General features: G+C 33.9%; 9 protein-coding genes across 19 annotated transcripts in view; 3 read left to right on the forward strand and 6 right to left on the reverse strand.

Annotated features, from left to right (window-relative positions):
- LOC107905193 (receptor-like protein kinase 7) overlaps positions 1–2,890 on the reverse strand; it is a 3,586-nt gene extending 696 nt beyond the window's left edge. Inside the window, exon 1 of the mRNA XM_016831781.2 lies at positions 1–2,890. This exon is cut by the window's left edge and continues 21 nt beyond it. Within this exon, the coding sequence (XP_016687270.2) occupies positions 1–2,533 (2,533 nt within the window). The 5' untranslated portion in view covers positions 2,534–2,890.
- A 13,283-nt stretch (positions 2,891–16,173) lies between these two features.
- Positions 16,174–16,878, reverse strand: LOC107905194 (protein ZW2). The gene has a single exon (XM_016831783.2). The coding sequence runs from the start codon at positions 16,876–16,878 to the stop codon at positions 16,174–16,176; it is 705 nt and encodes a 234-aa protein (XP_016687272.2).
- Positions 16,879–33,611: 16,733 nt separating this feature from the next.
- Positions 33,612–42,090, forward strand: LOC107905195 (sucrose transport protein SUC4). Its single transcript, XM_016831784.2, has 5 exons — positions 33,612–34,490; positions 39,627–40,375; positions 40,752–40,815; positions 40,911–40,954; positions 41,803–42,090. Exons 1-5 carry the CDS (start codon positions 33,986–33,988, stop codon positions 41,959–41,961), a joined length of 1,521 nt encoding a protein of 506 aa, XP_016687273.1. The 5' UTR covers positions 33,612–33,985; the 3' UTR covers positions 41,962–42,090.
- A 3,276-nt stretch (positions 42,091–45,366) lies between these two features.
- Positions 45,367–47,981, forward strand: LOC107905196 (protein DETOXIFICATION 48). Its single transcript, XM_016831785.2, has 2 exons — positions 45,367–46,003; positions 46,125–47,981. The coding sequence occupies exons 1-2, from the start codon at positions 45,869–45,871 to the stop codon at positions 47,649–47,651; spliced, it is 1,662 nt and encodes a 553-aa protein (XP_016687274.2). The 5' UTR covers positions 45,367–45,868; the 3' UTR covers positions 47,652–47,981.
- Positions 47,982–55,003: 7,022 nt separating this feature from the next.
- LOC121203318 (symplekin) lies at positions 55,004–57,778 on the reverse strand. Of its 2 annotated transcripts, XR_005914033.1 has the most exons (6): positions 57,536–57,778; positions 57,273–57,426; positions 57,080–57,163; positions 56,841–56,944; positions 55,928–56,591; positions 55,004–55,842 (listed from the first exon to the last, which is right to left on the reverse strand). XR_005914033.1 is itself a non-coding variant. In XM_041094207.1 (5 exons), exons 2-5 carry the CDS (start codon positions 57,303–57,305, stop codon positions 56,531–56,533), a joined length of 282 nt encoding a protein of 93 aa, XP_040950141.1. In that variant the 5' UTR covers positions 57,306–57,426; positions 57,536–57,777; the 3' UTR covers positions 55,004–56,530. The 2 variants fall into 2 exon arrangements, 1 of the variants encoding a protein (XP_040950141.1); XM_041094207.1 differs by having other exon boundaries at positions 55,004–56,591; positions 57,536–57,777.
- A 1,713-nt stretch (positions 57,779–59,491) lies between these two features.
- On the reverse strand, positions 59,492–67,676 carry LOC107902605 (putative disease resistance protein RGA3). Of its 8 annotated transcripts, none has more exons than XR_005914030.1 (7): positions 63,746–67,676; positions 62,271–62,523; positions 62,012–62,158; positions 61,439–61,598; positions 61,288–61,350; positions 59,832–59,942; positions 59,555–59,592 (listed from the first exon to the last, which is right to left on the reverse strand). XR_005914030.1 is itself a non-coding variant. In XM_041094206.1 (2 exons), exon 1 carries the CDS (start codon positions 67,496–67,498, stop codon positions 63,746–63,748), a length of 3,753 nt encoding a protein of 1,250 aa, XP_040950140.1. In that variant the 5' UTR covers positions 67,499–67,676; the 3' UTR covers positions 62,268–62,523. The 8 variants fall into 8 exon arrangements, 1 of the variants encoding a protein (XP_040950140.1); XR_005914031.1 differs by lacking the exon at positions 62,271–62,523 and adding an exon at positions 60,461–60,536 and having other exon boundaries at positions 63,746–67,675; XR_005914027.1 differs by lacking the exons at positions 59,555–59,592; positions 62,271–62,523 and adding exons at positions 59,600–59,725; positions 60,461–60,536 and having other exon boundaries at positions 63,746–67,675.
- Positions 67,677–92,697: 25,021 nt separating this feature from the next.
- On the forward strand, positions 92,698–96,054 carry LOC107905198 (glutamyl-tRNA reductase 1, chloroplastic). Its single transcript, XM_016831787.2, has 3 exons — positions 92,698–93,348; positions 94,266–94,507; positions 94,601–96,054. Exons 1-3 carry the CDS (start codon positions 93,066–93,068, stop codon positions 95,729–95,731), a joined length of 1,656 nt encoding a protein of 551 aa, XP_016687276.1. The 5' UTR covers positions 92,698–93,065; the 3' UTR covers positions 95,732–96,054.
- A 2,387-nt stretch (positions 96,055–98,441) lies between these two features.
- On the reverse strand, positions 98,442–101,762 carry LOC107905199 (E3 ubiquitin-protein ligase WAV3). Its single transcript, XM_016831788.2, has 2 exons — positions 100,946–101,762; positions 98,442–100,837 (listed from the first exon to the last, which is right to left on the reverse strand). Exons 1-2 carry the CDS (start codon positions 101,303–101,305, stop codon positions 98,897–98,899), a joined length of 2,301 nt encoding a protein of 766 aa, XP_016687277.2. The 5' UTR covers positions 101,306–101,762; the 3' UTR covers positions 98,442–98,896.
- Positions 101,763–119,170: 17,408 nt separating this feature from the next.
- Positions 119,171–123,396, reverse strand: LOC107905200 (auxin-responsive protein IAA8). 3 transcript variants are annotated; one of them, XM_016831791.2, is made up of 7 exons: positions 123,040–123,396; positions 121,649–122,107; positions 121,348–121,574; positions 121,037–121,263; positions 120,783–120,924; positions 119,921–119,982; positions 119,171–119,574 (listed from the first exon to the last, which is right to left on the reverse strand). In XM_016831791.2, the coding sequence occupies exons 2-7, from the start codon at positions 122,054–122,056 to the stop codon at positions 119,537–119,539; spliced, it is 1,104 nt and encodes a 367-aa protein (XP_016687280.1). In that variant the 5' UTR covers positions 122,057–122,107; positions 123,040–123,396; the 3' UTR covers positions 119,171–119,536. The 3 variants fall into 3 exon arrangements, with proteins under 3 accessions (XP_016687280.1, XP_016687281.1, XP_040950142.1); XM_016831792.2 differs by having other exon boundaries at positions 122,843–123,045; XM_041094208.1 differs by lacking the exon at positions 123,040–123,396 and adding an exon at positions 122,536–123,034.
- Positions 123,397–129,571: the final 6,175 nt, after the last annotated feature.

Below are 129,571 nucleotides of genomic sequence, written 5' to 3' on the forward strand. Positions count from 1 at the left end.
TGCCTGCAATGACATGGGTTGAGTCTTTGCCACCATTGGCTTGGACAATCTTGGCAAGTCCGAAATCTGCAATCCTAGGCTTCAAAAACTCATCCAGCAATATGTTGCTGGATTTGACATCCCGGTGGATCACCGGCCTTTCACATCCATGATGAAGGTACTCCAGTCCCTTAGCTGCACCGACTGCAATCTCGTACCTTGTATCCCAATCGAGCTCCATTTTTCGACTCGTATGCAACCGATCCCACAAGCTCCCGTTAGGCAAGTACTCGTACACCAACAGGCTCGAGTCTTCGCTAGTAATGCTGCAGTAAAGCTTGACCACATTGACATGTCTTATTGAGCTCAGTGTCTGTACCTCCGCATCGAACTCCTTTTCCTTTCCCGAACGTCTGCCAAGGATCGGGGTACTGCTCCGGCTCTTCCAGCGGCCATGAGAATCCGTGTTCCATATGTGTTTCACAGCGAGTTCTACACCATTAGAAAGCATAACTTTATATACATTCCCGGCCCCTCCTTTCCCAATAAGATTCTCTTGCTTGATAGAATCAAGAATATCATCTTCGGTGAAAGTTAACACATGGAAAGACTTAACATCCCATGATTCTTCCTTCAATGAACGGTTATGATCTTTTTCCTTCCTCCTTAAATATAAGATACATCCAAGTGAAGCAAGCATGATTGCACCTACGGCCAAACAAACTATAAGCGTACGAACATGTTTCGACATTCCGGAATCCGGTGGACATTGCTTGAAAGATTTGATAGTTGAACTGCAAAGGCCTGGATTTCCGGCCAAGCTACCGTTATACGCTTCGACGGCAAGAGACTGGGGTACAGGACCGGTTAAACGGTTATAGGACAGATCAAAAAGGTTCAACCTGAGAAACGACAAGCTCTCTGGAATTCTACCCGAAAGTTCGTTTCGAGACAAATCCAGAGAGTTCAACGTCGGCAAAGAACCTAAAGATGACGGGATTTTGCCCGAAAGAGAATTGTTAGCCACGTTTATGTTACTGATGGAAGCACAAGAGCCTAATGAGTCTGGTATGGGACCAGAGAACATATTGTTCTGCAATTTAAGGCTGCTCAATGCTTTCAGTTCCCCAATTCCATCAGGGATTTCTCCTGACATCTGATTGTCATTTAGCTCAATTTTAACCAAAGACGTGGCTCCTGAAATCTCTTTAGGTAACTCACCTGATAACCGATTGAACTCAGCTGACAATATCCCAATCTCTTTTGCATTCTTGATATCAGATGTAATTGGACCTTCAAAGCGATTGTAAGCAATGTCAATTATTTCCACTTGGGGCAATCCCCATATTCCGGCAGGAACTATGCCTGAAAGCGAGTTGTTGCTGACTCTGAACCGCTTCATAGTGGCACAACTCGCGTAAGTCGTCGGGATTTCACCGGTGAAGCGATTTTGAAGCATAAGGAGCCCTCTCATGGTTCCCTTTTTGCACATATCTGGAGGAATTGGACCCGTCAAGAGATTCTCCGATACATCGATGTAGTCAAAATCAGCCCAAGAGCCTAGCTTTTGAGGAAGGGGACCAGTCAACATGTTGGTATAAAGTGACAGATTCACCAGCTTCTTGAACTCACCCAACTCGGGCGGTACTCCACCGTTAAACCGGTTCTCAAAGAGCTGCAGGCTCACCAGGTTGGTCAAAAACTTCACTTCCGAGATATCCCCTTCGAGATGGTTGCTCGAGGCATCAAAATATTCCAGGCTTGTCAGATTTCTCAATCCAGCAGGAAGTTTTCCGGTGAGTTCATTGGCGTAAAGCTCCAGCTGCCAGAGCTTGCGAAGTTTTCCAATCTCCGATGGAATATCACCTGATAAATAATTTAATTGGAGCTCCAAATCTTTAAGCTCGGTGAGATCTCCAATGGCGGGTGGGATCTTTCCTTCAATGCTGCAATTCGCCAAATAAAGCCAATTCAGTTTCTTCAACTTCACGATTTGATCCGGAAACGGGGTTCGATCGAAAGGGTTGTCCCCCAGGCTCAGAACAGTAAGATTGTTCATGTTTTCTAGCGATTTCCATGGGAAACGACCCGAAAATCCACTGCCGTTCAAATAAAGGTACTGCAACTCGCTGAGAGCTGATATATCCGGGAATGGACCCGAGAAAGGATTGTTCCCGAGATCCAAATATCTAAGCTTTGAACAGTTATTCAAATCCTCGGTGATCGCACCATACAATGAATTGTGCCCCATGGAAAGCTTATCCAAGGATTCAAGCTGGCATATTGAATCCAAAGGAAGAACGCCCGTCAACTTCTGACTCGAAAGCTCGATTTCCTTAACCGACCCTCCAGCGTCACAGGTGATTCCATTGAAGCTGCAAACGGAACCGGTAGCCGCCCATGAATCGAGAACATCGGTGCTTGATTTATTGAGAGCTGATTTCAACGTCAGCAGTATTTGAAGTTCATCGGATTTTACATAACAAGGGAAGGTGAAACAGAACAGGAAACATAGAGAAAGAAAAATTTGCCGGTGGGAACAGGCGTTGGACATGCCGGCGATTTGAAGAAACAGACAAGAAAGGGAAGACCCTTCTTTTGTACAAGTAAACAGAGAAAGAAGAAGAATTGAAACGAAGAGTGGACTCAAGGTAGTGGCATTTAAGAAAAAAAGATGGCTGCTTGGCGTTCACATTAATCTGCCAGACCAAGCAAGCATAGTGACGAACAAGGAAATTTGCCGGTTTCTAGAGACGAAAGTTGTCATTATATTGAAGGCAGTTTAATTATTATTACAGGGTTGACACGGGACTTCCTTTTTCTTCGTCTGTTTGTAACCGTTATTGTTTTGTAGTAAATTTCTTAAAAGAAGTAAAAAGAAAAACAGAACAATGGGAAAAGCACATTTGTTCGGAACACAACAAGCTTTTAAGTTTAACCTGTTGTAAATATTACAGAATAACTCAAAATTTATTAATCAATTAGCAAAAGAGCCAAGAAAGAAAGTCTTGAATATGACATTATCAGAAGTTAACTCAACCCCTTTTTTTTCTTTTTTAAAGATTCACTGATCTCTCAACGTGATGTTAAAGCAATTATAGATTCATTGGATTGTTGTTCTTGCTGATCCTATCTTGTTAAAAGGTAAAGGAAGAGGACGTTTTTGTTTTTGTAATTTATATAATAACCGCAAAGGGATTGCAGTAAGCAAATCTGGAGTGACAATAGTGGGTTTTACTTTCCACTAATTTATTTACAATTAATTATGACGTGGAAGACGTGTGGAGTTTCATGGAGCCGCAGATGTTGAATTGTTTCCAGAGAAAAACATATATATTTTTATAATAATGATCGTGGACCTACAAAAAGGACAACGTGAAATCTGAAACGCTCCTGTCGGGCGCGTGGTAAAACATCTCTCTTTGACCCTAACAATCATATAAAATCTGAAAGGTCGCTGGTTCGAAGAAGGTTGGTATATTTTCCTTTTGGTTCCAAAAAGAAGATTGATACATTGAATCTCGCGTTCTAGAAGGCAATATTTAAATATTTTACACGTGCCTTCTTGGTAGGGTAAATTGTATACATGACGATCCAAGTTTTCAGGCGTTTTCATTTTCGTCACCGCTTCCACTTTCCCATACTAGAATATGGCGTGTTAAAATTTATGAAGAAACAAGTGTGTTCAAAATATTGATATGGATCCTATAATCCATTTTATTGTCCTGATAATTTTGTTTACTGCTCTTGCTCAACTCTATTGTCTTTCTCTTTGTAAAAAATAAAAATGGATATATAATGTGTTAAATTAATATTAATACGAGATTACTATTAATGATTATCTTTTTGAATACCATTCAAAACAAAAATGATTTGTAGTAGGTGAAGAAAAACAAAGGGTGAAAGTGTAAACCATGAAAGGTTACTCACATTTCGCTTTTAAATAAAGTATACTTTCTTCTTTTGCCTTTATTTGAAAAAGGAAAAAAAGAAAAAAACCATTGATGAAAAGCTATGAATCATGGTTTATCGAAGGATAAAAAGGCAAAAGGACAATCTAAAATTAAGCATTTTATTCCATTACCTAAATAATAGAAGGGTAAACTACAAAAATAGTCACTTTTGTTTTCCTCATATTACATTTTAGTCACTTATGTGTAAAATGTTACGCTTTAGTTTTGTTACGAAATGGTCACTCTACCATTAAGCTCCATTACCTCCCTAACGACGGTCCTACGTGGTAGTCCAAATAGGTTTTAAATGCTAACTTGGATGTCCTACGTGACAGTCCAAACTAAATTTATTTAATTAAAAACCTATTTTCATCGACACCCAAGTTGGCATTTAAAACCCATTTGGACTGCCACGTAGGACTGTCGTTCGGGAGGTAACGGAGTTTAACGATAGAGTAATCACTTCGTAACAAAATGATAATGTAAGTGACTAAAATGCAACATTTCAAACATAAATAATTAAAATGTAATATGAGACAAACAAAAGTGACTATTTTTATAGTTTACCCATAATAAAAATATATCACCTTTCGTGTTGTTGTGAAATTAAGATTAAAACTTGATTTTTATGCCACTAGATATAATTCTAGATGTCCCAAATGTCATTTTAAAAACTTATCTTTGACAAGTCTTAGTTATTACCACAAATTAAATTTCAAAACAACTAGATATGATTCTAGATTAAAAAAATAATTATAGTGCTTATCTCTGTCCTTTTTTTCTGGGTATAAAAAGAAATATTAAAATGCAGTAGAGCAAAGGACAATTCCGACTTTTTCATTGGAATTTCGAGAGAAAGGAAGGATATTAAAATTCAAACAAATGACAAAGCATATATAGAAGAATTAAATTAAACTCTGGTTTCTAGAAATACCAACTCCCTCCATTTAATATTTATATTGCTGTTCAAAGATTTTATATAGCTACCCTCCTCTATTTTTTCTTATGGCAGATGGTGGATCATGGTTGTTGGACCCCAAACGACTAGTGTTATTAGATAATTATCTCAAGGAATATTCGTAAGGTAGACTAACCCTAGAAAATAATAGGATCTTCCTTGATTACCATTAGCGAAGTTAATATAAAATTTGCATAATGAATTACCTCAATCTGTAATTTTGTTCTTGTTATATCCTAATCCATGGTTTTGAATTTAAAAATTTTAGATTACGATATGATATTATAGTTAGCAATGTTACATTTTAGAATGAAATTATAGTGTTCAGATTTCAACATTTCGACTATCTCGTAACATATGGTGTAATCTCATTACAGTTCATTCATTAGTTAATCTTAGATTACATGCGTAATCTTAAATTTTGGACCAATTTACTATTTATTTTTATTATTCTAATCCATTTAATTTTTTTCTTAAATAAAGTAAACAAAAGATATTTTTTGTTTAACCATTAGATGTCATACTTTACAATTATAATTATTATATTTTATTTAATAATTTATTTATTAATATATTAATTATGGTTACAACTATAATTATGGTTAGTGTTGCAATCACTTTTCATGAATTATTATAATTGTGATTTATAAATTTATTTCAACATAATATATTTACTTATTAATATAAAAATTATAATAAAAAGTAAGAATTGTAATAAATGATCATAATTTTATGGAAGTTAAGACTAGAAAATGTTAAAGAACTAAACTTGTTAAAAAAACAAATTTCATAACGAAAGCAGTTGAGTAAAATATGCTTCTTCGTAATCTTACCTTCGACCTAAGCCTTACATTCCAGTCTAATGAACCAAATAAGGTAATTTACATTTCTATAATTCTACTACGGAACATAATCTAAGATTCGACAAATCAAACGCTCCTTAAATTTAGTGTAAAATATATTTATCCTTCCATGGATTCAAAAATGTCCATTAATTTTTTTGGTTTAAAAAAAATCCCATAAAACATCTTATATTTTAAATGAAAAATAAATATACTCTTGTTATTATTATTTATTTATGTATTTTTATTTCATTTATTCATTTTTAAATTTTAATTATAAGATAATAAAAATTTAATTACATGTTGAAGGACTATAAAATTAATTATATTTGACTTTTTCATAAATTTAATTTAATTTAATTTCAATTAAATCAAGTATTTCAAATTTATATTTTGTTGAGTATGCTTCATATTTTAGTCAAATTTGAGAGATAATCTCCTAGTTAAACTCTGTTTATTTGTTTCAATCGAACTTTGATTAGTTTAGATTATTTTATTATTATTTGACCTACGAATTTAGCATATAAATAAGCTCTTTTACAACATTAGAAGATATACCCATTAAAGATTAGAACTCAAAACACTTTTGGAGAATTTTGTGTTTACATTTTGAGGGTTCTTTATTTTCGGGTTTCGGGGTTTAGGTTTTTATCTCCATCTTTTGTACTATTTGTTCTTTTACCATTATAGTAAAATTATTTTTACCGGTGGTTTTTATCATTTTTGAAGGAGTTTTTTCATGTTAAATTTGTGTGTTCAATTTCTCAATTTCTTCTACTATTTTTTAATTGTTCGTTGCTTAATTGGGTCGATCCTCAATAAGTGGTATTAGAGCTAGTTCAATTTTCGTAGATCAGCCCGTTTGGAGATGGAAATAACAATGTTTAACATTGAGAAGTTCGATGGGTCACAAAATCTGTGGCAAGTTCGAATGATGACAAATCTAGTTCAGACTGGCCTAAAAAAGGTCATTACCAGAAAAAAGCCTGAGAATCTAGATTAGACAGAATGGGAAACACTTGATGAAAATGCCCTATTTGCAACACAGTTGTGCCTCGCGAATAGGGTATTGCAGGAGGTATTGATGGAGAAAACTTCATCCGCCTTATGGAAAAGGTCAAAAACTCTTTATGCAACTAAATTTTTGGCTAACCGTTTAGTGTTGAAACAACGTCTATTTACGTTTCGCATGTACGAAGGTGAGTTTCTTAGAGATCACATTAGTCAATTTATTAATCTTTTGAATGATTTAAAAAATATTGAGGTTAAGATTGACAATGAGGATTAGATTATGCTATTATTGTGTTCTTTATCCTCTTCATACAAGTTTTTCAGAGAGACCCTGATTTATGATGGAGACAAACTCTCATTCGAGGATGTGAATGGTCATTTGTTGAGGAAAAACAAACTCGACTATGAGTTTGGCTCGGATCGCAAGGCAGATAAGCAAGCTTTCATTTTGGTATCATCAAAGAAGCGAGACAAAATGTGTCGCTATTGTAAAAAGTTAGGTCACATCAAAGCAGATTGTCATAAATTGTGAAATAAAAGGGCTGCTGAAAGTAACGAGGAAAATGTAGCTAGTGCTAATTTAGCCGACGAAAGTGGTGATGATTTATTGTTAGTGTCAACGAGCAATAGCTCCAAGCTTACGTCCAACTGGATCCTAGATTCGGAATGTTCTTTCCACATGTGTCCCAACAGATAATGGTTCTCTCTATACAGTTCGGTTGAAGGTGGAGTTATGCGCATGAGAAATGATTCATCCAGTAAGGTAATCGGTATTAGTACTGTTAAAATTAGGATGCACGATGGGACGATTAGGACACTCTCAAATGTCAGGTATGTATTTGGTTTACGAAATAATCTCATTTTCTTAAGTATTTTAGACTCGAAAGGTTGCACAATCAACATCGAGTCGAGTGGCATTAAGGTGTCTCATGGGATCTTATTTTGTTAAAAGGTAAAAAGACCGACAGTCTTTATATTCTGGAAGGTTCTACAGTGACCGATGAAACCAGACGTCCCTCGTCCGTTACAGTGTCGAAGTCAACTCGTTTGGAGCAGAGACAACTTGGTCATAGGAGAGAAAAATGCATGACCGTTTCGTTGAAGAGAGGTTCTCTTTTGGATGCAGGTTTTGAAAAGTTAGGGCACTGTGTTTGTGAAAATCAGACCTGGGTTAGTTTTGATTTGGCAGTGCACAAGTCGAAGGCTAGAAGTCTTCCAGCTTCTAAGCACAAATTTGACTCAGTTAATTCTCTGCATAGTTCAAGATAAGCCCATGGCGGGATTTGGCAAAGATGGCATTGTGGAAATACGAGTCAATGTGGAGATTTGTTGAGTATGCCTCATATTTCAATTAAATTTGAAAGATATTCTCTCAGTTAAACTTTGTTTATTTGTTTCAGTCGAACTCTGATTAGTTTAGATTATTTTATTATTATTTGACCTACGAATTTAGCATATAAATAGGCTCTTTTACAATATTAGAAAATACACCTATTAAATATTAGAACTCATAACACTTTTGGAGAATTTTATATTTACGTTTTGAGGATTCTTTGTTTTTTGGTTTCGGACTTTAGTTTTTTATCTTCATCTTTTGTACTATTCGTTCTTTTGTCATTATAGTAAAATTATTTTTGCTCGTGATTTTTTATCCTCTTTGAAGGGGTTTTTCACGTTAAATTTGTGTTTAATTTCTCAATTTCATTCGCTATTTTTTTACTTATTCGTTGCTTAATCAGGTCGATCCCCAACATATTTTATTTAAACTTAAAATGATTTAAATTATTTTATGTAAATTTTTAGTTCTAAATTAGTTCTCCTCATGTCAAGTGTTACCATTAATTGGTTGAGATATTAGTAAATTGAGTTGAATAATAGTGTGTTTCCCATTAGTTGTATATAAATTTTTTTTATGTAAATTAAATTTGTTAACAATAATATAATTAAAATTTTATATTTATCATTTAATCTAATAAATGATTCACATGATAAATTTCTCTTCTAATTGTTATGTTTAATGCTTTAGTCGTATTGTAATAGTTGTTGATTGATTTTTTTTAAAATTGCATTTTTTTATTGTATAAAAATAAATTAATATATTTTAATTAATCAATACAATCAATTCATACAATGCAAGGGTATATAAACTAATATATTATATACGAGGTATACACACATTTATGAATGTTTTCCTATGTGAATCAGGGGCGTAGTTAAAAGGGTTGATAATGACCCCGTCCCATCCCCAAAAAAAAAAATAGAAAAATTTTCATCTAGGTTTTTAAATTTCTTTTAAAATTTTAAATTGATAAAGGTAAAATTGTATTTTGGCCTCCTAAAAATGATAAAAATTTGATTTAATCCTTTAAAAGTTATAAAGATATAGGCTATTCAAATAGTAAAATTACATTTTTGCTATCGTAAAAATTAAAATTTAATTTTGACTCCCTCTAAAAATTTTTTCTACCTTTACCCTTGATATGGAGTATTTCATATTAGGGTAAGTGACACATTTTATGATTGACTAGTAAACATTTTGACTATAAGTATAATATGAGTCCCAATTTTTTAATTGATTTTTTGTTAAAAAAGATTTTTTATTAATATATTATGTGAAAGTTATTCAATTTACACTTTTTAACTTTTACATTTAAAAAATTATTCAATGTGTAACTGTGAATATCAAAATTAAAATAAATTTGATAAAAACTACATAAAATAAAAAAAAGTTAAAAATAAATTTTGATACTTCTTTAACATATATAAAATGTGCAATATTTAAAATTTTATTGTATACATGCAATAATCCTATACAATGCACGAGTAAAAAAAAATACATATTATATATATTTTTTATTCTTATCATGAGTGTATTATAATTTTATATTTTTTATGAAAAAAAATCATCTATTAGTTGGAGACGCATATTTTTCCACATATGGTACTTGAATTGCTACCCCAAGTTTGATGTTGTTCGAACGTGTTCCATCAAACTCTATGTTTTCCACACTTAGATCTTTGAATGTTGCTATCTATCTTAAAAAAATTTATAAAAAAAAAACTATTCAACCTCAATATTCCACCAAAATTCGAACATAAATAAAAAAAATTCTAAAATTATACTCAATAGTCACCGCTGGCAATGGGAATGGAGAAAAAAAGTAGCAAGGAAGAGCAATCCAAGTTGCAATTTTCTTGCGCAATCGCATTGAAATTTGATGGTGTGTGGGTCAGGCACGAAGCAATTAGCCACATCTTTCAAAATAATGGATACATCAAATGCTCTCTTTCTAGCTTTTGTCTACTTTTTATTATGGTGCTGCTTTCATCAGTCGAGTGAAGGACTTTTTGCCAACCCATGTTATTGGCTACTTCAATATTTTTGTTTAATTATAAATCTTATTCTAAATTACCATCTTTTTATTAAATTATGCACCTTGTTTATTCCTCCTTCTTTTTCTGTCTTATCTTGGAATATATGTTTTAATTTCATTGTCGGCTATTTTTATGTTTTACTTGATGAAAGAACAGAAAAATAGGAAGATAAAGAGATGTGCGCCATTTTTCTTTCTATCGATATGTTCGGTAAAAGGATGAAAATATTGAAAGAATATAAAAAGGTTAGAGTATGATAAAATATTAAAAGAAATGGGACACACGAAAATTTCTTAACTCTACTTACAATTTTGTCATTTTTTTTGTCTATTTCTTATTACTTAAATTTGAAATTATTTATTTTTATGCATTAAGATAAAAAATAACGATATTTGTTTTATTTTTCCTCTCATTTTTCAATCCTAATAAACACATTCAAAATGATTTTCTTTTCATTCTTTCAATTTTCCTTTTTCCTTTTATTAGGGAAGCCTCTGTAGTTAGGGAAATTTTGCATTTCAGTCTCTCTATAAAAAAATAGGTAAATTAATCATTATACATTTCCAAACGTACAAATTAGTCCATCCATTAAATGATGATGTGGAATGTTTGTAATGGCTTAAAGATTAAACCTTCTTAGGGTATTAAACAATAAGATCTTCAAATGAGAAAATTTGTAATAGTTAAGAGGATGCGAAAATGAATAATCAAAATTTTATAATGATGATTACACACCATCAAAAAATACGAAAGTTTAAGAGATACGAAAGTGAGTATTCACTAAAGTAGAAAAAAGTAAACGTTAAATAATATTTTATGTACCTTTTAGTTGAAAGCATGAAAAATTTGGAAGTGACTAAACAAAACTTTTAGTCGATCTGTTTTTTTGCTTCAATCAAGTTTTTTTTTTTTTTTGGTTTCAATCAAGTATGAGAAATCATTTTGATTTTTCTGGGTTTTGTAAAATAAGGAAGAAAATCTTGTAAAAGAGTGTGGTTTTTGAGTTTCGATTCAAAAGTTTGATGAATTTTTTAATATTTTCTTAAAAATATTTTAGAATTTTTTACATATACATTTTGAAATTTTAGAAAATTTTTATTTATAATTTTATTTTTAAAAATATTTTAACATAATTTTAATATTTTAAGTATTTTATATTTATTTTTAATTTTTTAGAATTATTATTAAGAAATATTTTAAAAAATTAAAATAATATTTTAGTTATAATTTAGGGACGAATTAATAATTAATCATTTAAATTAACTTAATTCCACATCATTATTTAACAGAAAAATAATTATAATATTAGTTGAATTGAGTGATAAAAATTTTGATATATTTTAAGTAGAAAATAATGATACAGATATAATTTTTCTCCATATTTAATTAAACTTTTTGTGGCTTTCGGATACCAAAATTAAAAACAAAAAAGAAAAACTATCTCACTTGAAAACTGGGACTGTTAAATGATGCAGACAATCATTCAATCTCTATATGAACAAAAAAAAAAAAAGGAAAAATCCAACCTACTAATATTTAATTGAAGAGATTCTAGTGTTTAATCAAGCTCAAAACATAGCAACAAAGCTTGAAAGATCAAACCTTCTTTTTTCTTCTTTTGGATTGCCTTTGATTAAGAGTTGGAATTAAATAAGGAAAAAGCACAAAAATCCAAGATGATCATTCTGAAAATGCAGCATGTACAGACACATCAGCAATGATCACAACTCAAAAGTGAGAAGTGTGGATCCAAATTTTGGATTCCTTTTTCGCACGTTCACCTGTCCCCCATCTCTTAGATCGGAATCGTAATCCACTCCCATCACTTTTTCATATGCCTTTATGATCAAATTTTAATAATAATAATGGAATATATAAAATAAAATTTAATATGATATTTGATATCAAATAATATTTAAATATATAAAAAAATTGATTAAAGGTTTTTGTGCTATGTGTTTTCTTTATTATTATTATTATTATTATTTACTCTATTTTTAAAATATGTATTTTTAATCATGAGATCGTTTTTTCATGACAATTTTGTCAAATAATTTGACCTTATTTGTTTTTTAAAAATGTAATGATGTGGCACATACCCTTTTCTAATTCTTTTATGTTGTTAAACATATATCTTCTCTCAATGTTGTAAAAATTAGTTAGTGATTTTAGTTTTGAGTTCAATCGGTTCAATCATATAAAATAAAATTTTTAAAAAAATCATAAAAATAGAAAACATAGATAGAAATATAAATGTTTATTTTATAAATTATAAAAACCAAATCAAATATTTAAATCAACTTAAATTCGGTTAAAGATATTTAATATTTTTACCTTATTTTATAGTATCAATTGAACATGTTGAACTACCAATTTTTAATTCAACCAACTAATCCGGTCTAATTCTGATAATAATGCACATTTTTTTCGCACCTCTTTTTAATTTATTTAGATGTGTAAAAAAGAAAAAAGAATTATGCAGTCGTACAAAAAAAAGTCTAAGTGCATATACCAATCTATTACATGTTAAAAAAAACCAAGTCGATTGAGTCTTAATTCGATTTGTGTCAGTATTGTTGCCAATATAAAATGATATGAATTAGAGTGTATTGAATCACATTATCCTTTCATTTAAGGGTTGACCGTTGGGGAAGGGCTATGAATAGTTCTAAGCATTGTATTAAAAAAATAGATATGATAAAAACTAATATGAAATTAATGTTTAAAAAAACATATCAATTTTTTGACAAAATTAACTAAAAAAATCTTATAAAGTAAAAATACAATTTGAAAAGATAAAGATAAAAATAAAAATAATTAAATTATAATAAAATAATAATAAATTCACTTAAAGCACATATTTAATCTAAAACAAGATTTATAATGGAAGAAGAAAACAAAAGAAATAGGTGGAGTCGACCTGGCTAATGCCTTATTGATTGTGAAATGATTCATGGGTCCATTTATTATTGATACCATGTATAAAATTATAAAATATAGACAATAATTGAAGTGCATGTTGTGTCATAAAGTTATAACCCATCACTTGTTGCTTAGATCTTATTTGTTTATCAAATTATTTTTCCTACTCACCAACCCACTTGATTTTTACAACTTTGACCACCCCATTCATCCCTCCACTTTCCCAACTCCCTTTTTCTTTGTATTTTTTGGATAAGAAACTTTCCCAACTTTCACTTTTACTTTGCCCTATCCCCCCCCCTTCCTTTAGCATTTATTTAAAGCTGCTTTAATCAATTATTCAAAAGTACCACAAGATTTATCTTGTTGAAGAACTCCCAATGGCCAATACTTCATTAGGTGGCACATCGAAATTTGTAAGCTTGACTTCCAAGTTCGGCAGAGCTTAGCCAAAAGGTCCACAATTAAATTTCTCTCTCTGGGCACATATCTGACCTGCCACTGTCCTTCAGAACGCATAATCTTTTGAGCTCGTTTAAGTACTGTGATACTTGAATCTTCCAACCCTTATCAATCAAGGCTTTAGTCACATTTGAATTATCTATCTGAACTGTGGCCCGTTTGTAACTTCTATTTAACAGAATGAGGATCCCATCCAGTATACCCCATAATTTCGCCTCGAAAAGAGTATAACTATCCAGATAGTGATTATATCTCAAAATCTAGTTGCGTGCCTCACAAAATAAAATATTAATCATGATAATTTTGAAGGTTGAAATTTGGTTGATATAGTCGTTTATGAATTATTATTAATCCAACATTCTTCACCCTTTAATTTTAGTGATCTTATCTCTTAAAACATCATTATCTATGGGTTAGATCCATTTTATTAGAATACATAATGAAGAAATTTGTACATCGATTATGTTAGATTTGACCAAGAAAATGGTGTAAAGGTACAACTTGTTACAATAAATGTCACTATCTAGGCTTAACTATTCCATTCAGATTCTTATAGTCCACTACTGCTTCGTCAACATTCAATCTTTCAACATGTTTTTGAAAATGACCTGCAAACTACAAATTAATCCTCCCATCCCAATCTCTCTCCTCTCATTAGTTATTTATAATAATTTCTACATGCATCCATTAAATATTTACAAGTTTATTGTATAATGTCATATTGCATTTTTAAGTTGAATATATAAAGAAAAATGGTGATTTCAAAATATTAGAATAGGACGAGGTAAGTAAATATCATAATTGCTCTGTATCTGTCATTCAAAAAAATGTCTCTATTATTCAAATTTTTTCCCTTCATTTGGAGTAAATCAATTTGAAATTCATCAAATTTTACCATCCATCAATATTCAAGCATATAGTTGGATAGAAGGAACTATGTTAGTACTAGTTATAATCGTCAACTTCAACAACAGTTGGCAGAACATTATAACTTGCATTATTTGATTGACATGTTTTTGACCAAATATGTTGGATCTTTAATCTTTTATCTTTATGTGCAAAAATCAAGCCAAGCAATGATTTTGTTCAATCTTTCGATACAATTGAAAATACCTTAATTATAATATATGGCTTTCAGTGAGTTTGATGACAAGATCTCTGACGAATATACAATTTATAGAAATCTTTTTTAAGTGACTATTTTAGTGGAAGTAGTGATTGATATTGATTGTAATTGAACAAGCCTTTTTTTTTTGTATGTACAATGAATGACTTATTTATGTTAAGATGTATGAATTAGAGAACACTTTATCTGTTTAATTAATAACTGTTTCAATGGGAGAAATTGTGAGTAAACAAAATTGTGCTTATCAGTTTACATCTAGCTTTTCGTGGGGGGGGGGACTTTGAGAGAAAGTGATCTAGTTGCAACTTGACTAGTGAATTGAACTTTAATCACAATTTATGCTTGTGATTGTTCTCTAGGTAAGACCCTGCAAACATATAAATAAGAAATATGTTAATTTTTTTTCCATTATGTTAAAGTTAAAATGCTATTTCATCAAAATTCAGTTTATGTCAAGTTGTTTGATATTTTAGGTTGGAATTTATGAAGATGCACTTTAGTGTGATAAAACCATAAAAATATAATTTCAAATTATGTTATTACTATACAACCCAGTGAATTAAATCAAATTATGACATGCAAAATTTAATCTTTTTTTAAAAATTATAAAAATTTTAGATTGAAAATTTTAAAATCTCATATGGATGTTTAAACTCATCAAACCTTAATATTGATCTTAAATTCAATTCTAAAATCATGAATCTCTCTGACCCATTATTCTAATTTCAAAATTGGGACCATGATCCCCCTACAAGTAAGCAGAAATCTATGAACTTTTGGGTGCTTCAGTTAATAGAACTACCTACTCGTATAATTATGATCACTTTTGAAATTATCTTCTGTGAGTTTTTCTTTTTCCTAAAGATTAACAAGGATCAAACTTGCCACTGAAATTTTAATTGGATTAGTAAAGATTGGAGTTTTATCATATGTATAAATTATTGTAAAATTTAGGTTTTGCTATGTGGGATCATGTTCATATATATTTTAATTTTCAATCCGTATAATTTATTTAATTTGTAATTTTGATTTTAAACTCTTGAAGAAAAGAATAAATAAGATTAGGAGATCCATCCGGGCTTAAATCTTGAAACCCAAAATATTTGGGCTGAAATTAATTTGATCCGTGCGTAGCTGAGATTAACCCACCAACTAGCAGATAGGCCATAGCTCCTCTTACGCTTCTTTCGAGCCCATTAGAATCACTGTCGAGGACATGGGCCTAGAGCTTCTCGAAACATACCATTTGCTTCAGTTTCCCTTTATGAAAGTTTGTAATAAATTGTTGGCTAAGTTGATATGAATTGAGACAAGCAGAAATACTTGTCATCAAATATCAAATTACAAAGTAATCAAAACTTGCAAATCCCAGAATTGATCACACTTATTCAACTAAACATTTATCACTTCAATTACTGACAAAAGTACTACTGACAAAAGTAATTGATGGCAGACTCGATTTCTGCTATAGCACGAAATACTATACTGATAAAATGATTGAAAAAAAAATTCCAGGACATTCCCAGCCTTTTATTATCATCCCAATCACGTTGCTGCTCTCTCTTGGTCTTTCTGCAAACCCCATTTCCTTACAGCAAGCTGAAACTCGGCCGAGGCAGCTAGGAACTTCACTGTCTGGACTGGACTCAGTGTCTGAAGCAACTTCCTAACAGTCGATCCTCGTAGTTTATCGGCGCTCTCCAGTGCCCTTAGCATATCCTCCTTCAGCTTCCTCACTGCCGACTCAAGTTCCAATTCCTCGCCATCAACCGCTCTCCCACAACGCCTAACCAGGTTCAGCAGCGGAAGGGCTGCCAAGCTCTCTTGAATCGCCGCCGATGCCTGCGTCAACTCTCGTTCTTCCTTTCTTGTCTCGCATTTAACTCGCTCGATGGCTTGTTCCTGTTCTAGGGTAAACTCTGTTACTGAGTTGGTCAGTATTTTGAACAGTATGAATGGCTTGAATCCACCAACCCAGAGTTGAGCTTTCTCGAAAGATGTTAACCATGGGGGAGAGTAGAAGAGGAGCACTTGTTCCCTCGCTGCCTTGAATTTCTCTGCTGAGTACTGGTCGTAGTGGGACAGCACTTCTTGAATCAAATCCCCACGCCGCTCAATTTCCTCTTCATCTTGGGATCTCAGTGCTTGAACCAGTTGTTCAAGGAATCTTTCTTGACGGACCAGCCAGCCATTGAAGAAAGCTCCAAAATTCTCAACAATGCTTGAAGTTGAACCATTTCCATCCGCCATAGCCCGTCAATATTTGGCTAAAGCAGTAATTTAAGTGAATGTTACAGTGTAAAGAGAGGGGCTTTTTATATACAGTTCTAGAAATACCACTTACCAACTGTCATTTGATTTTGCTAGAATTTTAAATTAGTTCTCTTTACTTGTTCCTTTCTTCCACGAAGGAGTCAATGATCTTTGAATTTTTCTTAAAGGTTAAGATTTGCAGATTAAAAATAAAAATAGAAACTTAAAAGAGAATGAAGCAACAAAGCTTTCACCTTTTTTATATTTTCTTTTCCTTACATGCAAAGGTGTTGGAATTATGTTGGTTTTGTGAGAATGACATTTTGCTTAATATCAAAGGAGCAAAAAGAAAAAAAAAAGAAAAAAACAATAGACAAAATGGTATGGCGGTGAAGGCTTTCTGCAAATATCCAGATAGACAGAACCCATTGTTTAAAAAAAAAAAATCAAAACAACAACATCATCATTATCATGTTTGTGGAACATTGGAGAATTTAAAAGAAGTCAACTAAGACGCGGGTTTGACGCCGAACAGGTTGTTTGTAGAGTATCATGTCAATCTTATTAAATGCATTGCAGCCCTTACGAACACTAGATTACAAGAGTGGCCTTTTTCCAGGAAATGGGCTTTGTTTATTCATATGAAGAGCAAAGGGCTTTGTGTTGGCCCAGAGAAGGAAATGTCAGGGCCAGAGTAGCCTACGATGATTTTCTCTTTTGTTTTGTGATGGCAAATAAAACATTTGGCGCGCAGAAAAACATGGAGTTTCATTGTGACGGGAAAACCCGCCGACTCATATGAAAAGGATTTAACATTTTGTGCCGCCTTGGTACGTATTTAACATGGGCAGCTTACCTTATCTGTGTTTGTTGTCTTAAAGTGTAACTGAGAATGTGGGCGGCTTTTGTCGTCCAACGTCTACGAGGTTAGCTCAGCGGCCATCATTTTGCTTAAAGCTTGGTTACTTGATTTTTCTCTACCCATCTTTTTCTTTTATAAATTACGTCTTATGATATCTTATCCTAGGTGGTGTTGCCATAATTTATAGGCTTCTGGGAGGAGGAAATGATGCAAGTAATTTCCAAAATTATAATTTTAGAGAAAAGAAGAACACGAAAAACACCAGATAGGGAGAACAATCTGGATAGCTTACCATCTAGTTTTCTCTCTATTTCATTTGGAAATGTCTATTATATTACAAAGGAAATAACACTTACACCAACTTCGGTTAGGTACAATATCCACCCTTATACGTTAATGCTACGTTTGATTAGAAAAGAAAACACTTATTTAATATATCTCTTGAAATAGCTAGACATAAAATAAAAAGTAATTAGTACAAATTTAAATATGCAATTAGAAATATGAGTACATTTTTTTTTGTAAAAGGACCTATTCAAAATAAGCGACAAATTTTCCTTTTCTTTGCCACAAATAAGTCATGTTAGTGGCTAACAATTACCGGTTGCGAGTAGCATATAGCTAATTAATGACTAAAACATGCGGAAAAAATAATACTCCAATAAAACATAACATTACAGTTCATATAATATTCTTTACATCATATAAAATAATAGGCTAATTATGCAACACCGTTACAACAATTCAAGGTAATGAGTATTAGAATCAAAGAATTGAAGAATACTCCTGCAACAAATACTCCCTTCATCTCAAGGATGGACTCGAGGAAATTTTTGTTCAGGCTCATGCAAAGTCTTTTACGTAGAATCCTCAAGAAACGTGTTAGTCCATTGCGCCAACATTTGTGTGATCCCACTATTACCTTTTTTGACAATTCTCTTATTCAAAATCTTGTCAAATTTTTTCACCATTGTTCCATTTGCCCCCCTAAACATGTACGGTTGCTTGTATCAGTGCTTTGCCCACTTGTTTCTTAAAGTGCAACATGTGGAAAGTAAGGTTTACCTTTCACCTAAGTGGTAGCAACAACTTATATGCCACCTTTCCCATCTTAGGTGCAACATAGAATTGTTCATAATACTCAACAATTAGCTTCTGGAAGATTCATGTTTCACTGAATTTTGCTTATATGGTTATAATTTCAAATTAATCAGATTTCCTGCCTCAAACTCTCTCTCAATTCTCTTCTTATCAATCATTACTTCCATTTTCTTGAGTTCTTTGCAAATGGAATATCAAGTCTAGTTAGCAACTTCCCTCTGTTGCATGCTTCTATCTACTAAATCCACAACTAACTATCCTACCATATAAGGTATATGGATGAGTGGTGCTTAGCCATAAAGACCCTGGTAAGGAGTAGTGTGAACATATGAATGGTAGGAAGTGTTGTAACATCATTTAACTAGAGCCAAACCAATAACTCCAATCATTGGGCTTTTCACAAATCATGTAACATAGATATCCCTCCAAACAATGCTTAACTGCATCTATCTGACCAGTTGTCTATGGATGATAAGCTATTGAAAGTTCTGCAAGTTCCTAGCCTTTTAAAAAGTTATTTTAGAAGGAATTTATAAAAACTCTATCTTTGTTTGTGGCAATGTTATCAAGCATACAATGTAACCTTAAAAAATGGGAAAAAGATTTTGGTGCAACAACCAAACCAAAGAAAGGGTAACATACTTAGCTTATCGCTACCATAAAAAATGTGTATTTACCTTTAGAATTAAGAATACCTTCTAAAAAACCATACTAATCTCAACCCAAGCCCTTGTTGGAATAGGTTAGAGTTGTAGTAAACCTACCTTAGTTGTATTGTCAGACTTACACCTTTAACACTCCATACATTCTCTTTCTCAGTGGCTCACAACCTTCTACAAACTTTTTTTAATATAATACACCAACTAATTTACCGGCAGTCACTTGAGCACTTGAATGCCTCCATCAGATTATTATGGAAATATTTCAAGATTTCTTTTTGAAGTGCAAGTTCATTACCCACCAGAATCTTACCCTTTAATTTCTCTCCAACTACTTGCCATCCCATAATATATAGGATGCAATGCAACATTCTCTTCAAGCTCAACTATTAATTTTTGAAGCATAAAACCCTTATGCTAAGATGCACTAATTTTAGCCATTAGATTGATGGTCATTGTAAACATTTGAAGACGTTGTGGATTGCTAAAATTAGGATTCCCTAAAAGCACACAAGCCATTATATTACTGGCTTCTTTCTTATAAATTATTTCAAAACAATATTCTAGCATTTTAGTCACTCATAACTAATATAGAGTAGTGGCCTAAATGTTGGATAAAAAATACAAAGTCTTATGATAAATTCTAATTTTTTTCATGTGTCCACTTGCCAAATAAAGGCTCCATTTCTATGTTGCCAATTGAACAACTATCATTTCTTGATCATAAATGAATAAGGCTTGGGGCTTAGGGGCCAAAGCCTTACTAAATAAACTAAGGGCAATCCTTTTTTAGTAAGAACAATTTCTATCCCATTGCAAAATAATTCTCAAAGCCTGGTAACACTAACACAAGTGCTATAAACAAAGCTAGCTTTAGCACCTTAAATGCTCGTGTTGCATTATCAATCCACTGCCATACTTGTTGGTGAATGGGTGCATGAGATGAAAATAAACATATGAAAAATTAATTGAAGGGTTCAAGGCGTGTAACCACACTGTTATTTTTAAGGTTCTATTCGCCCTTACCTAAACTTTGGTGTGCAAAAGAGTTTATTGCAAATGAACCGCAAGGATAAAATGAAGCCTAATGACTTTCGGTGTCTTACGCTGTAATAGCCTAAATTTTTAGTGGTGTCAGAATGGTGATTCGAGATCACTAAATCTGACAAATGAGTAGAAAATATTATTAATTTAGTAAGAATAAGTAAATGTGAAGTTAGGAAAATTTTTGAAATAGTGAATAGTGTATTAGGAATAAATATTGAAATAATTAAAATAAAAAAATGAGGTATCGAGACCTCGAAGATTTTAAACCGAGCCATAAATATTTTTAGAAATATTTATAGAGTGTCATTGAGTTGGTATTAAAGTTTCGTTAGAAAATTTTAACGTTCAGATAGTCAATTAACTAAAAAGGACTAAATTGAAAATAGTGTAAAATTTGTTAAATTGTGATTAAATAGCTTAAGTGACTAAAAAGGAGGGATTTAAAAGGCAATTAGGCCCAAATTATATGGGCTGGACGGTTGAGCAAGAAAAAAATCTGGAAAAGTGATGTAATAAGGGTAAAATTGGAAATTTTGTAAAACTGAACAAATAAAAATCTCAATTAAAAGAGTTTCTAGGTAATTCTTCATAATTATCAGCCAAAAAACGCCATTGAAGAGTCCCTCCAAGCTGGTTTTTCATATATTTGAATCATGTAAGTTTAATTCTTGATTATTTCTTCTAGATTTTGGGATTTTAATACTTTTACAATTAGGTCCAACTAATTATTTCATTAGTTATTGATTTTATGGCTGATTTTGAAAGTTACCATTGATGAGTACTGAATTTTTATGATGAATAAACATTGAATTAAAGCTTTAATTTTGTTATATGATGATTCTATTAAGTAATTTTGATAGAAATTGATTTTAGGGACCTAATTGTGAAAAAGTTTGGAATTAGGGTTTGGTGTTGCGGTTTTGAATATTAAAGGATATGTAGTAGTCTAAAATAGTTGGACAAGGTGTTAATTGAGAAAAATTAGATCAATTGAGGGGTTAATTGAGTAGGGACCAAATTGTAAAAACTGTAAAGTTTGGGGTAAAAGTGTAATTTCGAAAATTTAAGGGCATAAATTGTGAAATGAATTAGAATAGAATTATATGCTGATGAATGAATAAATTTGTATTTTAGATCGAGAACCCGAAGCAAGCCGAGGAAAAGAAAAAGTAGTTGATTAGTCCCTGAACTTTTACAAATTTTGCAAATCGACCCAGGTAAGTTCATATGGCTGAAATTTAATGATTATATGTTAATTTCATGAATTATATAATGTATGATGAAATGTATTTATTGTTGAAATGAGAGTAAAATAAAAATGTAAAAATCGAATAAATGATCAAATTAAGCAGAACGCCGGATTTGAGTACTTCTGATCAAGAGATAAAGTGATAAGTGGTAGCTTTAGCTACACTTATCTGATCAAGTGACAAAGTGATAAGTGCTACACTTATCTGATCAAGAGACAAAGTGATAAGTGGTAGCTTTAACTACACTTATCTGATCAAGTGAAAAAGTGATAAGTGCTATACTTATCCGATCAAGTGAAAAAGTGATAAGTGATATACTTATCTGATCAAGTGACAAAGTGATAAGTGGTAGCTTAGCTACACTTATCTGATCAGGGACAAATGATAAGTGATCATACATAAGACCATAGTTATACTATGGCAAAGTGAAAGTGAAGTACTCAATTTTCCGTAACCGTTCATTAATTTTGATCAAGGATGGTAAGTGACAAATGGGCCCAAAGGAATTATGGTGAAAGAATAAGTAGTAGTGAGTTTATACCAAGGAACTCACCAAAGATTGTGGTTGACAGGTAAACTTAGTAATGGTGTATATTGTATAAGTGTATAAATGTTTGGTAAGATTTATGTTTGTGCCTATGAACTTACTAAGCTTTCTATAAGCTTACATGTGTGTGTTTATTGTTTTTGTAGATTAACGTATTTATACATTCGGAGGATCGGATCTACATCGAGAATCACACTATCCAGATTTACTCCGGTAGATTTTGTTAAACAACTTTTTGGATTTTATGGCATGTATAAGGAATTGAAGTAAAAAGCAATAGAATGAATGACTAAGTATGCAAAGTAAATTTGAATGTGATGGTTGTGTTAGATATTGAAAAATACATGTTTTTAGTTTGAAATGGTTGATTGGTTGAACTTCATTAGTATTCAAGTGAAGTAGTTGAAATACTAGAATTGGTTGTGATTTGAAATTTGCAGGGAAGGTTAGATAAATATAAAGGGGTTATATTGAATTTTTTTTATAAATTTCAATGGAATAGTTTTTGGACAGCAGCATTGATGTAACTTTGAAAAATCACAAAAAATAGTGGAAATAGAATTAGAAGTTGAATGAGATATGAAATTAAATCCGAATGAATCTACTTTCACATGACAGAAGTAGAATAAGCAAAAGAGTTATATATTTTTAGATAATTGAATTTTAGTGAAACAGGGCAAGAATGTTTTTGAAGTCCCCTGTTCTGACTTTAGAAATTCATTAAAAATTGTACCGAAGGAATTATGAGTTATAATTTATATTTATAGATTCCTTAATGAGTTTATTTTCAGTAGAGATAAGTAGAAGCACCATATGAAGTCTGTACAAAGAGATATTTGAATTTTAGTGATGAGAGGTCAGAATAGTCAATCAGTGAAACAATGGAGACTTCAACTAATAAACTGTACTAATTGGATAAACCAAAAATTCTGAAAAAATTATGGTGAATAGATATATGAGTCTAGTTTCAGAAAAAATTTACGGATCTAAATTTAGAGTTTTGTAACTTGAGTTATAATTATTTTAGTGACTGCTGCGCAGGTGGATAGCTTTATTGTGAAAAGTGAAATTAATTTTGAAAGTAAACTTTTATGCCCCGAACTTTTAAGTTAAGTCAAGTAACGCCTCATGCTCGACTTCGAAAATGGTCTCGGGTAAGGGGTGTTACATTTTATTGGTATCAGAGCCCGGTTTAGCCGGTTCTCGAAATATGTGTGAAGTGTAAAGTGTTTAGAAATACATGCCATATAAATCTGTGATAGTGTGATGTGTATGATCCGATCTAATCTTTGTTATTTTTATAGATATTCTCCGATTATAAAAATGTCAGATATACCTGAACATATTGAGCAAGAAGAAGTCAACAGTAGAATACAGAATTCTGAACAAAGAATAATCAATGATGTTCCGATTTCCCAAATGCGAGAGCAATAACTAAAGAATATGATTTATGGGATTATGAATCAGTGGTATACAGAAATGAGGCAAGAAAGAAATCAGGCTGAACCACCTCCTCCCCCTACTGCTCCATTGGTGGTACCCCCGGTTGCTCCTCCACCTCCTACAACGACTGGATCTAGTAAGCGTTCTCCATTGGAAAGGCTTAGAAAACTTGGAACCGAAGAATTTGGGGGAAGGACTGATGATGATCCCGTCAAAGCTGAATATTGGTTACAGAGTTTGATAAGAATTTTTAAAGAAATGGCTTGCTCACCAGATGATTATTTGAGATGTGTTGTGTCTCTGTTGAAGGAAGAAGCTTATAGTTGGTGGGAGACGATTGAGGCTGTGGTTCCGGCAGAGAAAATTTCTTGGGAATTTTTCCAAATTGAATTTAAGAAGAAATATGTAGGCAGACGGTATTTGGATAAAAAGAAAAGGGAATTTCTCGACCTACGGCAGGGAAAAAAAATCAGTGGCTGAATATGAAAGAGAATTTGTCTACCTCAGCAAATATGCTCGAGACATTGTACCTACTGAAGAAGAAATGTGTATCCGGTTTGAAGAAGAATTAAATGATGAAATTAGAATGATGATTGGAGGTAATGAAATACGAGAGTTCGTTGTTCTGTCAGACCGTGCTCAAAAGCTCGAAGAAGTATACAACAGAAAAATGCAGCGGGATCGAAAAAGTAAATAGCTATTCAAAAGAGGTGCTTCTAAGTCATTTTCAGATTTTCCAGTGAAGAAATCGAGAGAAGAAATTAGTCGAACTACATCAGTGTCGGGGAGATCGGGCAGAGATAGACCAAGACAATCTGATTTCAGGGTTTTTGATAGACCTGCAGCAAGTGTGAGCGGTGTTCAGAATACTTCCCGGCCTAAATGTCAATATTGTGGAAGATATCATTTCGGAGAATGTAGGACTAAGATAGGGGCTTGTTATAAATGTGGGGCCACTGATCATCTTATTCGAGATTGTCCCCGGCTGCAAAAAGATGAAGTGGAACAGAATGAGATACTGAGAACCATTCCCCAAAGAAGTAGACGTTCGGGCCAGAGCAGTGCTACAGGGACTACCCGTTTGGGTACGAGGGAATCAGTTGGTCGTTCAGAGAATAGAGCACCAGCACGTACCTACGCCATTCGAGCAAGGGAAGAAGCTACGGCTCCTAATGTAATTGCTGGTACTTTCTATCTTTATGATGTTATTGTTTATGCATTGATAGACCCTGGATCTACTCATTCATATATGTGCACTATGTTAGCATCTGAAAAGAAATTATCTGTTGAGTCCACTGAATTTGGTATACAAGTCACAAATCCATTAGGTCAAAGTGTGATGGTTAATTTGATATGTCGTAATTGTCCATTGAAAGTGAAAGGCTATGAATTCTCCGCTGATTTGATGTTGTTACCCTTTCGAGAATTTGACATTATTCTGGGAATGGACTGGTTAATGAAACATAATGCGGTAGTGAATTGTCGTGATAAGCAAATCAGTTTGAAATGTCAAACAGGAGATGTAGTCTCAGTTGGGTCAAAAAATATGGGTGATACAGTCAGAATTATTTCAGCTCTCTCTGCCCAGAGATTATTACGCAATGGCAACGAAGCATTCTTGGCCTATATCCTTGATACTCGGGGTTTTGATTTAAAGCCTAAACAAGTGCCAGTGGTGAATGAATTTCCTGACGTGTTCCCTGAAGCGTTACCAGGTCTACCACCTGATAGAGAAGTTGAATTTGTAATTGATGTGATCCCCGGAACAACTCCTATATCAATGATACCGTACAGAATGGCTCCAGCCGAGTTAAAAGAGTTGAAGGTGCAGTTGCAGGAGTTATTAGATAAAGGGTTCATCAGACCGAGTATGTCGCCCTGGGGTGCACCTATCTTGTTTGTGAAAAAGAAGGACAGTTCTTTAAGACTGTGTATAGATTACAGGCAGTTGAATAAGGTAACAGTAAAGAATAAATATCCTTTGCCTTGTATTGATGATTTGTTTGATTAGTTGAAAGGTGCTGCAGTATTTTCCAAGATAGATCTTCGATCCGGGTATTATCAGTTGAAGGTTAAAGAGTGTGATGTGCCGAAAACTGCCTTCCGAACTCGATATGGTCATTATGAAATTTTGGTGATGCCATTTGATTTAACCAATGCCCCTGCTGCTTTTATGGATTTGATGAATAGAATTTTTCAATCATATTTGGATAGATTTGTGGTTGTGTTAATTGACGATATATTGATTTATTCAAAGACAGAGTCCGAACATGCACAACATTTAAGGATTGTACTACAGACTTTGCGGGAGAAACAGTTGTATGCGAAATTCAGCAAATGTGAATTTTGGCTTCATGAAGTTGCATTTTTGGGTCATATTGTATCAGCTGATGGAATAAGAGTGGATCCAAGTAAGGTAGCAGCAGTGGTAAATTGGAAAGTTCCGAAAAATGTTACTGAAGGGCGGAGTTTTTTAGGATTGGCAGGTTATTATCGCCGATTCGTCAAAGATTTCTCAATGATTACCTTACCGTTGACTCGATTACTACAAAAGAATGTTGAATTTATATGGTCAGATGAATGCCAGCGGAGTTTCGATCAGTTGAAAAAGATGTTGACAGAGGCTCTAGTGTTGACTCAACCAGAATCGGGTGTACCATTTGTAGTCTATAGTGATGTGTCTCTAAATGGGTTGGGCTGTGTACTTATGCAGTTAGGCAAAGTGGTGGCATATGCTTCTCGGCAACTGAAATCGCACGAGAAGAATTATCCTACACATGATTTGGAATTGGCAGCGATCGTGTTTGCTTTGAAGATATGGAGACACTACTTATATGGTGAGAAATGTTACGTGTATACTGATCATAAAAGCTTGAAGTATTTAATGACTCTGAAAGAGTTAAATTTGAGACGGATACGATGGTTAGAGTTGTTGAAAGATTATGATCTTGTCATTGACTATCACCCAGGGAAAGCAAATGTCGTAGCAGATGCAATTAGTCGGAAATCATCATTATTTGCACTACGGGCATTGAATGCTCATTTATCTATTGATGAGGATGGTTCTGTACTAGCAGAATTAAAGGCTAAACCCGTGTTCTTTCAACGCATTCGGGAGTTACAAAATGATGACCCAAAATTGATGATAAAACGACAGATGGTTCAAGATAAGTTAAGCTCAGAATACTTCATTGATGAAAATGGTATGTTATATTATCGTAATAGAATATGTGTTCCGAATAACTTAGACTTGAAAAATGATATTTTATCAGAGGCTCACAATAGTATGTGTTCTATTCACCCGGGTAGTACAAAAATGTATTGTGATTTGAAGAAAATGTATTGGTGGCCTGGAATGAAACGGGAAATCTGTGAGTATGTAGCAAGATGTTTGATTTGTCAACAGGTGAAAGCTGAGCATCAAGTGCCAACAGGGTTGTTACAGCCCATTATGATTCCAGAGTGGAAATGGGAACATGTCACGATGGATTTTGTATCTAGATTACCAGTAACTCCGAAGAAGAAAGATTCGATATGGGTGATTGTTGATCGGTTAACTAAGTCAGCATATTTTATTCCAGTCAGAGCAGATTATCAGCTTGAAAAGTTAGCGGAGTTATATGTGTCTAAGATAGTGAGGTTACATGGAGTGCCGAAATCTATTATTTCGGATCGAGATCCGAGATTTACCTCGAGATTTTGGAGTAAATTACAGGAAGCTTTGGGCACCAAATTAAATTTCAGCACAGCTTTTCATCCCCAGACAGATGGGCAGTCAGAGCAAGTGATTCAGATTTTAGAAGATATGTTAAGGTGTTGTATACTTGAGTTCGGCGGTAGCTAGGAAAGGTATTTACCTTTAGCCGAATTTGCTTATAATAATAGTTATCAAACTAGTATTAAAATGGCACCGTTTGAAGCTCTGTCCGGTAGCCTATAGATTGGCTTTGCCCCCGGAACTTGAAAAGATTCATAATGTGTTTCATGTGTCTATGTTGAGACGGTACAGATCGGATCCATCACATGTAATTCCTCATACAGAAATAGAACTCCAACCCGACATGACTTATTCAGAGGAACCGGTGAAAATTTTAGCTCGGGAGGTTAAAGAGTTGAGGAATAAACGTGTACCACTAGTTAAGGTGTTATGGAATCGACATGGATCTGAGGAGGCAACCTGGGAAACGGAGGAATTGATGAGATTTCAGTATCCGAATTTATTTCCAGGTACGAAATTTCAGGGACGAAATTTCCAAAAAAGGGGGGAGAGTTGTAATAGCCTGAATTTTCAGTGGTGTCAGAATGGTGATTCGAGATCACTAAATCTGACAAATGAGTAGAAAATATTATTAATTTAGTAAGAATAAGTAAATGTGAAGTTAGGAAAATTTTTGAAATAGTGAATAGTATATTAGGAATAAATATTGAAATAATTAAAATAAAAAAACAAGGTATCGAGACCTTGAAGATTTTAAACCGAGCCATAAATATTTTTAGAAATATTTATAGAGTGTCATTGATTTGGTATTAAAGTTTCGTTAGAAAATTTTAACGTTCGGATAGTCAATTAACTAAAAAGGACTAAATTGAAAATAGTGTAAAATTTGTTAAATTGTGATTAAATAGCTTAAGTGACTAAAAATGAGGGATTTAAAAGGCAATTAGGCCCAAATTATATGGGCTGGACGGTTGAGCAAGAAAAAAATCTGGAAAAGTGATGTAATAAGGGTAAAATTGGAAATTTTGTAAAACTAAACAAATAAAAATCTCAATTAAAAGAGTTTCTAGGTAATTCTTCATAATTATCAGCCAAAAAACGCCATTGAAGAGTCCCTCCAAGCTGGTTTTTCATATATTTGAATCATTTAAGTTTAATTCTTGATTATTTCTTCTAATTTTTGTGGTTTTGATACTTTTACAATTAGGTCCAACTAATTATTTCATTAGTTATTGATTTTATGGCTGATTTTGAAAGTTACCATTGATGAGTAATGAATTTTTATGATTAATAAACATGGAATTAAAGCTTTAATTTTGTTATATGATGATTCTATTAAGCAATTTTGATAGAAATTGATTTTAGGGACCTAATTGTGAAAAAGTTTGGAACTAGGGTTTGGTGTTGCGGTTTTTAATATTAAAGTAGTATAAAATAGTTGGACAAGGTGTCAATTGAGAAAAATTAGATCAATTGAGGGGTTAATTGAGTAGGGACCAAATTGTAAAAATTATAAAGTTTGGGGTAAAAGTGTAATTTCAAAAATTTAAGGGCATAAATTGTGAAATGAATTAGAATAGAATTATATGCTGATGAATGAATAAATTTATATTTTAGATCGAGAACCCGAAGCAAGCCGAGGAAAAGAAAAAGTAGTTGATTAGTCCCTGAACTTTTACAGATTTTGCAAATCGACCCAGGTAAGTTCATATGGCTGAAATTTAATGATTAAATGTTAATTTCATGAATTATATAATGTATGATGAAATGTATTTATTGTTGAAATGAGAGTAAAATAAAAATGTGAAAATCGAATAAATGATCAAATTGAGCAGAACGCCGGATTTGAGTACTTCTGATCAAGAGATAAAGTGATAAGTGGTAGCTTTAGCTACACTTATCTGATCAAGTGACAAAGTGATAAGTGCTACACTTATCTGATCAAGAGACAAAGTGATAAGTGGTAGCTTTAACTACACTTATCTGATCAAGTGAAAAAGTGATAAGTGCTATACTTATCCGATCAAGTGAAAAAGTGATAAGTGCTATACTTATTTGATCAAGTGACAAAGTGATAAGTGGTAGCTTAGCTACACTTATCTGATTAGGGACAAATGATAAGTGATCATACATAAGACCATAGTTATACTATGGCAAAGTGAAAGTGAAGTACTCAATTTTCCGTAACCGTTCATTAATTTTGATCAAGGATGGTAAGTGACAAATGGGCCCAAATGAATTATGGTGAAATAATAAGTAGTAGTGAGTTTATACCAAGGAACTCACCAAAGATTGTGGTTGACAGGTAAACTTAGTAATGGTGTATATTGTATAAGTGTATAAATGTTTGGTAAGATTTATGTTTGTGCCTATGAACTTACTAAGCTTTTTATAAGCTTACATGTGTGTGTTTATTGTTTTTGTAGATTAACGTATTTATACATTCGGAGGATCGGATCTACATCGAGAATCACACTATCTAGATTTACTCCGATAGATTTTGTTAAACAACTTTTTGGATTTTTATGGCATGTATAAGGAATTGAAGTAAAAAGCAATAGAATGAATGACTAAGTATGCAAAGTAAATTTGAATGTGATGGTTGTGTTAGATATTGAAAAATACATGTTTTTAGTTTGAAATGGTTGATTGGTTGAACTTCATTAGTATTCAAGTGAAGTAGTTGAAATACTGGAATTGGTTGTGATTTGAAATTTGCAGGGAAGGTTAGATAAATATAAAGGGGTTATATTGAATTTTTTTTATAAATTTCAATGGAATAGTTTTTGGACAGCAGCATTGATGTAACTTTGAAAAATCACAAAAAAATAGTGGAAATAGAATTAGAAGTTGAATGAGATATGAAATTAAATCCGAATGAATCTACTTTCACATGACAGAAGTAGAATAAGCAAAAGAGTTATATATTTTTAGATAATTGAATTTTAGTGAAACAGGGCAAGAATGTTTTTGAAGTCCCCTATTCTGACTTTAGAAATTCATTAAAAATTGTACCGAAGGAATTATGAGTTATAATTTATATTTATAGATTCCTTAATGAGTCTATTTTCAGTAGAGATAAGCAGAAGCACCATATGAAGTCTGTACAAAGAGATTTTGAATTTTAGTGATGAGAGGTCAGAATAGTCAATCAGTGAAACAGGGGAGACTTCAACTAATAAACTGTACTAATTGGATAAACCAAAAATTCTGAAAAAATTATGGTGAATAGATATATAAGTCTAGTTTCAGAGAAAATTTACGGGTCTAAATTTAGAGTTTTGTAACTTGAGTTATAGTTATTTTAGTGACTGCTGCGCAGGTGGACAGCTTTATTGTGAATAGTGAAATTAATTTTGAAAGTAAACTTTTATGCCCCGAACTCTTAAGTTAAGTCAAGTAACGCCTCATGCTCGACTCCGGCAACGGTCTCGGGTAAGGGGTGTTACATACTTATAACTTTTCGCAGCTATTGAAACATTATATATATTCGGAAATATTCCAACAATCTCTCCCTCCCAATTTCAAAATATTCTAGATTTTGATAATCTTTGAAAGCAATTGCATAAATGAATGAATCTTGCAATTGAACCTTCACTCACTCAAAACAAGTTAAAATTAATTGAAATTGCATGGTAGGCTAATCTTTGACCCAACTATTCCATTTAATTAACCAAACACATCTCACAAAATGATTTCGACACCATTCAATGCATAATATCTAGGGACACTATTATAGTCACGTGCCTATAACCTCTTTTCATGAGTGTTGTTAGAGCTAAGCCTTTGAGCTCCTAAAACGGTCACACTTCCACTCACAGAGGTAGATTCCACCAAGAGTGTTCCCGTAATTATAACATTCTAACACATTTATGTTATGAGACTATTAAGAGTATATTACTCATTCTTCCATGTTAATAATATATACCACATAATAAACTTTATATTTATTTGTTTCTTGAAGTTACAATACTAACACTCTCACCATATTCAATTACCTATTCTTTCGCAAAAGAATATCATTAAGGATATCCTTTGTACAATTATCAATTTACCATTATCACTTATCAGGATGGCTTCACATTTTGTTTATTTATTTCTTTTCCACCAAGTAAGTTTCATAACTTATTTTCATAGTAATATAAGACCTTAAAACTCATTGGGTATAAACACTCTACTAGCATGGCTTCTTTTTTCAACAAACCATATACAAACAGGGGTGTTTCATGTTTTTAGAACATAGACATATTTAAGGACAACAACTAGCCAATCATTTAATTATAATATCACACATTTATACAGCCTTTATCATGGACATTATTAGTCATTTTGTGACTATAATAAAAACCATGCCCATCACCTAAATGAGATAAATAGCTTTATGTTGTTATTTTAATGCAATTGAGATATTTGATTCATAATTTCCAAAATATATTTGAAAACTTACTGTATTTAAAAACTTTATAGATTTATGAGATTATAAATCATATTTCAAGCCATATATTAAAAGTTATGTGCACCATCATAAACATGCACAATTTGATCTCGATAACTTCCCACTTGGTTCTCTTTGTATTTTACTTGGGAACTTATAATATGTTACGATAGAAAATCCTAATAGTTATTAGGCCCGGCCCTAATAGCTATAGAGTGTAATATTTGATTATTTTAATAAATATGGATAATTTCCTAAATTAATCTTATATTACATAATGTTATTAATGTTATTTTTTTTACATCAAAATAACAATCTTAAAATGCTACTAAATCATTACAGATTGTTTTTTAATTTTTATATGAAAATAATAAATATGATTTTGTAAAATTATAATAACATTCTATGCTAAATATTTTCGTATTATAATTAATTTAAAATTTAAATTATATACATATGTATGAAAATACAAACTAGGTATATATAAATTGTGATTCCTTAATGAAAAAAAGGTTTTAACAAATAAAATTGTCATACCTGTTTATAAACGAGCATCTGATTGTGTATATATATATATATTCTCATTCCTTAAAAAAAGTTTAAACAAATAAAATTGTCATATCTGTCATCTCAATTAGTTGTAATAATTAAACTAGACCATTCCTCTTTGGACTAACCACTATCTCTAATTATTGGTCTCCCGTCTCCTCTATATCTTTGATTTTCATGGCTCATCCTCTATTACCCACCACAATATTTATAGTAAAATTATTTAAAATTTGCCTTTTTAAAAAAATATGTAATATTTAAAATTAAAGATAAAAATGTAAAATATAATTTATAATTTATAATTTATGTTTATCAAATAATATAATTCCATTTAAATTTACATCAAACAAATATTACAATTCAAATTCAACATTTAAAATTTCAATTTATTAAATAAGATTTTAATGTACTATTAATTTGCGATATATGTTGAGATCCTCAATTAAACATAAACATAAAATTTTCTTAAACCCTAACTTTCTAAAACATGTTCAATATGTGTACCATCTTATTTAATATTAAGTTGTAATGCAACGAATTAAACATTTTAAAGAATATATTTTATATATCAAAGAGTTTATAGTTTTAAAAAAATAAAAAAAAGAAGTTAGGTTTGAAATTAAAGTAAATTACTAGTAAGGTGAACAGAAAGAATTACTAGTAAATTACTAGTAAGATGGTGACCAAAGTAGTGAGTCATGGACTAGAATTGTATGGAGAAGCAACGATAAGAGCCAAAAGTCAAAAGTCAAGCAGGCTAGGCTAAACAATGTTTGCCAACCCAAGCGCCCAGATTAGCTAAGATTTTCTCCTGTTGACTATAATTAACTAAGATCCAATCCCAATCCCAATTTCATTTGAACTGATAGGACACGCATAAGACGACAATTCAAACAGCACTAAGTTGAAGTAACCCTTTGGGTACTTGGCAATTAAGCATATGCTCTTTTTTAACAGCCTCAAAAGCTAGAAAGCTAAAAGCTAATGTTTAATTATTGGAATTTGTTTCTGTTTTCCCCAAAATAACCATTTTCTTTTGTATTCTTCAAAGGCTAGTTTCGTCATTTGAGGATACGTCTTAGAATTTCGAAACGGGGAAAAAAAAATCTTAGCTGTTTGAGTTGAGGTTACGATACTGTCCGAAACAACGAAAAATATGTCTGATCCGAAAATTGCCCTTGTAATAGACTAGAAATTTCCAATTCAGTCAATCCTCTCTCTCCCTAGTTCTTAGCTTTTATTTGTGGGAGGCTTTGTTTGTAATTTTGTTCAATTCCAAGGCCATTTCAAATTTCTGGCTGTTTCCCTCGTCACACTCAAACCCGCCAGTCTCACTGTGGACACTCTCTCAGCTGGAACCGCCACTTTCTCTGCAAGGGACTAACCTTTAGACCCTGAAAACCCGGTTTTAGCGAGAGAAGCAGAAGGGGTTGTAGAGAGAGAGAGAGAAAGAAAGAAGGAAACGAGAATATCGTGAAATTCAAAGGGAAGGGATGGCGATCCCCGAAGTAAACCGCCAACAAGCCAGAGGGAGACCTACGGCGTCTTCAACACGACCGCCGGTTCGAGCTAGAATTCGGCTCCGGCAGCTGCTTCGAGTCACTTCCGTGGCATGCGGGATACAGTTCGGATGGGCTTTACAGCTCTCGCTTTTGACACCTTACGTTCAAGAGCTAGGTATACCTCACCAGTGGGCCAGCATCATATGGCTTTGCGGGCCGCTTTCGGGCCTCCTCGTACAACCTCTGGTGGGACACATGAGCGACCGATGCACCAGCCGCTTGGGTCGTCGCCGACCTTTTATCGTGGCTGGTGCAGTTTCGATTATCGTTGCCGTTTTGATCATCGGTCACTCCGCTGATATCGGATGGTTGTTCGGCGATACAGAGGCGTCCCGGCCGAGAGCTATCGTGGCGTTTGTTTTCGGGTTTTGGATTCTTGATGTTGCTAATAACGTGACTCAAGGTCCTTGTAGAGCTCTACTTGCTGATCTTACTGGTTAGTATCTGTTCCTTCATTTATGGAGTTTGATCGGATTAACTATTATATCATATGTTAGTTTTCCTTCAAGAATGAATAAACTTCTGAAATTGTTGGGCATTTATATGTTATAAAACCATATATGCTAATCAGATGGTTTCAACCCCCTCATATACATATATATGTATTTGAATAAGTAGTTGAATTTTATTATCCAAGAAAGCAGCATAGCTGCTACAGAATTACAACTCATGTTCTTTGTTGTACAATTAATCAAACATCTCAAAGTTTAGCTTCCAGTGCGTATACTGTGTCAAATCCATAGTACCCAATCTAATTTTTTTTGGTTGTACAGTTGCATAGCTACCACTCCTCTAATTTGCTCTAGCAAGTTGTCTTCAGTCCTCTCATTATGTGTATGGATTCTACCATTCCTTCTTGACAAAATAAATCATGGTAGTCCAAGCTACGCATATGATGGTTTTTGCCAAGCTCTTGCTTTTGATTTTCATACCGATCCATCACAATTCTTCCTCCCAGCTTCTTGCTTGTTGTTGCCGTATCTTCTTTGTAAAGTTACATTTTGAAAACAAGTGTTCTCTAGTCTCTCTTTCACGCTTGCAGAGGGAGTAACCCTTGTCAAGTGTCATCTCCTAGGCAATGAGTAAGTCCGTGGTTGGAAGTCTGTTCAAAACTACCATCCAAGCAATCAGTGAGTGAGTGGTTGGAATGAAGAGCCTTGGACCGTAATTCTTTGTGCCAAGTTACATTTCCCCTCAATGCCTTATTGCATTCCAAACACCTGGTACTTGAAATTTATTACCTTTAAAAGGCCAACTACATCTTCCACCATCTCCTTCAGTTACCACTTGCAAAACAGTTTGCCTCATTTGTAAAAGTTCTCTCTAGTTCCAACTGCAACTTATTTGGGAGGAAAATTCTTAGATTTCCTTCCCTTTAAGAATATATATATTTTTGCCCAAGCTATCCAAAGAGAACCCACTTTTGTCAATACAGTCCAGAAATTTCTGGGAAAGCATGTCTGGTTCCATGTTTTCTTTTATGCCTAGGGCTTCTAGTTTTGGCAAAAAAATATGGCTCTAGTAGCAATCCCCTCCTTGTCCTTTCATAAGAAGCTTGAACATGGTAGTGAGAGTCTGTGAATGCGTGCTTTGGGAGCATGAAATGTCTACACCATTAGTTCTGAATATGGAAGATTGATTGTATCAGTTTGACAAATATATGATAAATGTTTTAAAGACCATCCTGCAATCTTGGCCCCTATTGTCTCAGTAAGTAGTTTACAATCCCTCTTGGATAGCCTTCTAGTGACCAGAGGCATTCTAAGGTACCTAACTAGAAGTTTACCAAGCTTAAACCTTGATGCTTCATGGATAGCCATAAGCTTTTCTTTACTCCAATGGAGTAAAGTTCATACTTTGCATTATTAATCTGAAGCCCAGAGAATAGATAGAACTATTCCAATACCATCTTGATTCCTTGAACAAAGTCAAGATGAGCAAGTCATCCATGATGCTATGATGGGTTATGCGAAGCTTGTTGCCTTTTTTATGTTAAGCAAAAATTCCAACCTTTGCTGCACTGTCCAAAAGTCTTGATAAAATATAATTGTCAATATAGAGAGGTATAGGAGAGGGGGTCACCCTCACCCCTTTTGCTCCCTTAAAAAAACCTTAAAGCCCCCCATTAATAGAGATTGAAAATCTTAATGCTGTTCTTTTGTTGTTATTATTGTTTGCAAAAGCTCAATAGTTAAGCTTTATGGACAGGCAACAAGGTTAGGATCATTGGTGCCAAGTTGACTTTGAAACGAAGATGTAAACTTCTGTTGAAATTTGGGGGAACAAATCCAACCTGTTCCTGTTTTCTTCAAGCAATATCTTTATTGAATTCTTGCATTGATGACTCTTCACTATCATATAAAAGTAAGCTATATGGAGATCTTGTTCCCATAACCATTGTACTCGTGACTGTTGTCTATACAACACTCACTTTTCATTTTGTTCTCGTAGCTCTAAGTTTAAGGAAGCTTGTTTTGGAACCATTCCTCAAAACTAAGATCTGAATAGCTTTTAACTCCCTATTTGTGGCTTTTACCTTGTTAGATATGCTTCCATAATTACTTCTGTTGAACTGCCTCAAAATGGACTTTGTAATGGAAGTAGAAATCGAGAAAAAGTAAACAAAAATTTATGAGAAGAGAAAACTTGTGTTTATTCACATCATATAGTATCCTATTTATATTAGTTATAAGAGTAAAGGAATGAAATTAAAGTAAATAAAATTCCTTACTTTTTCAATATTCTGCTTTTGTGCTCGATCTTGCTACAATATCCTTTTTTCCTCTTTATGATATTAGATTCCTTCAAATAAAGACACAATATCTTGAAGTGAACTACCTATTTGAGGGAGATCTTACCCAATTGGCATATGAGTATCCACCAACTTGTGTATTACTTTATATTCATAAAATAAACCTTGCCCAGGGGCACCTTTGGCATATTTAAGGATGCGTATTATTGCATTTCAATTGGAGGAATTGACTAACCACACTTATTGTAAAGGGAATATATGAAAATGTGATAATGAGATAATTAAGTTTCCCAACTTATCTTTGATATTGACTAGGATCCTTTAGTGGCTCGCCTGTCGTGAAACAAGCTTGGCATCAGGATCAATAGGTTTACAATCCAACATTCTTGTTTCTTTCAGAATATCCAATGCATGCTTCCTCTAAGATGTAACAATGCTTTTGTTTGATTGCGCTACCTGAATGCCCATAATATATTTAAACTTCCCCAAGTCTTTAGTTTGAAAATGGTTGAAGAGATGTTGCTTGAGTTGAATAATTCTTTAATGATCATCATCTATAATAACAATATCATCCACATATACCACCAGATTGGTATGATGGTAAAAGACCGAGTTATCTTCTTCACCCATTCTCATCCCAAATTATTGGATAACATGCTAAATGGACTAAGGGTTATGAGAAGAATGAATACCTTGCTATGGGTTGAATAGGGTCTTCTGCTTGAGGTAAATTGATGGTGTAGGAGATTAGCCACTTGGAACACACATCTGTTTTGTATATGTAATAGGATAATTAGGAGCAAGTGTAGATGGTCGTCGGGAGTATACTTGAGGAAATCTAGTTGATGGTGTAACATTAGGAATAGGAAAGATAGGAATTGGGAGAGCTTCTCTAACATCTTTTTGGTCAAGTGGTTGAGAGTGGAAATAGGGAGATGCCTCAAAGAAGGTTACATCTGCTTACTCAAAATATTTGTTAGTGGTTGGATCATAGCATTTGTACCCTTTTAGATGGTGAGAGTCCCCCACGAAGATGTAGTTAATGAATTTGGAGGAAGTTTATCTTTTTCTGGTGTATGATTGTGTACAAAACAAGTATAACCAAAGACACGAGTTGAGAAAGGGTAAGATGGCTAACTTGGGAAGACAATAGAATAAGGATTTTGATTTTGCAATACCAAAAAGAGCATACAATTGATTGAATAGTATTCAGTTAGAACATCATCCCCTCAAAAATGAAGTGGTACTTTATGATAAATGAGCATGATACAAATTGTTGAAATGAGATGGCGGTCCTTATGTTCAACCTTTCTGTTTTATTGTGGGGGTGTTTCAACAAGAAGTTTGATGTATGATTTCTTGAGAAGTCATGAATTGTTGAAAAGGAAGGGAGAGTTTATATTCTAGAGCATTATCACCGTGTAGAACTCTAATGGAAATACTAAATTGATCATGAGTCTCAGAACAAAAAATTTGAAAATATTAAACAACTCAATTCTATTTTTCATGAGAAACAACCAAGTGCAACGAGAGATAAACTGACTCTTCAATCATGAATCTCAGAAGAAGAATGGTTGATGTAGCTAGGTAAGAAAGATATTATAATCTGTGTTTCATGTCCTTTGCCGATCATTTTCTTGTACTTTGATCCTACACAAAAACAAAATGAGAATCAAAGATGACTCTTCAATCAAGTTTTTTTACAAAGTTTACTATTGGAAATCAAGTTGTACGACATTGTGGGGTTATAAAACTGACTCTTAATGAAATGGAAGAAAGAGGCTGAATTTCTCCTACCCCTTCAATGACAGTTCGAGATCTATTAGCTAGGTGAGGAGGTAAGGGAGAAGCAAGAGTATAGAAAATGATTTTATTGGTCATGTATCCAAGCGTCATTGGAGGGAGATTGTGTTAGGCAATCAAAGGAATTACCCGATTGAGCAACAGAAACCATGGGAGAAGACTATTGTTTTGATGTTTGATACTATAAGTATTCATCATAATCTGCACTAGTTAATGTGACTAAAGTTCCTTAATCTTGGGCATTTGGTAGTGGAAGAAGTCCATCTCTTTGAGACTGAGCTATGTGAGCAATGGGCTGATTATACTGTGTCACCTCCTGATTGCACATCGATTGTTTGTGGTATCTCCATCAGAGCATCCATCTCAAAATATATATTGGCATAAGCAAGTCTTTGTTTAGTTGCTATGACCCTCTCATAATTGGCGATCATTGGTGGGGGATTTTTCAAACTAGTCAATATTTTTCCCATAGGTCTTGTTTATTCAATATTAAATACCGACTATGCATGTACTAGTCATGGAATTTCATGAAGTATTTGACAAAGAACTTTTCAAACTAGTCAATATTTTTCTCATAGTTCTTGTTTGTTCAATTATCACATAGTAATCATGACAAAATTGCCATTTTAGAGGATAAATCTTCGTGCTTATAATTTCTTTTGTGACACTCCTTCAAATGTATTTTCTAAGCGTGGGGCCAAACTTTTCTGTCCAAAAATTTCCAATAGGTTGTCCCCATCTTAAAACATTTCATGACAATAATACCTAAAGTTCCTTCACATAGAATAAATTTGATAGTTGTTGCCAATTTGCAATTCTAACCACAAGGCAGCGAATATACTTTTATGTTTACATTTTTGCTACGCAAATGTACACACAAACAAATTAAAATTACAATGGAGTTATTTGTATTGTCAAGTACCATAAAAATTCGTTTTTTTAACTGTTTAATGCATAAACATAGAAACCATGAAACCAACCTCAAATTGACATTATCTTCTGTCTTTCTTATGTTAGGAAAGGATCATCGAAGAACTCGAGTGGCAAATGCTTACTTCTCGCTATTTATGGCTGTTGGTAATGTTCTTGGCTATGCAACAGGATCTTATAGTGGGTGGTTTAAGGTTCTTCCATTTACCATGACAGCTGCCTGTGGTGTTGACTGTGCAAATCTCAAATCTGCTTTCTTTCTAGACGTTATTTTTATTGCATTTACAACATATGTAAGTGTTTTAGCTGCTAAGGAAGTGCCTCTAGGTTCAGTTGAGATGTCTACAGCCTCTCATGAAGAGAGACCTGAACACTCAGGTGGCAATGCTGAAGAAGCTTTTCTATGGGAATTATTTGGAACATTTAGATATTTCTCAGGGACTATATGGATAATCTTGTTTGTTACTGCACTGAATTGGATTGGATGGTTCCCTTTTCTTCTCTTTGACACTGACTGGATGGGTCGAGAGATCTATGGTGGTCAGCCAAATGAAGGGGCGAACTATAATTCTGGGGTCAGAATGGGGGCAGTTGGATTGATGTTGAATTCCGTTGTTCTAGGAATTACTTCAGTTCTTATGGAGAAGCTTTGTAGCAAATGGGGAGCTGGCTTTATCTGGGGAGTTTCAAACATTGTCATGGCCTTGTGCTTTCTCTCAATGCTCATTCTATCGTATGTAACAGACCATATGGATTATATTGGCCATGACCTACCCCCAGCTGGCATTATGATTGCTGCACTACTGATTTTTTCCATCCTTGGCTTTCCATTGGCGGTAAGCTGCCTTCTCTTTCCTACAGAAAATCATTTGAAGTTTTGATTGAATTTGTAAAGAACATAGGTATCTTGATTTTAGTTGTTTTCTCGACATGGACCATGCAGCCATTGAGAAAATTGCAGTCTAATCAATCTCAACTTGGTGATCTTGGTTCAAATCCTAAAACATCATCTTTTGGCTGTCTATGTACTGTAATTTAATGGTCAATACAATTACCATGACAGCTGGATCTTAAAACAGGTCCAATAATGGCTAGGCCTGAGGTTAACCTTGTTCTGCTGAAGTCTCAATTGATCTTCTTTACAAAAAGAAAGAAAAAGTTGGGAGCTTTTAGTTTGTCTGTTTAACTGATGCTATTAGTATTTTATTGCAGGTTACTTACAGTGTTCCATATGCCTTGATATCCACGCGTATTGAGTCTTTGGGACTTGGTCAAGGTAGGCAATATTTTTATTTTTGTATCTAGAATGTTGCTATTTTTTACCTTCTGGATAAGTTGTGAAGGTGCTATTCTCTTTGTTGTGTCCTACAGGATTGTCGATGGGAGTCCTAAATCTAGCTATTGTTATTCCACAGGTATTGCTTAGCTCCTGAACTCATTTTATCATGATTTACTTTCTTGTCCTTTTTTGGGTACGCTGTTTGACATGATCATTTTCATAAATGATGTACATTTGAAAAATTGAAGTGGACTGCATCTTTAGCTTCTCTTATAAACATCTATAAATTTCTTATATGGGGTTTAAACAATTCATTGTTCTTGATGTCATTCAATATTAGGCTGTCTCACGTATTTTGAAATGATCATCTCATTGATTGATGCACCCCTTTAAAATTTGAAGTGGACTGGATTTGAGCCTTTATTGTAGCATTCTTATATGAGGTTTAAACTATATTCAAGGAACTTAATAAGTTGGAACCATGTAAATTTGACTTGGTAATCAATATTATTTAGGTTTGGGAGGAATAAGACCTCTCTTTTATATGGGGTTTAAACAATTCATTGTTATTCCAAGGATTTTAATTGGTAGGAACTCTCTCATGGACTCACACATGCACACGGATAATGCATGCATGGTAGCATCAATATTTTAGATACTACCAAGCATCCCGCTCCAACAATTTAATGGAAGATGGTTTGTTAATTTTTCACTTCTTTTTGTTTAGTTTTGTTAACCATCCAACCTAAAACCAATTGTTAAAAAATGGAGGGGCCCAACTTGAAATCAAGAGCATAGGAAATTCAGTATTTAATAGATATGGAATAACAACACTTAACACTCCCCTCTCCTGTAGTTCAACAAGAGCATACTTAGATCTATTAATCCAACTTAACGCAGTATATATTATATAATGTTTCATTGACAGAAATTCTTGTGTTAATCTTTCAATTTAAACTGTGAAACTTTGGTTGTTAACAATAGGTTGTGGTGTCCATGGGAAGTGGACCGTGGGATGAACTATTTGGTGGTGGAAACTCACCAGCTTTTGCTGTAGCTGGTGTCGCGTCCCTCACCAGTGGACTGATAGCAATCTTGGCTATCCCTCGAAGTAGTCCACAGAAGATCAGAGCACTCCCATGAGGTATTGTTGTACCTTATTTTTTGTATGCCATCAAAATGAATATTAAATGTTAAGATAGAATTTGTATATAGGATATTGTTACTTTATTGATCAATAAAATTATTACAATCTGAGGTTTTGTTTGGCAATACATTATTTCTCTTTTGACATTTGAAACACTGAAATACTATCAGTGTATTATGCTGCAAGTAGTGAGTTTGAAGCTTTTACATCTTTGAGCTTAGAAGCCAGAAACTTAGAACAAGGTTGTTTCTAGAATGGTTAGTTTCCAGAATTATTCATTGAGACTGCCCTTCAAAATAGAAATGATGGAAAATAAAATGCCGATGGGGCATCACTTTGCATTCTGATCATGATGGCAACTTAAATGTAATGCTAACAAATATTTGTAGTTTCAATGAGGTTTGTCTTAAAAAGAAGAAAGAAAAAAAGAGAGAGATACTTCAGCTTTCATTGAATTCTGGATGAGACAAGTTACCTAAAATCAGTGGAGAATTTTTTTGGCATGAAAAATCTGCCCACCTGCTGGTAATGCTAGTGAAAAAGCCTGGAGGGTTTGATTCGAGAATTAGTCCTGGGACTACTATTTCCTTTAGCACCAAGATAAGTTGCTGCTGATTGGGATCTATTCCTTAGAAAACATCAACTTTTTAATTTGGTACAACGAATTTTATTGGTTGAAAGAAAACATTGCAATTGCCCATTTGTGGTTCAATCATGATGTATTGGAATCTCGTGCATTGTTGTGTGCCAGAATTTGCTGTATGAAGGTGGTGAATTGTGCTTTGTGGCCAACAGTATGAGTTGTGCTGATTTAATACCTTTGATAGAGACATGTCTTTTATGCTCTGATTTTTCTGGTTCTTTTAATTTTTCCCTGGAAAAAAAAAAGGCTTGATTGATTTTTATGGAACGGGTGTTTCTCTTTATGATTATTCTGTTCTTTTTATTAAATTTTAACATATATCTTCCTCTCTTCTTGTTGCTTGCTTGCCATCTGAATATTGGAATAAGTTCTGTGTGTTTTATTGCACTTTTATGAAAGGCTGTTTTGCCTTGAATGCTCCCCCATAACCTGAGAACACGGCATTTAAAAGACCCCGAGTAACAATCATGACATGGCTGATTAACAGTACTGTAGCCTTATTTATTAGCCTTTATGGTGCCTCCTAGATTCGTTGAAGAACTTTCTACCCTTAATAAGGTTAAAAATTGTACAATCTCAATGTGCTGAAATGCATTGGTTTTGGTGCCATTTTTCAAATTATCATCACTGACACAGCTGAGGCATTTGGATGGAACATTGGAAACAGGAAAACAGCAGTAATAATATTGGAATACTTATGACTTTTCTCCGTACAAAACAAAACGAAAAATATCAAACGCCATTCGTATTTTTTCTTTTCTGCTTTTTTTTTTTGGTTGGTACATTCAAGCTGAATTTAATTGGCATATGTAGTAAGTGATACTTATTCAAGGCATCAATTCCATCTGTTTCTTTATTTTGCTTATTAAGACTAAGCAGGCAAGCATCAAGTCCTTTTTTCTAATGGGGGTATCTATGAATTTGTTCGAGTTTCTAGACAATAAGTATATAGAAATCTTTATTAAATGTCAAAAATACTGAAAGGTCTTGTCACTGTTGTATATCCTTTTCCTTCATTGAAACTTGTATATATTTGGGGTATTGTCACTGAAAGCTCGTTCTTGACATGCCAATAAAAATTCTGCCTCGACTCCACCTCAACAACAACTTGGTATCAAAAGTCGAATGTTTCTTTTTCTGGTTAAATGGTAGAAAACGAATATAATCGTTTTCATTCTAGAACATCTTGTCAATTCCTATTTCTACAACTCCCCCACTTCCCATTCCACAAGTGCTAAATTCGATCAAAAAGGAAATTGGGTTCACATTTTTTTTCTTCTAAGTTTATAATTTTAGACGAATATTTGTCTGATTGGGTTTTTTTTGAGTTGCTTGACACATGGAATCTGATAATAAGTAAACCACCCTATTGTAACAAACAACAAAGGTAAAAACTGATTCTTGAAGCTGCTTGTAGTCTACAAAATGAGCCAAAAAGAGCAAAAAAAGGGGAGGGTAGCTGGTTCGGATGAATAGGAAGGGTCAAGTGTTTCTCACCCATAGAGCCACTATACCATCTGGTGTTACGAGTATAGATTATAAATGGTTGCAGTTGAAGCACGTAATTGTCTATCAGTGTTCCCTCTCTACCATCTGCTGGTTTTCCATACAGCCATATCTACTGTCATATCTCCATTAACACACTTGGTGGTCCCATTCATGAAACAATACCTACCTCCACATACCCATGGAGATAACCTTTTTTAAACAAAGGCTCCCCTCCCCTTTTTTTTTTCAAAAAAAAAACCACTGGATATGACACATTGGTCACTTGAAAGCTAAAACCCCACATGTTGTTTAGCATTTCCTTGAGCTCTCAATTAGTTTCCCGCAAACAAAGCATGATTTTGTTCCCCTATTTGGAAAAAAAACGGACTGTTTCTTAAGCCCATTTCTTTGCAAATCCCGACGACACCTGAAGACCTTGCAACTTGGTGTTGCATGATAAAAGCCTTTCATCCTACTCCAATACTCGATAGTTGTATTATTTTAATTGCTTAAGACGATATTTATTAAGTAGGCTCTTAATGGGGCAACTACAAACAATTTTCCTTTTTATACTTTGTTTTCACCTATAGAGTGTTAGCCAGTTGTGTTAGAGAAAGAAACTCCACCACAAGTTCTTTTTTTGTGCCAATGTTAAAGTTTTATTTTATTTGCTTTCAATGAATGCCAAGCCGGTTTATCTCTACATCACTTACCCTGGAAAACGGATGAAGTAAAAAGAGAAAAGCCAGAACAGATGGGACCATATATGCAAAACACAGATGTCAGCCAAAGCTTTGTCACCTTACATATTGAACAACTAGTCTCAAAGGGATCGATGTTCGGTTTTTCCCACTGGTGCTTGGTATGGGTTTCATCACATGGGTTGTGTGAAAAAGGGACATATGCATGGCTGCCGTAGAACATGCAAAAAAACAATTTACCTGCCTACAAAAGTTACACACACACATATATAATAGCACAAACATAGCAGCCATTGCCAATATAAATAAAATATATGTCTTTATGCCGATATATATGCCACTGTCATTTCTCCAACTAGAGGCTGAAGTTAATTTGCCCGTCAATCCATCCCCACTTGACAAACTCAAGATAAACTAAAGTAATACAGAAATACATACAAATGGTCTAAAGAATAACCAAAAAAAAAAATTGTCCATTATCATTATACCAAACAAAATTTCATTGACACCAAAAACAAAATGTTATGCGAAATCATCATGGGATTTTCACCACATCTTCCAAATGATAAAATGTTATATCATACAAACAAAAAGATGAGCAACAAGGCTTTATTAACTTGAACCTATCTTTCTCTCTAAGTATAGACTGTTGACCTCTGAACAAAAGGAACTCAAATTCGAAGTGACTAACCTTCACATTCAAGACATAGAGAGAGAAAAAAGAACAAAAAAGCTAAAGAAAGGATAGGATGGGCGGCCCCCCCCCTCTTCCCCCTTCCAACTTCCAAAGCATTTTTGAGTATACGTATTTCTAGCATTTGCTTCGATCTGTTGTAACATCGACACGTTCTGAGAACCCCAAAGAGTAGGCCCCAATCGCCTGTGTATAAATATCGACATTCATTCCATCATCTCCAACCCCCATAATAAGCACAAGCAACATAATAAGCACAAATAGGGTCGACGTTCTTTACCATTGCAATCACTCTCATTTAACTTATCCATTCCTTTCCCTTTTTCCCCGTAACTTCTTTTATCCATAAAATCTTAAGATAGCCAACCTCTATAGCTATGTATAACCAAAAACCATCTTCTCCAACATCTTCATTTCTCCCTTGTACAAAAACCCTTTTCAACAAAACTGCGGATCTTCCCATTCCCAATGATGATGATGTTGAACTACATAGATTCCCTACTCTCTCTGAGGTATAAAAACAGCTTAAAATTTATATATCATCATGTTTCTGTAGCTGTTTAGAAAAGGATAACTTTTTTTTATCAATATATCACCCAATGACTTATTTATCTTGCTTTTGTTTGTTTTCAGGCCCTGGAAGAGATCAAAGCCATCGGGAAGATCTCAGGCCCGACAGCGATCAGTAGTTTACTGCTATATTCAAGAGCTATGATCTCCATGCTCTTTCTTGGTAACCTTGGTGAACTTGAGCTCGCTGGTGGTTCTCTTGCCATTGGTGTTGCCAACATTACTGGTTACTCTGTAATCTCTGGTTTAGCCATGGGAATGGAACCTATTTGCGGACAAGCTTATGGGGCCAAACAATGGAAACTCCTTGGGTTAACACTGCAAAGAACGGTGCTTCTCCTCCTCTCGGCTTCTATCCCTATCTCTTTCATGTGGGTCAACATGAAAGCTATCCTTCTTTGGTGTGGTCAAAACCAGGAAATATCATCCGTGGCTCATACATTTATTCTTTTCGCCATTCCCGACCTTTTTTTCCTCTCACTTCTTCACCCGCTTCGAATCTACCTCAGGACTCAAAGCATTACATTGCCCGTAACTTACTGTTCAGCCATCTCTGTGGTTCTCCACGTCCCCTTGAATTACCTCCTTGTTTTCCATTTCAAGCTTGGTGTTGCTGGGGTGGCTATATCCATGGTTTGGACCAACCTCAACGTCTTCCTCTTCCTCTCTTCGTTCGTCTACTTCTCGGGGGTATATAAAGATTCTTGGGTAACTCCAAGCACCGATTGTCTCAGGGGATGGTCCTCTCTGCTTGCTCTTGCTGTACCAACTTGTGCCTCGGTTTGCCTTGAATGGTGGTGGTACGAGTTCATGATATTGATGTGTGGTTTGCTTGTTAACCCCAAGGCTACCATTGCTTCCATGGGGATCCTTATTCAAACAACTTCTCTAGTCTATTGTTTCCCTTCAGCTTTAAGCGTTGGAGTATCCACAAGAGTTGGGAATGAACTCGGCGCAAACCGGCCCGGGAAAGCTCGGATTTCCATGATCGTCTCCCTCGTTTGCGCAGTATCGATCGGCCTCTCGGCCATGTTGTTTACAACCTTGATGAGACACCAATGGGGCAAGTTTTTCACCAACGATACCGAAATCCTCGAGCTTACAGCCGTTGCATTGCCTATTGCCGGGCTTTGCGAGCTCGGCAATTGCCCACAAACAACCGGTTGCGGTGTGCTGAGAGGTAGCGCCAGGCCGACCATTGGAGCCAACATAAACTTGGGTTCATTCTACTTCGTGGGGATGCCAGTAGCTATCCTAATGGGGTTCATAATAAAAATGGGGTTCGCCGGACTCTGGCTCGGTTTGCTTGCGGCTCAAGCATCATGCGCTTCCCTCATGCTAGTAGTTCTTTGGAGAACAGATTGGATGGTCCAAGTGGAGAGAGCAAGATTGCTCACACAAACAACAAATACATGTAACAATAAACCAGTCCCTCCATTGCTGATTTCACCTAAACCTAAAGAAACTAACAACAAGAAAATGGGTGATGATGTTGTTGAAGAGATCATAGTGTGCATCAATGATGAGCTTGTGAAGCCTACACTTGAAACACACCCTCTCCTATCTAACTCACACATTGATGAGCATTAACCAGAGTTTCAATTACCCTTTTGCCTCATTTTTGCCACCACCCCATCACATAAATTGAGTTTGATCTGAACATTTACTGTTCCTACTCTTAATTTCTACTGTACAAGAGAGCCCTTTTACTTATATTTTCTTGTTTTAACTTGATTTTTTTTCCTTCCATTTTTCCCTTTTTCTATTTAAGTCCCCATTATGTATTTAATAATGAATGTAGAATGAGATAGATATATTTAATTTACTTCTCCTTGGTATATATGTTTTGGACCGACCGATTGAGAAAAGTAAAGTTAAATAAAATAATAAATAAAGGGTTAAGCTGTCGGTTGTTTTAAAGATGTGTGGAAAGTGATTCTGCCTGCCTTTCTTCTTGTTCCCTTCCTTTTTAAGGCTGGAAACCCATTTGCTTGAGTAGTTCCTAAAAGGGAAATTTAGCATAATAACATATATGCAAAAAGTCTTAAATAATAATACAAATGATTCCACCCAATCAAAAATAATACTACAAATGTTAATGTTAATATCTCCGCTTCAAATTTATAAATTATTTTTTGCGAAATATAAAAAATAAATTAAGTTTTGATTGAAATGATAAAGTTATTTATGTTTAATTCATTCATAATTACTTAAAATTCTGTATCTAGAGCTGATTATACACTTATATTCTGACTATAACCCGTAATCCACTTACCTTGGTGGTTTTGAAAAAAAACCTTCAATTGTTAGTGGAAAGTGATTACTTGCTTGTTGTCAATATGTTTGTTTAATGGTTAAACATTGGAGACTGATGCAAGTTAGCAGGGCGAATTATTAAAGCACTGTTAGCTAGTAATGGACTATTAAGGTGATATATATTCCACGCACAGTAAATATGGTTGTTGATTTTATGACAGCTTTACGTAAGAACGATTCTATTGGCTTGAAACTCCATGAGTTCCCCCCCAAGTCGGTTGTTCTGGAAGTCCTATAAGAGAGTGTTGGTATTCAAGAGAAGAGTTTTCATGACTAATTGTATTTAGTTTCTTCGTTTATTAAAAAGAAAAAAAAAGTGTTTAAAATTATAAATTGCATTATGTGTATATTTTCTATTTTTATATAAAAAAAGTAAAAAAATACCTTGTAAATAATATAATTTATTTTCTGTAAATAATAATATTTTAATTAAATTAATGCTGCGTTGAGTATAGATTTTTTATCTGTTATATTCTAGTTGTTTATTTCCTTATTCCCTTAAAGCTTTCATTTGCTTTAAAATTAACAACAAATTTTGAAGAAAATTTATTTTTCTTTCCACTGAATTTTGTAAAAGCAGACATAAGATTTTAATGTATAGTTGTGTTTATTATATATACATGTTGTGCTTTAATATGAAAAAGGGCAAGTCTAAGCTCATGCTAGAATCTCTCATTGTAAGGCCATCCATTTACTACTCAATGGAGATGTGTATATGTATTTATTGTAAAGTGGAATAATTGGGTGTATTAAATGCCATCACCACATTAAATTAAAGTTCACACTCACTTTGGAAATTGAATATAAACAGGTGGACATCTTTCTTTTTCTCCTGCTAACTTAGTATAATATTATTTCATCATAAAAAATTTCTACTAAATAATTTACAATTTTTTCACTCATTTTCTGATGGATTTATATGTCATGGAAAACATAAAATAAAATGAGTTTAATTCTGCTTTGAATCCATGTAGTCTTTACACATTTTTGAAAATCAACCCTCTACTTTTAATTCCAAGAATTTAATCTATTTATTTGTTTGATTTAAAAATAAAAATCCAATTGATAACATCAATAAATTTGAATAAGTGATATCAACTTTTAAATTAAACCATTAAATATAACAACTTTAATCTGAGTCGACAACAACCTCGATATGTTACATTCAATATTTGAGGGCATCGCAGTTGGCATGGTCAATGAACAATGATTTTCTAACCATTTGGTGACTTGAATATAAGAGTGTCACACAATTCAAAATTGAGGAATTTTAGGCTTTAATTTTCATGTGATTAAAATTTTAAAATAAAAAAATAGAAAAATTATATTTCGAAAAACCCAAAGAGTACAAGGACCAAGGTCATAATTAAACCAATAAAGAAAACCTTGGGAAGAGAATATTTATGGAATACAAGAAAGTGTAATAATTGGGAGTAGTGTGAAGTAAGAGAAGGGTTTTGGTTAAGGGGGGTCCCCTGCTTCTTCTGCTTCTACTCAAGAAACAAAATCTACCTATTATTACCTGTCTACTTCTCACATGACACACTGCTGCCTATGCTTTTGGCAGTTTCTCACCACCACCACCACCACCTCCACCACCTTCCTCCACCACCACCACCTCCTAATCATTCTTATTTTTTGTCCATATAACATGTGCATGCAACACTAGAGTATAAGAAAAATAAAAGAAAAGAGGATAATAACATGCAAAGTGCTCCATTGTGAGTGGTACCTTCAACCTCTTCTTTATATATATATATATATAGCTCTTCCTGTACAGTATACACCACCTTTCTTTTGGTTTTCCTTATCTTCTTATCTACTACGTATCTCCCATATATCAGATATAGCATGCAACCGTGGTAAGGAATTTCCTTTAAAACGTGTGGCACACCATTTTTTTCCTTCTAAATATTTCAACTCCATGAACTTGGTTATGCTTGTATATATGCTCTACTGTTTTTCTTTTTTCTTTTTTATTTATTCATATATATATATTGTATATATTCCAAAAGTTGTAGCTTTTGGACTTTTTGGTCGTATAAAGTTGCAAAGTACTACATAGAAAGTTACAATGTCATATCCTCATCATCTTGATAATTTAATTTATATGTTAATCTTTTAATTAAACAACTTGTCAAATTAATTAATACAGAATTGCTTTAACGTCGGGATTGAAATGGGTCGGTGTTCAAAGTCAAGTCTAAAGAGGGGCAAGCAGGGGTTTTCATAATGAAAATTTTGTAATTAAGTCCCTTCATAAATGATAAAATTATAAGTTAATGTATGGTAAATTTTTACTTTGACCCCCAAAATGAAAAAAAGGTTTAATTTCTTAAAAAATGATGAAATTATAAATTAATAAAAATTTCAAAAATATAAAATGCAACCCCTACTAAAAATTTATAAATTCACCATTGTCATGACAATGCAGGATCCCCATCAAAGTCCCACTCCAATGTGACAATGAAATAAGTAAAATCCATGCAGGGCCACCATCTCCTTCCAAAGGTTTTCTTGTCCCATATATAGTAGCCAACTTAGGTTACCCTTTAGCCTTAGATGGACTTGGAACCCTTCAAAATTACATCAGTACACTAGATATTTTTATATTATATAATATCACACATTTAATTTCTGATATTTTTCCATTATATGGTCTCAAACTTATGTTAAAAATTTCCTAATGAACTACTTAATGTGACATTCATCATAGCATTCTTCACTCAATAAATCTTTTGTGAGTGGGTACTTATTTTAAGTGTTTGTTTTATATGTAAGTACGAATTTCAGCAAAAATAAATAAATAAATTAAAAATGCATTAATTTAATTTTGGTGTGTTTGAATGTTATCTCAACTAATGCGCAAAGTAATGGTTAAAAAGTTACTTATTTTATTTGAGGTATGTACTATGAAATTAGGTTTGATGAATAACAAAAATGTACTAAATAGTGACTCTATTTAAATATTGATTTTAACTCTAAAGATAATATACTATATACTACTCCAAATCCATTGAGGAAAACATTAACCACTTGAATAAAATAAGATTTATCCCCAAGCTAATTGATTAGGTTTCACCTAAAACTTAGGTAAATTTGGTTTCAAACCAAGTTATAAAAATTGGTTTTCTATTTTATCAAAAGAAAAAACAAAGTCAAAAGCTGAAAAATAGAAGCCATCCTTTTGGAGCTTTAAGTATAGCTTTCCTTTATGCACAATAAAGCTGCTAAAATTAAGATTTCTATTCTTTCATCATTTTAAAAGTAGGGATTTTTAAGAATTAAACTCGAAATTGATTATAATTATATGTATTTGCATTCAATAAACTATCACGTAATTATCTTATGAACATTTGAAGTAAAGAACATGCTGTGGAGAATCTGCACACAATGCCACCCATTATGGGGTATATCTATCAAGTCATCATTTGAATTCCAGCAAATAAATGTGAACTTTTAGATCGAATAAATTTATGCCATGTGTCATTGGTAGCCATTTCCAATTCTTTATAGGACAAGTGGCTCCTTAAAAACGTGACACGCGTCTCTAACATCGACCCACTTTGTTTGAACTTAGTAGTCCACCAATGGCATCATTTGGGGTGCCACAGGAATCCCATTTTCACCGATTAAAAAAATCCCCCAAGAAAACAACATTTCTAAACAAAACAAAGAAAAGAAACCTAAAAATTAATCAAACCGCCCCAATTGCTTGAAAATAGTGGAGTAGAGTGTTAATGCACTAAAGAAAGTGACCAAAAAAAGAAAAGCTAAAAGAACTAAGAAGGGTTACTAAAGAAAGGGTTTTTCAAGTCCTAATCAGTATATTAACAGATTGATTAAGCTACCACAACAAACAATTAGTACCTAAAACTGGTAAAGGTATATGTGCCATTTAGCTTATATTTTTGCCTTATAACAACGTCTTTTCAAAGAAACCAACTCACCATCCTTTATGGGCGGAAGCTGTGGTGGGTGGTCGGCCCTTTATCTTTCTTGGTTTCTTTTTCATTTCAGTGAAATGAAACTAAGCTATACCGCGGTGGCCAGTGGCCATCATCTTTTAAAACCATAACAAGTGTTTATAGGGCCTTGAATTTGTGTAAAAAAAAAGCTTGGAAATCCCTACTACTATGAGTACTATTATTTTTTCAATGACCCTTGGCCGAAAGCCACCCCTTTTTTGCGGTTATAAAAAATCCTTCAAAAAAGGTCTTCTCCTCAATGATCCATATTATTGATACGTGCTTTTCGTTTGCCAGTTATTGCCTATATTGTCAAAGCTACGCTTGTGAAATTTCGTAAAGTGATAATAAATTTGCATTGTCTTGTCCTGATTCATGCCCCCCCCCTCCCATGCAGCCATTGGCATCACCTTTGGGATTGCATGCAACCCTATATATCTAAGTGTACCCTTTTGGCCTATGCAGTGCATTTCCATGCCATGATATTCCTTCTTTGATCGATATTGACAGATGCCAAACCAGTACATAAAAAGTCAATCAAGTTGATAAAGTGAACATATGTTTTTCATGTGGATGTGAGATATCATGGCTTATTATTTGGAAGATGGATTACCAACTTTAGCTACGTAACATAAATAGTTTATACATACAGCATTTGCATCAAAATTAAGATAAAAATTAGGTGTTTAATAAGGAATATTCAGATAAATGAGTTCTTGAATTATTGTATGGGAAAAAAAATCAACAACTCTTACATATCTTACAGAATCTATGTACAAGATTTTGAATAATGGATGTAATTAATGCTTTGGAGCATTTTTTAGAACTAGGGAAAAAGAAAGTGCAAAAAAGCTAAAAGGTTAACCTATAGGGTGGGGGGGTGATTCTATTATATATATTATGTAGTGAATGAGATGGCCAGGCTAGCAAGCGATCAAAATATGCGGTGTTGGCCAATGAGCGATGTTAGGATAGGTAGCCATAGCTAGCTAGCTAGCTGTTTGGGATCATGTCAAATTACTTCTCCTTCAAAGATGCCACTTCTGTGGCATTTGGATGGTCACCAAGGAACATCAAAAAGCACAGCAGTGAACAGTTAAGGTAATGTCTTTTTCCAAAAGTATCCCCCTATATATTTATTACAAGTATTGCATGTTGCAAATGCATTTTGCTTTGCATATATATATACACACACACAAGTATGTGTGTGTATATATATGTCCGTAGGGTATATGCACTATGGGACCAGTATTATTTTGGTGTGGGGGTGTCAATGGCATGTGGTACCACTAAGAGGAAACGAGAATAGTCAATTGTTGTGTAGGGCAATTTGGGTTTGTAAAGGTTTGACAAATAGTAAGGGTATTTGATGTTTTGTCTCTTTGTGGAGAGCTATATATTTCAGTTCCTCTAAACAAGAACTCACCCAATCAAACCCTTCCCTCTTTTTGTTTTCAATGTTTTCAAACATGTCTAATAGCTCCACCCAACAACAAAAAAGTCAATCTTGGCACTTTTATATGATATTTTTGTTAATGTAAAAGTCAATGAATTAGAAAAGCAATACTCACCGAAGCCAGCCACCCCTGATGATCCAAGATAAGACACGCCTTTTACCACTAAAAGAGTGCAAAGCAAAGCTTTATAAGGATAAAGGATTAATCAATATATCGTTTTTTTTGTTTATATATGTTCTTGGGTGAAAAGAAATTGTGTAAACACTAAGTTCTTCAGCTGATAAACACGTGGATTGATAAGGCTAAAAAGGAGTGGGGGAGAACTATGTTTTTTATTTAAGTGTGTATTTGCTTTGCTTGATTATTATTGCGAAGTATTTTTTTGCAATGAAGTGAAAGCTAAGCAAGCAATAAAAAGAGATTCCCACTTCTGACTTAGTGACTTTGACATTTTGGGGGGGAGGGGGGGGTTGGCTATTTGGGAGATTCATGGTGTTTTTGACACTTTGACCTGATTTTCTTTTGTGGTTTGACTATATGTAAGCTTTAGGTGGTTTTACTTCATTTCTCCCTTTCTTGTTTCAACCACCCGACCAATAAGGGAGGGATTGAGAAAACTCAGTCCAATAAGCCATATAAAAAGTCTTTGGTACAATGGGAACCTGTTAAATTATGAGACATAATCTCATTGGAATAAAAGGAAAAGATGCTAAACTTGCCCTGTTAACATTCCCATTATGAGTGGGGGGTATTTGCAAAAGCTTTCAAACACTAGTGCCTGTAATGGCTGATGATTATGTTGAAGACCATGAGACCATTTTCAGTCAAAAACAGATTCTCCAATTACAGATAGAAAATGAAAAAGGTTTGGGCCTTTGAGCATTGGCAACGTGCAATAAGAAAGCATGCCCATTCCGATCAACACTAATCCTTTGGATAAATTGTTATTATACAAGCGACAAGAAGTTCCTTCAAGTAAAGTACCATAACATTGGAGGTTTGATGTTTAGACTTTAAGCGATGGTTTTGGCAACGAATGACACGAAAGTATACTACCAATACAATTATTGTCAAACAAATTATTGATGGCAACACAAGTCAAAGTTTGTAGCTTTTAAATCAAGTAACATATATGATATGTACTTGTGTATATGATCTACAATTGATCATGAACAAAAAAGATCCTATCAATTTACGAAGATCACCAAAAATCTGTATCAGATTATTGCATTTACATTCAAATCTTATTTGAGTTACAATCATCATAGTTACATTTCATTAAAACGATGACATTTAGCTGATAAGTTACTCATCAATTTCTTCTGTGAGTCAGGAATTGATTGGCATAAATTTCCACCTCAAAACTCAGCATTTAATAATTTGAGAATGTAAATCGTAAATTTTGAAGCCAAAGAAGTCTTTTCTAGCAGCAAGTTTAATTGGTTAATTGATAAAACTTTAAGCTAAATCAAATCAACACTCTGTCTGGGAATGGTAATAATGGACCTAGTTGAAGAAGACCCTAGCTAATAAGATAAAAGGAGGAAAACTTCAGAGACAAGTCATGATAAGGTTAGTTAAGAGTTGAGATTTCCACTTAAGTTTCTACCTTGGTAAAATGTCTGCAGGCAATTTTGAGATTATTTGACATTACCGCTAGAATTGTCTGGTTCTCTCACAAGTCAAAGAACCTATATAATATATGACCTTGAGGCTGAATAATGAGCACAGTTCTTATGCCAGACTCAGAAAACGTACGACATATATAGCACGCAATGCCACAAATAATTGCAGCATCTGTGACACCAAGACCCAATGAAATGAGAACAGCAGAGGGATGGGGGGGGGGGACAAGAGGCTGAGATTTCTTAAAAATAAAAAAAATAGAGAAGTCAGCAAAGTAGAGAAATAGTGATGAAAAAGCACGAGTCATTTATTTCCTACAATACGATATTTACCAGTCGTTGTCTTTTGAGTCCAAGAAAAACGAAATAGATATCAGCTACAAATTTATAGCAACTTTAGCCCACAGCGTTGGACCTATATCATATAGACAAGTTTCATGTCAATCTCAAATTTTAGCAGCGGACAATAGATAGTACAGAGGCACACAAAATGCACATACCCGATTAATTTGATGTCCATGCTGCATTCGGAAAATCTTAAACAACATATAATTGTTCAAATTCTTTTGTTCTTTCATGTGTAATTTAGATATGGACTTTAATTGGTCAAATTTTAAACCATATTAAAAGTTTAGGGTCGAGTCATTTGATATGTTTACATTGATTTTTCCTTCAAAATCGAAGGATTCCCTTTCGCCAAAACAAGGGAACCATGATAAGTTAATGCGCACCTAATCTAACTGGCGTTGATTCACATGTGCCGGAAAAACTAGCAGTAAGTTGGTTCTCAAATGTAAAGGGCGCTATGGTACAACCTTTGAAGGAGCTTGGAGGGAAGAAACAGACCACCTCTTGAATGGTGACCCCTTGCTGTTTCATGAGCAACTGGTTATCGTGTTATCTCATACTGATCTCAAGCAATGGTCATATTAGAGGCTCATTCATATGTTCCCCAGTGAATCAAACCCTTGCATGGGGAGTTGATCAGATCTGCATAATGCTCGAGGTTCTGCAGCCGGTCAATTTCTTAAAATCTTAGCATCTAGAAGTTATCACGTCAGAGTTGCTCCCTGGGCTGAAGAAGTTTCTGAAGGATGCAAGGTTCATACATGCGGTTGCTGCATATGGGACTCATTTGCAAGATGAAGAACAGCTAGTGTTGATCTGCCAAAATGTATAAACAAAGAGATATGAGAAATTATATGCACCATATGTACCAAAAAAAGAAAGATGCTTACAGTAAATGTCAAAAACTTTTAAAAGCTGGAAATGTAAGCAACTTTGTCTGAGTAATAACTTGTTTTAAAAGCTTGAAATACTAGTTGAACCAAGAAGAAGAAAAGAATGGGAACCAGTATTACATTATCTTCTTTTCAAGTTTTTAGTTCTCAACTAGAATAAGATGAACTGTACCTAGGCAGTGAACCCTTTCTAGTTGGTTGGCTTGCATAAGCAGCCAGAGAACTTCTGAGACTACCATATTTATTCAGTGCACTTTCAAGTTGTGGAGGCGGCAACTGCAAACACCAAACAGGAAAAGCACCAAACAGGAAAAGAACAGTGTAAACGTAAACATAATAACAAAGAACCACAGCTTCTTCATATGCACTTCGGAAATGGGGAATTCATATGCAGTGGATCCTGTAGTTTACCTGTAACAAAACAGGAAAAGAATGTGGTTGTGTCTGAGCCACAGATTTCAAGAACCCAACCCACAACTTTGGCATTCTCCAGACCTACGCTCAACAAGCAGACAGAATATTAGTTGACCCCTGGCAAGGTTAAACAGCATGGGTGTTCATACTTCCAAAGCTTACAAAGCAAACGATGGGTTGAGTCACTGACCTGTTTACTGACAAGTTTGGATAGGATTTCCATGACAAAATCAACTTGGATACACAATATATGACTCAGAAAATTATTTGGTCAATCTTTGCATCATGTGATTTCATTCATATGCTGATAGAAGCCATAAAGAATCATGCATGGGCAGTAGCTCCTGGTTTACAAAAGAAAATCGATTCAACAAAACCTTAAAATATTCACATAGGAATAAGAAATGAAATCATAATACAATCAACACAAATGACTTGATCATGCACTCGTACTTTGTTTTGGAGTTGAGAATCTCAAAGAGGCTCAGCAGTAGTTTGTCGCATATGATTCAATAAACATATGAAAACAACATTTAGATATGGTTTTTGATCAGGTCAAGAACGTCAAACTCACACAGACTCCTTGAACAAAAAAAAAGAAAAAAACCTTGCCGACTACAAAATCTTCCATTCCAGTTTTTACCAGGAAGTCTACATGATTTAGAACCAAAGTGTAAATGAAATGAACAATATTACGACTTACCATGGTGGGAAAAGCATCAATTGCCTGTATAACTGTTCTCATGAAAAGTAAAGGAAAAGGGATCTGATCAACCTGAATTCCATTGAGGAAAACATTACTACAAATGTAAAAGCATGGTATCAACCCCAGATACATAGTGCACACACATACCATCTGATTCAAGGCCTTAGCTAAGACCTGCTGCGTAAAAACTGTTCTCTGCTCGAAACAAGCTGAGCAAGCATCCAACCCCAGATACATAGTGCACACGCATACCATCTGATTCAAGGCCTTAGCTAAGACCTGCTGCGTAAAAACTGTTCTCTGCTCGAAACAAGCTGAGCAAGCATCCATTATCTGGAAAATTTTTAACAGAGAATAATATATGAATACTATGATAACAATGTGCGATAAATACAACCATTTATAAATCCTCAAAATGAACAATACTTAGAAGGGTTTACAGGTCCAAAGTTCTATTTCTCCCTATTTGGTTAAGTACCAAATTAATCTCTTGTAAGTATGGAGCATATAATATTATATATAAAATCAGTCGATCAGGAGGGAAATAAAAAATTTACCTTCTTGAGTGGAAGGCCACCTTTTTCAGGGATGACGTCATGGATGGCAACTAAAGCTTCGGCAGGGGTCAAAGCAGGACCAATGTGAGCTGAACCCTGTAAGAACCAAGAGCCAAAGGAAAACCTCAAATTACAATGTACTAATCAACATATTAACTCTGAGCAATGACTTGCAAAATATCCATAAAGAAAGACTCAACTTGATTGCTACTTTTACTAGTTCTTTTGCTTGCGATACAAAAAGGATGTGCATACTAATATCTGGACATAGTGCAACAAATATTGCTGAACTTAAATTAAAACTAATATACAGATAGGTTCTCTTTAACGCACAGTTATCGTGTTTCACTTTAATCATTTGTTTACTCTTATAAATACAGTGCGATTTTCTCTTTTCTTTTTGTAAAATTTGAGAAAGAAAATGGTAAATACAAAAACCCAGTAGCGAAAGAGTAATCACAAGGGGCATTGGCCCAAACTTTGAAAGTAAGTTCACTTCCCCAAGAAGAACAAAACTAAAACAAGCATTAAAGTTGCACATAAAGGTCCAGCTTCATGAAAGAAAGTGGACATTATTGTTTCCAGCTGATGTTTTATCAACCCAAATAATTATTAAGATCCTATAAACATATCTCAGTGAAGAAAAAAAATGCTAAAATTACTATCTTCAAGATTTGTTGATCCTAAACCTGCCCTGGTACTTCCTTCAGAATGATAAAACAATGTCGTAATGTGAAGTCATTTGTGGAAGTACAAAAATATGCAGACCTGATGTCTCCTGACAATTCATACCTAGGAGCTGAAAATGACTGGAATATGTTATCATTCTAGAAGAAATTGCAAAATTGTATCATTCACATGTACCTGTAATATGTGAGCAAGCGCAAGCTGGAACTTCTCCAATGGAAGGTCCACAAGCCGAGGAAAAACAGGTAACACCTGATAAAAGTTAATGAATACAGCCAACTTGAATAACGTTACTTTTGCAAGAAAATTAAGTTATTTAGCAGAGAGTACGAGCCATTTCATGGATGTGCAATGTGAAGTCACATCAGCACCACTAGTCTTTATATTTCAAATGCAATGAACATACAATCATGCTAATAAGCAAAGGAAGAAAAAAGAAACGGAAAATTCTAAACAAACCTCATTTTTGGAAAGAGAAGATAACATTGGAATAAGGATGGTGGCATCCAGCAAGTAATCAGTCACAAAGGTTCATATGGCAGAAAAAAGATCATAATAGACTGCAAAAGGAAAAAAAACATAGGAGCCGTAATGTTAGGGAAAAATGACCTTCAGCTTAGTTTCATACAAATGCTTCACAGTAGCTACTAAATCAGGAGAAGGAATTGTTTCTTGAGTCAGTATTTGCAGCACCTTACCAGGAAACAGAACTGCTATCAGTGTTATTCAACAATAAACAGACAAAATAAACTTCTAATGTAAACTAGATTTTCAAAATGGAAATGGAACTGGAGCCTACCAATGTCAAAAGATTTTCACTTCCTTGTGGTGGGTCAGATATTAGTTGGAGCAACTGAGAGCAAGACTGACCTAAGGCTCTAATTACAATAGGGATATGACGATGAAACACCTGCATCAGCGGCAAATAGAATACAAATCAAGAAACCAGTAACAGTTTATGATTAAATGAAGTAACAAATAGGTTGCAATGGAGGTTCATTTATTCAACCAGAAGTAATTTTCTTGATCAAGAAAGGATCACATTTCCAAGTTTAAATAGAGCAGGTGGCCAATCCAGCATCTGGCAGAATCTTAAGTTTTCTCATGTAACTACACAATATCTAAGTTCAGAATAAAAGCCAGTCACTGATTCTCGTGACATTCCAGACTAGTATTCAGAGAAAAGATAATGACATATCCAGCCTACAGTTTCACTAGAATGAGATTCTATTCAACATGGAGGTAAGTTGACTTCAGCCAAGGACCACGAACATTGAACTTCAAGGTAGCTAGACCTAATTCAATTCAGTCCTGATTTACAACCAAGAAGTCAACTTAAAAAGAATACTTGTTAGACAGCAGACAAACCAAGACCGTGGTTTTCTTTCAATGAGATCAAACCTCCTTGGATTTAGAACTTAATCTTACCTACAAGCACTTTAATCTCACATTTGTATAAGACACGCTCCATGGCCAAACTCAAACTTTCAAATCAACCTAACTGCTGCAAGCTCAGAAAGATCCAATGTAAAAATTACTAGAGGCCAGGAAATTACTAGAACTATGGGGCCTTTAATTAAATTGAAAAATTAAGTTCTGGACTTTGGAAGTGCTGTATTTATATTACAAACCTGTTTGGTATATAAGTAAAAATTAAGTACCAAAATATAACCATATTATTAACGGTAAATCTTGAATTTTGAAAATTATTCATTTCATAATTTTAATCTTATTAATATTATTAATAGAATATTTCTCATATTTTGTAAAAGAAAGAAAGAAAGAAAGAAAGAGATAATATATGTCAAAATCAAGTAAAATAAAAATGAAAAAGCATTTTTCACAATAAGTGATAAGTAACTCTCGGCTAATTATCCTATTCAACACTCGTTTGTTGAAAATTTTGTATCATGTAAAATTTAATATGAGGCTAATTATCCTATTCAACACTAGTTTGTTGAAAATTTTGTATCATGTAAAAATTAATATGAATTATTAAACACATTGAAAAATATAATGTTGAAAATTTCAATGATTTACCAAACATACCCTAAGTCACATACAAACTATGTCACTTTCAGGAAACACATGCTACTCTATTACTTTCACTGAGCCTATAAAAAGTTATAAACCATGCACTATGAAGCTACATCAACCTGTCACACACCAGAAAACAGATTATAAGGACAAACAGCATGGTCTAATTTGGTAGTAATAATTATATAATGAGTACTATAAAAACAGAAAAGAGATACCTGCTTTACAGTTTTTGGTGCTCGCCCATAAACATCAAATAAGAATTGAAGAAGACTAGGCTTCTGAAACCAAAAAGAAAAAAGACCATTAACCGTAAGACACATGCCAAAAATAAGCATTAAAAGACAGCAATAGTCAAGAGAGGCAAACCTTTGTGCATAAAGCAAAAAACAGAGATGAGTCTTTGAGCTTCAGCAAATGACACTACTGAAGCACTATTAGTTGTCGACTCTGCAATCATGGAGTCAATTTCGGAAACTCTGGGCTCTTGAAGTTGGCTGCCAGTAGTGGATGTATCTCCACTTCCCACCTGAGAAGAATTTTGGGCAAGAAAATACAAATTTGAAACAAATTTAATACTAGCAAAAGGTCTAGATTTTTATGAAGCAGTACATGCAGAAATGTGTAGGTTGTGTTACTTGGTGATATATGCTATAAATAATGGTTCACGTTCTCAGGGCAAGGCATGCAAAAAAGAACTCACAAAATAGAACTTGACCGCATAACACAAAAAGTGTATGAAAATTTTAAACATACACAAAGTACCTTGTGAATAAACAACAGAAATTGCTAATAAATTATATGCACCAAACACCAAGAAGATACTAATCCAACTTTATCTCACATCCTATGATGGTGAAATTTATAAAAGACACCGGTTAAATGTTGAAATTCGGCACACTTGGAAAAGCAAACAAGGAGCTTATAGAATTTCTCCCTAACCTTCATTTCACCTCTTTCATCAGCGGACCCAGAATGCAAAAACTCTGCACCTGCAGCATGCCGATCAACAGCAGAGAGCAACATATTTGTTGCAAATTGCTCAATTTCTCCAGATATGTAGTCCAGCTGATAAAGTTTTTTTGCTACCTGTGCAGTATAAACTTAGAAAATTGAGAAAGGACGGATTTTTGCTTCAGCAGAAATCTTGAAACACTAGATAGCAGAAGCACAGGACATTGTAAAGGGGCAAGTTCTATACCAGCTGGATGGCTTTGCCTCGAATGTCATATTGAGAATTAACGGTCGTATGCAAGTCAGTATACCCACACGGCCTAGCACATTGGCGTGTCACTTGGCCGTGTGACCCAACTCAGAGAGTTACACAGCCACGGGCACGTACACAGGTTGGGACACGATTGTGTGTCCCTATTTCAAATGTCTGCACAGACTAAGACACGGGCGTGTCTCTTGGCCGTGTGAATCACCGGTCTGGCCACATGGCAGTGTGACCCCTGCAGCTTTGAAAATTTTTAATATTTTTTGAAAAATTCTATAAGTACTCTATCTAGTCCCTACTTGTTTCTAATGCGCATTTTGAGCCCCAAGAGCTCGTATAATAGACAATATGTTTGATTTCAATTGGTTTCTGACATGAATGTTATATGATATGAAATGTCTATTTATTTGATCTGTAAACTTCGGTAATGATCCATAACCTTGTTCTTGTGACGGATACGGGTTAGAGTATTACATGATAAATGATAAAACTAATATATTTTAATTATATTCTTAATGCGTTTTTGGATGATTATTATGCAAATTAGTGAATTTAATGCTCTTAATCGCTTTAATTTATATTCTTATATTTAAGTGAGCATTTGGGAGCAAAAGAAGCGAAAATCGGAAAAAAATGGCAGATTTCAGGAGCCACACGGGCTGGACACACCTGCTTCCCAAACACGCAGAAAAACTCAATTTTCAGGTTTTTTGAGCATTTTAAAGTCTATAAATATTAAATAGAAGAAGAGATATGGCGGCCATCAAAGAAGATCGAAGAAAACACTCGAAGAACACCATTAGAAGCCAACTTCGGAGCAGATTTCCATCAAGATCAAAAATCTCCTTTTAATTTCTGTTGAAATTTTTATGAGTTTCTTTATATCTTGTAGTTATTTTGACTTTGATATGTTTTATTTCAGAATTATAAACTAATTCCCTAGATACCTAGGGAAGATGAAACATATGATGAAATCTATTAATTAATTTCTGTTTTACGCGATAAATACTTGATTGTTGTTCTCAATTATGTATGCCTATTTCTTATTTTGATATTTTTGGGATATTAATTAATATTTGATGTGTTTAATCAGTGGAGCAAAAGTCTCTATTTAAGAGTAGATTTAGCATAATTGAGTTGAGTTGCATGCATTTAAATTAGTTTAAAACACATAACTCCAATTTGTCAACTAAATAACAGGAATAACGGTAATAACTAATGCTTTTAATCCTCATGAATAAGATATCTTTACTCAACATAGTTATACTATTGTTCAATAACTGCATTTACTTTTGTCGTGAATTTTAGTTAATACTGAAAACACATAGCAGCAGGAATACAAGCATGACGGAAAATTAACGAGGGAGATGTATTAAAAGAAAGGACAATGAACTAAATCTAATTAAACATTTTTTTATAGTTACAAAGCAAAAGAGCAATGAGAAAAATTATTATACCTAAGAACTTGAGGAGCTGGCTGCAGTGTCCCGTCCGTTTTGAAGTACTGATGCTCCAATATAAACATATGGGATGTGAGATATCTTCAGCCAGTCCTCACCTTCTCCTTTCTTGCATCGTTTTTCAAGTTCAGGGCAATCTTGAATGGACAGGTGTTGAAGTCCACTCAGTTGCTCGATGCCTTCTGGAAGAGACTTTATATTTTGGCAGTCTGAAATTGCCAAAGATCTTAGAGAAATGAGGTCCTTTACCTTCGGCAGTGCCATGATCTTTGGACAGATACGGATTTCCAGATTTTGTAGCATCTTCATATGTTGAACTCCGTCTGGGAGAGATGCTAATTCCGGGCAACTTAAAATGGTCAAGCTCTTAAGCACCAAGAGATTTTGAAGGCCATCAGGTAGAGAAGCCAGATTCGAACAATACATAACTGTTAGGCGCTCAAGGGCCGTGGCATGCTGCATTCCTCTCGGCAAAGAAGTAAAGCCATTACAGTTTTCGAAAGAGAGGGATCGGAGAGAGCTCAATCTTTCTAAGCTTTGCTCTGGCAGAGTAACCAAAGAAGGGCACTCGATGATTTCCAAATTCTCTAGAGAGATGAGATTTGCTAATCCATGAGGCAAACTGTCTAGCATCGCACACCAACCAATTTTCAATGACTTCAAAGCTGTGACTCTCCCCAAATTAGCAGGCAATCTAGGAAGCATGGGACAAGAGATGACTGTCAAAGACACAAGAAGCAGACAGTTTTCTAGTAGTACTTTTGGCATGAAATCTAACTCACAGAAAGAGTCAATAACAAGAGTCAAAAGTGTTCTTAGATCTGCTGCAGATCTAAGTAACAATGGATTACAGTCCTTCAGCATTAAGTGTTGAAGAGTTGGAAACGACGGCATTGTCTTTAAGAGTGGACATTTCATGATGGATAGTCTCTTGAGGCAAGGAAAACCAAAGGATGGCATTGTTTTTAAGAGTGGACAATTCATGATGGATAGTTTCTTGAGGCAAGGGAAAGCTTCTGTTGAACCCATGCCTTCCCAAGTTCTTAGTTCAGGGAAGTCTTGAAGGGTAAGTTCATTCAATGATGGAAACGGACACATAGCTCCACTATAGAACTCATAATCGATTTTCACCACATTGTCCATCCCTTGGATGTTGAGACACTTGAGGAATGGAAGTTGGCCAAGCATGGGGAGAGTTTCAACAGTTTTGCAATTGATTAACTCGAGTACTGTCAAGTTGTGGATTGCATCGGACTCCATCCAGAAGGGGAATTCGCATCCCAAATATCCTTTTATTGACAACCTTCTTATATTCGGGCTTGGTTTAAGCCAGTTTATCAGTTGTTGAGAAAGAAGTTCTGATTGTCTTGTTTGTCTGGATGTGTTTTGATTTAACTTGCCCTCGCCGCCATCACCCCAAAATAGATCCAATGTGCGAAGTTGCAAATGATTCAGAACCAAACAATGTTCAAATTCTTTGGCACCGCGTGGCATCCTAAATGATGGATCTCTACAATTCTGTTCAAATTCTTTGGCACCGTATGGCATCGTAAGTGATGGATCTGTACAATTCTCGAGGTACTTAATTTTCAACTCACCTTGAAGATTTTTTAGGTGACGAAGCAAACGTAGGTTCTTACTAGAAATAACTATTGGTAAAGTCCGAAGCCTCACCATAGACCACCAACAAGCAGGCAAGCTAGCAAGCCTTGTACAATCCTTTACGTTTAAATGCATCAGGTTTACTAACTTTACTATTTCTCCAGGTAACTCTAGCAGATTGGTGCATCCTGAGAGGTCAAGAGTTCGCAAATTGCACAGATGATCAATTGTCTCCGGTAATGTTTGGAGAGGAGTATTTGAGAGATCAAGATATCTCAAATATATCAGATCACCGATTGATCTGTGCAACTTTTCGATGCCACTTCCACTCAAATTCAGAATTTTAAGGTGCCTAAAACACTGGACTAGGTTTCTTTGGGCTTCCATTGATATATCTCCGGAAGCCAAGAAGTTGAGGGAACACAATTTATGTGCTTTGTATAAGGCTTTTGGTAGGAGACTAGACCTGTAATTATTCTCTACCAATGCGTATCGAGTTTCTGCAAGATTATGACCAGTAACCACTTGTGCCTGATCACTGTTTTCTATTGTCAGGAACTCTTTTCCAGCTATAAGTTTTGCAAGATCATATATCAAACTGGGTATTTTGAACTCCCCTGCATCACTACTGCTTGTGAGTTGGAAAAACGACATCTCCAGTAAATCATTAAAGCACTCATTGCCCATCTGCTCAAGCATGTGAGGATCATCACCAGCAGATTGAACTAAGCCCCCAGCAATCCACTGTTGGATTAACTTCTCTTTATTCAAATGATAATTTCTAGGATATATGGCACAGTATGCAAAGCATCGTTTTAAATTTGATGGCAAGTGATTGAAACTCAACCTCAGGACTGACAATATTCTGTTCTCACCTGTATCAAGGCTCCATAGATCACTCTCTTGCACACGCAACCATTCATCTTCCTCTCTTTTGGACCGTAACAAGCCACCAAGTACTTTAGCTGCTAAAGGCACGCCTTGGCACTTGTCTATAATCCGCAGACTAATAGGCAATAGGTTTGGAAAGTCATTTTCTTCTCCATATGCAAAAGCTTGCTGCTTAAACAGAGTCCAGCAAGCATCTTTGGCTAGGCCTTCCAACAAGTGGGAAGGAGCATTACTCATTATAGAAGCAACTCTTTCAGTCCTGGTGGTGACTATAATCTTGCTTCCTTCTGCTCCACATCTTAACAGGCTCCGTACTTTATCCCACTCTTCTTGATCATCGCCCCACACGTCGTCCATCACAAGTAGATATCTTTTTCCGTATAATGAGTCTCGCAGCTGGGATTGAAGAACACCCATATGAGAGGATTCGCATCTATGTTCAGTCAAACACTCCAGAATCTCAGTCAGAAGCCTCTTTGTGCTGAAACTGTCATACAAAGAAACCCAAATTTTCTTATCAAAATGACCATCCAGCCTCGGATCATTGTAAACTAGTTGAGCAAGGGTTGTCTTCCCGATTCCCCCAATCCCAACGATTGGAATCACCCAAGTATCAGCACCGGATGATAATAACAAATCAACAATCTTTTTCACGTCATCTGCTCGACCATGAACTTGTGATTCATCCACGTCAGGTCCAGTTTCACGCTTCTCTCTAGTATCTGATCTTTTATAAGCTACCACATCTTTGAAACTGAAAGTAGACATCTCTCTTTCTATATCGTCCAATCTTTCAATAATATCTGTAAGCTTACCTCGCATTTCAAAGCTACTTAAGATGGATTGAATAGCGAAAGAAGTGATCCGAACCTGCCTTCGAGTTTCTTTACTTATCGATGACTGAATTCTTCTAAGCTGGTCTTTGACTGGATCCTTCCAGTTCCAGGGCGAATATTCACTTGGAACCCTTTTCTTCAGCGAACGCCTCAGCAAAGGTTGAGTAGTGATCTCATCCAAGAGATCATCAGCATCATAAACCGCATCCCTAAGCTTTGACAGCCAAATCTTCACCCTATTATCATTTAGTTGTCTTTCTTCTGCATCTTGAATTACAGCTTGAATGATGAACAACTTATCTTGTAACTTCTTGATATTCTTCTTCTGAACTTTAGGAGTTTCCACACCGTTGACATAAGAAGCCAATTTCTCAGAGATCACCTGTAGAAGAGGTGATACAATTAAGGAAGCCACCTCCATTCCTGAATGAGAGTGAACCTGATTGTGAAGGAGAAAAGCAGAAGCAAAGTGAGTGAGGAGACAGCTGCCGACACAGGAATGGGTGATTAAGTGAAAGAATGTGAGGGAGACTACCACTGGCAACAAGCTAAGTCAAGATCTAGCTGTTTTGAATGAGTACCGTTCGATATCTGCTTGAAACTTTAGATCGAAAAAGAGAACAGTTTTGTACGTAACTAAATACGTGTACAAATCTCAATAATTTAAAGCTTGAATAAATGAGTTCACTTCAACTTTTTTTTATCAATCAGATGAAAGAACCATATGTTCATTTCCGTGATATGAAGAGCGATGTGTTTTATTTTGATAGGTTGAAATTAATTTAACAATAAATGTTATTGCATTTTATTATTGTTTATATTTTACCCCTATAAACAATGATGAATAAGTAGCTTTCCTATATAATTGGAACGTTCAATTTTATATTCCGGACACAATTTTCCTTTTATTTATTTTTATTATTTTAATACAATACATTTTCTCTAAAAAAATAAAAAAATTTAAATTCTATTGATTTATATTTTAAAACATACATATTAAATTTATTTTTAATTAATATTATTTAAAGGTAAATAGATTAAATTACTTGTAAAATAGATGTCCATATTACTCCTATAACTTCTAAGATTTTTTTTTTTGTTAACTCTTGTAGTAATCCCTAAAAATTTATAGGTTACCTTGATTATATATATTAGAGTTTTGTAACTTATGATGATTAAATGCCTATAAATAGATGACACGTATAAGCTTTTTGATATCTCAGAGTGAAAATTGAATCATCTTTTTGTTTTTTTACTATTCTCTCTTAATTCTCTTAATTTTCGTTACTTAAAAAAGTTTTTTATTATTTAATTTCTCGGTAATCCTAAATTATATATCTTTATCCTACTTTTTTTTCATTCTTAAAGACATTATTATAATTATAATTCTATAAAATATGTATCGGTAAAATTATGTTTATCAAATATTTTCAATCTTGTCTTTCCTTCATTTATTTTCTCTAGTGTTTACGTAGATGAAATGTTTTTATTTTCAATATTTAATGTTTTAGTAATTGACAATTTAGTTGTTTAGTCATTGGACTAAATTATTAATTAGTTAATAATTAAGGTTGTTCATATTTTTTAACTTTTTATAGTGAATTTTGTTTGTTTTAATGAAAAACATGAATATTCATCGTAATTTTATTAGATCCAAGATCGATAGAAACACATGTCTTGCAAATAATGCTACAATACATACTATACTAAAAGATCAAAAATATTCTTCTCATTTGATAATGAGTGATGCTTATATTAATACCATATCATGTAAGTCAAAATTTATTAAAAGTTTTGAAAGAGCTAATATATTATTATCCAAATTGATGATGCTTTATTTTCTACTAAATCTAAAAGAAATTTATTGAGTTTTAAAGATATTCGCCATAATTTTATTGGATCCAAGATCAATGGAAACATGTGTTTTGTTAATAGTGTCACAACACATGCTATACTAAAATATAAAATAAAAAAAATTCTCATTTGACAATGAGTGATGCTTATATTAATAAAAGATCAGGTAATTTAAATTATTGAAGGCTCTGAAAGAGCTATTATATTGTTATCCAAAAGGATAAAAATTGTCATTGATGATACTTTATTTTCTATTAAATCTAAAACAAATTTATTGAGTTTTAAAGATATTTGTCTTAATGGATATCATATTGAGACTATGAATAAGAAAAATATTGAATACTTATATATCACAATTGTTAAATGTGGAAAGAAATGTGTTTGGAAAAGACTACCTGCTTTTTCGTTAAGTTTATACTATACACATATTAGTGCAATTGAGGCACATGTTACTACAAACCAGAAGTTTGTAGAACAACATACTTTTACTATTTGACATGATCAGTTAGACCATCTCGTATCTATTATGATCTACAGGGTTTGAACTCATGTTATCTCAATGCTAAACATAAATTTTAATCACTTCAAATTTGACGTGCGTGATCTATATGAAAGAAATATGGAATATGATAGTTAGATCATTAAAATGTGGGATAATGTACCATTTGACACTTGTACTATCAATATATCTTTTTTTATTAATCATATGTTTAGTTATTTATTTTTATTTAATTTTTCACATGATATTATATTATCAATATGGACTTGATGACCTAAAAAACAATTCTACCTATCAAAATTTCATTGACTGGTTTAACAATTCATTAATGGTGTCAACCCCAAGTACCATAATAAAACACGTATTAATAATTCATGTGCCACATTTAAAATTTCATGAAAGTACAGGTATCATAATAAAACACAAATTAATAGTTTAGATACCAAATGAGACATTACCCCTTAAGGTATTGATGGTATAAAAATAAGTTTTATGAAAGGCATATATTATGATATAATAAGTATTTGGAAAGTGTAAAACGCATGAATTTGTCAAATTCATAAATTCCTGAAGAATTTCAAGTTTACTATTAAATAGGCCTCCAGCAAATATATGCACTTGATAGGTAATCAAGAATATGCATGTGTATCATCACTCAATTTACACTATTTTTAAACGCTATTTTAAAATATTTGCATTTGACTTCACAAAATTTCTATCTTAAAGTATCTTTAAAAATTAGATAAATGATGTTTGATCCCTCAAAATATATATATATTTTGAACTTGGGTCATTGTAAAATAATTAGTTTGAAATTATAATTTTGATAATACTTTTGGTCTAAACCCCATTTTATTGGATTCAAATTCAAACACTCTCAACTCGTCAAAAGGATTCTGATGACTGAGCCTAAATCAGAGGAAGACTTTTAAGTTTGGAGCCCTACCTTGTTTGGTCATGAAGGTTGCCCATAGAGGTTTCATATTTTAATTACAACACTCGTTTTCTAGTTTCGTTTAAACCATTGAAAACAACCCTTAAATATCTTTTCATTCATATCTCAATTATTTTTAGTGATTTACGTAATATACCACTTCTGTTGCTTCTTAAACAGCATGCATATTCTTTAGTAAAAATTGATTAGCTTTCTTTACAAAACTCAAAATTCGCTTCCTTTTATTTTCATTCTTGCATTATTCATGCAAAGTTTTTCTTCTTCATCTACCAACCCTTAGATTCAATCCAAGATCATATTTTTATTATCAATTAATCGATAATACAACAAACCCAATATTTTTACCAAATCGATTAATAAAATCCTAAGAAATTTCATAAATTTTCTAGCTGTTCTCCATAATAATGTCATCACAATATATCCAAATAATTTCATTATTTATCAAATGACAGCTTTCTCTTACCTTTATCTTTAAATTGGAAGACCAAAAATCAATCTCCCTCGTTCCTCTTCTCTTTGCAGCATCTCTTCTTTTTCACTCGACTTTCTTCCTTCCTGTATGCTTTGATAAGAAACTGACGATTAAGTTTCCTTTTTTTTTAAACCCCCTCACATATTATTTACTCATGGGCTTTTGTCAAAACTCTTACAAATATGATTGGGCTTTATTGGTTGAGTATTACAATTGGTTGATTGGATTTTTCGCAGTCTAAGGGAGGGAACATTACCTTGATTTCCTTTCTAACGACAGATCATAGTGTTACAAATGTTTTTTGTTGCTACCGTTGTTTGTGTTTCTTGCGATTTCATCATCCAAGGACTGGGGGTAATACCACTGCTAAGGCCCAATTTTGTCCGGCCCAAACAAAAATCAGATAAAAATAAACAAAACCAAAAATAAATAAAAAGTTCAAAAATGCCAGTCCATTTACAAAATATGAAACCCAAATTTATAGGCCCGAATGGCCCAAAATAAAAAACCTAATGGCCCAGTGGCCTTACAACTTAAACCATCTTTTAGTAAAACCAAAAAACCCTAAAACACCCTACGCCGCACCCCCCTTCGCATGCACGCCGCCCGAGGCTCCTCGTCCCGTGGCCTGACGCACCTTTGCTGCCGTTTCACCAAAATGGCAAGGGCAGGCTTCCTTCCTGGTTGTTGAGCCTCCACCGTCACCTGCAAAAACAAAAAGGAAAAGGATAGACGCAAACACGCCAAAGTAACAGGAACAATAGAAAAAAATAGAAAAAATGTATAATGAACAAGTGTGTAATGGCTATAAAAGCCAGAAGACAGATGGTATTCGGGGAATAATTTTTAAGAGAACTGAGAAATTTAAAAGAAAAAAACAAGAAGAAGATTAAAAAGTTATTTATTTATTTATTTTGCGAAAATATAAATAAAATAAAGTTTTCTTACCTGCGCCGTTTGCTCTTCGCCATGCAACGCCGAGTTCTAAAAAGGTGTAAAAAATGTCGAAACTAAAAGGGTATTTTTGAGATTCCGGCCACCGGAGGCGACAGCCGCCAAATGAATTTTTAAAAAAAATGGAGCAAAATGAATTTTAAACATTTTTTTACTTATATAGGCCTATAAAACGGTGTCGTTTTGGGCATAACTTTCAGACGCCAAAACGGCGTTTTTTCAAGCCAACCCAATGACCCGACTTGGATCCCCCTAGGATCCGCGTGTTTTTAAAGGGGAGAGGATATTGTCAGATTTGGTCCCTCTACTTTTTTTCATCTTTTTACTTTAATCCTGTTCAATCTTTGACCCCCTAAAGTTTTTATCCTATTTTAATTTAATCCTTTAAGTTCTTTTCTTTATAATTTAGACTGTCAATTTTGTTATATTTTAAATTTAGTCCTTTATTCCCTCTTCTTTATTTATTTTGCGATTTATGCTTTAAGTTTCTCTTAAATTTCAATTTAATCCTTATTTGGCTAATTTTGCCTCTTTATTTACTATATTATTTATTTTAGTATTTAAAATTTATGTTATTTATATTTTTCCTTTTATTGATCCACTTTATTTTTATGTTATTCGTGTTATCATCGTTTGATTTACTCATATTCTTATTATGATAATAGTTACGATATGATTATCGCTGTTATTATTATAAACTGATATTCTTGTTATTATTATAGCTGTATTATTATTATTAGTTACCAACATGTTTCTTTTATTTTATTTTTATTCTTATTTTTTAATTTCTTCATTTATTTTATTTTATTTTATTTTTTGCTTATTATCCTTTCATTTTTTTGCCTACATGACTATTTCATTTTATTTTGCTATGACGATATATTTATCATTTTTTACTTTGCCCAAATAAATATACTTCGTTTTAAAGGTTACACTCGTTTTATCTAACGCATATAAAATATTCAAAACCGAGGCAATGTTCATTATTTTTGGGATTCAAAGAAGTCGTGCTCCTAACTTACGGAGTATAGCATCTTCCTAGAACCAAAGTAATAGAATATCCTATTTAAAAAAAAAGAGCAAGATTTAAGTAACGATAAAAAACGTCGATTATTCTATTTTTTTTGATAAATTGAGGGATCGTGTTCTAACTTACGGGGCACGATTTTTCCTTCTCGATTAACTCGAAATAAAGCCCTTTTTCCATAAAATTTAGTTGAGCGATATCTTAACCAAATATCATCATGCAAGGTAGGATCGTGTTTAAATTCTCTTCAAACTTTCTATTCTCGACACTGAGACATCAATTAATCAAGGTACCAATTTTGGGCGTTACGAGGGTGCTAACCCTTCCTCGTGCGTAACCGACTCCTGAACTCATTTCCTAGATTTTGCAAATCGAAAATCATCGTTCTAGTAAATCTAAACTTTATTAAAATAATCAAATTATGAGGTGACCCGATCATGCCTAATAAAAATGATTGGTGGCGACTCTCATTTTCACTCTTTTAAAAATAAAAAGTCGATTTAAAAAAAAAGTTTCGATACCACCCTCTATTATCATTTCCATTAATGGCAATTGTTGACACCATTGTTGGATGAAAACGGGGTCGACTTAGATTTTGAAAATAAAACGAAAAATGGGAGTCGCCACCAATCTTTTTTGATGAGGTGTGATCGGGTCACCTCGTAAAACGGTTGTTTTTAATAAACGATTTAGATTTTATTAAAACAACGATTTTTGTCTATGAAATTCAGAAAAATGGGTTCGGGAGTCGGTTACGCACGAGGAAGGATTAGCACCCTCGATGCGCCCAAAATTGGTACCTAGTTGATTAATTAGTGTCTTAGTGTCGAAAATTGAAAATTTGAAGAGTTTAAAAAAAATACGATCCTTAAAAGAAACTCTGATAACGTGAATTGAAATATAAGATTCTCTTGTTCCGAAAGAATATCACATCCAGCACGTTAGGACACGATACTCTAAACCATCGAAACCAAGATCATCTTATAGTTTAATGAAACCATACTTTGAAGATTTAAGAGGATATTTGGCTATTTAGTCGAACGAGAAATCGAAACCCAGTACGTTAGGGCACGTTTTCTCGATTTTTCTAAATACGAAATATTACCTTTATTATTGAAAGTTTAAAAGGGTATTTGGCCATTTGGTCGAACGAGGAATCGAAACCCAGCACGTTAGGGCACGTTCCTCGAATTTCCAAACGCAAAATATTGCCTTATTTGGAAATATTTCCCTTTTTTAAAATATGATATTCATGTGCATGGCGGAATAATAAACATGATTATGTAAATAAAAAAAATGAATAAAACGAATAATAAATAAATCATACATTCCATAGCAAATAAATAAATAAATAAATAAACTGAAGCATAAAAAAAATAGACATATAAATACATAGTAAATGATCATACAAACAATAAAGGAAAATAGATGAAAATTATAAAATATGAACATGTATATGTACATGTATATTTAAGGGAAATATGCATATGTATGTATATACATAGAATTACGAAAATATGAAAGATATATATGTATTAGGAGATATAAAAAATATAAATATCTACATGTATATGTATATAGAAGTTATAAAAAATTTAAGTATATATATATGTATATTCGTGAGAAAAAGAAAAAGAAAAGTATGTATATAGGTATATATATAGATGTATAGATAAATTATAAATATAAAATATAAGTATGTATAAATGCATATATATATATAGATAAAGTTATAAGAATGTGTGCACGTATATGTATATATATAAGCTAAAAAATGTTTATAAAGAGAAATGTACATATGCACATATATATATTAAGATATATGGATATATATAATAAGATATATAGATATATAACTAAATATAATATTAATAACAATAGGACAAATATATTCAAAATTTAAATAAGCGAGTATAAAATAAAATACAACAATAATATTAAACTAATGGTATAATAATAGTAATATATAAAAAAATATATAAGTACAAATAATAATAATAATAAATGGACCCAATTGGGATAAAAAAAAAATTTAAGGGCATTTGTACAGTAAGTAAATGCGCAAATAAGGACCAAAATGGAAAGGCGCGAAAGGGCGAAGGACCTAATGGGAAATAAATCCAATTTCAGGCCAAGCGTCCCCTCCCCAGGGGTCCAACAAATTGAGGACCAAATAAAAAAACGGGAAAAATCTTCGATCCAAATTAAAAAATGAAGAAAAGTCATAAAAGGACTAAATTGAATCAAATCGAAAATGCGGAAGGGCCTAAATCACAAATAACCCCTTGATAGAAAACACGCGGATCCCCTGAGTTGGGTCGGGTCGACGCGCGGGCTAGGGAGTAAAGCGACGTCGTTTTGGGGCCAGATGAAGCTGGCCAAAACGGCGTCGTTTCCAGGCGCTATAAAAATCAAATTTTTTTTTAGATTTCTCATTTTCTTCACTTTTCTTAAAAAAGAAACTCAAAAACTCTCTCAAGCCCTTTTGGGCAGTCCGGCCTCATGCCTAAGGTCCGACCGTCGGCCACCGCGCCAGTAACCGGCCGCCGGCGATGGTGCCACCGTCTGCGGTGGCCGGAAAAGTCCAAAAGGCCTATTTTACCCCTCTTTTCGAGTTGGGTTCATATCCGGAGTTAGAAAAGCCGAAATCCTGGCGAAAAGGGGCCGAAATCGGAAGAGACCTTTCGGTTCTTCCTTCTCACCTCCGCCGAAATCAGGTAAAACTCCCTTCCCTTCGTTTTGTTTTGCTTTTGAAATCTTTGTAGAAAAAGAAACAAAATAAAATAAAATAGAAAAGGAACGTAAACAAAAAATAAGAAAGAGATGCACTGTAATCAACCTTTTTTTTATTTCATTTCTTTCTGCCAATAACTGTTTTTTGTTCTTTTTTACAAAAAAATCGGAAACCTCCTGTTTACATGCTTGTTTCGGCTTTTATAGCCTTATTTTTGCTCTCTGTTCTTTGTTGTTTTGCAGGTTTTGCAGAGCAAGTGGGCATGGGCGGTGGTGGCAGGTGCTTGGGCGGTGGCAGCTGGTGTCAGACGCGTGGGGGTATGGGGTGCAGACGGTGATGGGCATGCGGGGGGTTTGCTGGTATGGGCCCGGGCAGATTTTGGGCTTTACAGCTGCCCCTCTTTGCTCGTTGTCGTGTAACGAAAACAGAGCAAAGACCAAGAAAGACCAAATTTGCCCGGGCTTGCCGAGCCTTGGCTTCTTTTGGTGCTTTTCTTCTTCAAGTAGCCTCGTTCCGTTCTGCTGTGTCTCGTTGCTTCAATTCACTTCACTGCGCTCCAGAAAAACAATGACTTAAATCTATTTTGCTGCAACTCCATGGGGATGAGATTTGTGTTTTTAGTCTGCTCCACTACTATTTAGGGAGATAAGACTGTGGTTTCGTCTGCTCCGCTACTGCTTAGGGAGATAAGACTGTAATCTCCGATCTATTCCACTGTCAAATGCAGGGAGATAGAGTTATCAGCTTCAATGTACTCCACTGTAGTCACAGGGAGGTAAAATCTGCCATCTTTGATCTTCAATCTATTCCACTGTCAAATGCAAGGAGATAGAGTTATCGGCTTCAATGTACTCCGCTGTAGTCAGGGAGGTAAAATCTGCCATCTTTGATCTTCAATCTATTCCACTGCCAAATACAGGGAGATAGAGTTATCGGCTTCAATGTACTCCACTGTAGTCAGGGAGATAAAATCTGCCATCTTCGATCTGCTTCGCTGCCAACTACAGGAAGGCAAGATCTACAATCTTCGATCTACTTCACGCCAATACATGAAGATAAGATCTGCTTTCTTCGATCTACTTTGCCACCAGTATGGGAAGACAAGATCTGCATCGTCGATCCACTTCCTACCAATATAGGAAGATAGGATCTGCTACCTTCGATCTACTTCACGCCAATACATGAAGACAAGATCTGCTTTCTGCGATCTACTTCGCCACCAATAAGGGAAGACAAGATCTGCATCGTCGATCCACTTCCTACCAATATAGGAAGATAGGATCTGCTACCTTCGATCTACTTCACGCCAATACATGAAGACAAGATCTGCTTTCTGCGATCTACTTCGCCACCAATATGGGAAGACAAGATCTGCATCGTCGATCCACTTCCTACCAATATAGGAAGACAGGACCTGCTATCTTCGATCTACTTCACGCCAATACATGAAGACAAGATCTGCTTTTTTGCGATTACTTCACCACCAGTATGGGAAGACAAAATCTGCATCTTGGATCCACTTCCTATCAATATAGGAAGATAGGACCTGCTATCTTCGATCTACTTCACGCCAATACATGAAGACCAGATCTGCTTTCTGCGATCTACTTCGCCACCAATATGGGAAGACAAGATCTGCATCGTCGATCCACTTCCTACCAATATAGGAAGACCGGACCTGCTATCTTCGATCTACTTCACGCCAATACATGAAGACAAGATCTGCTTTCTGCGATCTACTTCGCCACTAAATGGGAAGACAAGATCTGCATCTTCGATCCACTTCCTACCAATATAGGAAGATAGGATCTGCTACCTTCGATCTACTTCACGCTAATACATGAAGATAAGATCTGCTTTCTGCGATCTACTTTGCCACCAATATGGGAAGACAAGATCTGCAATCTTCAATCTATTCCACTGCCAAATACAGGGAGATAGAGTTATCGGCTTCAATCTACTCCACTGTAGTCACAGGGAGGTAAAATCTGCCATCTTTGATCTTCAATCTATTCCACTGCCAAATGCAGGGAGATAGAGTTATCGGCTTCAATGTACTCCACTGTGGTCAGGGAGGTAAAATCTGCCATCTTCGATCTGCTTCGCTGCCAAATACAGGAAGGCAAGATCTGCAATCTTCAATCTATTCCACTGCCAAATATAGGGAGATAGAGTTATCGGCTTCAATGTACTCCACTGTTGTCAGGGAGGTAAAATTTGCCATCTTCGATCTGCTTTGCTGCCAAATACAGGAAAGCAAGATCTGATATCTTCAACCAGCTCTGCTACAAACGAGAGAGGCAAGGTTTGTCTTCGATCTGCTTCGCTGTCAGTGCAGGAAGGCAAGATCTGCTATCTTCAACCAGCTCTACTACAAACGAGAGTGGCAAGGTTTGTCTTCGATCTGTTTCGCTGTCAATGCAGGAAGGCAAGATCTGCTATCTTCAACCAGCTCTACTACAAACGAGAGTGGCAAGGTTTGTCTTCGATCTGCTTCGCTGTCAATGCAGGAAGGCAAGATCTGATAACTTCAACCAGCTCTGCTACGACCGAGAGAGGCAAGGTTTATCTTCAATTTTTACTGATCTGTTCTCTAGGGAACATGACCTGTATAATGAACCTAATTATGCCTAATGATTAGGATGGCATGATCAAAATGAATCAAATGCTCCTAACTAGACATGTGTGAATGGTATTTGAATGAATGCAGAATGTCATGAAAATAATTCCTTAATGCTTAGGTTATCATCGCTCAAAAGCTTATTGAGGCTTTATCACTAACGTGTCGCAATGCCTTCTTTACCAGCCGGCATTTCCAAAGAAACACGTAATCTGATTGCCCCCACTGTGAACATCGTAGTTCAATCCATTGTGACACAAAATTTGTACCATCAATCTCCTACTGTAACCCAAGGGTAGAAAGATATGGCTTTTTTCAATCTTCTCCTATCGTAATTCAAGGGTATAAGATTTAAATCCTTCTGGTCCCTTACATCGTTCCCAAGGTGTCGTACCAAAGACTCATGCGCAAACAAGGGCTCTCCTTCCCGAAGTAACCTCTTCCTATTGCCTGAAGATCATCACTTTCTTGTTTATTCAAGCTTTGTCACCAACATGGCATCTTGTCAATCAACGCATTTGACAACAAAAATCCAAAGAGACAGTCTAAATTTAGACTATTCCTTCCCAAATTTCCAACCTTTAAATTTGGAGTGTTCTAAACAATTGTCCTGCTTCAGGCTCCTATATTATTTAGAAACTTTTCAGAGTAATATGCAAAACTTCCTTCGTGAAAATTTTATTAGTCCATTAATCATTATTCCAATGCAACATGCTTGCAAAAGATCATAACGATAGATAAAATAGAATTGATTTGAGAGCATAGCTCAAAATGGATAAACTATCAAGGATAGTAAGAATAAAAAGGGAATTAATTGGGAACACGTATCTTGAAAAAGAATGAAGTATTCCAAGAAAAAAAAAGTATGAGGACAAGATGCCCCAGATATCGTAGCTTGAACTTCTCTGTACCAACTCTTTGAAAGACCATCTTGTGTTTGACATGTGTTTAGGAGATCTACAAGACTTTGTCGATGCCCCAAGATGCTACCTACCTTTCCGGTTGAATCAGGTATAGCAAGATCATTACATGCCCCGATTTGATCAAAATTTGAGCTGCTATGATCGCCTCATGCCCCAATTTGATCCAAAATTTGAGTCGCCCCTTTTTTTTGGGTTTTCAACTCAAGCCCCTTTGGTCCCAAGGCGCCCTTTGCGGGTTTTCACCATGGCCTCTCCTTTTTTCACTCATTTTTCTTTTCTTCTTTTTCATTAATTTTCTCTTCTTCTTTTTTTTGTGAAGTATTTGTTCCTTGAATCAAAATTCTCAAGATTAGGCAAGTTCTTGCCATCTATCTTGGTCAATACCTACACTCTCCCAGATAAAGCCTTCCATATAAGGTCCTTCTGGCTTGGCATCCACTTTCTTCTGAAGTCCCCTTTGTATGGGAAGGATCTTCTTTGATATCGGGTCCCCCTTGTGGAATTCTCTGGAGCAAACCTTGTTTTGGTGAACTCATACCATTTGCTTTTGGTACATTTGACCATGATAGATATTTTGAACATTCCTCTCCAACCAGGATTGGATCCAAAAACTCAAAGAGAAGGAAATCTCGACCTCAATAGGTGAAACCGCAATAAGCCCAAAAAGAGGGCGTTGCCCTGAGAGAGTTTTTTTTTGGCGATATGGTGTTAATCTTGAACAGACTGCAAACTTCTTATATTTTGCTCTTGTTCAAATTTAGTGCATTGTCAAATATGATTCTTTTTGACTTTTCGTGACTTTTCAAAAAAATTGCTGTCGACTTCGTGACATTGGCATATGAAGCAGCTTCTTCCCGTGAAGATAAACTGATGACCACCAGACCTTTTTTGGCGAGATCGACCTAGTAACCTTCATGCCTCACATGGACTCCATTGATTTTTCGTAAGGTGGAATCTGTTTTCACCTTGTTCTACCCTCCTCAATAAGTACGGAGATAGGCCACAATCTATGTCATCTTCGAAGTCATGAGATTTCTCTAAACACATGTCTCGCTCAAAAGGAGATTCTGAGTCTGTAGCAGTGTCATTCATGTCGTTGATATTCAGGGACCTGTTGTTGGTGCAAAAGAATATACAAAGAATGTATGAATTTAAGAATAATTATCTGTACAGTATAATTATGAATGAATGAATGATTTTGGAGAAAGAATGAAAGATTAAAAATAATTATTCATAAAGAATGAAAGAATATTAGCTCAAAAATGATCGCAAAGATGCATTTCATTAAAATAACGACGTTCAGACATGAGCCTATTTCACAAAAAATTCATATTGCTTCAGGCTAAAAGCAACAAGTTTGTTCTGAATATTACTCTAAGTAGGCTCTAAATACTACAGAGTCTGATTTATTTAGAACACTTCCAAGTTTATGAGGGCAGACATCTAACAAAGTTCCCTCTTCAGTTGTGTCTTCATGCATGTCATTGATGTGAACACTTCCCAATATCTCTTCATACATCGTATTCACCTTATTGTCAATCATGATTGGGTAGCAGATTTTCTGCAGTAGATGAGTCACCCAACTTGACAATACCCATGTTGATGAGTTTTTCAACTAGCTTCTTGAAGGTGATGCAATTCTCTATTGAGTGCCCCGTAATTCCTGCGTGGTAGTCACAGTGTGTGTTCGCATTATACCACTTTGGATATGGAGGTTGTGGGGGTTTTGAGTAGGAAGGGGAAACAACATGCGCATCGAATAAATTTTGATACAACTCTTCATATGACATTGGAATTGTTGTGAACTGGAGGTTCTCAGTACCTGGTTTCACTCCAGGTTCTTGTCTCAATGAGCCTTGTTGGTTAGCGACCATTTTTCTTGGCTGATTCACCGTAATTGGTTTTGAATAACCCTTGCTATATGTACTCGTGTTGTTCACCTCATTGTCTTTGTACTTTGGGGTTGATCTCTTGATGCCTTCTTCCGCATCTATCTTCCCACTTCTTATTGCATTTTCAATCATTTCACCAGACATCACTACATCTGAGAAACTCATGGTAGCACTTCCTAACATGTGGTTAATGAACGGTGCTTTCAGAGTGTTGATGAAAAGCATCGTGGTTTCTTTCTCTAAAAGAGGTGGCTGAACCTGTGTCTCGACCTCTCTCCATCTTTGGGCATATTGCCTAAAGCTCTCACTATGCTTCTTTTCCATGTTCTGCAATGTGATTCTATCGGGTGTCATATCTGTCACATGGTTGTACTGCTTTATGAAAGCCTGTGCTAAGTCCTTCCATGAATGGATGTTGACGCGGCTTAACTGGTTGTACCACTTAGCTGCAGACCCGATCAGACTGTCCTGGAAGCAGTGGATCAACAGTTGATCATTATTGATGTATCCCGTCATTCTTCGACAGAACATAGTTATATGAGCTTCAGGACAACTAGTCCCGTTGTACTTTTCAAACTCCGGCATTTTGAATTTGGGAGGGAGTACTAGATCAGGTACCAAACTCAAGTCCTTGGCGTCGACTCCACAATGGTAGTCGGTGTTCTCCATGGCTCTAAATTTCTCCTCTAGCCATCTACATCGGTCCTCAAGTTGTTTTGACAAATCCGTTTTCGCTTTCTCCATCTCTACCATGTTATCGAGATCAGGAAACACGGGGTTAGTAGGATTATCACCGGGATTAGAACCCGAGCCTATTGGAAAGTTCATCGATGCTGGGGCACCGACCTGGTATTGGGATCTAATGGTAACAGGTGCCCTCTGCGGGTACACCTCTGGTTGCGCTTGGATGTTAGTTGGGGTGAAACCTGGAGGATAGGCAGGGTCATCGTGATCATCCCCAGCATCAACTAAAGGGCCTTTTCCTTTGTCATTCCTTCCAGTCAATAACTGCTTTACTTGGTTCATCACAGTGTTCTGGGATTCTAACATGTCTTGCTGGATTTTTTCCAGTCGTTCGTGCATCTGATCTTGCATCTCTCGTTGCAACTGTTCCAATCTTTCCAACCTTTGATCCATTGCTTTCGTTTGGCGACGAGTACCGTAGTGATATTTGATTAGATTTTTGGTGGTTTCCAGGGTAACTGAAATAATTTTACCTAGTTAGGGTCACTTCGTGAAAGTCTAATGCATATGATGCAATGTAATGCAAATGCATGAAATGAATGCCAAAAGAAACGTTGATTCTTGGTTCAATTCTATTAGAACAACTGGAATAGAAAACAAATCCATTTACATAAAACAGATATATATACGGCTTTGCCGTCATAGGCGGGGACATTCGATCCTCTTCTTCATTCGAGCGTTAAGATAAATCTCCCGAACTCTTCAAAAGGGACATCCCTTCTATCTCTTTTTCTTCATCTGGGCCGCGACTCGTTACTCACTCATCCTTGTGATGCTCGTTGGCTTCTCTTTAAAAAGTTTAGCGGTTCTCGAATAATCTTTGTCATCTTGAGTCTTCAGGCAACGAGGCAAAGTTGTATAGTCCTCTACTGAACTATCATCCTTCTTTGGTTATATCTTCTCGGACCGTATTAGGACAACCGTATCGTCATCCACTTTATCAAGAAACCCATTTTCTTATGACAAGCTCTCTATTTAGCAATTGAACGTGAATCAACACCTCTTTTTATGATGAAAATGCAATGCAATCATAACAAAAAGAAAACATGTTAGTACAAAGCAAAAGCAAGCAAGAATAAATAGAACACCTATTTGGGTGAATACTAGGGGTTCGAAGTGGTTCTACCTAGGGTGGGCTCCTAAGGTTCACTACATGGGGTTTGGTTCTAAAGTAAGGGTACCTGAACCAGCAGATTCCTCGATCCTTACCCATTATAGGCTCATATGGACCGAGTTCAGTTCAGGGGGATACATTTCCCTATGGCCATGCGGAGATGAAAATCTCACGAAGACATATGTACGGATGTATCCCGGAAGCGATTCACTATCCCATGCGGAGGCGAAAACCTCACGAAGGCGTAGTTTCTCACTCCCACTTAAAAGGGTATGACCAGCGATCATGCAATGCAATGTGCAGAGGTATAAAATAAAATACAGAACACGATAAAAAATATATAACTCAAAACAAAAGAGATGCAATGAGAGGATCGTAAATTTAAATCGAATTTTCCACTTTCAATAAAAAGACAAGAAATAATCAACACATGGCTTGACTCTCTTATATTCCCCAGTGGAGTCGCCAAGCTGTTGACACCATTTTTGGATGAAAACGGGGTCGACTTAGATTTTGAAAATAAAACGAAAAATGGGAGTCGCCACCAATCTTTTTTGATGAGGTGTGATCGGGTCACCTCGTAAAACGGTTGTTTTTAATAAACGATTTAGATTTTATTAAAACAACGATTTTTGTCTATGAAATTCAGAAAAATGGGTTCGGGAGTCGGTTACGCACGAGGAAGGATTAGCACCCTCGATGCGCCCAAAATTGGTACCTAGTTGATTAATTAGTGTCTTAGTGTCGAAAATTAAAAATTTGAAGAGTTTAAAAAAAATACGATCCTTAAAAGAAACTCTGATAACGTGAATTGAAATATAAGATTCTCTTGTTCCGAAGGAATATCACATCCAGCACGTTAGGACACGATACTCTAAACCATCGAAACCAAGATCATCTTATAGTTTAATGAAACCATACTTTGAAGATTTAAGAGGATATTTGGCTATTTAGTCGAACGAGAAATCGAAACCCAGTACGTTAGGGCACGTTTTCTCGATTTTTCTAAATACGAAATATTACCTTTATTATTGAAAGTTTAAAAGGGTATTTGGCCATTTGGTCGAACGAGGAATTGAAACCCAGCACGTTAGGGCACGTTCCTCGAATTTCCAAACGCAAAATATTGCCTTATTTGGAAATATTTCCCTTTTTTAAAATATGATATTCATGTGCATGGCGGAATAATAAACATGATTATGTAAATAAAAAAAATGAATAAAACGAATAATAAATAAATCATACATTCCATAGCAAATAAATAAATAAATAAATAAACTGAAGCATAAAAAAAATAGACATATAAATACATAGTAAATGATCATACAAACAATAAAGGAAAATAGATGAAAATTATAAAATATGAACATGTATATGTACATGTATATTTAAGGGAAATATGCATATGTATGTATATACATAGAATTACGAAAATATGAAAGATATATATGTATTAGGAGATATAAAAAATATAAATATCTACATGTATATGTATATAGAAGTTATAAAAAATTTAAGTATATATATATGTATATTCGTGAGAAAAAGAAAAAGAAAAGTATGTATATAGGTATATATATAGATGTATAGATAAATTATAAATATAAAATATAAGTATGTATAAATGCATATATATATATATAGATAAAGTTATAAGAATGTGTGCACGTATATGTATATATATAAGCTAAAAAATGTTTATAAAGAGAAATGTACATATGCACATATATATATTAAGATATATGGATATATATAATAAGATATATAGATATATAACTAAATATAATATTAATAACAATAGGACAAATATATTCAAAATTTAAATAAGCGAGTATAAAATAAAATACAACAATAATATTAAACTAATGGTATAATAATAGTAATATATAAAAAAATATATAAGTACAAATAATAATAATAATAAATGGACCCAATTGGGATAAAAAAAAAATTTAGGGGCATTTGTACAGTAAGTAAATGCGCAAATAAGGACCAAAATGGAAAGGCGCGAAAGGGCGAAGGACCTAATGGGAAATAAACCCAATTTCAGGCCAAGCGTCCCCTCCCCAGGGGTCCAACAAATTGAGGACCAAATAAAAAAACGGGAAAAATCTTCGATCCAAATTAAAAAATGAAGAAAAGTCATAAAAGGACTAAATTGAATCAAATCGAAAATACGGAAGGGCCTAAATCACAAATAACCCCTTGATAGAAAACACGCGGATCCCCTGAGTTGGGTCGGGTCGACGCGCGGGCTAGGGAGTAAAGCGACGTCGTTTTGGGGCCAGATGAAGCTGGCCAAAACGGCGTCGTTTCCAAGCGCTATAAAAATCAAATTTTTTTTTAGATTTCTCATTTTCTTCACTTTTCTTAAAAAAGAAACTCAAAAACTCTCTCAAGCCCTTTTGGGCAGTCCGGCCTCATGCCTAAGGTCTGACCGTCGGCCACCGCGCCAGTAACCGGCCGCCGGCGATGGTGCCACCGTCTGCGGTGGCCGGAAAAGTCCAAAAGGCCTATTTTACCCCTCTTTTCGAGTTGGGTTCATATCCGGAGTTAGAAAAGCCGAAATCCTGGCCAAAAGGGGCCGAAATCGGAAGAGACCTTTCGGTTCTTCCTTCTCACCTCCGCCGAAATCAGGTAAAACTCCCTTCCCTTCGTTTTGTTTTGCTTTTGAAATCTTTGTAGAAAAAGAAACAAAATAAAATAAAATAGAAAAGGAACGTAAACAAAAAATAAGAAAGAGATGCACTGTAATCAACCTTTTTTTTATTTCATTTCTTTCTGCCAATAACTGTTTTTTGTTCTTTTTTACAAAAAAATCGGAAACCTCCTGTTTACATGCTTGTTTCGGCTTTTATAGCCTTATTTTTGCTCTCTGTTCTTTGTTGTTTTGCAGGTTTTGCAGAGCAAGTGGGCATGGGCGGTGGTGGCAGGTGCTTGGGCGGTGGCAGCTGGTGTCAGACGCGTGGGGGTATGGGGTGCAGACGGTGATGGGCATGCGGAGGGTTTGCTGGTATGGGCCCGGGCAGATTTTGGGCTTTACAGCAATGATTTCATCTAAGGCAGGGGGCAATACCTACTTCAGTTGGGAGCGTCATTTTTCTACATGCTTATGCTTTGGGTAGAGCTAGCTCCTTTTTGTTTGCGCTAGTTGCTCAAAGGGAGATTCACCTTTCTAGACTCTCAAATCCAAACACCGTCAACGCATCAAAAAGATTTTAATAGCAGAGCCTAATCAAGGCAAGACTTTAAGTTTATATCCCTGTCTCATCTAATCACGAATCTCTTATTTTTGCATGGTTTTTCGTTGAGGTTTCCCTATCATCTTATGGTTCTTTTTTGTTTCTATTGCCTTTGGGCCGTTGTATATATGTTTCGGCCATTTAGCCTTTGCAGTTAAATGCTATTCTCTCACTTGAAAAAGCATTTATTCGTTCAATGTATTATTACGATTTCTCAATATTACATTTCGAAACGAGATTACGGTGTTTAGATTATCAATATTCTAATCATCACGTAATCTTACATTACAGAATTACTGCTGTAATATAGGTTATAATTTTATTACGACTCATTCCTTAAGTTACTTAGATTATGACCATAATTTTAAATTTTGGATCAATTTGCCTTTTATTTTTATTTTATTATTTTAATCAATTTAGACATTTTTTAAAATAAAGTTTAAGACTAATTAAAAAATAAATTTTTAATAGGAACCAAAAGATCTCATACATTACAATTATAATTATTATATTTTATTTAATAATTTATTAATTATGGTTGGCGTCACTTTTCATGAATTATTATAAGTATGATTTATGAATTTCTTTAAATATCATATATTTAATTATTAATTGTAATAAAAAGTAAAAATTGTAATAATTTATCATAATTTTTTGGAAATTGAAATTACAAAATATTAAAGGAATTAAAATTGTTAAAAAACTATACTTGTTAAAAAACCAAATTTTGTAACATCAACAGTTGAGTAAAATGTGTTTCTAGGTAATCTTACCTTCAATCAACCAACATTTGAATATTAAACTTTAATCAAATGAATCAAACAAAATAATCTCGCATTTCACCAGTAATCTAATATTTCCATAATTTTATTACAAAACATAATTGTAACAGCCCGTTTTAGTTAAATCAAAATAGTAGTTTTGAAACCACAAATCCGAGGTCAAAAATTTATTTTAATATTATTTTTGGTATTTATAGCATGTGAATATATGTGTGTGAAAGTTTCGTAAAGAAATTTTATTGGTTGAATGCTTAATTCGGTAAAAATGACTAAATCGCTTAAGGTGTAAAAGTTGTGTTTTATAAGCTAAAGGTGTCTAATAGCTATAGAACATTAAAGTAAAGGTCCTTAAGTAGTAAATAGACCACAAATGTGTTAGTAGAATATGATGGCTTGGCATATTGTGTAATTACTAATGATTTTAAAGGTTATAATTGTAAATAGGTAATTGATGATAAAAAAACAAATGAAATAAATTAACCATCATCTTCCATTATCTTTTTTCAACCGAAATTAAAAGAGGAAGAAGTCATTATTAAGCTTGACATTCGGCCATTCATATTCCTTTGATTAGGTATGTATTTTTAATCCGTTTTTAATTATTTTTATGTTTTCGGGATCGTTGCAGCTTAATCTAGCTAGTTCGTACCTTCATTTTTGAAGTTGTTATAGATTTAAAATGATGCCATTGTTGAATGCTTGGTTGTTTAAGTGTTTAATGATATATTATGAAGGTTTAATGTTAGATATACAAGTTTTGTAAAGTGATTTTTGACAAAATTGTCAAAAAGGGGTTAAATTGATAAAATGTTAAATGTGGTGGTTAAAAGTGTGAATAAATTGAAAATATGGGCTGCTAGTAACATATATTAAATTCGGTTAAGCATGGGTTTGTACTAAATTGCATGAATTTGCAATTTTATGTGATAATGACTAAACTATAAAAATGTGAAAGCTTAGGGGCAAAAATGTAAAATAGCCCTAATGTGTGTTTTGGATTAAATTGAATAAATAGTTGATTAAATAAGTTAAATTTGAATTGATTTAGATCAAGAAAGGAAGAAATCGGATTTGGATCGGGGGAAGTCAAAAGTTGTTGAATAGTCGTTCCGATCCATTCGTTTCTGAACGAGGTAAGTTCATAAGTAAATAAATGTTTTTGAATTTAAATGTATATGTTTTATACATTGCCAAATTTGATTAATTATAGATATATATTGTCGAATTTGATTGTTTTATATATTGCCGAATTTGAATTGTTTATAGTTATACATTGTCGAAATTGATTTGCATATGGATATAAGTTGCCGAATTGATTTGTACATGATTATACATTGCTGAAATTAATTTGTATATGGTTATACATTGCTGAAATTGAATTGTATATGGATATAAGTTGCCGAATTGATTCGTATATGGTTGTACATTGCTGAAATTAATTTGTATATGGTTATATATTGTTGAAATTGAATTGTATATGGATATAAGTTGCCGAATTGATTTGTATATGACTATACATTGCTGAAATTAAATTGTACATGGTTATACATTGTTGAAATTGAATTGTATATGGATATAAGTTGCCGAATTGATTCGTATATGGTTATACATTGCTGAATTTGATTTGTATATACATTGCTGAACTTTATTCGTATATGGTTATACATTGTCGAATTGATTCGTATATGGTTATACATTGCCGAATTTGATTTGTATATGATTATACATTGCCGAACTTGATTGGTTTCGTGCATGAAATGATTTAATTACGAAGTCGATAGCTCTGGATGAACCTTAAAAAATGTATTTGATATTGATGACATGATATTAGGACTTCTAAGGTGTGATTTCGTGTAAGACCATATTTGGGACATCGGCATCGAAGTAAGGAAACGTGTAAGACCATGTCTGGGACATTGGCATCAAAGTAAGGAAACGTGTAAAGACCATGTCTGGGACATTGGCATCGAAGTAAGAAAACGTGTAAGACCATGTCTGGGACATAGGCATCGTATATGATTCGTATAAGACCCTGTCTGGGACATTAGCATCGATATGCGTTAACATGTAAGACCATATCCAGGATATGACATTGTACGAGCTTTATATGATTTCTGTGTGTACTTAACAAATTTGAATGTGAATTTGAGCTGAATGGCTCAGGTACGTATGAGGTTTACATGTTCAAAAAAAAAAGGGTAAGTGAAGTGATTTAATATGGTAATTTGGAATATATGAGATAAATGATTTTATATATGTATGATATTAGCTAAATTTCGGCCTATTTTGAATTAAATTATATATGTTCTTGTGTTGAATTAATTTCTTATGACTTACTAACCTTTCAAAGCTTACTTTTTGTGTCTTTTTATTGTTTTATAGATTTTGAAAGCTAGCTCGAGTTCGGGGATCATCCAGGAACATTGTCACACTATTGATCGCTATTTCGGTACTTTAAAAGTTTGTACTTTCGACTTATGGCATGTATAGGCTAGTTTCGATATGGTTTTTTTGATCTGTATATATGTGGCCATGCAAAAATGGCTTGATAATGATGTTAATGTTTGTGTATACTCGGTCATAGTATAAGCGTATTTTCGGAAGTATGGTTCATGATATATATATGTATGGTGTATTGGTTATATGCTTTGGTTGAGTAACGATTTAGTTGATGGATGTGTTTTCACTATAATGCATATGTTACCATAAACTAAATTATGTATAAGTGATTGCTTGTATATTGGTTGTTTAGGTACGGTTTGTGATGGCATAGTACGAATATGTTTTATAATTTATTTGATGGTTATCTGGGTATGGGCATAAAATGTAAATTGTGCATGAATTGTAATAAATGATCATGATGAACTATGTTTTGTTTGGTAATGTCTCGTAACCCTAATTCGGCGACGGATACAGGTTAGGAGTGTTACAATAATTTAATATTCAATGAACCAAATGCACCGCTAATAAATTTCATTTTGATGGTTAACCAAAACCTAAATCAATTTTGGGTAAAAAGTTCTCTAAATATGGATAGCAATATGGTTTGTAAATGCCTCTAATTTCGGCCTCCCTTATCATTATTATTAGCTTCCTTCTTGTATACCTCGTACTCATGTATACGACGAATCCGAGAGTACCATAGAGATGTAGCCAGTTAGAAGTATATGCAGCTGAACTAGTACTCATCATTCCATTAACTGGCTGGGAAGAGTGAGAAGAATCCAACAACCTGATATGGATGCTAATTACTGTCGACTAGAAGTTTTAAACCTTTTATTACTAATTAACTTCATTGAAATCTGTACACATAGTTTAATCAGCTTTGTCGGGACCCGTGCTCCAAGGTTGTGGAACAAGATCTTATAAAGATACTTTTATATACATCAAAAAAGATAGGCTGGTTTTCATTTTGTTTTACCAAATACCGAGTCCTGGTTTTTTTTTTCCTTGAACAGTGTTGCAAAAAGCAGAACTCATGGAACTAAAATCTATGAGCGACAACTTGTGTAAGATTCTTGGAATGCACTACAACCTTGTACCTGAAATGAAAACAAAAAACTAACCTTTTCAAGCTAAAGCTTTCCTTTATTAGTATTGGGAAAACCCTAATCTTCACACCAAGCAAAACCTTCCCAATAACACCATGTTAAGCACTTGCACGAGTCTGACTCTTAATTGGACATCTGTTTTTGCTTTTGTAGAACACAAAATTGCAGGTGCTCTGTCTTGTGCCATGGGAGTTTTTAAGACAAACAAGATGAAGAAAGCATTTCCGTATTAAAATCTATTTAATTATATATATTATATAGGCATATCCTTTAGCATCAAGGCAAGATTGTCGGATTAGATTTAGATAGGCTAATAAATCCTTGATATTCGATAGAGTTGTTAAAACCATTTGCCTCAAGTTGGTTGGAACATTCTCCAAGTTGTGCCTACTGCACATTTTTCCACTTGATTATTGATTATGAGTATCAAACAATCACAACTGTGCGTACGGGAACATTTGAATACCCATCTTAACTTCTAAGTAACTTTAAATAAAAACCGTAATAAAAACGGATACTATGCGCACTAATTTATATTTTAAAACTCTTTGTACACGATATTTTAAGATATAATTGAAATATGCATACCTAATTTAATTTATTAATTTTCTTTTAAGCTAAAATCATAATCCATTACATAAGTGATTCTGAATAAACTTGTATCAATGGCTAATCTTACATAACTTAATTTTATGTGCTTTGTCAATGAATATATTAAGAAGTTCTATTGGGATTATGTATGGTACCATCTTAAATGTGGGTCATGTTGGATGAGTAACATGATCATTCATTCATGTAACATTTAAGAGTTGAAGAGTGAACTGAAAATTTATGAGCAAAACATTATATGTTTGGCAGTTCAGTAGTCAGTACTTGTAAGGAAAAAAAAAAGTTGTGGCGACCGGAGATCCCTGTGTTGAAGTGAAATCTTGGAAACCCAATGTCCACCACAAATGGCCGCTCGCCCCATCTTATCTCTTTTCTTCATTGTATCTTTCTATATATTATATATATGCATACACATAGCCTATGTGGAAAGAAGAACTTAATGGCCAGAAGAGGTCCACGATGTGAAGCTGTCAATCTTTAGTTAGCATCAGCTAGACGACGATAATGTAAATGTAGACAAATTCGAAGAATCGTATTTATAACATGCTTTGATACTCTCCTTTTGATATTTTTTTTCTTCTATTTTTACCTATAATTAAGTTAGGCAAAGGGTAAAATAAAAGAAAATTTTATTTAAATAGAGAAAGGATTGTTTGAATATGTGATTCCACGTCATCCTTATCTTTTTTCCAATAGGAAAATAACAAATAAGATTTTTCCTCCTGATTTTTAGCCTTTTCCTCTTGAAAAAAAAAATCAAATCCAACTAAAAATGTTAAAAATCAAGAGCAAAAAAATTGATTTGTCATTCTCTTATTAGAAATGAATAAGGATGACGTGGAATCGCAGTTTTATACCATCCATTCTCTATTTAAATAATAGTGATATATTGATATGCAACTAAAGTATTATTATACACACAGTGGGAGCGGACTCGGCATTTGAATTAAGTTCAAATCTGGGAAGCGACATTGTTGGTTCCATAAAACGGATAAAAGCACTTATAATTATACATCAATCTTTATTATACTCAAGCTCATATTCTTCTTGTTATTGTAACAGTAGCCATGTCAATTTAGTTAAAGTTAAATTAAATGTATGAAATAATATTTAAATGTAGATTAATTTATTGAAGTATAAAAATTAAAATTGTGGGATAGTCCAAGTTATTGTAAATCACAAAGTTTACCAATTAAAGCATTAAAAACCACTTTGATTAACTTGCTAAGAATAATGAACCTTTTGTTTGAGTACCAGATTATATTTTACCTGCTTTCAAATATATAGTACTTCACTTGAAATTGAGGTCTAATATTATAAAAAAAAAAAAGAGAATTGGTTCATAACTAATTAAAAGTTTATACAGTTAGAACCTAGGATCAAATATGATTGGTTTGTACAGTTATAATCAGAAATTGGAGGTTCTAATTTAACATTTAACCTCTAAAGAAAATTTTAAAACAAAAAACTATAATCTTGCTTGATTAATGAAACATCAATCCAAACCACATCTGGTTGTAACAAATTGCAATAAGAAAAACGTTGAGAGGAAAATTAAAAATTCTTGCTCTCCAAACACGTAATAATTAGTAGGGTGAGGAGAGGGGGACCCTATAAAAGGATGAAAATCAAAGGCAAAAGGAGTGTGGATAAAACGTGTGTTTCATCAGCCAATCATATTTCAGAAAACAAAATCAGAATCCTCCAATCTCAATCTCAATCCCAATCCTCCATTTTTATATCATAAGTTAATAACTCGAATTTTCCCACTTTTTTTTTTTTGTTCTTTTTCCCAAACAGGAAGCTTGAATTTACCCGACCCGTCAATTCTGAATTTTCTGTTTCTGCTTATAATTCCATACCCATTAAACTAAGTTCACCTCCAGCCTTTACCCTGAGGCCCTTTTTCATCCTTTTTCTTGGACAAAAACAAATACTTGAGTTCACGCTCTGTTCCTCCCTTTAATTTGGGTTTTCGGATCGTGAGTTTTCGGGTTTTTTTCTCTCTCCAAAACAATGGCGGTTTCTTCGACTTTTTCCGGTGCTAAATTGGAGCGTTTGTTGATCAATTCTTGCTCATCGCCCTCGGCTTCTTCTTTGCGGGCTTGTTCTCTTTCCCACCAGCAAATGAAGGCTTTTTCCAAGCCTAATCGTGGAAGAAAAGCTTTGGCTCAGAGGACTGGTGGAGTTAGATGTGAAGTTGCTCAATCCGACGCCATTAACGAAGGCGAAAAAATGGATCCTTCCAAGGCTTCTGCACTCTCCGCTCTTGAACAGCTCAAGACTTCCGCTGCTGACAGTACGTTTTCCTTTAATTTCTGCTAAATTTTCCTTCTTTTTTTTCTTCCTCCTCCACTTGTTTTGGCTGAATTTTGTGTTATTCAGTTTTAGATTGAATTGTGAATTTGTAATTGGATGAATTGCTGCTTAACAATGTGATTAGACTGAAAAGTTTCAATGTTTAGAAGCAGAAATGTTTGACCAGTTATAATATTTAGATTTTTTAGAGCATCAATTAAATTAAAATTGTTTTATTTCTGTATTTGGTATATTTGTATAGTTTTATACTTTATGAGCTAAACAGAAATATTATGCAAAAGAATTGCTTTATTTCAACCTACTAAGCATGCATTTGCCTCTTTTAGGTGGTTGAATGGGGAAAAAATTCAAACTTTGTGCTATGCCTTGAAATATAGAACCTTTTCTTTACTTTATATATACCTTGGAATTGTATGAATAAAACCATAATCAATCTCTTTTTTCTTGAATTTGCTTTGAAGAAGAGGGAGGAAAGCTATGTTGGTTGAACTCAGGGGTGTCAAATATGGATATATGTCCAACACGGGTATTTAATTTTTTACTGAAGTCTTCATGTAATTGGAGGGTCCTTGGAGGATCATATCCCGATACTCTTGTCTGAGAACGTGTGGGACATGGTACTATCACAAAAACTGAAGAGTCGGAGTAACATGGAAGGAAATTGTCTCCATGAACAAACTCCTAATACTGATGGTTCCCTATTTTATGCCTTTACTGTCTGGAAACTTCTAGATTTTAAGAACAAAATCTTGATATGGGACCCTTTTATCTCTAACTTAGAATTCACTGTATTTAAGTCCCTTTTTCAGGTATTTTAATCAAATGTACATTGTATAATCCTTTCTGCAAAATATACATGTTAATATTCCTGAAAATCTTGCTATTGGTCCATACCAGGGTATACAAAGGAAAGGAGCAGCATTGTGGTCATAGGACTTAGTGTTCACACTGCGCCTGTGGAGATGCGTGAGAAACTTGCCATTCCTGAAGCAGAATGGCCACGAGCCATTGCCGAATTATGTGGTTTGAATCACATAGAAGAGGCTGCTGTTCTCAGCACCTGCAACAGGATGGAAATATATGTTGTGGCTCTATCGCAGCATCGTGGAGTCAAAGAAGTAACTGAATGGATGTCAAAGGTACATTATTCGTTGGACTCTATAGTTTGTGATATTTACCTCTATGAAAACTCCAAATTGGCAGTAGTTTAAGTAACTGCAAATTCGTTGCAGACTAGTGGTATCCCAGTTTCAGAGATTTGCGAGCACCGGTTTTTGTTGTACAACAAGGATGCTACACAGCACATCTTTGAAGTATCTGCTGGTCTTGACTCTCTTGTTCTTGGAGAAGGTCAAATCCTTGCACAAGTTAAACAAGTTGTCAAAGTTGGGCAAGGTGTTGTTGGCTTTGGAAGGAACATTAGTGGGCTGTTCAAGCACGCAATTACTGTTGGGAAGCGTGTTAGAACAGAGACTAACATTGCTGCTGGGGCTGTTTCTGTTAGCTCTGCTGCTGTTGAACTGGCTTTAATGAAGCTGCCTGAGTCCTCGCATGCTACTGCTCGAATGTTGGTTATTGGAGCAGGAAAGATGGGGAAGCTTGTGATCAAGCACTTGGTGGCAAAAGGTTGTACCAAGATGGTTGTTGTTAACAGAAGTGAGGAGAAAGTTGCAGCAATCCATGAGGAGATGCAAGGTGTTGAAATTATTTACAGGCCCTTGACAGACATGCTCGCTTGTTCAGCTGAAGCTGATGTGGTCTTCACCAGTACCGCATCAGAAACCCCATTGTTTCTGAAAGAGCATGTCAAGGATCTCCCCCCTGTCAGTTCTGAAGTTGGCGCTTTAAGGCTCTTCGTTGATATCTCTGTTCCACGAAATGTGGGATCATGTGTCTCAGATGTTGAAGGTGCACGTCTCTACAATGTTGATGACCTGAAGGAGGTTGTAGCTGCTAATAAAGAGGACCGACTACGAAAAGCAATGGAAGCTCAGGCCATTATTGCTGAGGAATCGAAACAGTTTGAAGCATGGAGGGATTCACTGGAAACTGTTCCAACCATCAAGAAGTTGAGAGCCTACGCAGAGAGAATTCGAGTTGCAGAGTTGGAGAAATGCTTATCAAAGATGGGTGAAGATATCCCTAAGAAAACAAGGAGGGCTGTGGATGATCTCAGCCGGGGAATTGTGAATAAACTTCTCCATGGTCCAATGCAGCACCTGAGGTGTGATGGTAGCGACGATCGAACTCTCAGTGAGACCCTTGAGAACATGCATGCACTTAACAGAATGTTCGGCCTCGAGTCAGATATATCACTTTTCGAGCAGAAAATTCGAGCCAAGGTGGAACAAAGCCAAAAGTAAGTGTCAATATAGAATCTCTCGCGTTACGACCAATTACACTCCCTCACAGTCAAATAAGAGGAAATTTTCCTCACATTGTCATGAGTTTCTAGTGGAGTAACTAATCTATTTAGGGTCCTTGTGGGGTCATCTTTCAATTCATTAATTTGTGCAATTCAGACGCTTGTGCTTGAATCTCATTTGACTTCACAGTCCTACAACATGATTGTTAGTGTTTTTTCGGCTTTGTAGTGTGCAGTATGAAGTGAGTTTGATCCCTGTATCATTCATCTATAGAATGTAAGATACCTATTTGAACAATATAAATCATTGTAATTAATTCACTACTTGTTTTAATATCAAGCTGAAATTCTCTGTAAAATTATTTATTCAGATTTATTTTTTCTTTTTTGTTAAGTGAACTGCATTGCTGATTATGACCCCCAAAAAATGATAGGTACGGTCTATAAACAGCCAACCCAAAAGTGAAACAGGGAAGGGATGGTTCTTTCATTGCATTGATAGAAATCTATCTAGAAACAAAATATTCCTCTATTTCTTAGAGAATCGTTGGTTTCACCGACGAACTACATGGGAAAGTGGACTGTAGAACCGGCAATATGAATATGTATTGGTTAGATGTACACCTTGGCTGTCTGAAATACCTGGCTGTTCTACTTGGCTTGCAATTTGTGAAAGACTTGGTATAAAGTATTTGTGTGATTCCCAGGGAATGTTAAAAAAAGCCATAAATGGAATCACTCTATACACATATATGGGCTTAATTCATTTTGTTTATCATTACAGGATAGTGGAGGTTGGGAATCTTACTATCAGGGGCAGCAATGGAAGTTAAATTCTGGGCTATACTAAGTATTTCTATTCATATGGGCTATGATCTATGGGCAAACCTGAAGTTACAGCCTAAATCACTCTGCCTTTGTGTTCTCAAACTTGAAGTTTAGTTATAATCCTTTTGAAAAGGTTGATTGGGAACCAAGCTGAGCTGAGCTGCAGTTGTCCATGGCTTGCACCAGAGGACAAATGAAGCAATATGTGGAGGATTGGGTGCAAACAGGTGCCTCCATGGCAGACAATTTTGTGACCAATGAATTTCTTTCAAAACCAAAAGGAAGAAGACATACAAACTAGGGAGGGTACACCTTGCCTGCTAACTAAGATAGTTTAATGGCTGATATATATCGTTATAGCCTTTGGAATCACACTGACAACAGTAAGACTCCAAAAGGGAACCCTGACTGTACATTAAGGTCCATGAAAACCACATGGTTCATCAAATATCAGATGAGAGATCAACCAATTATGGTTAGACCCCCCCTCCCAGCTATCGTTATTCACCAATAATGCTGACAGAGACTTCACACATAGGACCATTTATTTTTGTCATTTGGCACCAATTGATATTATCACCCAGGACAAACCAGCTATGAGCTTTGAATCCAAGGACAACCGAGCTAGAAAATGAGAAGACGTGCAGGTTTTTGTAACCAACGGTTCCCTTCTCCGTCATTATAATACCTGCAATGTTTTGGGTCCATGATGTTTTGAATACGTTTTTGGACAAAGAATAGCACTAATTGCGCTACTAAGAAGACTTGCAAGCTAAGGCAAATTGTGATTGGTTTGGCATTTTGGTTTAAATTGCATGAACATCATCTATCAGTTTGAAACGAAATACACTGCCAAATTCTGTTAACATGTCATACTAAATAAACAGCACAACGTAAACTCCTTGATACAAGCCTTTTTCCAATTATACGGCCATCTACAGGATTATATATTGGATTATGTTTTAACCTTGGCTAGGAGTTTGGAACTTTCCTGCAAGAATCTTTAGGAATTTGGGGGATTTGCAAAGGGACCCAAAATTGAAAAACATGAAAATCTTTTGGGTCCCTACTCCTTCCCCATTTCTAAGAGTTAGATCCCCTCCAACAAAACTGGACCTAAAGGGCTCTCTCCCTTCAAAGCTAAGCACCCTAAGCTGCGAAATGAGGAGCTTTTTTTCAACATATGGAAAACCAGAAAACCCATTTTTTCTTAGTTCCAAAATTCAACAAAGGCTCACAAATTTTTCTATTTTTCTCCTCTTGAAAACACGTAACAAATGTGTGTACTTTATAACAATAACAAGTAAGACCCATGTTCATAAAGCGAAGCAAACGTGGACCTTCCCTTCCTCAGAGGCTGCCCACAAGTTGATAGGATAAGGTATTACAGGTAAAAAACTCTTTTATTTCTGCTACTGCCCAAGGCTAAGCAAAAAGAAAGGAAAAGCGATGTGGAAATGGACCCTACTTAAGGCTGGACACTATAACATCTACATCTATGCCGGTTACCATGTCTGATCAGATAAATCCCCGGCGTTGGTTTGTTTGTGATTGTGAAAGTGTTGATGGAGACTCCGATCTGTGATAATGCACGCTCAACAAGCTTATGAAAATCAACCACAAAACCATCAATTTTGCATTTTAAAAAACAAAGTTTCAGGGTTAATTTCTCATGTTTTGGACAGACCATTGTATTAATATAATATATGGTTATCACATGGTATATATATAAGATACTCCAATTGTCAGGAAAAATAATAATGAGGAGGTGAAGCCCATCATATATATGTCAGAACTCTGAAACACAAGAAAGAAGGTTCAGTTGTGGTTAAAATTCAGGGATCCAAAAGCAAAAATATAAAAATAAAACAAAGAGAATATAAAAAGAAGAAAATGATTCATTCATCATTTATCAATTCCAAGTCCAAGTTACCCCAATCATTCTTACACCATTTCCCACTTTTTTCCTTTTTCCTAAAGGATAACTTTTTAAACTACATCAAAATAATAATGGATTAAAACCCCACTAATTACTCCATAAAAAAGCCAAGAAAACAGCAACCCAATTATAATATTAAGCATTTACAACTTTGTAAGCTGATGATGATGATGATGATGATACATACATTTCCCTAAACAAATTAAAATGGGGATTTTAATTTAGAACCAAAAACAGAAGAGTATTTTCCATTTGAAGCCACCCATCAATCAAATGCTTGAATTTTTAGTTTTTAGCTCATGGCAGAAATGCCCGCGCCGTCTGCTGCCACCAGCATGTTCCCCTATAATGATATAACTAGATTTTTTTTAATAATATTTAAAAGGAAAAGGGCAACTAAAATCTAGCATTTTCGAAGCCGTGTAAATCGCTGACTCTATTCAACGACTTCTTCATCATGGCGACTTTAGCCAACTTCTCAGCCGCTCTCCAAGCCGAAGACGGCGTAAGTGGCTCTCCGTTTTCATCCATCACCACTGTCATCCACTCCCTTTCTCTTTCCCTTTCCCTTTCGTTCACCCTCCGTCGTTGGATTTCCATCATCTGCTGTTTCCTCCAATGCAATTCCGCCAACTCAACTTCTAACCCTCTGGCATACTCTTCGGCCGACTGCGAATTCGACTGCATCAACAAGGCTCGAGCCGAGCCCAACAAATGGTAAGCGCTTGTCAAGTCGTTACTGCACTCTATCAGCCTTCTCGCCTCGGCTATGGCTCGAGTCGAGATGAAAAAGAATCTCAACTGTTCGATTTTAGGAGCCGATAATCGAACGTCGTTGGGCCGAGGTACGAGAAGCGCTTGATCTCTGCCGTACACGACTTCTTGTGTGGCGGGATCCTTGTAAAGACAGCGAACGCACATCACGTGGCTGGATCCAACCGCCGAAGTTGGGACTTTCAGTTCCACGAGCAATTCCCTTTCTTCCTCGGCGTATAAATCGCCTAGCCGGACGGAGCCGGAAGTTAAAACAGTAGGCTTCCCGTTACATGAATAAACGGCTGTTATTTCAGCTGGTGCAGAGCCGGATGCGAAGCTGAGCTGGATTCTCAAATCTTGGACCACAACGCTCAATAACCCACCAACGCATTTGGCAAACGCATCCTCAGCTGGCTCATGACTGTACCCGCCGCTCTGCCCGAACCCGAACGCGTGAACCGGGATTTCAATGTGGGCGAAGCGAGTGGACGAGGCGTGGCTTGAATGGTGCCGTTGATTGGAAGCGTTGGATTGGACTCTTTCATCCTGACCGTCGGACAACAACATTATGCTAGCAACTGGATTTCTTTCCCTCCGATCCTCAAGAACTTTGGTTGCCTTCCTCAACGCATCGCCAACGCTGGTTCCTTGACCGCAGGCGAGCCGGTCAATAATGCGCCGAGCAGCTCGTTGACCCTGAGCCGTCATCCTCCGCAAAGGCAATAACCGTTTCGAAGTAACCGAGAAAGCCACGATGGAAAGCCTATCAGCCGAGCCGAGCGACGAAATGACTAAACGCATGGCGCGTTTCAACATCTGGAGCTTAGCGCCGGTCATGCTACCGCTGACATCAAGAACCGTAACCAAATCGATAGGCGCACGATGCGAAGGGTCCAAATGCGACGTCGAATTGCTACTATTCCTCGAAGGAGCCAATATTTTAGCGGGGGGAGGTGGAGCCTTGATTTTCAAAGCCACAGCATAAGTTTCGTATCCACGGCCCACTGAAACGACCGCCGTTTCGGGAGATAATCTGACCTGGACATTCCTAAAATCACGGCCTTTGAACGAGAGTACGTCATCGGATTTGACGGCGGATGAAGATTTGGGATTAACGAAGAACCCTTGGAACTCCTCGACGTCGTCGTCGTCTTCTTCTTGTTCGATGTTTTCATCAGCTTCTGGGATGGGAATAAAACGAGCACCGGCGGTTGGGGACAGCAATGGCTCATCGTCATCGTAGGATCTTAAATCGGACGGTTTGGCTTTGGGTTTCTGTTTGGGTTTTGGTTCCGGCTGGTTGACAATTCTGGGCGAACAAGATTCAATGATTTTTTTTTCTTCAATTCTAGGGGTGGTGTTTTCGATCAGAGGTGTGTCGTTTTGAGGAGCTGAGTTTCTGTGGATGGAGAGAAGAGGAACATCTTTCCAGGTGGTATTACACACCGGGCAAACGAGGGAATCATGTTTACGAACATGAGCAGCGATGCATGGGAAATGAAAGGCATGTGCACATTCAGCTGTGTAAATGGCAGTTCCTTGACCTGTCTTCACGCTGTTCAAACAGATTCCACAGCTACTCTGCCAAATTCAAACAAACAAAAAAAAACCGGAAACATCAGTCTTTAAGCCATCAAAATATTTAATATTTAAACACATTTTGATTGTCAGAATTTTGATATTGCTTACCCTGAACTTGAAGCTGTTACGGAAAAGTGAGAGCTTGAGAGGGGAACGAGGAGAGGAAGGATTGGAGGATAGAATTGGTTTAGGACTTTTAGTGGCTGCTCTAGGGGTGGTTTTGCAATGGAGAGTGGGGCTTTCATTTGTGGAAGACGGTTCAACAGTAGTGCGGCAACGAAGACTGGGGCTAGAAACCGGTTGAGATTGGAAACGGGGCGTAGAAGGGTTACTTCCAGTAGAAAAAAAGCTCAGCTTGGCACAATTCCTGGGGCTAGGACTTGGACTCTGATGTTGCTTATCTATAACAGTGTTTTCAGGGTCTCTAGGGATTGTAGTGCAAAAGGCTCTTCTCCAACCCGTACCCATGTTTCAGTGCACTCCAAAAAGAGAAAAATATGTAACAAGGACACTCACTCTCCTTTCCCCTTTCTTTCTCGTTTCTCGTTGCTCTTTTATCTCTTTATCTAATTCCACCTTTATTTATCTTTTACCCATAAGATGAAGAGAAAAGGAATAGGAAAGAAGGGTTTTGTTTTGATCGATCTAAGGTTGCGACAGAGGACAAAAGGGTAGGGATCAAAGCTTTAAAGATACGAAGAGCATGGGATCAAATACGACAAGTTAGTGGTATTTAGCTCCTTTCTCTGCCCTTTTTCCATTTCCATTTTCCATTAATAACACCCCCAAAAAGATCTGTGCAAGGCTTGAGATCTACTGCTCCTTGTCTCTCTCACTCTCTCTCTCTCTTTGAGAAACCCAGAGCTAAGCTTTTCTTCCACTGAATATTTATATCCATTGGAAATGGTAATTCGAAGGAATTTTAACCTGTTTAACCGGCACGTGTTGGTTGATTTTTCACGTTACCGGTCAACGATCACCTCCCTTCTCCTTTCTGTCTCCACCTCGTTATCCCACCGACCTGTTATCTCACACCATGCCCTTTCATGGCTCCATGCAGTTTGAATACCGCTACCTTCACGCGCCATCTTGATGCGTGAACTGGAATCAAGGTGGTTTCTTAAAGTACGTGCTCTTCCTCCGCGTCCCTCGAGAGTATTAATGTTTTTCAGAGTTGAAAAAAACAAACCACCTTTGGGGTTTATCTGTTATTCATGCATGATTCATATATCCCCGGTAGGCGCCAGGGGATATTATATTATATCATCCCTTATTATTTTTGCATGTTCTGCATCTCATCATACTTTTCACCAGTCCTTTTATTCGATTCATCTCAGCCGTTCATCAGGCTAAATGAATTTAATGATGATGATCATCATCAGATATGGTCTCAAGTCTTAGGGTGGGTTTGGATGGGCGATTGGGTATGGTGCGATGCGTTTAGTTTAATTTTTGTCTCACACTACAGTATTACTCCAGTATTTAATCTCACCGCCACCGCTATTTTTACACTAACAGCAGTAAACGCACCGTCCATCCAAACTCATCATTAACCAACTATCACCTCATCATTGAACCCCCAAGTTCACAATTAGGGGTTGAAACCAACAAGTATCAAAAAGTGTTAAAGTGCTAATCCAAGGTTTAAGTAGGAGCCTAGGATGGCAGGCTAGAGTAGGTAAATCTTAGTGGTAAAAAATAAACAAGGTTGATGTCAACAAAGAGCAGCCTATGGCAATGGCAAATCTTTGAATATTAATTACTGTATCATAGTAGGATAGTGAAACACATTGATTGCAACTGAAAAGGAATCAGAAAAAACCATATAGGACTTTAGGGGTAAAGGGTAGGGGCCGGGGAAAGGTGGGGGTGGCTTAGACACCCACATGTTGGGTCCTTTTGTATGAAGGTGTGGGTGTTTGTGGTTTAGAGACCATGGCCTAGAAGATCCGCCATTGGCCCTTTGGATGGCTTAGGGTGCCTCGACCTTACGGGATTCTCAACCTAATTGGTGGGGGTGGTGCTCGGTATCAGGCCATGTTTGTGAATTAATTTGCCTTTTTTTTAAAATTTAAATAATAATAGGATTCAACGATTTTATGCATTAATTTGACGATCGTCATCATCAGATAACGAAGTCATGAAGCACGTGAATGCATAGGCTCTCCTCCTTTAATACCCCCCATAACAAATGCCTATATTATTATTGATATTTGATAGACGAAAAAAAAAGGAATAAAAATATTGTAGAATTTAAAACAACTCTGACTGCATAATAAATGAGATATCGAAGTTAGCAAACCAAATCCCAACAATCAAAATTAAATTCGAATCACGGATTTTGTTACCTTCCCAAAAACAGCATCACACTCAGAGAGTAAAACATTTGAACCAAATACAAACATTGAATTTTATTGGCTAAATAATTAATGAACACTTGTTTACAATTTTAAACTGGGACTAATTTTGCAAATCTTTCAAATTTTTCATTTAAAATACAAGAATGAAAATTTTAATATGTATATATATATACTACTTGAATAATTTAAATATATTTAATGCAGAGATTTGTAAAAAATCCAATTCATTTACTGCGGTGCAAATGATCACTAGAGGAGTTAATGTGCTACATCCTCACTATAGTTTAAGTGGAAGCAATATGATCAATGTCAAAAGATAAAAATAAAATAAAAATTGTTGATGATTGGTTGGCGGGTTGTACATCTATGAGGTACCTCCTAGAGCCATTGCTAGTTTGTTGTTAGCTGATGCAATGAGTATTTCTTTTCTTAGTTTTTTTTTTTTTTCTACAATTCTTAGTATAATTGTTGATGTTCTAGATTAGGGTCCTTTCCCTCTTCTAATAATATCATTACCATTTAAATTTATTATTGTTTAAAAATACGTCAATTTTAGAGTATTTCTTTTTAGTTATAAAAGGTTTAGAGTAATTTATATAGTAAATACATGCATCTATAAGTTTTTTGATTAAATTAATATTATAAGTTAATTGGGCATTAATTTAATTACAAAATATTAAAAAATACTTATTTATATAGACTACATTATATCATTATAAAAATATTTTTATATAAAATTAATAAAAATCCAACTACAATTATATTTGAACCTACTATATAATAAATTTTATAATTTCAATAAATGTCTCATGTCATTTTTATATAATTTTAATATGACATTATGCATAGATAGAATGAGTAATTTGAAGACGACTTGTTTAGTCAAATAATTCCGACAGTTAGGTGGGACCCCTTTCTCCTTTTAAGCTTAAATTTGACCCTCTTTGGTGACGTGTAGGGCTGTTGTAGGGAGCAGTGAGGGAATACAGTATGATACAAATCCTCCCAATCTTAACCCAATCATTATTTTCTTTATATTTACTGTTTTTTAATCAATGTTAGGCAAAGTAATTAAATAATCCCACTTTTTTTTCTTTACTGCCTTCAATTGAAAATAAGTGATTAAAAAGAAAATAAGTTCCTTTATGCTTTCTTCACTTATTAGACTAAAGATAAATTTAGAAATTACATTTATTATAAAAAAAATACGATTAAAATGATTCATTTCTTTAGTTAAAGTTAGTTGACGAAAGCTTGGTTTCCAAAATAAAGCTACATCTCAAACGTTTATGCTTTTTAAGGAATGAGCTCCGTTTGCGATTTTATTTTTTTGAATATTATTTTGATTATATTTATTTTTTAACACAATGTTTAGAGCTCATTCTTAATTCATATATAAGAAGATAATAGGTTTCAACACATTCAAACTCGCATCCTATTGTTAATCGAACTAATACTCAATCGACCAATTTATCATCTTTTTAAATTAAAAAAAAATTTATATTTAATCACTTAAAATTATTGAACCATAATTTACAACACTTTCTCAAATATACTTTGTTTTATCCATCTTTAATAATTTATATATATATTTATATTTACCTTGTTCATAAAAATATGAGAGATGTCATAGTATTCGTAGGAGTTAGAGATGAGAAAATCTAAATCACTAGATGGATTTTGAACTCTGTTTTTTTTTTTTAACCGTAGATGGATTTTGAATGGAGTAGTTTTTTGTTGTTGTTGTTTGGATAATGGGCATGGAGTTAGTTATAACAATTGCTTGTCCTATCCCACTTGTTTCACCATATTAAATTATAATTTTATCTTTACATATATAAAATGTTAAAAGGGTAAAAATGGAAAAATTCATATATTTATGTTTATTTTATTAAGATTCATGTTTAAATATTTATTTAATTTTAAATTTTGAAAACATTAAAGATAGGGAATTTATTTAGTACACTATTAGTGGAGTTTTTAAACCCCACAAGCATGGTTAGGGGTTGACAAGTATCCTATAGAGATATAGTAAAATATTTTTAAAAAGAGACATATGTTAGTTTTTTAAAGTTGCATGTGAAATAAAAAAATTACACTGCCAGTATACCAAATACTCACCCTTAAAAATAAGTAGCAAAATTTAAATTAAAATAGACCGAGTGGGGCAAGGATGAATGCATCAAACATCAATGAAAGTGGTAATAGTTTTGAATATTATATATTCATAGTGAAACGGGAGAGGTGATAAAGCAGATAGTACCAGTTACGGAGCGATTATAAATTTAACAATATATTACTTGTCCTATCTAGCTTCATTGCCATCCGATAGTTAAAATGCTTATACTTTAGTTTAGGAAGACAACACTCAACTTACTAGTCACGTTTCACTGCCATAAATAGAAAAGCAGAAAGCAATACATTTGTGCAAATTTCTTTAAACAATATTTAATTCTAGGCATTGCGAACTTATATATCACCAAAAAAAAAATTGTGTTTTAGTTAAAATCGCATGCTTTTGAAGTGGATTTCCTCATTTAAATACGACAATATTTATACTGTAAGAAAAATAAAAATAATTTTTGAAAAGTCACGAATTTACCAATATATAACATTTATACAACATGAAATATTAATATATTGGAATTCAAGTAAATAATTAACATTTTATATACAGTAATATAATAAAATAATATGAAAAAGTTAGTGTATTATTTTTTAAAAATATTTTAATATATAAATTAAATTCACTTAGTAATTTTTTACACTCAAATAAAAGTTGAAGCCAAATTACAATTTTATCAATATAATAATATATAATCTTACAATTTCTTTAAGGACTTTAGGCAATTATACAATCAATGCCTTTTTAATAAACGTTTGGTTCATATTTTAGTTTGGAGTTTAAATAATGAAAAATTATTTAAAAACTTTTATTGCAATACTCTAATATAATTAAAAAGGAGATAGTATGAGGTTTTGACAAATTGATGCTTGATGTTACATTTGAGATTGGATTGGACAAACAAAAGATTTGATGAATTAATACATCTCCATTTCACCATCACTCACCTTTTCAATAATACCCCGTGGGAATGCATGCATGTAGATATTCTTATTTATTAAAATTTTATCATAAATAAATAGTAAAAAGGTTTCCACTTCTATTTCGATGCAATTCATCTTAATTTAAAATTTCTGTAAGTGTCACCTTGTTATTTTTTATAAAAATAAAATCTTAATAAATAAAATAAGCAATTATATAGAAAGTATTAGAATAAAAAAATTAAAATTTTAATACAAAAATAAAAAAAAAATTTGCAGTTCATTTAAAAAATAAAAATATTTAACTAAAAATAAGTGAGTACCGAGGTAGTAAAAAAAGCTTGTGGACCCACCCCTTTTTAATCCCACGTGGCACTATCATGTCATGTGGGGTTGTCCATTTCGTCTTAAGCTTACACGTGTCTGAGTCAAAGATATTTTGGCTATCAGCTGTATTTGGATCTGTTTGTTGATCTGATCCTCTTCTTCGTCGCCAAGCAAAGTTATTATCCCATTTTTTGACAAAACATTTTCTAATTCATCTTTTCTATTTTTTATTTATTAAAAAATATAATCTCAAATTTCAAAAAAAAAAAGGGCAACATTTTTAAACATTGTCGTTTACTGAAAATTTAATAAAATTTCACAATTGAATCGTTTATATATGTTGATAAAAGCCAGAAGATGAGGCTGAAAAGGCCTTTTTCTTCTCCTATTTTTAATAACTATTTCTTTTAGGTTGAATTATCTCTCAATTTATATGACCGAATCTTGAATAAAAAAGTCGCAATTCAATTTAGCTCCATTTTTTTATTTAATTTTCATTATTAAATAAATTTTATTATTTTTAAATGCTAAATTTGAGCCAATTTTGAATAAAAAATTCAAAGAGATAAATATAAAACCATAATAAATAATGGGCCATTTGGTTTTTTTTATTAATTTAGTTCGATTTAATTTTATCTCTCAATAGGGACCCTATTTTTTAAAATTTTTTTTATGTACAAGTGAGTCCAAACCTTATGGGTTCCGTTTGATATATGTAAGACTATCCTTAGTTATTCATTTTCCTAGGGCATAATGGTTTATTACGTACAATTTAATGGGATATTTAATTATTTAATTTTTGGAGATAACATAAAACCAAAAATTAGAAAAAAGAATACATAATGATGGTCTTAATTTCCTGTCTTTAGTAAGAAAAATCCAAACCCCTACTTTCAATTTTAATTTTCTAAATTACTTTTAGGTTCATAATTTATTTAATTAGGTTTATTTCTCAATTATATCTATATTTCTGACAAAGCACATGATTTTTATCATAGGAGAGGTTAGGTTTGGAATAAGATATATATTTAAATTATTTAGTTCAATCAAAGGTTTTCTTTTTTTGAAAAAGTATTGATTAAATATTGTTTTGGGTTTGTAATCATAGAATGGCAATTAATAAAATAATTATGGTTGAACAAACTAACATGATCAACATGCTCTTCAATTTTGACATATAACTGCATTCTTTTATTTCTAAATGTTGTTAAAACAAAATAATTTTTTCTAATTATTTAATAAATTTAGGGGTTTCATTTAATTCTCAAATTACATAGTTATTAGTGAATCTGAAAAATTAGTATCTCCCGTTTACTTTGCTACAGAACTAACATCTCTTTCAACTTTATTTAATTTAAATCGATTTAGAAAAGTTAGAAATACAATTATAGAGAGAGATAGAATATGGTATTTGTTATTCTCCTATCTGCCCTAGACGCATGAAATCATGAGGAATTACTTGTAAAGGACATGCAGACAACCCTCCATCTCGCATTTACCTAGATGGGTCACTGGGTGAGCCATCACTCGAATTGATCGTATGCTATCTTACCGCCTATTATCAAGCCATCTGCTTTTACCAGGAATGTCCTTATCCCTAAGAGGGGACACCTGGAAATCACTGGAGCATACAAATATTGTATTGCCTCAACAAGGAGGATGTAAGTGCAGTATCATGCTTGACGACAATCAACGTGTAACCAACCTGCCACCTAACTGATGACATGGCATTAGTGGACAAAGACCCCCCACCTATAGATACCCTGAAGAACGAGGAAGAAGCAATCGAGTCTTGGACTCTCCTACCTGCTCTAATCCTATATCTTCCTCAACATACAATTTCCTTCTCCCTCCATATCTCCTTACACTTTCTTCGCTTTTTGTCTTTTTAGGTGAACCAGTCTTTTTTTGTCTCTTCCCTTGCTAACACAATATCAACACTATTTATTGAAAAAATCATTTAAAATATTAAGATTGCCTACCAATTCCATCAAAAATGAATGGTTCTTTTTTACCCTGGTTACTCTAACTGTTTTTTACATTCATCTGTTTTTATAAAAGTAAAATATAGTTATTTTTAGGGATAATATATCATTTGGTACCTAAATTTAGTTTCAATGTTTAATTTGGTATCCAAACCAAATGACATTATATGGCTCAATGAATGTTTGACGCATGTGCTTTAGTAAAAAAATATAAATACTTAATTAGGACACAAAAAAGAGCTTAGGTATCAAATTGAATATTGAATTCAAACTTAAAAATACTTAACTGAGATTAAAAAAACTCAACTATCAAATTGGGGAAAAAAAACCTCAAGTACCAAAGTGAACATTGAAGCCAACTTTAGATACTTAATTGAAACAAAAAAAATTAAAATCTCAAATTGAATATTAAAATCAAGCTTATGGACCGAATAATAAATTAACTCTTATTTTTATCTATTTATTTAGTTAGTTTTATTTTCCACCAAAAACTTAAAAAAAAATTTCACTTTTCACTCTCATTTGTTTTTTTTTCGCTTTTCTTCTCTACACTACAATCAAAATAAATATTTTAAAAAAATACATCATTAAACCCTAAAATGAAATGTTTAAAAAATACATCATTAATTATTAATTGAGTGTAGGTTGTTAATTAAATTTAGATATTGTGTCTATAAATAATTTATTGTTACATTATTTATATTTTTAAATATATATTTCAAATTTAAAATATATTTTATTTGTAAAAATAGTATTAAATTTAAAATACCCTTTTTAATTGATTTCTAAATTTATAATAACATATTATGTAAAATTGTAAATTTAATTATTTAAAATAAACAAATTAAAAAATTATTATAAAAATATAATTTACAGAACAAGCATTAAAAATAACATATATGTTGGATTTTCCCCTCCACCAATGCTTACTTTCTTTCCTTGCCGCTTGTTAAATTTTTAGAATGTGAATACATTACAAACTTAACATTTGTAAAGACAACATTATATATATTCTTTATTAGAAGATCATGTACCTACTTTCTTAACATCTTCCTCTAATTAATAATAACATAAATAACAAATGGGTTAATATGCTATTTGATATCTAACTTTAGCTATAATATTTAATTTGGTATCTGAGTTTTTTTAAATTAAGACTCCGTTTGTTTCATTAAAAATGGCTTCCGGAAAATGACTTACTTTTTTTGAAAAAGCTAATATTTTCTGGTGTTTGGATGAATCTGTGTAAAATATTTTTTTTTGTTTGCCAGGTTCTTTAAAAATATTTCATAAAAGTCGTTTTCAATTTAACAAACATACATTTGAGATTTTTTTTTATTTTTTCATTGTTTAATTGAGTTTATTTTATATCTATAATTTTATATTTTACATTGTTTCTACATATATTAAAAATATTTTGTTAAATTTAGATTCATTGCAATGATTATTTTTTAGTTACATGACTACCAACTGAGTATTTTTTATTTAAAAATGTGACATTAACAAAATTGACAAAAAAATAAAACCAATAATGTCTGCAGTTGGACTTGATTTTCAAATTTGGAAAGTAGAGGGACTAAATTCTTGAAAATAAAAATACAAAAACTAAATTGCAAATTTGTGAAGACTATATAGACTTTGACATATTTTAACATTTATACTACAAAATATTTATTATTAATATATTTATAATTGTAATAAATATTTAGTATTAAAATATTAATATTGATATTTTCAATAATATGTGAATAATATTATTTAAATTTATTATTTTAAAATTTTCTATTAAAAATAAAATTTAAATATTAAATAATTTATTAAAAATAATAAATTATATTAATTATATTAATAATTTATTATATGATTAAATATAAATAATTAAATACGTATGTTTAATAATATTAAAAAATATAATATTTTATATTAATATTTTAAATATTTTTAAAAATAAAAATAAAAATTATTATCAATATAATAATATTAAACTTGATTTAAGTTAAATTTTATATAAAAGTAAAATTATCTATTGAGGAGCTCTTTTCGGGAAAATGACTTACGCTTTTCAAAAGGGTAAGTCATTTTACAAGGAAAAAGACTTATTTTCCGTTGACCAAGCTGTTTTCTGTTAAACAAACACAGGAAAATGCAGAAAATATTTTTCGTAAAACCTTTTACATGTAAACAAATAGACCCTAATACTTGAAATTTCTTTTTTTCTAGTAAAGTATTTAAGTTTAGCTTTTTTTTCTTTGTCCCAAGTAAATACCTATGTTTATTTTACTAGAGCACATGTGTTAAAGTCTTCATTAGGCAACATGATGTCATTTGGTCTAGGTATCAAATCAAACATTCAAGTCAAACTTAAATACTAAATTGAGACAAAAAAAAAATCTCAGGTGTTGAATTAGAGATTAATGAAACTAAACTTAGTAACTAAATAGTATATTAATCCATAACAAATTAAGAAATTGAAAGAAAAAGGTACTCTATTTTCCTGCACAGCTTGAAAAAAGAAAAAGAAAAATGTTTTGAGAAGGTGATTTTGAAGGTTTTTTAGTAGGCAGATCCAAAAACTTCATAAGTTGATAAAAAGATTAACTGTAAATAATGGATAGTTTTCTTCTTTTTAATAAGAGGAGAATGTAAAGGATCAAATTTAAGATTTGATGTCAACATACAATTTCACTTCAGTAAAAATTCATTGCTAGCTCTTACATCACAGGGTAAATGATTCTGGTTTTTACAAATGGTTAATAGATTTAAATGCCGGTCAACAAGAGTAAGCAGTGTATATGAATAGTAAGTCGCTGAAAATTAGCAAAATTAGATTTATTTATTTAAAATTGTATAATTTGGCTGATGAAGTTGATATTAGAAAATGGGGGAAATGGCCATCATATCACATGAACAAACTGGACAACCCATATGGGAAAGATCCCATCATTTCCTAAACCCCCAAGTTGAGGATGGCTGCTTACGCTTATTATATTTTTAAGTTACAACCAATTATTTTAGAAATAAATAATTTAACTTAAACCAAATTACAAATTAAAACTTGATTCGCAGATATTAAAAGGTTGAAAAAGGCATCATAATAAAATAATTGATGGTTTTGACCAAAAATTGTTTAGACCACCTGTATTGGGTCACCCATGTTCAGTTACATAGAAAATTGGATTTTGAAGAGAAAATATATAATAAAGAAGGTTACCCATCTCTTGAGTAGAGTTTTAGGGGTCTCATTTGGCTGATTGATTGAATGAGGGGTAATTTTGGATTAAAATTAATTAATCTTATAAAGTAATAAAATACAACCTAACTTCATGGAAATCATATATGGAAGATGTGTACTTCAAATCATTGACCAAATCTTGTACACATGTCTTTGACAATAACAATAATAATAATAACACACAACTATTGATCTCTCAGATTTCATGTTATATGCAATTGGCAATATTATGAAGCAAAACACTCTCGACTTTTCACAACAGAAACCCTAACCTCTTCTCTCTCTGCCTTGGTGGCATCGATACTGGCCATCGGGCTGGTAGCCGACCACTACCTACCCCTTCTCCTCCACCTTCACCGTCTCTCCTCTTCCACCTACAGGCTTTAGCCTGTGTTTTCACTGGGCTTCCCTTATGCTTTTATGCATTCTGATAGTTTCTTTTGGCCTTTAGACTACCGTGTAACCATTCCTTTACTGTAATAGAATGGAATCTTCATGGTTAAAAAAAAAAGACATTCCCTTTCTTCCTTGTGAACGAGTATATGGTGGAAAAACTAGTGCGCTGGCGACGGCGTGGCCTTGTCATGAGGCGTTGGCAACCAGCCTACCATCATCATAAAAATTACTATAAACAAAACAGTTTGTATACCACATTTTGCAATGATAGAAAACAAAATAGGAAGATGGTGATACCATGTATCCAAGGACGATTTGGTGAATTAACATTTGATTAATTTCTGACAGAATATTCTGCAAATTGACTAGTTGATTTTAATGTTTATTTCATGAATAAAAAGTAGGTTTAATTTGGATGAAATAGAAACTGAAAACTCTTATTTATTTTTTTTCTTCCCTTTGAGCTGTTTGGTTGTTGAGATTGTTGTCATTATTGGGGCACATGTTATGGGCTATTTATATATTAATAAACTACTATAACTACGAGCTAGGATCCCTCAACGATCAATCATACACCTTCTTCTTTTGGGTTGACCAGCATGGCTACACTTCTTGGAATTATTAAAATGTCTGGGGCTGCTGGGATTCAGTGCAATACTTGTTGGCATTTTTTTTTTTTCTGAAAATCTGGTGAAGAGATGGAGCTGAAACAAACATTTACTTGCATCTAAAAGGAAGGTGGGATTTTGTTGTTAAAGACCTGGATTTGCTAGGATCATGGATATTTTGGCTTCATCAACCAAGACAGTGAATCAAGTTTATAATTCAGAGTGCAGCAGATATGTACCGACTTAAATTAATGCAGTGATGTCTCAAAGCGTGATGCCAAAATGGGTAGATGATAGATTGTTAATATTATATATATTCGTCATGGGGAAGAAAGTAGGCAGATAATTTGGACTAAGAAAGTAGTTTTCATATTATACTCCAGCTCCAAACATCATTCTATTGCACAAATTACTGTTTGTAGATTAATTTTTGGAAACAGCTTTTCATACTGAAAAAGTTAGGGGATTCACTTTGGAAATTACAAAACTATCTTGGGATCAATTAACTTTAGTAATAAGATTATGTCTAGAGCAATTAATATTGGTTGAAAACATTAGGAGTTAATTGTTTTCGAAGTAATTTAACAAATAATATAAATTTAAAAGTTAAAAAAGACGAAAAATTAAATTATATTTTTTGTAAAGTTGAAACACTTAACAAGTCATTATACCTATAATTTATCTTTCATTATGTAATTCTACCATTTCCACTATTCCGTATTCACTATTTTAGCACACACTTTTTTTAAAAAATTATTATAACCAATTTTTAATAATTTTTAAGCCTATAAATAAATACTTAAACATTTCATTTATAACTTTTTTTTTTTGAAATTTTTTGGCAAACTGAAGTATGCTAAAATTTTCCTGTGCAACTTTCTTTGCTATTATTTCTACAATCACCAAAGCTTTCACCAACCTTCATCGTTACCACCTACCACTGTACTTAATTTCTAAGATTTCCTCTGATTTTACCCTTTGCCATTTACTCTACTGGGTGGTTTTTTTAATTAAAAGAGGATAAAGCAAGGAGTTACATATACTAAACTAGTTCAATATCACTTAATAAAAGTAGAATAGCTAGCTTCAAAATAATCCTTTTTGATGAAAATTCTAGCTATCACCTAACAGAGATGGGATACAATTGACTGGTGTTGTCATATATACAACAAGCCTTTCAGTTGTCACCCACGATATACAACTGGCAGGAGCTTATTTGCTTAAAATCGTAATCATTGGGATATATATAATGTTTGGCCCCATTTAGATTCTGATAGCCATTGTGTACTTGTACCCTACCAAGGAGTCCTTCATGATTGGGGCACTCTAGAAGCTTGCACCAACAAAATTTGGGTCCAAAACTCTCTCTGCAGAGATTCCTTTCTTTAGCTCCGGTATAGCAACCTGGCCAAATAGATAACCCTTTTTTTTGGTATGTTGCTGTCTTTCTACAATAAAAGCTGCTAAAGCTATCTAATAAGCTAGTATTAAACATTTGTTTTTTCTGGCTTCTTTTTCTATTAATGTGCATGGTGTTGTCATAATCTTCTAGATGTTAAAAAAGTGGATCAAAACCAAAGAAAATTATGCCCCCAGTAATTGGGTTTGTTAAGTCACAAGAACAGGTAAGTGTAGCTCTCTCTTTTTGTAAAAAGTGGTATATATAGGTAAAGTTAGATGATTAAAATAATGGAAAACCAAACCATAAGATAATCTAAATTATCATTGCCTTTAACCGATGAAGACCTTGAAATTACCTTTGAAAAAAAAAAAGTATTCATATTTCTTAAGCAGTTTTGGTACCTACTTTTCAAACCAAGTTCATTATTGCATGCAAACACAAAGCTGTATTTCTTTATATAAATAAATATATATATATAAGCTTTCACACCATTTTCAACTCCTGAAAATCTTTTTATGAACCAAACTATGAAGTTGAATGAACCGTAACGTAACGAACAATACCCTATAGTTTAGTTACAGACGTCTTTGCTTTTTACCTTCCAAATCCCAGTGAATCTATGTAGCTACCACTTTATTTCACTTTAGTTTACATTAATATTTAATATTCTCTTTGGGATTGCGTTTCCAATCTTCTAACAGCAACCTTTGAAGTCATGGGAATGAGGAGGTTAAGGTGGGTTTGAAAAGGCTGGAAGAATGGGATATGGTGGGGAAGTAGTTTGACAATGAACAAAACAAGGCATGTGGGATTGTTTTAGATAACACTTTTAAACAAATAGTATTGAGTGAGGTTTGATATCAGTGTCAAAGAGAGGAGCAAAACTGGTAAACTTAATAACTCCCATGTTGGTTGTGGATGGAGTGGACACCATAAACATATTGGTGTGGATCTGTGTCTAGCTATATATATATATATATGATTAGTGTTATGTCCTTGTACTTGTACAGAATTTCATGTCTAACTCTAAAGGTTGCAGTTCAAAGTGGATGAGGCTAAGACGTGCGTATGTCATCCTTTTGTATTCAATTCCTGTGTGAGTTGAATCCTATTTTATAATTTTAGAAAAGAAAAAAGTTGCAGCCCAAAACCAAAGGGTAGGCCTCAAATTGAAAGGAGTATACACCTCTGTTAGTGGAGTTCTGGTCTATGTATGACCTTGGTTTCACTCGGGATATAGACTTCAAATTCCATTAATTTCTTTTTAAAAATAAAAAGAGGTTAAAAAAAGCCAAAATGTTATTCTCTTATTTGGTTTCTAGTAATTTTATGTATTTTCTTTTATTAAATTTTTACACACAAACATATCATTAGTTTTTTTTGGGTCGAGATTCGTGTTATCTATTTTTGAGGTTTGAACATATTTGCTTTACCACTACTTTCAATATTAAAAAATATATTTTAATGTTTTTATTACAATATTAATATATATATTTTTAATATGTTGTGTATTTAATCTACACCAAGTTCACGTCCTACATGTTGTGATCTTGGGCTTTTCTAAAATGGGCTTAATTTTATTACTCAAGGCCCATTCTAAAGTTCAAATGTTTTTTTTTCCCAAACCTTTCACAAGACTCGGGTTCAGACAAATAATTCGATTTTTAGATAAGAAATTTGACAACTAATTTTGTTTTAAAAGAGTCAAAATCAGCATTATGGAAGAAGTAGAATGTGGCCACCACATCCATCAGCCCGGAGAGAAAGTTTTATGTAGGATATTTTTTATGCTCTTCTTGAGTCCAGGCCGACTTGTTTTGCCTATCTCTGAGGTTTTGAAGGATTTTAAAAATAAACAAGATTAATGTGATTGTTTTTAGCGGCTAATGCGTAATGATGGTGCAGGAGCCTCTGAAATGGACAGTTTTTGGGGTATAAATTGACTTTCATATCGTTTTCCGAGAGTTTTATTTCTAATGTACCACAGCTTATGCGCTTTTCCTTGTAATGATTTACAAATGAATGGCAATTCGGAAAATGAAGAAAAGGGAAAACATTGATTTCCAATCAACTTTTAGAAAAGCTTCCAGTTGCTGTATACAAAATAGTAAAGAAGAAAGAGCCTTTCAGCTGCCCCCACTTTCCATTCATTTCTCTGTCAAATTATTATCAATACTTTGGGAAGCAACAGTGAATGGGGAATGGATTCTTTTTACACAATAGACACCGACGTTATTCACTCGAACCAAACATCAACGGGTGTTTTCTGTCTTTGGCGACCTCTCTCAGTCGTCTGCTAATATTTGCACGAGGATTTGGCATTATTTTATTCATAGAGACAAAATGTAATGATTTTATTCATGTGATTCTAAAAACCAAGATGCATTACACAGTGAAGTGGTTAATAATGAGATGATAAAGGTGAAGAAGAGTGGATAACAAAGTGACAAAGAGGCCTACATTTATTCTGAAAAGTTAGTGGTAGGGTGGGGGTGGGAAAGGTGGTAAAAAAAATACAACAAAAATGGGCCCTTCACAATACAAATGTACTAATGATGTCGAAATCTCAGCAGCAGCATCCATTGTAGGGTAGTTAGGACAAGAACCATTTTGTTCTATAAGGTTTTTCACGCAGTTTTTGTGCAAAGACAAATTTGCAGTATCATTGCTCTTTGCCTGTCATCCCACGTTCCTTTTTATAAAAGAAAAAAAAAAACAACAGTCAAGTCCTGCAATGAGTGAGAATTTTGACTAAAAATGATGAAATCTCCAAATTCCCTTTTAAACTTGAGATTGAAATTGAACTAGTTTTGTAGAGAGAAATGATTAAAAAAAAAAAACCACCCCAACATAATCCAGCAAGAAATAAATAGTTAAATGTAATTAGGAACTAATTAAGAAATATGGAATGAACTTAGTTTAAATTATAGAAGAGAGGGATATTCATTTCCAAGGATACACAGTCCTAAAAGTTGTAAAATCAGAATCTCATGTTTACACAATGCAAAGATTGAAAGTAGGGTTCAAAAGGAAAACAGTTCCTGAAAAATACAGGGGAAATGAAAACCTCGAAATTGAGTGAAGGCCATTGGCACTGGCAGAGCAGTTTGGATAAGATGTTTGGAATTGACAAAGCTCATGACTTGAGACAGCTTTGTTCTCCCATTAATTATTTGTAATTTAATAGTTTAGTAACAGATGCATTGGATTTTTACTACCTTGATTATTTAGGTTGAGGAAATCAAGAATAATAAAAGGAATTGCAAGAGTAATAGCATCCTTACCTCGGGGTTTCACTTATCCTGAGCTATTTGTTACTTCCAATGACTGAACATATTTTTCAGAGAGGTACCAATAAAAAATAAAACACCTTTTAAAACATTATATAATGACTTGATAATTACGGTGCGACTTGAATTATTGTTTGGGCTTTACCATTTTCTTGTTAATAGAGAAATAAAACACCTTTTTTCACTTATTAGTTTTTTAATAGAGTTGGTTAATTTTTCTAAAAAGATGTTTTCTTTGGAAAGATACGTTCCTCATTTGATTTTAGAAACATGAGTAGTTTTCATCTAATTGAAAAATTAAAAAACACAAGAAAACATGCATAAATAAGATTTTAAAAAAATTAAAAAACATATGTGAAAATTTAAAAATAAAGAAAATAATAAAAATTTGACTTCATTAAAAATCAATGTTTTAAAAACAAAATTAGTAGTCAAACCAGTCAAATTACCTATCTTCGATTTCAATCAATTTAACTATCGATCCAATAATAATTAAATAAATGGTTTAAAAATTCATAAATAAAATTATAAACCTATTCTGCCATCAATTTTTGTTTTTTTACCAATTCCAAATAGTGCGCTCAAAAGTCAAGTCAGTTCTTTATCAATTCTAAGTAAAAATGCTTTATAAAACTCAGAGAGTTAGCAACTTCAAAGTATGAAAATTTCATCAATGAAGCAAAAAGCATGGTTTGAGCTTCGACCAATACTTGCCAAGTGATAATGAACTTGATGAAGGTTTTGGATTTCAAGTCTTGTAAATAGAACTTCTCCCATTAAAAATCCAGTCCAGCTCAATCAAACCAAAACTTAATCTAAGACTACCCTCGTATGTGAGTGATCTTGAAAAAAAAAACGCCATTACGGTAGGATTAGTATTTTTGACACAGACGGGGAGCGGAGACACATGAACGGGCGCTCGCAAAATAAACCAACATTGTCAATTTCAGGAGCCAGGAAGGACCCCATACAGCAACACCCAGAAGCTAAGCCACAAAAGCAGACAAATTTCATTTTTACCATTTTCTTTATTGTAATAAAAGACAAAATCCATCATCTCATCAGTTTCCACTTCTCTTTCAATTCCTCTCCATCACTTCTCACGCCCCTATCAAAGTAACTTTTACTTTTTCAGAATCTTTGCTTTACTTTACTCTTTTTTTTACCGCAATACCTCAATTAATGTACATAATCTTTATCCGGGCCCCCCTCTTCTTTTTGTAACTATATGTATATATTTCCCTAGTTGAAGAAAATCCTATATCATCCACGTGCATAAGCTGAAGTCTTGTTACTATAAAACATGGTTAAAGGACAATCCTAATTATAAAAAAAAAGGGGGCATTTGTGGCACCAGGAGCTCCTTTCTCTAGGTCAATGCTCTGAATACCCAACAATTTGTGCCCCTACAATACACAGTTAAAACCAGCCTTCAACCTAACTTAGTCTATGGTCCCTCACCCTACTCACTTCCCGCAGCCTTACATTATTTATTCTGAGCAAGTGCATAGCAATAATGCAGTCCCTCACATGCTTGTTAAGCCTACTCTCCGACAAACACATCCCAAGGGCTGGAACCATCTCTATAGTTTTACTTATTATAAAACTTGATCCCAAACAGAATTCAGACAAGCCAGCATACCACACACACACATATAATGCTTGAAAAAAATAACGATTATGCAGAATAACACGCAAAGCAGCAGCACACAGGATTAATACAATCAAAGTCAGGGGTTTACAGATAATGTCGGCGGTCTTTCAACATACAAAACACACACACGATGAGAGTTCAAGAAACAATGCACTTTACAAGCTTAAAAAAAGATTGGGAACAGGGACTCGTTCAGAGACTCTAAAACACTAGACCTTGATGGTTTCATAATTTTAGTAGATAAAAACAAGCGTACATGATATAAATTCCCATGCAAATAGAAGATAAAAAGTAGCACCATGTGAAAAGCAGATACCCTGTGATCTCCTGCCCGCTCCAACATCCTCTTATTTCTTCAGAAAGAACTGCATCGGATAGCAAAAATCATGTATCAAACTAGCTAGTTCCGGTTCCGGCATTTTTCCACGGCCCTTGGAGCTGTACGCAAAAACAAAAGCACCATGAAAAGAGAAGTTGAAAACAGAAGGGGCAAGAAATTATGATGATGTTATATTCATGTATCATTTTGAGTTCCTCAATCTTAAAAGCTTTAACACCCCCATGAAATTTAAATGCCATAAAATAGAGCCAAATTTATGCATCAGTTTAGAACTTTAGATGTCCAATAAGAAGGTTGAAGCACATAAAAAGGCTTTTGTCAAGAGGAGCATTCTCTATACTATTAGCATGTATTTTAGGCATTTTTTTTAGAAAAATGTAAATACAGAAACTGGTTCCTGTATTAGCTTCATCTCATGCATAATAAAAACATAAAATTATTTACCGAGTCCAATAGCATCAGAGCTTTTCATGATCCTCAGCCTTTTGCAGGTATCAGTAAACATCCTGAAACAAGCATAAACTTTGAATTAGGTTGCAGTGAACTGCCATTATCTGAGTTGAAAATTGAGCAATAAAATACTAAGAAGCTGAACTGCATAATGTACCAATTTGTTCTGACTCAGATTGACGCAAACAAAAGAACCATTATGCCAAAAATTGGAAACTATTGGGAAAAATAATTGCAGGTCTAAGCAACACGAATTTTAATTTTTCCTATCTACAGATAGCAATAGCACACATGTTTTGGCAACTGCAATTGTTTTACCTTCCCTTTTCTGGCTGATGGTCGGCTAAACATAGGGAAAACAAATTAGTGGTCAAATCAATTATTACATGCATGCATAATTTATGCACATTTTTTTTCCACAGCTAATTACCAGGGCTCCATTCCATTTTCAAGGGCTTATAAAAACTCTTAAAGATACTATATGAGGAACTGTTTGAACATGGTAATTATTTTTATTGATTCAAAACATTTTCTTACTTCATAGCATTTCTGCAAAAGCTCAAGAAGACCAGAAAGCTTAACAACAGATTGCTAAAGTATTATGGCAGAAACAATATCTGTTTTGTGTGTTCCTTTGGTTTAATCGACTGCAATGAGTTCATTTTGTATAAGCATACCTTCATTAAGAAGGTTTTTATTTCTTCAGAAGTAAAATGGCTGACATTTAGCTAATAACCTGAAAATATATTCTTATAGCAGCAACTCAATTGCTAAACTATGAAAATATCATAATAATCGTATGGTGGGAAGCACAGTATTAGAAGCAAACATATACAAAAAGGGGTTTAGAGCTTACTCCCATGGGACATCACCCACAAGCATCCAATCACCATCTTTATCCTCATAAGTGAGAACATATTCTGATCCATGCAGAAGATCCTTCAGCTTGCTTTCGCTCAGCAGCTCCCTACCCAGGGATCCATGAGATCCACATTGACCTGAAATCGTGATAAAATAGCAGTAACTTGAACCATGAAAACAAATCGCAGTAGCTTGAATTACATACATGTAAAGCCTGCATCCTAAAATCTTTATATTGAAATAGCTCACCTATGGTAAAACAGCTGAACATCTTTTCAAGAGCAGAAGATAGATCCTGATATTTAGAGTAGTTTTTCAGGTCCACTTTCCTGAGATAAGGAGCACCATCCATGCTGACCTTAACAAAAAGAGCATCAGGCCCTGCCTTTCCATCTACTTCATCAGTGTTCTTGGAAGAGGTGGCCAATGAGTTCTTTCTAAACGATCTAATAGGAGGCCAACCTACAACCTGTGCCCTACAAATGGAAGAGGATCATAGAATCTTCTCATGGTTAACATAAAATAAAACTTATAGCAAAAAGAAAACCATGTACACTTACTTGGAAGCAGGTGCTCCACTGTTATTGTTTACAGATGCATTATGGTTGGGCCTCGTCTCATTGGCAGCATGAGGCGAGTCCTTTACCACCTTCTGGTTCGTGACCTCTTTCGCCTTTGTTGGTTGAACCCCAAGGTTCTCAAGCATAGAAACAGATTTCAGTCCCAAGTTTGATGAAGGCCTGGGTGTCAACATCACATCTACTTTCGAATTAGAAAGGAAATTCCCCTGCAACATAGATTAGGTTAGTTGCATGTTCGAGTTATTAATTAGTCTCACTATTCACTAATAATAGTCACTACCTCTGAGAACCCATCCATTGCATCAGAGAAGCCTCTTTTGTTGCCTGAAACTACAGTCTTTTGAGATGGAAAGCAGTGACCATCACTTGAAGGATGCAAAGGGAAAAGGGGTTTCTCATCAAGTTGAGCAGAGCTTAACAAGCAAAGCTCAGGATTTCTTTCAGGAGACTGTGATCCAGGAAGCCCAAGCCTGAGCTCTGTTGCCTTCAGATTCAAACTTACGTTGCTATCGTCGGAACCAAGGGTGACAACAGAGCAATCAATAGAAGAACAATCAGACAAGCCCATGTAATTGCGCTCCTTCAATTCAGCATTATTCTGGCACACACTATCAATAGAGCCAGAAGAACCCAGTAAAGTCACATTGTTCTGACCCCCTTCCTCCACGCCAAGAAGCGGCGGAGACATCAGATTTCAAAAAACAAACAAAACACCAGACAGCTTCAATACTTCAACACTCTGCAAAATTTAAAGCTAATCAAATATAATATCCTACAAATTAAAGAAGCCAAGCTGCATATATACAACTATCTTAAAAAGAGGAACCTTTGATTGACATTATGAACTATCTCCAATCATATAAAAACAGCAGATTGTTTTAAATAATTCCTTAAGAAATATGAGAAATTAAGGGATAAATCAAAGTAAAACAGAGTGAACCTTAAGGATTTGAAACATCACCTTCTCTTTTCTTAAATGAAAAACAATCTTATTAAACAACTATGAGCCTAAAAGAACAATTATAAAATAATTGGCTTATCCAAGAAAGAATCAACGTTTAAACCCCCCCCCCAAAACAAGCGAAAGCTGAAGAGATTTCAAACATCCTTGCAAGTGAAACAATGATAAATTAAACCGTGTAACATCAAACGAAATTGTTGTATTACTGAAAATTATTTAGCTGCAATTTCAAGTATTTTCTGTTCTGTTAAGTGTTGTAAATGCGTGCAAAAAATAGAACAACAAAACCGCAAGCGCGCGCCGAAAGAAGAGAAGAAAGTGGTAAGAATTTTTTTAAAAGAAGAATATGGAAGAGTACAAAAAAAAAAAGAAGAAGCAAATAGTTGTAGCTTGTTTGGTTACTGAGAAAATGGCTAGAAAATCGGGATTTAAAGCTAAGTTTTTTTTTTCCAAAAGCTTAGACTAAGACCAACAGTCAAGAGGTGAGCTAGCAGGCGCAGCCTGCACTCTTACACTGTACGGAGAACTACCAACAGAAGCGAGATTCCGGCACTTTTTATCTTTCACATATTTTCCTCAGTTTTCTCAGGAAACAAACACCAGGAAGCAATAAAGCAATAACTAAAATAACAACAAAAATAGAAAGAACCAAAAAACAGAAGAGCAAAAAAAAAAAGGAGAAATGGGGATGAGAACAAAAACAAATTTACCTGACTGGACTGGTGGATCAGAAACAGAAAATTTGATGATCAAAATCAAAATCTTTTAATATTATTTAAGTTGTTTTTCGTTTGATTTTTACTCGAAAGAAAGCAAAGAAGCGAAACTTTTTTTCGTTTTCTTTTTTTTTTTTTTTGGAGAGAGAGAGAAAGCTAAGGACCCTCCATTTGTCACAAAGTAACAAAAGTTTATTTGCTGTCCGATGTGAAACTCTATGCATTAAAATAAATATAAACTCTAAAAATAAAAAAGAAAAGAAAATCCTTTTGTCTAAAAAAAGAATAACTTTTTAAAAATATATTATTCCCTTTTTTTTTCTTGCTTTTTTCCCCCTACTTTCTGTCCCTGCTTTTTGCTCTATTTTTATTCTGTTTTGTTTATCTTAATTGTCCGCCAAAACTTTCGAGGGAAAGCAAATCAATGGCTATGGATTACTAATTGATTCCATCACAGCCGTTGATATTTTCTTTTCAGTTCCTAGATCAATGCTAGGAATAAAAAAATTATTTACAAAATATCCCTTCTCTTTAATCTTCATTTTTTACCATTTTTTAAAATTTAAGGTAGTTTTTTTTAATTAATTACTTTGACAGATAATAACATAAAAGTCATTTACATAAGATATAAATCATAGTCACGTTAATCATAGTTTTTATTTAACTCAGTTTCACATTTAAACCATAGTTTTTCGAATCACTGTCCGATTTTAGTAGGGTACAATGGAGAATAAAAGGAGCATGCCAGTACCAGGAGAATTCCTGTTCCATTTCAACGCAAATTGGGTGTTGGAAAAAGACTTTGAAGATCAAATTAAACAGGAATAGTTATCGAATGAGAAAGATCTTCTGGATAAACTAAATGACCTAAGTCAAAAACTGAAGGAATGGGCGAAGAACACCACAGGAACCCGAACCAAAAGAAAAGAGGAACTAATTTTGAGATTTTTTTTTACCTGGATTAATATGATTTTTTTAGTTAAATTTAATTTTTTAACTTTTTTAAAAGAGTTAAATAATTATTTAACAAAAATACTGACTATAAAATAATTATTTAACTCTATTCATGTGGCAACTCGAGACAATTCATGTATAATTTATTCTGGTATTATTTGTATTGTATGTGTACCAATAAATAATTTAAAAATGATAAAAATTCAAAAATTATAAAAGTTAATAAATTTTTTAAAAATAACATGGATTACATATGAATTATAAAATTTTAGTTAAAAACAACAATTTAATTTTTTTAAAATTGATAATCAAATTTTAAAAAATAAAAATTAAATTATTAAAAACTAAAATTTACATTATAGATTAATTAAAATCTCAAATCTAATTCATAAAAACAAATTTAAAACAACAAAAATGTCAATGTATGTTATATAAAGTATTGATGGAAACATAAAAATCCTGAATTTATATACCAATGTATTTATTTAATTTTTTAAAATTCGTGACACAATTATAATTAATATATTATTTTACCAATATAATCTATTCCTCTCATTATTATGTTTCCCGCAAGATCGCAAGTAGTGGCCTGGTTAATCAAGTGATCCACTTTTCGATTTTCCAGCGATACTAATGCTTGTTGTATAAATTGGTTAAATCTATTCATTCAAAGGCTCGCGCAAGGAGTATGCCATTCCAATTGCCTTCGCTTAGGAAACTATGTAAAGCCACAACCTTACACCCACTTCAACCCTGCCTTTCATTTTTTATAATTACATATTTAAAACATGTTTAACTATTGACAAAGTTATTAACGCAGAAAAATATAATTTAGTTTAAGAATATATATAAATGACGGGTTGAGTTTTAATTTGATTGGCATCGGTATTGTTATCGGTATAGGAAGATGTAGATTCGAGTGTATCGTAGCGCATTATTCTCTCATTTAATAGTTAAAAGAATAGACTATAGACAACTCTAAACATTGTATAAAAAAATACAAATATACATTTATATATATGATTTTTATTAATGTAAAAAATTATTCGATTTTCACCGACACAAAAAATATTTTAATACATTTAAAATGATATGATTTCATGAGTATAAATAATTGTATTTCCAATTATGTAATATATTTTTTTCAGTGTAGAACAAGATCAGAAAAGAAAAATTAAAGACGAATTACAAATTAGAGAAAGGGGTTAACAAAAAAGGGTTTAAACCTTAGTTGTTGGGGGCGAATAAAAAACTTAAGCATTGCTCTCTTATGCTATTGTTAGGTTAAAAGAAAGAAAAGTTATTTAAAATCAAACATTTTATTTATTATTTTTTAAAATATCAATAACAGGTAAGTTTGAAAATAGTAATTTATTCTAAATATTAATGTTTTTTAAATATAAATTAAAAATATATAATAATTTATTAGATTACAAAATTTAATCAATTAATTAAAAACGAAAACACAAACTAGGGAAAAAGAAAAGGGAAGAGATAAAAAGAGTGTAAGTTACGTAGGGAGAGCATTAACGAGGAGGCAAAGAAAAGCAGAGTGAAGTGATATGATGTGTTGGGGGGACAAGAAAGCGGCTTTTAATTTTGGTTTGCCGGCTACAGAACGAGACATATAACTTCCTTGGATGAACTACATCACTGGTCATCCAACTATTGCTACTTTATTTTTTGGTCACTCAACTATCAATTTTTTTTAATTTGGTCATTCAACTAAGGTTAGGTGCCATTCAATCTCCAATGGTGACGTGGCAATTAAAAAATAGATATAATAACAAGTTTAGCCCTTAAATTTTACATATTATATAGATTTAATCATAATTTTCAAAAATTAACCCTCAAAATTTGCAAACAATCTCAATTTGACCTTCACCCCAAATATCATGAACAAAAGATACAACAGACCTGCACGCCAACATCTACAGTTTCATCACCATCAATATCACCAATGGCTTCAGCAATATTGTTGTTGACTTCAACAATAACTTTGGTGGCTTCCAAAACTTCATCTGCGTCGCTGCCATCTTCCTTCTGCTCATCATCACCTTTCATATTTCCATATGAAAATGCAATTACAAACCCCCACGCAATAAAGCATATAAAGAACATCATACTCATGATGAGAACTGTAATCCCATCCATCTTTAATTCCCGAAGTTGCTTCCTGTACAAAGATTCAATGCAAAAGTCAATGAATCATTTATGTATTATATGTTTTTAGCAGCTTTTGAATAGTGGGAAAAATATCAAAAGCTTCGTATTTCACTATGAACTAATGGATAAACTGTCTGCAATATAAAAACCCTTTTTTTTTTCTGGTTAAGGAAACAAGATGGAATCAGCAGCTATATTGCTCGAGCATTTTTATTTTTTAACAATGATTATTTTAATTTGTGTTTCGTCTTTGAGATTTGTACTTGTTTTAGTGTTGAAGCTTTTGCTTGTTTTTGGAGAAAGCTGAAGGTGGAGGCAACGATGTTAGTGGTGGCGAGGGAAACGGAAGAGGAAGGTAAATTTGAAGAATCAAATTGAGATTTTTTTTGTCAATTTTGGGAGTTGATTTTTTTAAATTATAATTAAATTGATATAATATGTAAAAATTAAGGTCTAAATTTGTTACTATACCTATTTTTAACTACTATCCAAAAAATAATCTTAATTAATTGGGTGATCAAGTTAAAAAAGTTGATAGTTGGGTGATAAAAAAAATAATAGTTGGATGACCAAATTAAAAAATTTGATAGTTTAGTCACCAGAATGAAAAAATGGAAATAGTTAGGTGACCCGTGATGTAGTTTACCCAACTTCCTTTCTCACGCTATACTCTCCATGCTTTGGAAATGAAATTCACGCACCAATCACTGACCACCAGTCTGTAGCAAGTGAGATCTGTGAGTGACATGGTGGCGGAAGTTGGATGATGGATGTTTCGCAGGCAGGGGAAGGCACGCGCGTTCATGTGAATCCTCTTTTTGGGGGGATATTTTAATCATTTTGTGCGTGGAATATAATTATTTTATTCATAAATTATTAAGAGTGTTTACATTAAAAAAACTCAAGTGTAATTATTTTATTAATCCTTAACCATAATTTAGCTACCACTATCTGTTGCACGCTTTGCCCTTTAATCCCTACATTACATACATACATACATTTGGATATCATCAGTCATGTATGGTATCTCGCCACACCATCATCAACATCTCCTTACGATTTGCTCCACGTCATTTGCACGGCATCATCATATGGTCATGCTACTTAACAGAGAATCCATTGGTCAGTTATTGTTAATTAATCAACTTTCGGTAATTAAGTTGATAAATCAGCTCTAGATTTTCATATTAACTCTTAAATAATCAATAAAATAAAATAAAACTATAAAATTTCTAAAAAAATGAAGTAATATATATATTTTGGGTTTCAAACCATTTAACTTGAGTCAGAAAAAAATTAAACAGTCTTTTATTGCAAGGCAAGCAGGCAGGCAGTCGTGAGTCCCAAAACGGGTCAAAAAATGGATAATATTATTGTTCCAAAAAGCTATACTCTGAACTATATTTATTGTTTTTGTTGTTATAATTTCCAACATCATTTGATTTCAATGTTTTTATTTTTTCTATTTCAATGTAAATTTATGATACCTTAAAATATTTAGGATATACCGTATTTATTTATAATTAGTATAAAAATAATAATAGTGGTGCGATTAAATATTATAACTTGAAATAAAAGGTAAACTAATCGCACTATATCACATTTAATTGTTCATTTAAACCCACTTTTATTTTCAATTTTTTTAATGAATGATCCGATTTTTATGTTTTCTTTCACCCATGATCAGTGTGTTAAAGGTCAGTAACTGAGAATTGAGGTTGTTTTCAATAGGGGTGTTCATTCGGTTAACCGACCCGAAATAACATTAATCGAATTAACCGACCTTTCAAAATCTTTAACCGTTAACCGAACCGAAATTTTTTCGGTTAATTCGGTCGGTTAACCGAATTAACTGAAAATTATATGTTTTTTTATTTTTGGTTAAAAATTAACCAAATTAACCGAATTAACCGAATTACCCGAACTAACCGAATTACCCGAATTAACCAAATTGAATCATTACATAATTAAATTATTTTTAGACTTTTAGACTTTAGTTTTAGTCTTAGTTTTAAAATTTTATTTTTATTTATTAAATTATTTGTAATTTAATTTTATGATTGGGTTGGGTTGGGTAATTGGGTTGGGTTAAAAACTTGAGTTTAGATTGGGTTTAGATGAATAGTGGGCATATTTATATATTATAATTTTATTTATTAATTTTTTCGGTTAACCAAATTTTAGTTGAGTAATTGGGTTGGGTTTAGATTGGGTTTAGATGAATAGTGGGCATATTTATATATTACAATTTTATTTATTAATTTTTTCGGTTAACCGAAAAAATTCGGTTAACCAACCGGTTTCGAACCGAATTAATCGTTAACCGAAAAAACAAAAAATAATTAACCGACCTCTGACCGAAAAAATTCGGTTAACCGACCGATTAACCGAATTCGGTCTGTTAACCGAATTTTTTCGGTTCTACCCGAATTTTGCACACCCCTAGTCTTCAATGTCTTCTTGGTTTTGTTGTATTTTTAGGCACCAAATATTTAAAACCACAATAATGTTTTTGTCAGAAAAAGGACATGGGGGTAGATGGGCCGAATCTGTAAGGCTAGTGATCCATTTCGGACAGTTTCACTTTTGCATGAATGATGAAATTCCTAAGACTGAGATCGAAAATTCATGGGACTTTATAATTAAAGGTTATAATAAGATCATGGAACTATTTTTTCTAAAGGACTTGATTGATAGATCAAATTTATTCAGTTTTTATTAAAATTGTTTTCATTCTTTTTTTTTCAAGTTTCGAGTCTTACCTATAAAAATTATCACTATTATGAGAAATCATATAACAAGTTGATATTAACGAGTAAGAGGTCAAAAACAAGTAACCAAATATCACAAGGCCAAGTAGATTGGTGCGATGAGGGTCCTAAGTGATCCCATTTGTGTCTTAAGTACTCCTACTTAACTCTATAGTCCTTTGTTACGACTGTTAATGAATTGCCTTGCTTATCGTGCAAGTTATTAGTCGAGAACGAGAAGGGTTTCCTTGAGAGGTTTCGTCTTGATTGCTTTGGTGGGAATCTCGGTCAGAAATAACATTTTTTTTTATTTTTAAGAGTTGATATTCTAACTAATTTTTCTTCCATAAAAAATTATACCATCAAATGTTTTTTTTAAATAAAAATAAAATGTTCCATAGATGGGAAAAAAAAAGATTATAAGCAATAAAAAAAATTAAAACATTTTGCACAATAGGTTAGTAATCTTAAAACAGTATAACAACAACCATCAAAGCACGCATAATCACCTTGATGCGAAAATATTCTTTTTTTCCATGTCCCACTTCTATGGCAAAAGGAACATCACTGTTAATATAAAGCAACAATTATGAAGAGAGCTCAAAGAACAATAAAACGAGCAACCATTGACTCTGCAAAAAGCCCCAGTCGTCACC

This window comes from Gossypium hirsutum, chromosome D05, assembly GCF_007990345.1.
Source record: "Gossypium hirsutum isolate 1008001.06 chromosome D05, Gossypium_hirsutum_v2.1, whole genome shotgun sequence".
NCBI lineage: Eukaryota > Viridiplantae > Streptophyta > Magnoliopsida > Malvales > Malvaceae > Gossypium > Gossypium hirsutum.

Coding starts and splice junctions, on each gene's coding strand:
- LOC107905194 (XM_016831783.2), bottom strand. CDS start 16,878: ATGGCGGATGGAAATGGTTCAACTTCAAGCATTGTTGAGAATTTTGGA.
- LOC107905195 (XM_016831784.2), top strand. CDS start 33,986: ATGGCGATCCCCGAAGTAAACCGCCAACAAGCCAGAGGGAGACCTACG. Junction 34,491..39,626: donor TCTACTTGCTGATCTTACTG/GTTAGTATCTGT, acceptor TTCTTATGTTAG/GAAAGGATCATCGAAGAACT. Junction 40,955..41,802: donor TAGCTATTGTTATTCCACAG/GTATTGCTTAGC, acceptor TGTTAACAATAG/GTTGTGGTGTCCATGGGAAG.
- LOC107905196 (XM_016831785.2), top strand. CDS start 45,869: ATGTATAACCAAAAACCATCTTCTCCAACATCTTCATTTCTCCCTTGT. Junction 46,004..46,124: donor GATTCCCTACTCTCTCTGAG/GTATAAAAACAG, acceptor GTTTGTTTTCAG/GCCCTGGAAGAGATCAAAGC.
- LOC121203318 (XM_041094207.1), bottom strand. CDS start 57,305: ATGGAAATCCTATCCAAACTTGTCAGTAAACAG. Junction 56,945..57,079: donor CTTTTCCTGTTTTGTTACAG/GTAAACTACAGG, acceptor TGGTGTTTGCAG/TTGCCGCCTCCACAACTTGA. Junction 56,592..56,840: donor AGAAAGGGTTCACTGCCTAG/GTACAGTTCATC, acceptor ACATTTTGGCAG/ATCAACACTAGCTGTTCTTC.
- LOC107902605 (XM_041094206.1), bottom strand. CDS start 67,498: ATGGAGGTGGCTTCCTTAATTGTATCACCTCTTCTACAGGTGATCTCT.
- LOC107905198 (XM_016831787.2), top strand. CDS start 93,066: ATGGCGGTTTCTTCGACTTTTTCCGGTGCTAAATTGGAGCGTTTGTTG. Junction 93,349..94,265: donor CAAGACTTCCGCTGCTGACA/GTACGTTTTCCT, acceptor GGTCCATACCAG/GGTATACAAAGGAAAGGAGC. Junction 94,508..94,600: donor TAACTGAATGGATGTCAAAG/GTACATTATTCG, acceptor AATTCGTTGCAG/ACTAGTGGTATCCCAGTTTC.
- LOC107905199 (XM_016831788.2), bottom strand. CDS start 101,305: ATGGGTACGGGTTGGAGAAGAGCCTTTTGCACTACAATCCCTAGAGAC. Junction 100,838..100,945: donor GTAACAGCTTCAAGTTCAGG/GTAAGCAATATC, acceptor TGAATTTGGCAG/AGTAGCTGTGGAATCTGTTT.
- LOC107905200 (XM_016831791.2), bottom strand. CDS start 122,056: ATGTCTCCGCCGCTTCTTGGCGTGGAGGAAGGGGGTCAGAACAATGTG. Junction 121,264..121,347: donor AGTGGAGCACCTGCTTCCAA/GTAAGTGTACAT, acceptor TTCCATTTGTAG/GGCACAGGTTGTAGGTTGGC. Junction 120,925..121,036: donor GTTCAGCTGTTTTACCATAG/GTGAGCTATTTC, acceptor TCACGATTTCAG/GTCAATGTGGATCTCATGGA.